Source organism: Melozone crissalis, unplaced genomic scaffold (genome assembly GCF_028551555.1).
Source record: "Melozone crissalis strain CALT ecotype California unplaced genomic scaffold, PUWL_Pcris_2 ptg000035l_1, whole genome shotgun sequence".
Taxonomy (NCBI): Eukaryota; Metazoa; Chordata; class Aves; order Passeriformes; family Passerellidae; genus Melozone; species Melozone crissalis.
The window spans coordinates 1,927,410-2,071,588 of NW_026535813.1; the positions used below are offsets into that span (position 1 = coordinate 1,927,410).

The 144,179-nt window shown below is 43.7% G+C and overlaps 1 protein-coding gene across 2 annotated transcripts; it reads right to left on the reverse strand.

Annotated features, from left to right (window-relative positions):
- Positions 1 to 33,101: 33,101 nt before the first annotated feature.
- LOC128941418 (secretory carrier-associated membrane protein 1-like) lies at positions 33,102 to 115,670 on the reverse strand. Of its 2 annotated transcripts, XM_054283174.1 has the most exons (9): positions 115,614 to 115,670; positions 110,363 to 110,440; positions 64,330 to 64,428; positions 63,946 to 64,057; positions 55,065 to 55,193; positions 47,476 to 47,635; positions 42,263 to 42,364; positions 39,671 to 39,788; positions 33,102 to 33,260 (listed from the first exon to the last, which is right to left on the reverse strand). In XM_054283174.1, the coding sequence occupies exons 1-9, from the start codon at positions 115,668 to 115,670 to the stop codon at positions 33,102 to 33,104; spliced, it is 1,014 nt and encodes a 337-aa protein (XP_054139149.1). The 2 variants fall into 2 exon arrangements, with proteins under 2 accessions (XP_054139149.1, XP_054139150.1); XM_054283175.1 differs by lacking the exon at positions 110,363 to 110,440.
- Between the last annotated feature and the right edge of the window lie 28,509 nt (positions 115,671 to 144,179).

Here is a 144,179-nt window from a genome sequence, read left to right on the forward strand (position 1 = left end):
TTCTCCAGTGTTCATCATCCGGAAGAAAACTTCAGGCTCATGGAGACTGCTGCATGACCTCAGGAAGATCAACGAAGTCCTTGAGTACATGGGACCGCTTCAACAGGGACTTCCTTCACTCTCAATGATTCCCAGAGATTGGCCACTTGTGATTATTGATCTCAAGGACTGTTTCTTCAGCATTCCGCTTCATCCAGATGATGCTCCTCAACTTGCTTTATCCGTCCCAAGCATCAACAGGGAGGAGCCTCTGCAAAGGTACCATTGGGTGGTTGTTCCACAGGGCCTGAAAAACTCGACAACTATCTGCCAATGGTATGTGGCACGAACTTTGTCTCCAGCATGGAAGAAATATCCGAAGGCAAAAATCATTCATTACATGTATTGCCTTCTGATATAAGGCAAAGCGACCTGGTTTCGAGGAGCAGCACGGCGACCCAAACTCACCAGGGTCGCTTGGGCCAAAGAGCACGCAGATACCAATGTGGTAGACGGTCAAAGGCCTTTATTGTCTCATCTCGTGGGGTTTTATAGTCTAAGGGGCTTCTCTATGTCAGAGGGGGTCTGCAGTGCTATCTATGGAAAGTTACCAGCATTACTATCGTTAGGGGGGCTACATTCCTAGTTACATTCCTAGGGTGATCTCTTATCTCAGGGGATTAGGGGAAAAGGAATCCTGCTGCTTTCCGTCACATCGCGTGATCTTCCGATCGCCTGTCCCTATCTACCACATACATGGATGATTTGCTCATTGCAGCCCCAACACAACAGGAGCTGCGAGAAGCTTGTGACTATGTGATTGCAGAGGTGCAGAAGGCAGGACTGGAAATCAGCATTTCCAAGATTCAGGAGATCCCACCATGGAAATACCTAGGCAGGAAGATCTCAGAGAGAACAGTAAGACCACAGAAGATGGAAGTCAGCTCCAAAGTCAGCAATTTGCATGATCTGCAACAGCTTCTGGGAGAAATCAATTAGATGAGACCAATCTTGGGGATCACAAATGATGATATCCCATCATTGCTCGATCTTTTGAGAGGGGACAGTGACATCAGATCTCCCAGAACTCTCACACCTTAAGCCGGGAAAGAACTCGAGAAAGTTACGGAGGTCATTCAACAAAAACAGGCACATTGTTTTGTAGAGGCACTGCCCTTTCAAATGGCAGTGCTGGGGGAAAAAGTACAGTTTCATGGTCTGATTTTCAAGTGGGATTCATCTCAAAGAGACCCTCTTTTAATCACAGAGTGGATTTTTTTGTCTTACAGGTCTCCAAAGGCAATTCTCATGGATCTGGAGATGGCATCACAAATTATCATAAAAGCAAGAACAAGGTTGCTGACAATGTCAGGCAGGGATTTTTCCACAATCTATTTACCATTGAAAAAAGATTATTCTGACTGGACAATGCTAAAATCAAAAGATTTTTTAATTGCATTGTTAGGATACCCAGACATTTGTACAATTCATTTTCCAGGTCACGGATTGCTGAAATCAAAAATTTGCTACAGGGAAAAACCAAGAGTGAGGAACCATTGGATGGGATAACAGTATTTACTGATGGTTCAGGGAAAACTCACAAATCAGTAATCACGTGGTAGAATTCGATCACGGGAATGGGATTCAGACATAAAAATAGTCCAAGGGTCACCACAAATTGTGGAATTGGCAGCAGTGGTCAGAGTCTTTCAATTGTTCCAGCAACCTCTCAGTCTGATCACAGATTCAGCATATGCTGCAAATGTGGTCAAACGATTGGAGGGTTCACTTTTGAAAGAAACAAGCAATGACATGTTGGAGATGAAGGGGAGACGACCATCCTTTAATGCATCGAACTCCACTTTATTGATCAATCACCTTAAATAACAATAGTAACGAACTTCATGCATATTCTGTAATCCAATTTCATGATAGGCTAACAGAGAAAATTCTAACCACTCCTCTTGTTTTAGAATACCTACAATTGTTTATTAAAAACAGAACCAGTGTTCCCAAAACTTCTTCATCAGTTCTCAGGGTGCCAGCTTTTCCCAGAGACGGTGTTCTTCTTGTTATGGGAAGACAGCCTGAGAACTTTATTGTTTATAAAGAGAGTCTAATTGTTTATAGAAATCAGAAGGCTGAGAACTGCGTTAGGACTGCTTTACTTTTTCCTTTTACTTTTCTCTCAACTGTATGTCTCATGGCCCTTTTCTTTAAGCCATTCTTGAAAAACCCTCCAACATTTCCCCTGTTTTTTTCTTTGAGAGAAAAGAGGTTAGCTTGCCAGGTTTTCTCTATCATCCTACTAACCATCTTTTGGATACAACTGTAGAAGCAAGGTAAGATACTTAAAAGCAATAAAGCACACCTAATATCCCTATAGCATATATTACAAGGTTTCTTAACCATGGACCCAATCCTAAGCTTTTAAGCCATTCATCAATTCCCAATCCTTTTTCTTCCTTAAGGCTGTTAAGCCCTAGTCGTAGCTCTTTTAACTTAGCATGAATAGATACAGAATGATCAGATAAGTTCATGCAACACATCCCTTCAAACTCTTCACACCCATGGCCTTGTGCTAGCAGTAAAAAATCTATAGCAGCTCTATTTTGTAAAACAGCGTGATTAACACTTTGTACATCTGCAGTTAACATATCTAATATCTGTGATGTCTTATTTAATTCACCTTTAGCCCAACACCCTATTTGTTTTGCTAAGGTCATTGCTTTGCTTGCAGCACCCCATGGTAGGAGAGCTGAAACCATCACTTGTTTACATTTACTCCAGAACAATGGATCTCCTATTTGACTACAGTCTAAGTTATGTAAGCTGCGCCTTTGCCTGCTTGTCTTATGACTTAATTGCATCAGCACAGATATGTTAGGGTGGAATAATGATAACTTGCCTAAATAGCAAGGTCCACCTTGAGGTTGGGCTGGTATTCCATTCCAGGCTCTATCTCCGCAAATTAGAAATATTCCTGTGGGTAATTTCTTAGGTGTCATGATACTAGAGCCTTTACACTGGTTATAAAGTTGTTTGGACACTATTTCCGGGCTTAGAGATGAATCCAGAGTAGCTTATGTCTGTTTATGCTGACTCATCTTTTGAAAATTAGAGTAATCAAAGCTGTAACTCCTCCAAGGCTGAGACAAAGCAATGATTGATTAATCTGTCTAGCAAGTGTTATCCATACATTATCTCTAGGTTGACTAAAATGTGCTACCTTTAATTCTTCAGCTACTACTATACTAAGCAATATAACAAAAGTGAACTTTATTTTTCTGTGTTTTTATATTGACCTTCTTTTTCTTCTCAGTTTTTAACCTTACTGTTCCTGACACCTGAAGACCACACCTTTGTAACCTTCTAATGCAGTTATCTAATGCTTAATTGGGATCTCCTCTTATAGGACCTACAACAAAATGTTGTGTTAAAGGCACCAGTTTTCTACACCCTATCGAGGCTATATATGATGCACTTTGAGCTTTAACCCCTTTCAAAATACACTGTACCTCCCACCGATAATAAGCTAAGATTTACTGCTCATGAGATTCATAAAGGTCTAAAGCTGAGGCAGTGTTTAGCTCTGTCTCATTCCGTAGTGCCCACTCCCAATTATATTCCCAGGTCGTCCAGCAACGGCGTGTTACGGCCTTATCAGGCATTGCACGACAGGTGGTAATTGGACTAAGAAAAGAAAGCTGTTAGCTGTTTTCATTCATGCAACCTGGAGAGGAGGTTAACAAGCCTGAAAATGATTCTTTCTGTCCTTGAAATTATCACATCCACCTTTTTTCATGGGCTTCCCAGAAATGTTCAAAGTCAGTTTTCAGTCTGTAATCCTTTAGTCATTTGGCTCAAATGGCATCAACTGGGCGATTCTCAGTCCTTTGTTAATTTGGAGTGGTGAAAAAGTAGTATGTATTTAAAGCACTTAAAATATTTAAACTTAGAATTTACAGAACTAACAGAAAGATGTCATACAGCAGACTAGCAAGTAGGACAGAGACACCAGTACAGAGTAGAGGGCAAACATTTGTCATTCTCGTATTTTTAAAACTGATAAACAGAGATCACTAGATAACTAACTTGCACACTTCTGTAAAAGCATGATCTGAGAAACTAAAGCTAATTCCCAGTAAGGAGTAGGACTTACTGTAGTATCTTTTTTGCAAATAAATAGGACCCCAGCAAACAAAAGATGCTTAGGGTTTTTTCCATTTTTATCTTTTTACTGGTGTGTTCTGTGACACAGACAATCAATACCAATGTAAGACCTATTTTTATCTAATAGAAACACTTGGAGCAAAACTTTAACAAATCTTCCTAACAAATGAGTATGGCTTCCAGCTTTCAGCTCCCAGTAGGAAATAATATTTGATTCATATTCAGAGAATTAATAGCCTTTACAATTGGAGACAAGATGTCACTTGAAAACTCATAACTTTTTAAAAAAAGTGTTCTGGAAGATACAGACTTAGAAAGCAGCAATAAATTAATGCTCCAAGAATTTTAGAATATATGAAAGTAATTTACAAGATTAGCTGCTTTGAGGAAATTATGCCTAAAATAAATATACTAAACTGAATTATTAAAATAAAGTCAATTTCAGTTACTCATTCATCCTCTGGGAAGTCTAACAAGACTAATTATAGCAGACTTATTTGCAAAACATGTAAAATCACTTAAATCTAATTCAAACTTAACAGAATCTAACTTAACTTACTTAATAAGACTTAAACTTAAATTAATTTTCTTCAAATCTCACACAACCCAAACCTATATATAATTTAAACTTAGAAGACCTCGAACCCAACCGAAAACAAACTCAACAAACTTAACCTTAACATTTAATGGCACTTAATTGATAACCCAACTTAAACTACTTAATAACAGATAAAACTTACTATAGAAATAAAATATAGCATTTACTATAACTTACTTACAGGCCTGATTCTAAAATATTAAGCTAAAATAACTTTCTTCACGTGTTTGCTATAGCATTTTTATACTTAAATACACTTAAACACAAATTCATTTAAGGTGCACCTGTGAAAAAATTCTTTTGAATTCAGTGCTTTCTTTTACATCTATCACATTTAAACAATGCTTAAAGAATACAAAAAACACACTCATTACATCTCACTCACACAATCATTCCAACACATCTTAACATCCTCAACTTTTTCAAAACACAGCTTTAGAGTCTGATGTTTCATTGACCCAGCCATCTGGGTTTCTGATGTTCTAAGTGTCTGATAATGCAGGTGTTTCCAAGACAGCATAACCAATGCCGAGCCAAATCGGCCGAAATTTGACTCCTGCATTCATTTACGCTGATTTCTGCTTTACAGTCTGTGCTGGGGAGAACAAAAGATCTCTCTAACTTAGGTGAAAAACATCCTGACAGCAATAGTCCTTGGTGTCGCTTGTTTAGTTTCACTAGTCTTTTAATTGCAATAGGAATCTTTTCTTTTGTTGACAAGAGTCACAGTTATTACCGCTGTTAGATCTTAAACTGTAGCTTTTGCCGGCTGCGGGGCAGAGGGAGAAACGTTCCCGCTTGAAAAGGCGCTCCGGTCCCGCAAAATCGGAATCCGCTAAGGAGTGTGTAATAACTCACTTGCAGAATCAACTAGCCCTGAAAATGGATGGCGCTGGACGCTCATCAGAGCCCAGAAAAGGTGCTGGTCGATCATTTTTCTTACAACTAGCCTAACGAAACACAAATTCAGTGGCCATCATAATGATAACAATCCAACGAAAACTATCAATGCACAGCATGATTGCTCTTCCATCACTTGCTCTCTGATGTCCAGTCACTGTTCCCAAGCAGTAACCGGCCGCCCGTGGACATCTGGCCCCCAGTTCACACACGAGGGCGATGCGGCTCCGGTCACTCCTCCTGCGGCGCTCTTTGATCACTTCCGGCGCGGCGCGGCTTGGTTTCTGAGGCGGCGGATCCGTTCTCGGGGCGGCGCGGCCGCTCCCGCGGCAGCGGCTTTGATCTTCCCGCCGCTGCCTCCCGTTGGCCATAGTGGCGCGCCCGTGCCGAGTTCGGAGTAGCACAGCACCGCAATTCCACCATAAATCACCGAATTCACACATTTCCGTTAATCCGTAAACCATATGGAAAATCCCTTTACCGTAACTCTAAGTCCAAAGTCCTGTTAAATCCTTCTACTAATTCATATCTGCTCTGCATTGCGGGTCACTCCCTTCGCGGCGGTTCTGCTTCGCCCGCGGCGGCTCCCTGTGGTGTCGGGTAGAAGGCTCCCTGTTGTGGAGGGTTAGAGGCTCCCTGCTGCGGAGGGTTAGAGGCAGGATAGAATACCGATGCTGCAGCGATGACTTCTGTTGGTGCCTGGCATTCCCGGCGCAAGTGGCCTGTGCCTTCGCATCGGCAGCATTTCGTGCGGCCTCCTTTATTTGATGCTGCAAACGCAGCTGACGTTTGAAGAGGTGCAAGAGCGGCTAACACCTGAGTCTGAGAGGACTTTGCTTGTTCTTGTAAGCCTACTCCTAACTGTTTTATTGCGTCTACTACAAGAGCCTGTTGTCCGGTTGGTATAAGAGCCATCCTTTCTAATGCTTCCTCTACAGTCCAATTCGCACCTAAGGCATTAAGTATGTTTCTAGTAGCAGAATTACAATTTTGAAGGACACACTGCCTGAGTAGGACCTTGCGCAAATATTCTGGCACGCCTGCTCTCTTAATTGCAGCTGCAGCTCTACCAACAAAAGCATCAAATGCTTCCTCTCTGCCTTGCTTAATTCCTACAGACACTGGTATCTCTCCCGGTTCCTGCACCATGTCTATTGCGAGTCTGACTAACCGCATTGCCTCCCGGCACTTTTCTTGGCCTATTAAAGCTTGTGCCTCAGTTCGAAGGAAAGGTCCCACACCCATAAGCTCATTTATAGTGATACCATGCAAGGGGTCGCCTGGCTGTCTCTGAACTGCTACGCACTCATTTACGAGCCCTTGCCAATGGGCATTAAACAGCAATTGTTGATGTTGGGTAAAGATTAATTTCACTATGCCACGACAATCATTAACAAGGAGAATGCTAGTGTCAAAAATATAGTCGAGCATTTGCCTGGCTGGTTCGCTTTTAGATCCAAACTGACTAACAGTAGCTCGCAATTGAGATAACATTTTCCAGTCAAGAGCACTGATCGTCGCCTGAATTCCCCCCCCGCCTGAGGGGTAAAAACAACTGGACAAGCCAGTTCGTTAGCCATGCTCATTTGCTCCTGATCTCCCTTTTCCATGGCATCTTTGGCCAGGGCAGCCCACGCATCTCTTCTATCCCTGGCAATCGTCACCACCAAATCGTTTTCCGACCTAGGGACCGACTGATTGCTTTTTGGGAACGGAGTATACGTTTGTGGCCCTGGCTGCTGTGAGATAGCAGATACGGGAGAATCAAAAGTGCTCTGTGTAGCCTGCAGCAAAGCAGACAACAAGGCACCCCGCGGAGCTTGGCTCGTTAGGGGGGGCTGCGAAGCGGGTGAAAAAGCAGCCTGCGTAGCCTGGCTTGTAGGCTGGCTCATTAAGGCAGCCCTTTTTTCAGCTTGAAATTGCAGCAGTTCGGTGTTAACGACCCGCCATAATTTACCCAACTTCCTGGCAGTTTTATCATCATCTAAAGTAGCCTGCCACAATAAATCACCAAATTTACGCCACTCAGACAATACGTGAACTATATGAGGATTAACAAAGATTCCCCTCTCTACACCATAAGCTAAAAGACCCGGCAATTCTTTCTGTAAGTCTATTCCCTTAATTTGCCTTTTTTGCAAAAAAGTAATAAAAAGATCATACGCGGCTTGCCGGTCCATACCTATATAAATGAGCGCGCTCTGCAGCACCTCCGGCGTCGGCCACACGACCAGCCAAGACTCTTCTATAAGGTCGCTTGGGGCCCGGCACGTCTCGGCGGCTTTCGTCCGCTTTGTATTCGTGCTTAAAGCCGTTCCGCAGCTGCTCCTCGGAACCTGGACAAATCCTCACCTCCCCGTGGTTTTCGCAATCCCCAAGAGCGTTCGTTCGCGTTCGTTATGCTCTATCACGTCCAGGGGTCAACCATTTGTTGGAGATGAAGGGGAGACGACCATCCTTTAATGCATCGAACTCCACTTTATTGATCAATCAATCACCTTAAATAACAATAGTAACGAACTTCATGCATATTCTGTAATCCAATTTCATGATAGGCTAACAGAGAAAATTCTAACCACTCCTCTTGTTTTAGAATACCTACAATTGTTTATTAAAAACAGAACCAGTGTTCCCAAAACTTCTTCATCAGTTCTCAGGGTGCCAGCTTTTCCCAGAGACGGTGTTCTTCTTGTTATGGGAAGACAGCCTGAGAACTTTATTGTTTATAAAGAGAGTCTAATTGTTTATAGAAATCAGAAGGCTGAGAACTGCGTTAGGACTGCTTTACTTTTTCCTTTTACTTTTCTCTCAACTGTATGTCTCATGGCCCTTTTCTTTAAGCCATTCTTGAAAAACTCTCCAACAATGACATCTTATATTCATACTTATCATGTATGAAAACACCGCTGGAAAACAGGGAACACAAATATTTCATCATTCACATTAGAGCACACTTGTCCCTCCCAGGATTTTTAGCAGAAGGGAATGCCCAGGCAGACAAACTAACCATGCCCATTTCTCAGACTTTACTAGATATTTTTGATCAGGCAAGGTTGAGCCATGCATTTTTTCATCAAAATGCACAGGCACTGATGAAATCCTTTCCCATCTCAAACAGCCAGGCGAGGGAAATCATTAGTGTTTGCCCAGACTGTCAGCTTGTGCAGCCACCTGCATCCACAGGAGCAGTCAATCTGAGAGGATTGCAGAGCCTCCAGCTGTGGCAAGCTGATGTCACAAAATATCCATCTTTTGGGAAGCTCAAAAATATCCACGTTTCAGTTGATACGCTCTCAGGAGCAATTTTCGCATCATTACATACAGGAGAAACTGCACAACATGCCTGTCTACACTTTTTGCAAGCATTTGCATGATTAGGGGTGCGTCAGGAAATAAAAACAGGCAATGCTCCAACATATACAGGGAAGGTGCTTGACAAATTTCTGAAAAACTGGGGTATCAGACATATATTTGGTATTCCCCACACTCCCACAGGTCAAGCAATCATTGAAAGAACACACCACACCCTCAAATCCCTTTTGGATAAACAGATAAGGGAGGAGCCAGAGGCAACACCTCACATGAGGTTGAACAAGGCATTGTATGTGTTGAATTTTCTCAACAGATCCTTTTCAGAACCCAATCCACCAATTCTCAGGCATTTCTCTAACAGTACCCAGGCAAAACTAAGAGAGAATCCTTTTTGATCAGAAATCCAGAAACAGGACAGATTGAAGGTCCTTTCCAACTAATCACGTGGGGCAAGGGTTTCACTTGTATTTCCACAGGGTGAGGTCTGAAGAGGGTGTTGGCAAGACACGTGAAGCCCTACCGGACTCGGACGCAGGAAGACATGGATCTCTGAACCCAAGAGGTGAGCACACAGACAGAGGCAGAAGACAAGACCGCGGACATCTCCTCAAACAACACATAAAGGGTTCAAGGACTTGGGTTTTCTTTCAGGGGCTTGGGTGTCACGGCATGGCAAAGCTTCTCACAAGGAGTGAAGCCATGAGCTTGACATTCGATCAGGTACTGCTCATGTGCCTCATTCTCCCGTCTATTGCCTTAGGTAATGGGGCAGATTTGCCCACGGTCCAGCCAAAAGAAAATGTTTAGGAAGCTTTGGCCAATGCAGCAGGTTTAGACAGCATCTGCTTGACACATTCAAGGCCAGGGAAACCATTTTCAGTGTCTGGTGGGCTTGCTGATGAATGAATGGCCAATTCCAAAAAACACTCCTTTAAAGATTTCACAGGTCATTTCAAATCCTGTGAATGAGTGGCGTCTTTGGAAACAGTTCCTTCCTGTGGCTCCTTTTGAACCTCAGGAACTGGAAATCACTCCAGGTTCCAGCACAATTGCCACAGGGAATCTTTTTCATTTGTGGGGACAGAATTTGGCCTGGTATCCCTGCAAATAGTCAAAGGTGGTCCATGCAGCATTGGGAGGATTTCATTGCTAACACCCGATTTGAGAATTTTGAAAGAGCAAATACATAAGGAGAAAAGATCAGTGGAACAATACAGTCTAAATTGTGATGATGATGTGCACATATGGGACAAGGCTCGGAGAACTGCAGTTGCAATTTTCTCACCACGGGCAGCATCAGGGGTGGCCTTGACTCAGTTGGATCATATGGGTTGCTGGCTGAGCAAGCATGCTCGAGCTGTTTCTCTTACACTGAGTGAAATGTTAACAGACATCAACAGTGTAAGACGAGCAACTCTCCAAAACAGGGCAGCAATCGGCTATCTGTTGCTGGCACATGGACATAGGTGTGAGGAATTTGAAGGGATGTGCTGCATTAACATGTCAGATCATTCAAAATCAATTCATGAAAACATCAAAAAGTTACAAGAAAGCATTAACAAACTTGGGGAGGTCACTGGATCCTGGATGGATGATGTGGTTGGATTTTTTAACCTTTCACCATTGTTGAAGGAACTTTTCAGGATAGGTTGTTACATTTTGATAGGGCTTGTGGTTCTGCTCATTTTACCATGCATCTTTGTGTGCATGCGGCGGGCCATGGACAAAGTTGCAAAAGAGGTGTTTTTGGTGCAAACAGAAGGGGGGGATGTGGGAACCCAGGACATCCCTCTGGCTGTCCAGGATGGCCAGGACCCCTGCCAGGGGGCTCAGAAGCCCTGGCACAGAACCCAAAACACCTGTGGTTTTGATTATGACCCCTGGAGCAAGTTACCAACCTTATATGAAGATCAGCAAGCCACAACAGTTTAAGTAGAATAATAGTGAAGTTATCACAGAGTGAAAAAGTAAATTTTGGGGTTTCTAGAATGGGGGTTCAGGAGGCAAGATGGAGAGATCTGGGTGTGTCCAGCCTTTCTCCTTCTTCTTCTTGGCCTCCATCTTCAGCTGTGATGTTGGCACTTACAGATTGATTTAGAGTAGAAGCTCACTGTCTAACATAGATGATAGGTATTGGAAAGTAACTGTAAACATTGTATACGTAGTTTTTAGTATAAAGGCTTAATACCGCCCCGGGGGCAGGCAGTGTGCCTGGAACTGTCCTGCTGGAGGGACCTCGGCAGGGCAGGAGAAAATTTTTTATAGATAAGATGCAATAAACAACCTTGAGACCGAGAACTGAAGATCTCTGACTCATTCTTCAAGTGCTCGGGCTGGGTAAGGGGACTTTTAACATATCTCGGGGTCTCGGTGACCAGCAAAAGATCCTGAGAAAGCAGCTCTCCTTTGCACCTGCCTGGGGACTCTGTGTCGCTTTGGATCCTCACCCACAATTGATGCCTGAATGCGGAAGATCAACCTACAGTGAAGGGCAGACTGTGACTGAGAACGAAGCTCTGCAGACCCAAGGAACTGCCCCAGGCAGCAGATATTGGCAGCAGACCCAGGCAGCACATCCTGATAGTGGACTCAGGCGGCAGACCCAGACACTCTGAGGGACTTTCACCTTCACCTTACAAAATCGAAGCGCACGCATTCGTCACTTTAAGGTGAGCAACGGGGTAGATCATGGGAGCAAAGCTGTCAGTTGAGCAAAAGCAGACCCTAGAGAATTTACAGCGGCTTTTACAAGGGCACAACAGAGACATTCCCGATGCAAAATTTCTTGCTTTGCTGGATTGTATTTCCACGCATGTAAAAGACTTCCCCTCAGCCAGCATTTTTCATCTAGACTCCTGGCAGGTAGTAGGACACAAACTTTTCGAAATTGTGAGTGCTGGTGATGTCGATGCGTCTAGGCACCTCACAATTTGGGGAATTATTATAGCAACTCTTAAACTCACACAGACTCATGTTCTCAGCTTCCTTCAGAGGCTGCCTCCCTGTCATGGTTTGACACTGGCACAATGCCAGTGCCCCCATGAGAATACCCTCTCCCTGGTGTCTGCTCTGAGATGTGACCAGGAATAAGCAAAGCAGGCTCCTACTTAGAAATAAAGAAAACTTTATTAACTAAACTACAAGAAAAGAAAGAAAAAAAACATAAGGAGAATGAAAACCTTACAAAAGCATTCCCCCCCCCCCCCGCCCCAAATTTCCCAATGCAATACACTCCCTCAAATCACCAACTCTCAGTCCGGCACCACCCTTTAGAATACTCAATCTTCAGTTCATGAAGAGGAGTCCTTCTTGCACCATAGGCTTCCTCTGGAAACACCGTTGAAACCTCGTGTGTTTCCATGTCACTCAGCACTGCCCGGAAATCCTTTGCCATCATGACATCTTCCTTCCATGCCCAGTGCTCTCACCACTGTGCATGGACCAGAGCTGCTTCTAGGGTTGTCTTTCAAGGATGCCTTGTCTCATTCCAAAAAAAAGGTACAGTCTCTCTTTTGGGACATCTGTCTCCCCCAAATTTTTTGCATCCCCTGGGGCCGAGGGGTACCCACACTGAACCCTCCTGGTTCTGAGGCACTGCCTCCCCCTAAATGCAGTCTCTGTGTCGCAGGAAAAAAAAAAGGTTCAGTCTATGGCCACACAAGAAAAGTCCAGCCAAAAGGCCACTCCGTCATCTCTCCCCCACTCAAGAGTCTTCTGCACTTCCCTCGTGGCCCATTCCCTCTTATCTCATCTCTTATCTCTCTTCTCATTCAGCTCCAGGAGGATCAGCATTTGCAAGGTTTCTATCATGCAAGAAAAGGGTTAAAAATTTCAGTCTTTGCCTGTCCGGAGCTCCGGAACTCCCACGCTGCCCTGCCAGGCACCTTCTCGCCACACCCCCCCCCCCTTCTCCTCCTGGGTCGGCCCCTATCAAATTCATATGCCGGCTCTCCCTCTCTCTCCCCTGGGGGGGAGGGGGGGGGGGGCTGCCTGATGTCTCTTGGTGCTCCTCCACCCTTCCATCCTCAAGGGCCTCTTCACGTCCCATCTATATCCAGACCCAGGCCTACCGCATGGCTGCCCCTCCCCTGCCCAGCAGCAGCAGCTGAACGGGGGCGGGAGATCTGACCTCTTTGACGTCGAAGTCCCAAAGAGCCTCCCAGAGGAGCAGCTTTACTTTTTAACCCCTGTGTGTTCTCAGAAGCGTGTCCAAACTTCAGTGGCTTAACCAGGTGCCAATATTAAAATCTGAACACCTGTTGGTGACCACAGCATATCCCAAAAGAAAAAACCAACTACTTCCTGTCAATGTAAAACCACGACACTCCCTCAGACTGCTGTCTCTGCTGGCACTGGCTTCCCACAGTGCGGCCCCTTTGCATTATGCCTCCCCCACATCAGAGGCTCTGCAGGGTTCTGCGGCTCCTCCACTGCCTGCCCCTTCCCCCCCACCGCTGCTTCTTTGCTGCCTGCTCCTCCCACAGCAACTCCTTCACCGCCTGCCCTCCCCCTCCCCCCCCCCGGCACAACATCCCCCATGGCTACTTTGCTAGCGGTAGCCACCTCGGCTGGTATTGGTCCCCCAGGCATGGATGGACCCTGGCTCTTTGTAACCCTCTGCCCTTGCTTGGCTCCCAGAATGCTGCAGTTCCCCCAGTCCCTCTGGGGCCCCCAGCTGAAACAGCCCCCCTGCCTAAGACTTGCTAAAAGCTGCTGGCTGGCTCCGTGGGCATGCCACCCCCTGAGGAGATGATTACCTTGGATAACTATCCTGAATCAGCCTATCCTTCAGACCCAGTACACATAAATAATGCCCAAGCGATAGTTATACTCTACATGAAAACAGGACTGAGACCCCTCAGTTATTACTGAGTGCCCGGTTATCTATAAAGAAGGTCAACCAGCAGCTTACAGGCGTAGACTACACTATTGTGAGAGAATTGCAGAGACTGGTGCAGGAAAGTGGGAAAGTGGTGTGTCTTCTGAACATGTTATAGCTTGCTTAGAGACTGTAAGTGCTGCCTAAGTTTTCGCACCTTCTGATTGGAAAAACATAATGAAAACGGTCTTAACTATGACACAATATATGATTTGGTTTTCAGATTACCGTGAGTCCTGCATGGCTCAGGCATCTTTTGGGTGGATATTAAGGGAACAGCGATTAACTTTCAAGCCTGGTGTCAGTACAATGCATGATTCATAGCAGTTACTGGGAGCAATTAGCTGGGTCATAAATTAGGCATTCCTTTGCTCACTTGAAGGCAAACCCTGAGCCTTATCTGCAGCAGCTATTCGAGAATTAGATATAATTAGAGCACAAAACTCCAGTGTAAAATCAGACAGAATTGTGCTAGCTTTGCCTGTTTGCTAGCCTTTATATCCCATAGCTTTAATAAGGTAACTTTATTGTGAATCTTTTTGAAGCAGCGCGCTTCAACAAGTCCCTGAAAGTGACCTGCACTTTCAGGGCCTGGAGCACGTTTGCAAAAAGGAGCTAACAATGAAAGGTAAAGGACAGGTCTTTGTTTGGAGATCTGAAGGCTGTTCATTGCTTCAAAGAGGGTCCAGGGACAAAGACCCAGCAGGGTGGAGGGCGCAGGGTTAAATATGGGACAAAAGGAGTGGATCTGAGGGTCAAGGACCAATGGGAACAGGGAAAAGTGGTGCAGGGGAGAGGCAGCAAGCTAGGGGAACCAATGGGATAACAGAGGTGGAACACTGCAGCAAACTGGGGCAAATAGGGATGGAGAAAGGGGAGAACATTCTAGGGGATATACATATATGGTGAATGGGGGCTGAACAGGGGTGGAACATCTGGGAGAACCAATGAAACTTGAAACATAAACATGTGCCTGCAGAGGCCCATGGGAGGGAGGCTTTTCTCACCCTAACCTTAGAGGGATGTTTCTCCTAGCTTGTTTCAGCCCCTCCAGAGTTGAAGTGCTATAGCCTGAGTGTTAGGCCTTGGAGCCTCCACAACTCCCCCTGTTTTGTTTACTAAAAAGGCCTCCGCTATAGACCTCTGCAAGCACTTAACAAAATGCAACAACACAATCAACATAACAACAATGACAAACAAGGTCCATAAAATAGTTTTAACTAAAGATGAAAGCCATCCCTTGAGTTGCCAGTCTTTGAATAACTTGGAGAGCCAGTCGTTGTTGCCTTCTGAATTTTGTTTTCTTGGTCTTTTAAGAATTAGATGCTTTGGTGTATCGACTCGCTGTGATCTCATGGGTTGAAGCAACACATGCCTTCAAACTCCTGACAGCCATGTCTGTGGGCAAGCAGCAGGTAATCAATGGCTGCTCTGTTTTGCAAGGTAGCATGTCAAATTGTTTCTTTGTCCTCAAGCAAATTGGTTAAAGTGATGGATATAGCATTGGACTGCTTGCTAATCCAGCACTCTAAATGGGTTAATTCTCTGAGAGCCTTTTCTGCAGCCACCCAGAGTAGAAAAATGGAGGCTGTGACTCTCTTTCCATAACTCAAATTCTTAATTTGGTCATCACAATTTTAGCTGAATTTATTGAGTGATCTCTTTTGGTGGCCTGATTTATCTTTCCAGTAATGAATTATGGTAATATTGGGACTGAGAATAGCAAGCCGTTCAATGCTACAGGGACCCCCTTTTAGGAATGTTGGGATCCCATTCCATGCTTGATCCCCACATATAAGGGATATACCCTTCAACAACTTCTTGGGATGTGTGCCAGGCACTGATACAATGAGCAAGGTGTATTTGAACCAATTTTCTGGGTTTTTATAGACGGCACAGTGGGAGGTAACATCCTTCCTAGGGATAGCTTTTTCTTTTCCTGGACTTAAAATTCCCCACTCTCCCACCTTAGGCTTAAAATACAATCTCATGCAATAATTCATTTCTGAAGTCCCCAATAGATCTAATTCTTGGGGCTCTTCAAATGCATATTCCAGCCTTAAAGTCCAGTGGTCCCAGTTGTCTGCCGGGTTGTATTCCTTATAGATGTTCAGGGGAGCTACCTTGCTTTCCATTCATGGCATCCACAGTTATCAGCCACTCATTGATGGGCATCCCCACTAAATATGTAGAGAGTGGGTCATCGGGGCTTCCCACAGACAGGCACATGTTGTCTTGCTTCAAGGTTCTGGCTAGAGTGACCCAAATGTTGTGGGCAGGTTGAGGGATCACCCATCACAAGGCATGTGGCATAGCAAGGAGCATCCAAATGTGATGACAATTGACAGTCCTTTGGCCATGGTTGGCTTTGGCCGTTGTGGGGCTTAGGTGGCCTGAAAGTAAATAAATAATAAATTATGAAAATGAATAAATAATAAATGAAAGAATAAAACTTGTTTAACAGTCTCAAAACATTAAATATAGTTTATGAGGGTGGTGATGCTGGCACGATACTCATAAGTCCAAAATCGGGTCCTGACTGGTATTGTCGAGATTGTCTGGGTGGTCTCCTTCAGGCTTCTTTTTCCATTTTTCCAAGCTTCTGCCATTCTTTCTGTTGGTCTGTTCTGATCTTTTTCTGGTCGTTCCAATGTTGGTTTTGCTGGGATCCACCTTGGGCCAGCCACTGTGGAAACACAAGCATACCCTCTCCCCCAGGTTATTAATGAAAAGGGGCCCATAATTTGTTTGGTCTCTGGGCCTTTGATGAACACAGGTGGTTTTTCTTTTAGCTGTGGGTTGGTCGAATTGGTGAAATGCCTGATGATCGGGGGAGTAGGCTCCCTAAATGAATTGTTCAAAAAAGGGAAAACATAAAGAGCCTTTGCCAGCCTTTCAATAGGAGAAAAGGTCTGGAGTCCCCCTCTCTGTTGGTCAAGGACCCTCTTGATGGAACGGTGGGCCCTTTCAACAATGGACTGCCCTGTAGGGTTGTGTGGTATGCCTGTGTAATGTCGTACACCCCACTGATTTAAAAACTGATGGAACTGGAGTGAGGTGTAAGCAGGGTCGTTATCTGTTTTTATCTTCTGTGGAATGCCCAAGGTGGAAAACGCTAGTAAATAATGTTTGATGACATCTTTTGTCTTTTCCCCAGTGTGTGCAGAAGCAAAGACGGCACCAGAGAAAGTGTCAATGGACACGCGGATATATTCCAACCACCCAAACGGGGCGCAATGTGTCACTTCTGTCTGCCAGAGCTGGAGAGTCTGCAATTCTCTTAGATTGACTCCTGCTCCAACAGAGGGAAGGGCATAAGATTGACAATCAGGGCATGTTACTATAATAGATCTTGCTTGGTCCCTAGTGATTTTAAACATCCCAACCAAAGCAGGGACATTTTGATGGAAAAATTGATGGCTAATCTTAGCCTGTTTGAAAATACTGGGAAGGGTGTTTTGGACTACCATGGCTAGAGCATCTGCTCTCCTATTTCCCTCTGTGATAAAACCAAGAAGGGTGGTATGGGACCTTGTGTGCATAATTTAGTAGGGATGTTCTCTGTGGGATAGAATACAAATCAAACGAGAGAGTAAATCAGATAACTGGGGGTTAGGGATATCTTTTAGTATTGAATTTTCAACTCACTGCACTATGCCATAGACATAGGCTGAATCTGCAATTAAATTAATTGGTTCCTTGAATTTAGAAGAAGCTTTGACTACTGCAGCCAATTCGGCAATCTGCGGGGACCCATGGACGATGTCAATGTCTGACTCCCATTGCCGGGTAGTTGGGTTTTTCCAAGTAACAACTGATTTATGGGAACTCCCAGATCCGTCTGTAAAGACGTTCAGAGCTTTCAATGGAATTGGACTTTTTAAGGGTTTGGGGGCCAAATTGAATAATTTATGCTTTGGGAAATAGATAGAAATTTGTCCGGGGTAACTGTCTAAGGCATACTGCAGTGACTCAGATGTTTGTAACAGCCAATTAAAGTTGTTCGGTAGTAAGGGGCAAATATATATTGGCAAGGTTTATTCCTGTGAGGGAATACAGACGCACTCTAGCCTTCATGATTAGGTGAACCAATACTTCCTGTGGTGTAGTGATTGTCTTGTTGGGCTGGTGGGTTCTAAAAACCCATTGAATGATTATCAAGGGATCTGAAGATTTTTGATCCCACTGGAAAAGCAATGCATGATACCTTGGACTTGTACCCAGGATGGTTAAAGAAGAAGGTATGCTGGGGTGGCACCTGTGTGCCTATTTTTCTTGTATTGCTTGAGCTACCTTTTGTATTGCCAACCTGGCCTCCGGTGTTAATGATCACAGAGTGTTGAGTTCCTTGTTGTCCTTCAGAAGGTGGAACAATGGCACGAGGTCCTTGGTGGTAATCTCCAGCAGTGAACAAATCCAGTTGATGCTCCCACAGAGTTGATGTAATTCCCGCAGGGTCCTGGGGTCATCCTTAATCTGCAGAGGCTGGGTTGTGATGGTCCTTTCCATGATTTTGAGGCCAAGGTACTTCCAAGGAGCAGTCTGATGGATCTTCTCCTCTGCGATTTGGAATCCTTGGCTTTGTACAGCATCAATAACATCTCAAACTGCACAGTCTAAACCAATTTGGGTTTCCGCACAAATAAGAATGTCATCCACGTAGTGAAAAATGATGGCATTTTCGTGTCTCTGTCAGATTGGTGAGAGAATTTGGGCCGTGAACCATTGGCAGATGGTGGGTGAGTTCTTCATGACCTGAGGTATAACTGTCTAATGGTATCTCTGTAGAGGTGCCTGTTGGTTTAGGGATGGCACTGAGAAAGAAACAGGGAGCATCTTCCGGATGTAGTGGAATATTAAAAAGCAGTCTTTAAGGTCAACAATGACCATCTGCCAGTCTTGAGGCAGCATTGAAGCTAAGGGTAAGCCAGGCTGGAGGGGACCCATGTCTTCAATGACCTCATTGATCTTTCTGAGGTCTTGCAAGAGCTGCCACCTCTCTTTGCCTTGCTTTTGAATGACAAAGCCAGGTGTGTTCCAAGGGCTAGTGGATAGTACTATATGACCCTTGGATAGCTGGTCTTGCACGGGGGACTGCAGTGCCTTTAATTTCTTCTCTGGAAGGGATGACTGATCCACCCATATGGGGTTATCAGTCTTCCAAGTCAGCTGGAGGGTGGCACGCTGCTCAGTGGCTCCGACTAGAAATCCTGTGGTGTTAGGATTTCTAGTCTCGTCCCCATTGAGACAAAAGCTCCCTGCCCTAGAGTGTCACCTGTGCCTGAGTTACAAAAGGTCTTGCCATGGCAATTCTGCCTTCACATCCCTCAAAGCATATGTATTTTTGGCTTCTGAAACTGGTTGTGGCTCCCCCGATGCCTGAGATGACCCCAGCTGCTGAGACAAGAGGCCAATCTCTTGGCCACTCAGAGCGGGAAATGATGGTGACATCCGCTCCAGTGTCGAACAGTCCTGAAAGGTGGATCTTTTTTCCTTTCTGGGACAGCACACACTCTATCACAGGTCTGTTGCAGCCTAGAATTTCGGCCCACATTACTAGTGGGTCATCAGGTGTTGTGGTAAAGTTTGGTAATAAATAAGCTTGGGCAATAACTGTCCCTTTAGGGATGAAAAAGGGGGGTTTAAGCACAGTACTTGGACCAGGATTTCTTGTAGGCATGTTACTGTTAAAACTTCAGGTAGGACAATGAGTCCTTCCATCCCCTCTCTGGTGTCACAAATTACTAAAACATCCCTAGGTCAATCCTCAGGCCCATATTTGCCTGTTGGAAGGTGGTGTACAAAAGTGTCTTCAGTTTAAATAGAAAGAGCACTTACCAGTGGCCTCTGGGTTCTTGTCGCATGTTGAGCTCCTCTGCAGTGATGGAGCTGTTGTGATAGACTGGAGAAGCTCAGCACACTGATTCTCCACTATGGTTGGGAGAGTGGAATGAAGCATCCGTGCATTTGGTGTCATCGCATGAGGCCGCCCCGTGTTCTGCAAGGAGTTTCCTGAGGGCTGGAGATTTTGTGAGTGGTGGTAAGCACTTCGACATTAGCAACATTGAGGACACTGACACTTAGGGCACCCCTAGGATCAGGATTGATTATTACCTTTATTATAATAGTTACCTTCGTAGTGTCCCATTTCCCCACAGTTAAAGCATGGTCCCTTTTTCCTGTTGTTATTGGGTCTGTGGGGGATTATTTGTGCAGCAACGAGTGCTTCTATGGTTCCCTCACAGGCAGCTTTGACTAAGGTGACATCTTGGTCTGCCTTCGCTCTGATGGTGCAAGCCTCGACCATCTGAGAGATGGTTGGCTTGGGGTTGAGGGGAAGAGAACGTAGAATATCTCTGCACTTGGTGTTTACATTGGCTTCAGCTAGGTGTAGAAGTAGCTCTTGCCGAGCTTTTGGATGCTCTATTTGTTTGTTTATTGCCTGTGTAAGACGGTCAACAAATTATATGAAAGTCTCATCCAGTCCCTGACGAATGTCAGTAAAGTCAATGTTTGCTGTTGTCCTGTCCAGTGTTTGTAAGAATGCTGTTTTTGCGGCGCCTTTTATGTCTTCTAACACGGCTCGGGGGAGGTCTATTGACTGATCTCCTGGCTTTGTGAAATCTCCCTCCCCGGCTAAATGGTATAATGTTAAATGTGCCCACCCATCTTCTTGAGCATAGCCTTTTAATAGTTGCTATAGTTGTTTCTTCCATACTCCCCCCGACAGGATGAATTCAGTGGGAGAGAGTAGGATGTGCATAAAGTGTCTTAAGTCATGGGGCACCATAACATGGGCCGCAAACACAGCATTTGGTAGGTTGTTAAAATAGGACAAGTTCCTCCTATGGTCTTTTGCAGCCTTACAAAGGTCCTTCATTTCTCTGTGGGAGATGGATTCCCATCACGGGTTAGCTCGCCTGCGATACCGCACTGGTGCCACTTGGATTTTTGATACCAGCTCCAAATCCCCCTCCTTGACTGCTGCCTTCTGTATCTTCTGCCAGGGGTCTTCAGGCTCATCCTCAAACTCAGATGAACCCTAATTCTCTTCCTCGGAAGAAGTTTGCCTCTTGGCAGAAGAGCCGGTTTTTCAGCTGACCAGCACGGCCTGTTGTTTTGGGCTTTTGGTAGCCAAGACGGCTACCTTCCAGTCAGCATCCCAGCAACCCCGCCTGCAGCTTTTGCTACCCCTCTTTCTTTCGTGTCCCGCCAGCCATGGGTCTCCCACCTCCCTTTTTCTTCGTGTCCTACCCACAGTTTCTCTGCCCCTTTTACTTGCATCCCACCATTTTGCTGTCCTCCTGCTTTCTGGGGTGTTGACCTGCAACCACCAATGGTCCCAGGAGAAGTCAATTGAGCCGCCAAACTTTCAGCTGGGTGCGCTTTTCTTTTGAAATCTCCTAGGGACATGGAGACAAGGTGTTTATCCTGGATGAGTCCCCATTTGTGAGAAATGACACTCACTTTTAAAATTCCAAAGGTTTATTAAACCTTAACAAAAGTAAAATAAAAGACTGAATAAGAACAAATTGCAGTGCTGGGAGCATGGAACCAAACTGCCATGTGCTCGTCTACAAAATGCCTTTTATATCCCTGGGGTTGCGTCAGCAAACCCTGGCCCCTCCCAAAGTCTGTCAACTCTTCCTCGCCGTCCATTGATGGAGACTACTTTAGTGCAACTTGATTGGAGGTGAGGTGTTGCCATGCCACGCCCCCAGCAATAAGCTTTTCCCATCTGTCCTGGGTTGACTATATGATGCTTTTATCCCAAATCATCTCGTTTTGTTTATGCTGAATAATAAGTTTTGCACCTTTGTTTTGCGGAGAAAAGAAGAAACCTCACAACTTTATAAAAGTTGTAAAGCTCGGTATGTTTATTACGGCGCCGGACACATGCGGAGAATGCTCTCCTTAAAAGGCATGCGTACCTCTGAGAACTTCAGATCTCCTTTTATCCCCCTCTCAAATACATATCCATACAGTTTCACAATAAGTTCATACATATTCATTTTTATGGGTTTCGTGTGACTTTTACCACTAGTTCCTTTCTTATCAGAAAGAATTCCGAGGTCAGGCTGACTTGCCCTTACAGCAGTCCCTGTCTCTCTCTATCATCTTCTGTCTCCTCCTCTTTCTCTCTGTCCTTCACTGAAGTAACTTCACTGAGCTTAGGCCTTGCAGTCTGGCTAAATAACTACAATTTCTAACCACAGACTCAACTCAAAAATGTACATTTTACCTAAATCAAAATGGATTTCTATCCTGGAAAATTTTCACTTTGCTTCACCTTTAAGACTTGTTGCAGAGAAAGGAGGGGGGAGAGAAGAAGCACACAGCTTTTTTTCAGACATTGCTCTCACTCCTACACTTTCCTGCTCCTGGACTGTGTTGTCTGTGGATGGACAGACAGCGGGACAGAGCTCTTTTTTGGTTTTAGTTAGTTTAGCTAGCTGAGGCAAAGTAGTTCCCTGGACTGTAGTTTTTCCCCTTTTCTTTGGACCTCTTGAAACCTGCTCTGGACTGAACACCCAGGGGAGCACCGGCAGCTGCACCTGTGGCCCACCAGGCTGGGCCTGGCCTGCGACATTTCCAGCACTGGAGGGACTGATAAGAGACTGAGTGAACTGAGCCGCAACCCGGGGACGGGGTTTTCTCAGTTTGTTATGTCTTTTGGAGTGGCAAGGGGTTTTATTGTTTGATATTGTTTAGGTTTTATTGTTTAATAAACAGTATTTTTTCAGTTTTCTCCAAGGATGCATTTTCTCCCAGACTGATTGGGGGGAGAGGCCGATTGAATTTGCTTTCCTACCGGAGCCCCTTTGGGGATTCTTCCCCAAATTTGCTCTAAACCAGGACAAATACATCTATTGGCACCCAACGCGTGGCTTGAGAAGGTAGAAAACAGCTCTATTGATTGTGTGTTTGTTGTGCTCACTCTCTAGTGAGTCAAAGCAGTCAGTAGCCATGTTACTTGAATTCGTAATGTCTCTTGGGGTGGAGGCCTTCATGTGGTTCTGGTCTCTAGACCTTTTTGAGGTTTCAATACCTTTGTGGTCACTAGGATTATTGTCCATAACACGTAATTTTTACGGTAGAGTGGCATGGATTGGAATAGCTATTGTGCTGGCCTTGGTGATAATGATTTATACGGCGTTTACAAAGATACTGGCATCTGTTTAGGATATTTATGGTTTATGGTTTCTTCGTCCTACCCTGCATCCCAGTTCCAGTAGTATGTTTTGGGAATTTATTAGTAATTGCACCCAGTTTGTTAGAGGCGGAGCTGGGAATAAGGCTTTCCCTCCTTTCCTTTCCTTTTTCTCCTTTGAATCTGTTATGTCACTTTTTGAGAATGTTCAGTTTCCCCTGAATGTTAAAGAGACCATCTTTCTGGTATTTAATCTGGAAAGCTTCCTCTATATGGTCTGCAGCTTCTCTAGAATGAGGCTGAGATATCCAGAGTAGTAGGTGAGACCCCTGACCCAGAAGCAGATGCAGGTGTGAAAAATCCTGAGTGGTGTGGAGAATGGGAAAAGATAGGCCAAACCCTGAAGGAATTTTCTGATCCTGTAGACTGGGATTTTCCACGGGAACAAATTCAGAACCCAGCTAAGGTGGGGAAATACCTAAAAGAGAAGTGCCATGATGATTCTAAAGAGAAAAGGCTAATTGCAATAAGCTGGGCCCTGGCCTATGCTCATCGCACTCTGTTAGATACTGTAGGGCAGCAGACAGAGGCAGGGGGGCAGGGAGATAAAGCAGCAGCGATCCCAGTCACTCAGGCTGCAGCCAACACCCCAGACTAGAAGCCAGCAGCCAAACCAGATAATGAGCCTAAGCCACTGGCAGTTGCTGCAGGAAAAAAGCACACGAGCAAAACCAATCAGCCAGTGACTGACGATGATGATCCAGGGGAAGGACCTTCAACACCAACTGATACAAAAGCCAAAGTTAACGCAACTGACACAGCATCAGAAGCCAATATTGAGTCTTATTCCCTGAAGGACCTTCGTGGCCTAAGGAAGGAATACACTCGAAGACCTGATGAATCCATAATTAGTTGGCTAGTCTGTCTCTGGGATGCTACAGGCGAGGCTACAATTCTGGATGGCACTGAAGCGAGGCATTTGGGATCCCTGTCACAGGATCCTGTCATTGACCATGGAATGATGAGGGGGGCTAACCCTCACAGACTCTGGGAACGGGTCCTAAGAAGTGTAGCAGAAAGATACCTGCGCACAGACGATCTCTATATGCAGCAAACCCAGTGGAAAAACATAGAACAAGGGATTCAACACTTGAGGGAAATGGCAGTGGCTGAGATTGTCTTCTCAGATGATGGAAACACTGTAAATCCAGACTTGGTACCATGCTCATCTGTGATGTGGAGAAAACTTGTACGACTTGGGCCACGAGAATATGCGTCTGCTTTAGCAATAATGAAGCGGGATGATGGTGAGGAGACTGTGGTGGATATGGCAAAGAAGCTCCGAGCATATGCAGATGCTGTACATGGCCCAACACATGCCAGAATTGCAGCGGTGGAAACACGTCTGCAGAAATTAGAAGACAAGATGGAGGAGAGTCATAAGAAACTGAGGGAGGAGATTAAAGAGGGCTTTCTCCAAATCTCGGCAGTACAGATCAGAGGATCTGGTATCCAAGGCAGACGTTCCCCAGATGGTGAGAGAAGGTACACCCCACTAGGTGAGCTGTGGTTCTACCTGTGTGATTGTGGAGAAAACATGGGGAGATGGCATAAAAAACCTACTGCTGTTATGGCACAACGGGTGCGTGAACTGAAGACTCAGAGAGGAAGTTCCAAAAGGGAAGCAGCTCCAGTGGCCAGTAACCAAACTGTCACATATAATGATAATGACAATATTTTTGATCCCCTTGAAGGACCCTCCAAGGCATATGCCCAGGGAAAGAAGGATAACCAGGCTTAGAGGGGCCCTGCCTCTAGCCAGGTAGAGGCTAGGGAAAATCGAGTTTTTTGGACTGTGTGGATTCGTTGGCCTGGCACATCTGAACCACAAGAATACGAAGCTTTAGTTGACACTGGTGCGCAGTGCACATTAATCCCATTGAGACATGTGGGGACACAGTCTGTTTCTATTGCTGGTGTGAGAGGGGGATCCCAGGATTTGACTTTGGTGGAAGCTGAGGTGAGCCTGACTGGAAATGAGTGGAAGAAACACCCTATTGTGATGTGGCCCAGAGGTCTCATGCATTTTAGGCATAGACTTCCTCTGAAGTGGGTATTTCAAAGACCCAAAGGGACTCAGATGGGCATTTGGAATAGCTGCTGTAGAGACAGAGGGTGTCAAGCAGTTGAACAGTTTGCCTGGACTGTCAGAAAACTCATCTGCAGTAGGACTCCTGAAGGTAGAAGAGCAACGAGTGCCAATTGCCACCTCAACAGTGCACTGCCGACAGTACCGAACGAATCGAGATGCTGTGATCCCCATCCACAAAATGATCCGTGAGCTGGAGAGCCAAGGAGTGGTCAGCAAGACAAACTCACCCTTCAACAGTCCCATTTGGCCTGTGCGAAAATCTGAAGGAGAATGGAGATTGACAGTGGACTATTGTGCATTGAATGAAGTGACTCCACCACAGAGCGCTGCCGTGCCGGACATGCTGGAACTCCAGTACGAGCTGGAGTCCAAGGCAGCAAGGTGGTACGCCACTATAGACATTGCCAATGCATTTTTCTCCATTCCTCTGGCAGCAGAATGCAGGCCTCAGTTTGCTTTCACCTGGAGAGGCATGCAGTACACCTGGAACCGACTGCCCCAGGGGTGGAAGCACAGCCCCACCATCTGCCATGGACTGATCCAGGCTGCACTGGAAAAGGGTGAGGCTCCAGAACATCTGCAATATATTGATGACATCAATGTGTGGGGGAACACAGAAGCAGAAGTGTTCGAGAAAGGGGAGAAAATAATCCAGATTCTCCTAAAAGCTGGCTTCACCATCAAGAAGAGCAAAGTCAAGGGACCTGCTCAAGAGATCCAGATTCTGGGAGTGAAGTGGCAAGACGGATGGCATCAGATTCCCACCGATGTCATCAACAAGATCACAGCAATGTCTCCACCATCCAGCAAGAAAGAAACACAAGCTTTGCTAGGCGCCATAGGTTTTTGGAGGATGCACATTCCTGAGTACAGTCAGATCGTGAGCCTCTCTACCTGGTCACCTGTAAGAAGAACACTTTCCACTGGGGCCCTGAGCAGCAACAAGCCTTTGCACAGGAGATTGCTCATGCAGTAGCCCTTGGCCCAGTCAGGACAGGACCAGAGGTGAAGAACATGCTCTACTCTGCAGCCGGGAACCATGGCTTGTCCTGGAGCCTTTGGCAGAAGGTGCCTTAGGAGACTCGAGGCCGACCACTAGGATTTTGGAGTCATAGCTACAGAGGGTCTGAAGCCAACTACACTCCAACAGAGAAAGAAATCTTGGCTGCCTACGAAGGAGTCCAGACTGCCTCAGAGGTAATAGGCACTGAAGCACAACTCCTCCTGGCACCCCAACAACCAGTACTGGGGTGGATGTTCAAAGCAAAAGTTCCCTCTACACGCCATGCCACAAGTGCTACATGGAGCAAATGGATTGCAGTTATCACACAGCACACCTGTATTGGAAATCTGAATCGCCCTGGGATTCTGGAAATAATTACAAACTGGCCAGAAGGTGAAAACTTTGGTCTCGCTGATGAAGGGGAACAAGAAGCGACACGGGCTGAAGAAGCTCCACCGTACAACCAACTGCCAGCAGAAGATACACGATACGCTCGTTTTACTGATGGTTTTGGCCGTATTGTGGGAATGAACTGGAAGTGGAAAGCAGCCATATGGAGCCCCACACGACAGGTTGCAGAGGCCACTTGAAGGAGAAGGTAGATCAAGCCAACTTGCTGAACTCAAAGCTGTTCAACTGGCCCTGGACATTGCTGAGAGAGAGAAGTGGCCAAAGCTCTACCTTTATACTGATTCATGAATGGTAGCCAATGCTCTGTGGGGATGGCTGGAGAGGTGGAAAGAGCCTAACTGGCAACGTAGAGGAAAACCAATTTGGGCTGCTGATGAGTGGAAAGACATTGCTACCAGGGTAGGGAAGCTGCCTGTGAAGGTCCGCCATGTGGATGGTCATGTTCTCAAGAGTAGAGCTAATGAGGAGCACCAAAACAAGGAGCAGGTAGATCAGGCTGCAAAGATAGAGGTGTCAAAGATAGACTTAGATTTGCAACATAAAGGAGAGTTATTCCTAGCTCGATGGGCCCATGATGCCTCAGGCCATCAGGGCAGGGATGCCACCTATAAGTGGGCACGAGACTGAGGGGTGGATTTAACCAGGGACAGTATTTCTCAGGTTATCCATGACTGTGAGACGTGTGCTGCGAGTGAAGCCCCTTTGGTACGGTGGGCAGTGGTCCAAGTACAAGTATGGGGAGGCCTGGCAGATTGACTACATCACACTGCCCCAGACATGCCAGGGCAAGCGCTACGTGCTGACCACAGTGGAAGCCACCACTGGATGGTGGGAAACCTACCCTGTGTCTCATGCTACAGCCTGGAACACCATCCTGGGCCTTGAAAAGCAAGTTCTGTGGAGACATGGTACCCCTGAGAGGATCGAGTCAGACAACGGGACTCTTTTCAAGAACAGCCTTATCAACACCTGGGCTAGGGAACATGGCATTGAGTGTGTGTACCATATCCCCTACCATGCACCAGCTGCAGGAAAAGTGGAGAGGTACAACGGACTGTTAAAAACCACATTGAAAGCATTAGGTTGGGGGATCTTTCAAAAACTGTGAGCAGCATCTGGCAAAAGCCACCTGGTTAGTTAACACCCGAGGCTCCACTAACCAAGTGGGCCCTGCCCAATCTGAGCCTTTGCATAGAGTAGATGGAGACAAAGTCCCAGTGGTACATGTCAGAGGTTTGTTAGGGAAGACAGTTTTGATTAATCCTGCCTCGAATGCAGACAAACCCATTCGTGGGGTTGTTTTTGCTCAGGGACCAGGTTGCAAATGGTGGATAATGCAAAAAGATCGAAGAACACAATGTGTACCTCAGGGAGATCTGATTGTTGGGTGAGACCTATGTGTAATGATCACTGTTTGCTGAATGCTATTACCATTGTGTATAGCTGCATAATGGAGGTATAGTGTATGTATTTGTAGAATTAGAATTTATATTAGTTTTAGTAGTAAGCAGACGATATGGGGTGGAATGTCCTGGGTTGACTATATGATGCTGTTATCCCGATCATCTCGTTTTGTCTATGCTGAATAATAAGTTTTGTACCTTTAAGTCTTGTTGCAGAGAGTGCAGGGGGGAGAGAAGAAGCACACAGCTTTTTTTCAGACACTGCTCTCACTCCTACACTTTCCTGCTCCTGGACTGTGTTGTCTGTGGATGGACAGACAGCGGGACAGAGCTCTTTTTTGGTTTTAGTTAGTTTAGCTAGCTGAGGCAGAGAAGTTCCCTGGACTGTGGTTTTTTCCTTTTTCTTTGGACCTCTTGAAACCTGCTCTGGACAAAACACCCAGGGGAGCACCGGCAGCTGCACCTGTGGCCCACCGGGCTGGGCCTGGCCTGCAACATTTCTAGCACCGGAAAGACTGACCAGAGGCTGAGTGAGCTGAGCCGCAACCCGGGGACGGGGTTTTCTCAGTTTGTCATGTCTTTTGGAGCGGCAAGGGGTTTTATTGTTTAATATTGTTTAATAAACAGGTTTTTTCCACTTTTCTCCAAGGATGCATTTTCTTCCAGACTGATTAGGGGGAGAGGCTGATTGAATTTGCTTTCCTACCAGACCCCCTTTGGGGATTCTCTCCCAAATTTGCTCTAAACCAGGACACCATCTCATGCAAGAGGCACATGTACACACCCTCCCTTCACAAGTCTTTCACAACCAAGGCTGTCTGGTGGCAATGATAGCGAGGGGGAAAGGGGACTATGGGGAGAACAGAGGATGTCTAAACAACAAGACTATGATAACATATCTACATATCAATAAAACTTCTTTTAACATATATACAATTTTCATCCTTTATTTGCGAGAGCCAATCCATCACATTACCTAGCTATAACAATGATTCTAAGTAAAAAACAGAGCGGTTTAGGTTTTTGACTGTGTCATGCAAACTGCTGTGAGCTTGATAATACTAACAGTGTATTCTAGTGGTAAAAACTATTTGCCTGGGTTTAAATAAGATTTTGGCTGATACTTTATTTATACTGCTGTTCTTTTCCTCCAAATTTAGACCCATTCAAGAGTCTGCTGTTCACATATCTGACAGTTTGGTGTATCAATGTCTTTATTCATGTGTCTTAGATTATATTTCATTTGCCTACCTATGTCACCATCCTTATTCACATAAATTCCAAGGATTCATCTAGGAATGCAAAAATCGTATTTAAAGTGCACTAACCATTGGAATAAATAGTTTGTTATGGAAATATCATAAAGCATTTGAAAAAGGAATATAAAAATATTTTACATCTTCTCATTTCCTGACTAGTGTTCATTAATGATTTTTCATGGGGGAGAACAGAAGAACAAACTACAGGACACCAGAAGCATAAAGAGATGGTCTTTTTAGTTTGGGTCAGTAGCCTATTTTAATGCTGCAGAAAGAAGAATACTCCCTGCACTATGAATGTGTAAAGGTGGTAAACCTGAAATTTGATCCTGATACTTCCGGCAAATTCCAGAGACTTTTTGACCTGTAGCTCTGCTAGAATCAATGTTCCTGGATAGTTCTTTGTGACTGCTGTGTTTAATCAGTGTGGTTACCCAAAGCCGCAATTAGGAATTAAATACTGTACTAGTAGAGAAAAGCAAGGGACACAACACTGTACCTTCACTGAAAGCAGATGTGCTTGCATGTATGCAGGTTGACTCTAGCAATTCAAACTACTGTTTGAGCTTCTCTGACATAGAATGCTGAGTTTGTTGTAGCCAGAGGCAGTAATTTTATTCTCATGTCATAGTCACATTTCCCTAATGACACAGATTGCATGTAGACAATGAGGCATGATAAACCAAGACTTCAGAAAAACTTTTTCAAACATCTCCCACAGAAACTGCAGTGTTATCATGTCTCTATACAATATATAGGGAATAAATGATCCCTGTATTAACTATAAACTGTTGAGCCTTTTAACTGTTTTACATGATCAGTAATGTTCCAGAAATCATAACTATTGTTTTGTGGGTATACATATAAAATAAATTTACAGGTCCTGTTCTGTTCCTACTGCATGTTCTATTCACTTGGTTTTTACAATTCATAGGATATCCTGAGTTGGAAGGGACCCATGAGGATCAGAGTCCAGCTTCCGGCCTTGCACAAAACACCCCGGAATCACACCATATGCCTGAGAGCACTTGTAAGTAGATAATCTGCCCTGCATGTTATCCTGACTTTCAAAAGAAAAATCCCTATATTGTTCAAAACTTTACAGATCAAACATTCAGAAAAAGAAATCTTTTTTTATTCTATGACACTGGGTTAATACAATAAGTATACAAAGCTTCTGAACTACTCAGACATGCAACAGAAGGACAGAAGTGCATTTGTAGAGAACTATGACATTCATCAGGATGGCAGAGCATTATTAGTAATTTACAAAATATACAAACATCCCCCAGATAAATAAAATCAACTCCTAAATTACAAGTCAATGACTACAGACACTCCAGTGTTTAAACTTCATGCTGTGAACTCAATTTGCTACAATACTACAAAATGACAACTTAAGTGGGCACCATACTCTGATTAATTAATAAGTGTAAAATCTAGTCTTAGTTAGGTACAAAATATTCTAACAAATATCAACCTTCTGTTGTCAAAGGTAAACTCAAACACCACCTCCCTCCCTTTAGGGCTGCAAAACATCAGAGATTTCTGGTTTGAATAATTCACATGTAATTGAACCTTGAATTTCACTTAGGAGGTTAAAATTTGTACATTCAACCCATGACATTGCAAATCAACAATCCATATATATATATATATAAAACCATTAAATATGTTTTCTCAATGAACAGTTAAACTTTGAGGGGGAGGGGGGAATCTAACTGTCAAATTCAGGTTTTATTCCTAATGTTTCTTTCATAATATATTTTGGTAATGTATGCTATTATGCAATCTTAGAACTTAAATTAAATTGCAAGGATGATGTCCCTGGGATTCATATCCAAAAGATATCCAAGAGAACTTCTTAAATTCAACTCAAAAGTAACCATAGTAGAGTTCCTAGATACAACCCTCAAGTTAAATAAAAAAAGATTATGAAAAGAACGATTTTGAGATACAGCTGCTAGAGGTGTGATGCCTGATCTCAACAGAAAATTGTGACTTCTGTCTGGAAAGTGTTTAATAACATTCCACCCAAATTTAAGTTTAGTGTTAGCATAGAATTGTAGAGCCCCTATTACATGGAATATTTAAATTAATTTTAACTTCATGATGCAGAGAATATTTAGAAATAAGTATATTCAGTAATATAAACTTCAGCATAGGTGAAACTACTGCATTAGTCCAAATGCAAGATGGATTTAATGAAACTGGTTAAAGAAAGGGACTTCATGCTAACAGTACAGTCCTGATCAGGGGATTAAGCAACAGATTTTCTTTTTTGTAATACTATTATGCTATTATAAATACACTGCAGTGAAAAAAAAAATCTATCAAAGTCTGTTCACATTCAGAACATGGAGGGGCCTCAGAATTTTTACCTTTTACTAAAGGTAATACACCTTAAGAGCTGAATTAATTTCATCTACAGTGTGTACTTATACAGGTTATGGGATGGGGTCCCTTCCTGTTTTAATTTGCTAAAACAGAGTTTAAAAAAAGCCCAAGTATTGTGCATAAGACTCATGAGGCAATCCAAGAATATCAAATAGCCATCAAAGGAGAGAAACAGCACTTAATAGAAAGATCTGATTCAATTCTAGAATATTTTGATAGTATGCACCATTATGGACTGTTCAGTTCCACAGCACCAATTTAACCTCTTAGGCCTCCAGTTCAATGAGCTAAAATTAGCTTTGTGAAAGATGAAGATTTCTCACTTTTCTAATTCAAAAGTTTAAAAGCTGTTTTTCCTTCCCTCTTAAATGAAATCACAGAAATAGCTGAGTTAAATTAAAATGAAAGCATGTATCTGTTAAACGCCATTGCTTAAAAAGCATGATTTTAGGAAATTAAATACTGTATATTTAGATTTTTGGACAAGCAGTAAACATTGTGACTGATAAGGCGGGAGATTTACTACCACTGTTAAATGCAAATCTACACATCCCAAACACAACAAAAATACCACTGCATGTAAGAGGGAAGTATGGCATGAAACTAGTGTTCTAGAGGTCAATATTTGTTTCTTTACCAACAAAATGACTGCCCCAAGACATGAATACTGAAATTAAAAATAGAAAATATATAATAATTTAGATCTGTGATTGAAACCATCAGTTAACTTGCTTAAACTATATAATGCATTGTACATTCTATTACAGAGAATGTTTCTGCATCATAGTAATTTCTCACAGGTAGAGAACACTCCATGAAAATAGATAGAAACAAATGATATAACTTTGTGCAGGCAAATTCTGGACCAAAACACTGTTTAAACAAGTACAGATGACAGTATTCATGCAAAATTACAGGTTTCTATCAAAAGACTTATCCTAAAAACAACCCAAGAAAATAATTTATATCTATTCTAATTGTATTTGTCCTCCAGCAGCTGCTGAAATTGCAAAAGCATAGCCAAACCTAACTTTTTACATCTCTCAGTCTACCCCATTTATAGCAGAAATAGGGAAAACAGTTTTTACAAAGAAAAACAATTTAGCCAAAGTTCTTTCCTGAAGTTAAAAAAACCCACCAAGATGAACCACTAAAAAACTCTCCAAATTCTTAATATATTATATTTGATCATTGTATACAACAATTCATTCTCATTCAGTTGTTGAAATCACTTATCCTCCCTAAATAAGGAAAGTTTATTATTCCAAAATGCAACATTTCAAATAAGCACAGAGAATGGTTATCTTTTAAAAATAAACAAATTATAAAATAAACAAACATTTCCCATTTTTCCTATGCACTGCTGCAGAAGAAACAAATATGCTGTGTGTATCCTGATATATGTTTTTAGGGAATATAATAAGTGACTGGAAAATAAAGTACAATGGAAGAGAACTGTCATGATTTTTTATATTTCTCTACATTCAGTTACCCTTGAACACATTCTGAGCTGCACTGGTTGCTGCTGTTGATGCGGCGTTGGCTGCAGCAGTTTGTACAGTTTTGCTGGACATCACTCCTGTTGCAAACTCCTGCTGCGCTTTCTCAAAACTAGCACCAGTAATGTGGTAGAGACCATGCACCTAGGGAGGTGGAAAAGCAGTAAAAAAAGCATGCTGAAGCTTCAATTTCTTGGTAGAGTAATAGCAAAGTCTCAAACATGAAGTAGAGCCGTGTGGTAGAAAAATCTGGTTTGTTCATATGTTTGGGATAATCTGAAAATGAATAAACAGAATTTTTTCCCCCCACAAATTCTACAACTTCTGATTGTCCTGCTGTGCATGCAGTTTGACCGTAGGATGCCTGTACCTTTTTCCAAGTTCGCATGTGTGCTATCTACTGTCTGAAACAAAACATTTAAATACACAAATAGACTGTATCCTTAGCATAACGTATGCTAAGGGTGCTTGTTAAAAGTAACAGCAAGAAACAAAAGAAAAAAATATTTTTGAATCTACTGTGTCAATAACATTTCAGTGAACTTTTTTACATAATACAATCTTAATTTTACTGATTGACATGGTTGCAAGTGCCTATTAAGTTATGACTGAACATTTGTCCTGGTTTCTGCTGGGAGAGTTAGTTTTCTTCTCAGTAGCTGCTAAAGTGTTGTGTTTAGGATTCAGTATGAGAATAATGCAGATAATACACTAGTGTTTTGGTTGTCACTGAGCAGTGCTTGCCCTGAGTCAAGCACTTTTCAATGTCTTCAATGTCTCATGCTCTGCCAGGGAGGAGATGCACAAGAAGCTCGGAGGGAGCATAGCCAGGACAGGTGACCTGAACTGGTCAAAGGGATATTCCATACCATGGAACATACACCCAGTATATTAATTGTGGGGATATAAGGCCCAAAAAACCTTGCTCAACGAGACTTTTAAAAGGGCTTGCGGTCATTCATGTACTCTGAGTTAGAGGCATGGGAGAAATACTAACAAGATGTTCTCAAGAGGTCAAAAAAAAAAAAACCAACCTACTGGCAACTGTAGAAAATCAAAAAACTTTGGCAAAAGGTTTAGAGCAGCATTCAATCAATATGAAACACTTCCCAAAGCATTACCTTTGCCCATTCAACTTAGCAAACTCCAAGCCCATTTGATTTTAAGTTACTCAAAAATTCTGAGAAGAAGGAATTAGAAGAAGAAGAGAGACAGAAAAGACATAGAAAAGAACAAACATAGCTACCAACACCTGGGTTCCAGCAGTGTTCAGATAGAAATTCCAAGAGGAGGTAGGGTCAAGACATGCTAGTCGCATGTTCGGTCCCGCTGCAACTTGAGGACCAGGGAAATGAAAATGTGAATGAAGGTTCTTCCAGGTTGAAGGGTTCACCTAAGGCAGAGCAGCCTACCCCCTGCATCACAACCACCTCAGTTAAGAAATAAAGGGTAGTTGTCATTGGTGAATCCCTTCTAAGAAGAACAGAGGGATGGATATGCCAACTGGACCCAACCCATAGGTAAGGGACATAACTAAGAAATTTCCCAACTTGGTATGGCCCACTATTGGCTTTCCAGGTGGTCAGCAATGAAGTCCAACAAGAAGCCTGTGGACAATCAAGGGGGACCTGAGGGCCTTGAGATGACTGGTTGAGAGATCTGGAGCACAAGTTGTGTTCTCTTCTGTCCTGCCAGTTGCGGGGAATGATGGGGCAAGAAACAGGAAGATCATGCAGATGAATATCTAGCTTTGAGACTGGTGTTACCAGCAGAATTTTGTGAGTTTTGATCATGGGTTGGTTTACATGACCCTGAGCCTGCTGAGAACAGATGGGGCCTACCTGTGTCAAAGGGGAAAAAGAATCTTGGCTCAGCAGTGAGCAGGGCTACTTGAGAGCTTTAAACTAGATTGGAAGAAGGACAGGGATAAAGCCAGACTGGAGAGAGATAAGCCTGGGGGTGACACACCACTGCTTGAAGGGACAGTGAGCTAGCAAGGTCCTTCGGTCTGCCATATCAGTGGAGGCAGGGGATGAAGATCCATATGGCAGCAAGTATGCAGGGATTATTGATGTTAGAAATCCCAGAAGCACCTGCGAATAGTCATGCAGGAATTAGGGCATCTCCATGCAAAAAAGGCATCAGGGTGATTAGCACAACTGAAGTGCATCTACACCAATGCATACAGAACAGGCAACAAACAGGAGGAACTAGAAGCCATTGTGCAGCAGAAAAACTATAATATAGTTGCCATCACGGACACAATGGGATGACTCTCACAGCTGGAGTGTTGCAATGAATGGCTATAGACACTCCAGAAGCAACAGGCAAGGAAGGTGTGGTAGCCCTGTATATTAAGGAGTGTATTGATTGTCTAGAATTTAATGGTAGTGATGATAGGGTTGAGTGTTTATGGACAAGAATTAGGGGGAAGGACAACAAGGCAGATATCCTGGTGGGAGTTTGTTATAGACCACCCAACCAGAATGAAGATGCAGATGAAATATTCTGCAAGCAGCTGGGAGAAGTTTCACAATCATTAGCCCTTGTTCTCATGGGGGACTTAAACTTACCACATGTCTGCTGGAAATACAATGCAGTAAAGAGGAAACAGTCCAGGAGGTTCCTGAAGTGTGTGGAAGAGAACCTCCTGACACAGCTGGTAAGGGAGCCAAAAAGGGAAGAAGCCCTGCTGGATGTGCTGTTTTTGAACAGAGAAAGATGTGTTGGTGATGTGATGTGATGGTTGGAGACCATCTTGGGCACAGCAATCACAAAGTAACAGAATTTTCAGTTCTCAGAGAAGTAAGGATGGGGGGGGGCAGGAAAACTGCCACCTTGGACTTCCAGAGGGCAGACTTTGGCCTGTTTGGGAGACTGGTTGAGAGAGTCCCTTGGGAGGCAGTCCTGAAAGGCAAAGGAGTCCAGGAAGATTAGATGTGCTTTAAGGAGGAAAAATTAAAGGTACAGGAACAGGTTGTCCCCATGTGCCAAAAGATAAGCTGTCAGGGAAGAAGACTGGCCAGTCTGAACAGAGAGCTTTGGCTGGAAATCAGGACAAAAAGAGAGCTTACCATCTCTGGAAAAAGGGGCAGGCAGCTTGGGAGACCTATAAGGATGTTGTAAAAATTAGAAGGTCCAAAGCCCAGCTAGAACTTAATGTGGTTACTGCTGTAAAAGACAATTGTTGCAACCATACTGTTGTTATATTATTTCTAAAGTCCATACCTTCTAGCTGGTTTTCTACCATGCAGCTCTTCTTACCAGCACCACTCCTTGTGGCTCCTCCAGGGCTCCCCCATGGAGCTCACCCCCCCCCCCCCCCCCCCCCCCCCCCCCCCCCCCCCCCCCTCCTTTTATCCTAGTTGCCTTCATTGGCCACAGCTGCCACTCAATTAAGGGTATCACAGCTGTAGCCTATTTAGAATAACTAGGACGGGGGCAAGGCCACTTATACAGTACATAGATTTTACAGGGACTCCTACTATACTACTATAGACAACAAAAAGTGTTTCTACAAATACACCAGCAACAAAAGAAGGGCTAAGGAGAATCTCCATCCTTTGTTGGATATGATGAGAAACAGTAACAAAAGATGAGGAAAGGTTTGAGGTATGTAATGTCTTCTTTGCCTCAGTCTCCAATAACAAGACCAGTTGTCCTCTGGGTATCTAGCCCCCTGAGCTGAAAAACAGACAGGGTGCAAAATGAAACCCCCGTTAACCAGGAGGGAATGGTCAGCAACCTGATATGCCACTTAGACCTGCACAAGCCAATAGGACCTGATGGGATCCACCCAAAGGTACTGAGAAAGCTGGTGGAAGAACTCACTAAGTCCTTTTCAATAATTTACCAGCCGTCCTGATCAACCGGGGAGATCACAGATGACTGGAAGTGAGCAAATGTGATGCCCATCTAAAAGAAGGGTCAGAAGGAGGACCCAGTGAGTTACAGGCCTGTCAGCCTGACCTTGATGCCGGGGAAGGTCATGGAGCAGATCATCCTGAGTGTCATCATGCAACAAGTGCAAGACAGCCAGGGGATCAGGCCCAGCCAGCATGGGTTTAGGAAAGGCGGGTCCTGCTTGAAGAACCTGACCTTCTATGACAAGGTGACCCACTTAGTGAATGACGGAAAGGCTGTGAATGTCATCTGCCTAGACTTCAGTAAAGCCTTTGACACTGTTTCTCACAGCATTCTTCTGGAGAAACTGATTTCCCAAAGTGCGGATGGGATGCACTCTTCACTGAGTAAAAAACTGGCTGGATGGCCGGGCCCAGAGTGGTTGTATATAGTAGGAGTCTTAGTAAAATATCTGTATTGTATATTGAATATCTGTATATAGGCCTTGCCCTGATAAGCCCTGGTTGTTTTGATGGGCTGCAGCTGCAATGTCCTTAATTGGGCTGCAGCTGTAGCTAGTGAAGATAACTAGGATAAAAGGGGCTGGGCTTGGCCAGTTGAGCTGAGCTGATAACAAGCAGGAGAAGAAGTCAGAGCTGTGAAGAACTGCCCCCAAGAAGTATCACCAAGAAGGTATGAGACTTTAGAAATATGTTTACGACAATATGGGACTTTAGAAATACAACAAGACTACAACAGTGGTAAATGGAGTTACATTCAGCTGGTGGCCGGTCATGAGTGGTGTTCCCTGGGGCTCAGTATTGGGACCAGTCCTGTTTAATATTTTTATTGATGATCTGGATGAGGCGATCGAGTGCACCTGAAGCAAGTTTGCAGAAAACACCAAGTTGGGTGGGAGTGTTGATCTGCTGGAGGATAGGAAGGGTCTACAGAAGGATCTGGATAGGCTGGATTGACGGGCTGAGGCTAAATATATGAGATTTAACAAGGCCAGGCATTAGAACCTGTACTTGGGTCCACAACAACCCCTCGCAGCACTACAGGCTTGGGGAAGAGTGGCTGGAAAGCTGCCCAGCAGAAAAGGCCCTGGGGCTGCTGATTGGTAGCCAGTTGAACGTGAGCCAGCGTGTGCCCAGGTGGCCAAGAAGGCTAATGGCATCCTGGCTTGTATCAGAAATAGTGCGGGAAGCAGGACCAGGGAAGCAATCGTCCCCCTGTACTCGGCACTGGTGAGGCTATACCTTGAATCCTGTGTTCAGGTTTGGGCCCCTCGCTACAAAAAAGACATTGAGGTGCTGGAGTGTGTCCACGGAAGGGTAATGTAGCTGGAGAAGGGGCTGGATCACAAGTCTTATGAGGAGCAGATGAGGGGGCTGGGGGTGTTTGGCCTGGAGAAAAGGAGGCTATGGGGAGATCTTATTGCTTTCTACAGCTACCTGAAAGGAGGCTGTAGCAAGGTGGGAGTTGATCTCTTCTCTCAAGTAACAAGGGATAGGACAAGAGGAAATGACATCAAGTTGTGCCAGGAGAGGTTTAGATTAGATATTAGGAAAAATTTCTTAATGGAAATGCCTGCCCAGGCAAGTGGTAGAGTCACTATCCCTGAAAGTGTTCAAAAAACATGTGGATACTTGAAGACATGGTTTAGTGGTGAACATGGTGGTGGTGCTGGGTTGATGGTTGGACTTGATGATCTTAGAGGTCTTTTCCAACTTTATCAATTCTATGATTCTATAAGCATAGCAGGAAAATTCATGTAACTTTTTTTTTTTGTTATAAATGTCACCAGATCATATATAAGTTTACATGTTTTTTGAAAAGAATTCAGATTCATGTGGTAGAAAGAGTGTAAAAAATGCTCACCATACATATTTTTCATTTGTTTCTTTCTCCTATGCCTGAGTATTTATGCAAAAACAAATAAGGAGAAAGGAAGTTTCTACCTTACTATAAATAGGCCAGTAGAGTTTGGGTACATGAAGACCTTTAAGTGGAACTGTAACCGCAGTTGAATTATTAGAATTACCAGCATATCAGCAGCAGAATTATCAGTTACATTTAATTGAAACAACATAAAAGGCTTACTAGCACATTATTATCTAAACTTAGGCTTTCCGGATGGAAATTCACAAAAAGAAACCAAGGGAGAACAGCATCTTTGAGGTTTTATGCTATGCAATCATTAATTGACAGCAAAATGTTAAAATAATCCAAGCAGAGAAATAAAAATAATTTTCCAAAGTGCTATGCATTTCACACTTCTATTGATTTTAATGAGGAATAATTTTTATAAGAGCTGAAACTTAGAAATCATTTGAATCATGCTTCACTCAGCCTGATGAATCACCACAGATTTGGAAATTGCAACCTTGCATCTACAAGTCCTACCTTAGTGTCCAGTGCATTCACCTACCCTTTAATTGTGGGCTCACCTCCCAGCTTCTCTTATTCAAAGCTATCCTTCCCCATTTAATTTGCAGAAATAAGTGCACTGTAAAAACAGCATTTCATAACTCCATGACAGTATAAGCAAAAAAATACTACTGAAGCACAGTTGTTAAAAGGTAAGGCACAAGCACATGCGCAAGAATATAATTTAATCCCCATTACTTGGAGAGAGATTGCCTCTCAAGCAGGAAAGCAAACTCCAGAACATAGAAAACAGAAGAGGGGAATAATAAGTAACTTACCTTTTTAAACATAATTAATGAAATAACAGCAGATGCTGTAAAAAGTGCAGCTATGATTGTCATCATAATGCCAACAGGGATACTCTTATTAAGACTAGTAAGAGACGAAATCCACCCACTGAAGAAAAAAGAAAATACAAACTTGACTAGCACAGCACGTGAACCGTTCAACCACAGTTATCCACATCAAGGGAAGCTTTATAACACCCTGGTTCTGATCAACTGAATATTTTTGAAGAAAACCTCATGAAAATTATATATGAGCATATTTCTGTTCTATAAGCTTTTACAGCTTAGTTGCCATTTTTCCCAATTCATGCAGTGAAACTATAAGAAACATTTTAGCAAAGATGATTATCCTTCAGGAGAGCTGTGAGGAAATTGAGACATTAGAGTTGCTTATCACTTTTTGGGTTTTTTTTTTTGTCATACTGTAATTTGAGAATAATTTAAGACTACATGATTTTGTGGAAGAGAAAACATCCCTAAAAAGATAACTTCTAACTTTTTACAAAAGAAAACCAAAAATATGGTGCACACACACAGAGCTTTTATGTGGGATAATTAATTTTACTGTAACCACACAGTGATGCCTTCTCAACTGTGATTAATATATTTTTTTTAAGTAGGTAGTGTCAGATTAATTAAGAGAGCAGATTGCTACATCAATATTACTTCAAGTATTTCCCCTTTCTTCAAATTTGAAACATCAACATAAACTTGAAGTCACAAAAGAGCAGGTTGCCCTAATAAAAATAACACATTAAGACAGAAAAGATTCTTTCACCAAAAAGAGCAAAACATTTATGTAAACTGAAACAACCTTAAAACTTTCTTCTACTTGTTTTAAATTGCTATGATGTCCCCTATGTTCAATTAGACTCTAGCACAGAACTCCAAAAACAAAATTGCAATTAGCGTTTGATGATGATCTGGCTATTTTTCATGCCACTTCCCCAGGTATCCTTAAAAGTACACATGCCATACTTGGAGAGTTGGTTTTCTAAAATAACTTTTTCACTTTGTTCATGTCAATCAAGTTATCTAGGAAAAAGCCAAATAGTGGCTTTGAGAGTGAAAATAATAAACCAGGATTTTTCCTTTTACTCCAGTTCTAAAGCAGTGATGTTTTTTTTTGCCTTATGTACATTTGGAGGTTAACAGAAAACTGCTGATACACAGAAATGTCATTACCCAGCTACATTATTGCCAGTTATAGCTGGCTACTACAACCATGCTTTTTGTTAATTCAAGTTTGTCCTTTTGTTTTTTTTTTTCCCCAAGAAGGGTGAGTGATTCCCAATATTTTTTCCTTGTAAAATCCTAATATTAGACCTTGTAGCTTTAAATAAAGCTATATCTATATAAACAAAGCTATATCTACATAAAAAGTTCAAGTAAAAGCTTATATATTTATAAGCATCAAAATGAAAATCAACTATTACTGAATAAAAAGCTGACTTGGACAAAGCAGCTTTTCAAATAATATCAAAGATATAGCACTGTATTCACTGAAATACATTGTTGATTAATTCTTCCAATTTTAGCAATAAATTTTATTTGTAAGTATATTAATATCATTAGAAATAACAAATTATACAAAATAATATTCAAACAGTAAATTATTATAGCCTAAATTATTTACATTTTTTAAAGTTTTGCTTATTTCTTTATCCTAAATATAGAGCAAATAAGTTCTCCACACACCACTAAAAGAGGAGAGGTAATAAATAAAAGAGCAGTATAAAGTGGCTGAGCTGGTTTTGGCTGGGGTAGAATTAATTTTCTTCCCAGTGGCTGGTATGGGACTGTGTTTTGGATTTGTGCTGAACACAGTGTTTATAATATAGGGATGTTTTTCTTATTGCTGAGCAAGGCTTGCACAGAGGCAAGGACTTTGCTGCTTTTCATACTGCCAAGCTGTCAAGGAGGCTGGGGGTGCATGGGAGGAGACACAGCTGGGGCAGATGACTCCAACTGACCAAAGGGATAGTCCAGACCATGTGATATCATGCTCAGTATATGAAGTGGGAGGAATAAGGAGGAAGGGGGAGGAAGTTTGAAGTGATGGCATTTGTCTTCCCAAGTAACCATTATGTGTGATGGGGCCCTGCTCTCCTGGAGATGGCTGGATACCTGCCGGTGTATGAGAGGCAGTACATTAATTCCTTGGTTTGCTTTGCTTGTGTGTGTGGCTTTTGTTTTGCCTGTTAAACTGTCTTTATCTAAACCCAGGAGTTTTATAGCTTTTACCCTTCTGATTCTCTTCCTGATCCCACTGGTGGGGGAGTGAGCAAGCAACTGTGGGGGCCTTGAGGGCTGGTTGGGGTTAAACCACGACTGTGGCTTACACTGAAAGACAGAATTTTGACCAGTCTAATAACAGAAGTATCTCATACTCTTGGGATATGTTTCACATACTTTTTCTAGCTAAGAGCACTCCAAAAATGCTTTTTTGACTGCTAAATGTAAGAATTCCAGTGAACACAAGATTATTTTTTCTTTTAAAACCATGGACTGGTTTGCAGCTGCTATATCAAATATGAGTTTGTCTTACAGACAATACAATGCTACAGAAAACAGAATACTCACCAGTTTCCCCATCTTTGAAATCCTGCAGCTTGAAGTACATGTACAGCAAACTGACAGATATATACAAAGAAGAACACAAAGAACCTGAATGAACTGTCACTCCTGAAAGAGGGGGGGGGGGGGGAAAATTAAAGCAGCCAGGAAATGTATTACTTTTTACAAATATTGTAGTACCAATCTACATTTTTTTTCTGCATTAACTAAAGAAAAAGTGCTTTTATATTTTATTGATGGTGACTTGAAGTTCCAGTAATTCTGTGGTTTTGTAGAGTGTTTATATATGAGCTGTTGCTACTTCTTTAATATAGTACTTTTGCCATTTGCACTTCTCACAGAGGTGAGAATAACAGCAAGATACTATTCTTTAGTGTTCTGTTCTAGTGTTCTGTTCAGCACACAGCAGGGCCTCAGACTAAACATACAACTTCTGCTACAATGCATAAAGAACAGAAGTCCACTTTTAAACTGAAGTTCACAGTGCTGGCATGATGGGAAGAAAATATTTTACTTGTAAGAAGCAATAAAAACTAATATGGAATCGCTGAAACACAATGTGGATCAGAATACTGAAGCAGTTGTTGTTTAAAAACAAAATATACAAGATATGTTTTCTGTTTAAATTACTAAAATGTTAGCCTGACAAATAGCTTGTAAAAATCCCCAAATATAAACATGCAGGCAGAATCTCAAAGACCTCAATGTATTACTATGAAAACTAATACCTGCATTACATGCTTTCTACCAAATTTCTAAAGGAACTAAAGATCACTTAAGTCACTCAACAAGAATTTGCCAGTAATAGGTCATTCTGCAGAAGGGTACTTGTTATTTTCTATTTATTCAACAAGTTCACCCTATTTCAGCTGAACAGATGATTGAAAATTAAATATGCAAGTAGTAGTTTTCCTTTTCCAAACAATAAATAGTGACTAAGAAATGCTAAGGATTTACTAAATCTAAAACCCTGAAAAGTAACATGACACTGAATTCCACCACATCAGGAGTAATAATTTCATATAAAAGAACACTACTAAGAGAGAGCATGCAATATTTATGATGAAAATGAAATAGTATAATTTTAAAATACTGGCAACTCTCTGTATTTTTAATTTATCTCAATTTCTACCCACATTGTAACCAGTCATCAACAAAAGTTAGACCAAAATTAAAAATACTCTTCTCATTTTTAGCCTTAAGAATGTAAGAATTTAGTGTACAAATAAATGCAAGTTAGACTATACGATTCCTCAAAGATGTGTAGGTACAGCAATATCTTCTTGGCTAGCAAAAAGAAACATCTCATTTAGTCTAAAAGTTATGCTCAATGCTCAACTGCAATTTATGCCTATCAGTCTATCTCTTAAAAAAAATTAGTGCATTTAAACTGAGAACATCCAGATTATTTTCAATCTGAAAAGGAAATAAAAAAAAATACTCTGAGTATGGGAATTTAGAATCTCTACATGCTGATTTTCACCAAAAAAAAAAAGAGAGTTCAATTTTGCAGTCAATCCAACCATTCAATTTTTCAAGACTAAGATACCACCTGTCAAGCTTGTCAAGGTTTTCAAAATTCAGACTGCTAAAAACTAGGAAAATATTAGAATTTAATCAATACGTACCTGATCTACTCATTTTTAAGACTATCAGCCTCCTTCAATTACAGACACTACAGGTCACTTAGCAACATAAGATTTTTTAAGTCTATGGTTTTATGAAGTTCATTCAGGAAGCCAAATATTAAAGACATCGTTAACTATTAACCTGCCCATGAAGGGATACAGATTTAATGAAAATTTTCCTTAAAACTGTTATCAGCTCAATACAAAATTAAATATTTCCTACAAATACTATGTCAATGGTAAAAGCTATAAATAGAATCAAACAGAATATTTTCAGTTGGAAGCGACCTACAATGATCATTCAGTCCAACTGCTTGACCACTTCAGGGCTGACCAAAAGTTAAAGCATGTTATTAAGGGCATTGTCCAAATGCCTCTTGAACACTGACAGGCTTGGGGCATCGACCACCTCTCTAGGAAGCCTGTTCCAGTGTCTGACCACCCTCTCAGTAAAGAAATGCTTCCTACTGTCAGCTCTGAACCTCCCCTGCCTCAGCTTTGAACCACTCCCATGCGTCCTGTCACTGGATCTTAGGGAGAAGAGCTCAGCACCTCCCTCTCCACTTCCCCTCCCCAGGAAGCTGTAGAGAGCCATGAGGTCACCCCTCAGCTTCTTTTTCTCCAAACTAGACAAACCCAGTGTCCTCAGCTGCTCCACACAGGACATTTCTTCCAGCCCTTTCACCAGCTTGGTTGCCCTTCTCTGAATACATTCAAGGACTTTCACATCCTTAAGTTGTGGGGCCCACAACTGCACACAGTACTCAAGGTGAGGCCACATCAGCAGTGAATACAGCAGGATCATCGCCTCCTTTGACCAACTGGTTCTACTGTGTTTGATGCCCCCCAGGATGGAGTTTGCTCTCTTGGCTGCCAGGGTTCACTACTGACTTATACTGAGCCTGCTGCTGACCAGAGCTCCCAGATCCCTTCCTGCAGGGTTGCTTTTCCCACACTCCTCTCCCAATCTATACTTGTGCCCAGCATTACTCTATCCCAGGTACAGGATCTGGCACTTGGACTTGTTAAATTTCATGCCACTGATGGTTGCCCGATGCTCCAACCTATCTAGATCCCTCTGCAAGGCCTATTGTCCCTCAAGAGAGCCAACAGCCCCTCTCAGTTTGGTATCATCAGCAAACTTGATAATGGTGCATTCAACTCCTGCATCCAGATCATTGATAAAAATATTGAACAGGACTGACTGGCTTTAAAATTGAACCCTGAGGGATATCACTAGTGAATAGTCACCAGGCAGATGTAGCTCCATTCACTACAAACCTTTGAGCGCTGCCCTTACATCAGTTCTTCACCCAGCACACCATGAACCTGCTCATCCCACAGTTGGACAACTTGTCCAGAAGGATGCTGTGAGGGACAGTATCAATGGCCTTCCTAAAATTGAGAAAAAAATGCATCCACTGCCTTCTTTTCATCCACTAGGCAAGTTGTGGATGCCATGGGACAGAGAGAGAGAAACAGCAAGTGTTTCTCACAGCGGCTTGTGAGAATTTTCAGGGAGTTGTAAGAATGTGATAACTTGTTAGTATAAACAATCTGCAGGTGGTGTTTTTCTACTTTGTCTTTCTGTTCTTCTCAAGGATGGTGTATGAGAATGGTGTTTTGTTAACTAGCCAATCAAATAGAATGTATTGTATCACTCTATATAAACCGTGCAGTTCTCTTGAATAAAACCTCCTTTTGCTCTTTCTACAATACTGCCTCTCACCTGTTCCTGTGTCATTCTTGGCGCAAGAGTGACAGCAAGTGACATTTATCATAGAAAGATATCAAATTAGTTAAATAGGATTTTTTCTTTGTGAACCCACATTGTGCCTGATGATTGCATTGTTTTCTAAATGCTTTTCAATAGCACCCAGCGTAATCTCCATAATTTTTCCAGGTACTGAGGCTAGACTAACAACATATCTGTAGTTCCCTGGGTCTTCTCTCATGCCTTTTCTGTAAATTGGAATAGCATTGCCTAGCTTCCAGTCAGCAGGGACCCCCCCCCAGACTCCAAAGATCTTTGGTAGATTATTGAGAGCGATCCTGCCATAACATCTGCTAGCTCTTTCAATACCCTGTATCAGAGCCCCACAGACCCTCTAAGGCCCCACAGACTTGTGAACATTCAACTGATACAGCTGGTCCCTCACAATTTCAGTGTCCACAAATGGAAAGTGACTGTTACCACACTCACAGTCCTCTGACTCAGTCTTATTAAAGAATAAGACAATAAAAACATTTTATGCCTCTGCTTTTACTTTATCCCTATTATTCAAGTGACCATCATCATCAAGTAGCAGTCCAATATTTTCTTTAGCCCTCCTCTTGCTATTGGCGTACTTTGAAAAGCCCTTCTTGTCTGATAAAACACTTCCCAGTTTAAATTCTAGCTCAGCTTTGGCATTTCATGTCCTCTTGCTGCATATGAGAACCATGGCTGGGTAATTTTGCTGCTAAGCCTGACCTTTCTTCCAGAGGTCATACAATTTCTTTTTCCTCTTGAGTTCCACAAGGAGCTCATGTTCTTCTGCCTCACTTGCTTGGCTTTTGATGCAGTGGAATTGCCTGCTCCTGCACTTTTAAAAGGTGGTTCTCAAAAACTGACCAACACTCATGGACTCATAAGCCTTCAAAATCAGGGTACTCTGCTAGGTAGCTCCCTGAATAGCTTAGAACTCTGCTGACATGGTTTCTTGCTACATTGAAAATTTTAAACTCAACCATTTCATGGTCAATGTTGCCAAGACAATCACCAATCATCATATCTCCCATGAGTCCTTCTGTATTCACAAACAAGTCTAGGAGGGCATCTTTCCTAGAGGGCTCCCTGAGGCCTTGTGTTAAAAAGTTCTTTCACGAACTTCAGGAATTTCCCATGGTTGCTTGTCACAGCAATATGGTATTCCCAGTTGATATCTGGGAAGTTGAAATCTCATAAGGACAAGGGCTACCAATCCAGAGATTTCTCCTAATTGCCTATAGAATAAGTCATCACGGCTTACATCCTGGCTGGGTGATCAGTAATAGACACCCAATACATATGTTTTTCATCCTCCTCATTCTCACCCAGAGGCTCTCAACCACATCATCCCTAACACTAAGGTCTGTACAATCAAACCTCTTCCTTACATACAATGCAACTCCTTCACCTGGCCTGCTCTGCTTATTCCTCCTGAACAGCCTGTAGCTCTCAATTTCGGCAATCCAGTCTTCAGACTCATTCCACCAAGTCCCACTTATACCAGTGATATCATAGCTCTGGGAGCTGATGCTTCCAGTTAACCTTGCTTGTTTCTCAAACTATGTGAATTGATGTACAAACATTTCAGATGCATTCCTGGACCTTCAGTGCTCTCAGGAGCTAATGTTTTTTAAATATTTTAAAATATATTCTATAATATTCCTAACTATTGCCATCAGCATTTCAGATACAGCAACTGAATTAATGGTAATTGTTCTACTTGTTTCTAATGAAATTACATTGAAGGATTATCTTAATGATAAACAAATTCTGGAATGTTAATGCATTTCAACAAGTGAAGTATTTTTTTTAAAGATCTTAATTCAAGCTGAAGTTCTTACCTGAAAGCTCCATAAAGTGGTCTGTACCAGCAGACAAAAGAACAAGGGGTAAAAAGCAAGAACCAGAGGATGCTCAATACAAAATCAACCCCTCGTGTAGCATCAATGTAAAACCAGGCCAAACATCCAAAGATATTAAGAAACAGTGTCACTGTATGGACTGTAGAAGCATAAGCAAAGAAAAATCTTAGTTAAATTATGTTCATAAAATAAATTATTACAATTGTTAAAGTAATACTTAAACCGTGCATTTTTAAACAAAACATAAGCAGGCTGACAATAAATCAATATCCTCTCTCAGCATTATGCTGATTTTTATAGTTTTTTAAGCTTAAGGCTAAATATTCACAGCTGAAAGTAGTGAATAAAATTCAAGTAATATCAGGCATGTAGCAAGGAAAAAAATCAGTCATCAAATATTTTCAAACCTAAAATGATGAAAAAAGAGGCTTCTACAGTTGCAATAACTGCTACTTCTACAGTAATTACTGGATATTTGTACTTTTTTTAACATGCTAGTTATTTTTTTTCTCTTACAATCAGGCAACTAAATGAGCGCAGGACTGTCAGCCTTAATATTAAATACAAAAGGAAAATTTTCCAACCCTCCCCCCCTTTTAATGAGAAGCTCTTTGTTTTACATGTAATAGAGAAAAAAAAAGTCAGCTAAGGAAAAATGCTTCTCAGTAAAACAAGATCTGCAAGAACCTATTCTAGATCCTTTAATACATGTTGAATACTCAAATATTTCTTATAATATTGGTCCTAAACATCTGCTTTTTTTGGTTCTCAGCTCTTAATACCGACATTTTTGCACTGGCAGATCTAGTTACAGGTTAGCTACTGAATTTCTACTAAAGAAAATGCATTGGTATTAAAACCTCACAGGTTATTTCAAATATATTTACCTCTTGGAACAAAAAAGATACAACAGTAGTAAGCAACATTACAGATACTGCTTTCATGCTATCTGGCACTGTCAGGAACTGAAATGGTTCATGCCTTAAACATTGTTATGAAGCGTTGCTCACTATAGCAAAAACTGTATAAAGAGGCTACAACCACAGAAGCCTCCCTGAGGAAGGAACTCTGGACTGTGAATTAAGCTGCCTAGATAAGATAAAGAGCACACACTATTGTTTAATCACCTCAGGTCTAGGGAAAAGCAAAAAAGCCTGAGGGAGAAGAATGCATCCACATGAAAGCCAAACATAGCAGAAATTCTTCCCTGGCTGAGTTTGGGGTAGGAGAGACCACAGCTCCCAGAAGCCAGGTTTACACAGACTCCACCCTGAAATGAGGAGGCGGGGAGGAGGTTTCGGGTGCAACCTCTGGTCAGAGGCAGTGAGCACCTGTCCTCCCTTACACAAACTGGCTGAGCTGTGGAACCCCCAACCCCACAGATCCATTAAAGACCTCCCCGAAGTGCCCCCTAGAGTAATTCCTGAAGCCTTGCACCACAGTACTGCACATGATGCAACAAACCCAGAGTCCATAGTAAAAGACAATGGCAAATTCCCCCCCCCCCCGCCCGAGGTGCCTGGGTTTTCCTACCTAGTCTGAGCATATATTAACCCATGGGATTCTATGCTTTTTGGGGGGACCTTCACCACTAAGAAGACCAGCTGGAGAGGATCAATGGAACATTGTTAGGATTCACAGGAGGTGATATTTTCCTTATTCTGTCTCTGTCACTCTCTTTCTGTCCCTCCACCTATTTTCTGTTGGAATGCTGGGAGACACAAGACAGATGATGGACTTTGGACCTGGTTAACATAAGAGATGTGATAACAGGATGCCTTGGCAAAAGCAAAAGGAACTTTGAAAATTAGATCTAGATTGCAAGAAGATTAAATCCGACAGGTTTACTGGAAAAAGAAAATCTCATTAAACTCTGCAAGCAAGAGATGTTGTAATATGCATAAGTTTGTGTATGTGATTTTAACCTAATCATTGTAGTACACATTACTAGTCTCCCTGAAATAGCATATAAGCGTTTTTATCCCACAATAAAATCGGATTCTGATCACTGAATCAGTCTTCCCCGTCTCTCTCCATAACCAACAAGTCACTAGAAACAGAAAACTGCATATTTTTAAACAAAGAACATTTAATGTATCTACAACTTGGCACTGCTCCAAGAGGTTAGGAAAGCAACTAATTTCAGAATTTGTATGTGCCTGCTGCATAAAGCCCAAGAATGGATATAAATCCAAATTCCTACCTTCTTTTGATGAATATGAAAAAAATTTACAAAGGGGTATTCTCACTTTTTCTAGTCAATACTGGAAAATAGGGAGATGCCCAAGATTAATAGAAAAGTCCCCATTCTGAAGGAGTTTGACCTTTCCAAAATTATTACTTTTTTTTTTTGTAACTGCAGTTACAAAAACAGGACAAGTTTTAAAAGAATACCATCACTGCAGAAGAGGGTTGAAGAAACGTCTCACCCACTACTGATACTAGCACAATAACCCTGGCAACATAGGGGTCTACTTCACTACTGTCACAGAGAATCTCAGTCATAAAAATTGAGTATTAGCAAGCTACAGACTAAGACAGGAATTCACTGACAAGTCTCCCTTCACTCTATTCACTCTTCTCTATACCTGCTGCAAGCCAATGCCATCAAGTCACCTAGATAAGCTTTGTGGTTGTATGAATACACAGGTGTTTTCATGTTCAGGGTAATGGTTTAAATACCTTCCATCTACTTCTCTCTTCAAATTTAACAGTGATACAAGTTATTAGAGATAATGACCACCTGAGAGCTGAAATGGCCTAAGGCTTTAGCAGAAGTCTGCATCATGCAATGTCTACATGACAATAATTTCACAGCTATACCAATACAGCACTCACTGAAATGATCTAAGAATGCCTGATTCTAATTCAGCTGTGGAAGCAGGTGAGGTCAATAAAAAAAGTCACTCATGAGTTGCTCTAGAGGGACCTGGACAAGCTCAACAAGTGGCCCATGGGGATCTCATGAGGTTCAACAAGATCAAGTACAAGGTGCTGCACTCGGGTCAGGGCAACCCTCAGTATCAATACAGGCTGAGAAATGAACAGGTTGAGAGCAGCCCTGCTGAGAAGGACTTGGAGGTGAGTGCTGGTAGATGAGAGGCTGGACATGAGCTCGCAATGTGCACTTGCAACTCAGAAAGCCAATCGTATCCTGGGCTGCATCCAGAGCAGTGGGATCAGAGAGGCGATTCTGCCTGTCTACTCCACTCTTGTGAGGCCCCACCTGGAGTACTGTGTCCAGCTCTGAGCCCCCCTGTTGGAACTCAGGGCATGGGGAATATTTCCCTGGTTGTCCTGACAGGTCCTGATTCCCAGGAAAACACTGCTTTTAACCTTCGTCCATGGAGAGGGCTTCCAAGACTTTGGGATGAATCAGAATCAAAGAGAGTGTGAAATAGGCTCCTTCATGAAGAAGTGTTGGTAGCACAGAGTGATTGGTTAGAAAGAACTACAATGCAGGTGCTATGTAGCAGACAAATAATTAGATATTGGTAGAAAAGTAGAAATAAAGTACATTTTAGGAGTTAATTGGATGAAACTGCTTTAAAAGACCTTGAAACTATGCATCTTGTGACCTTTTTGGCTGTCTCCTCTGTGTGTTAAGTCTGGTGCAGACGGCGCGCAGAACTTCTGATAAGAGAAAAATAAACAGCAACCTGAAGACCGAAAAAAGTCCAGTTCATCTCTCAGTCCTGGCATAGAACATTTATTAAGGAGTCTCTCACGCAGGGGGCCCCATAGGGGTCTCCCACACCCACCAAAACAGGAAGGACATTGGCCTGGTGGAGCAAGTCCAGAGGAGGGCCACCAAGATAATGAGAGGGATGGAGCACCTCTATGAAGAAAGGCTGAGAGAATTGGGATTGTTCAGCCTGGAAAAGAGAAGGCTTTAAGGAGACCTTAGAGCAGCCTTCCAGTACCTACAGGGGACTTAGAAGGAGGCTGGAGAGGGACTTTTCACAAAGGCATGTAATGACAGGACAAGGGTGAATGGCTTTAAACTGAAGGAGGGTAGGTTTAAATTAGATATTAGAAAGAAATTGTTTGCTGTGAGGGTGGTGAGACACTGGAACAGTTTGCCCAGAGAGACTGTAGACTTCCCCATCCCTAGAGGTGGATGGAGGTCTGGACAACCTGGTCTAATAGGTGTCCCTGCCCATGGCAGGGGAGTTAGAACTAGATTATCTTTAAGCTCCCATTCAATTCAAACCATTGTAGGATTCCATGATTCTATGAACATTTTTCTTAGTGTAAGCTTCCTTGTATAGAACTCTACTTACATATACATTTCCTGTCTTAATTAATTACACTTTATAATCCATTAATGTTTGAAAGTTAATTGTAGATAAAGATCACAAGTTGCACTTATGCTATTAGGCATCTACATTATTAAGATGATTATTTTGTAGTCTCATTTGGGACTGTATGAAAATAGATTTTTGTAATAAGTTTCATTTCAGTAATGTTTTATTGATGGTATTCCTGGGAAACCAAAGTCCTCACTGGGTACGCAACAAAAGAATGCTTCTTTCCAGGAACCAGCTGGACTATCACCCTGTAATGGAATGCCTCAAGGGGAATGGGATACCTGCAAAATGGAGGGCTTTGAAGACTCCTGGAAACTGGCAAGTGAGGATAAAGCTAGCGAAATCTGATTGCACACAGCCTTGAAGCACATCAGAGTGGTTTCAAATGTAGTTTAACCTTTTATTCCTTGTCTGTTCTGATCTTTGTGGACAGGGAAAGACATTTGCAAACACACCTTACAAGTGACACAAGTATTTCTCATCAGAAAAAAATATATTCTGAAACAAGCTTAGATCAGCACAGAACACAAGAACATACTACCAAAAATGTGGAAGTATTTTTTTTAACTCTACATGGTACATTAGGACTTCAGCTAAAATATTTGACATAGCCCACATTCTCCAGTTCTTGATGATACACATTAAAAATCCCATAATAATATGGAGTAGACCAAGTGTCAAATCTGTAAGAGAGCAACAAAAAACAGATCTCTAGAAAACATGATATACAAAGAAAAGCTGAGAGAACTATGCTAATTTTGACAAAAGATGATGGCAAATGGGCATAAATCTATCTCTATAACAACAGTGGACAGAACAGGGAATATAAACCATAGGAAGGGAAAAATTAAATTATATAATGGAAACACTTTCTAAGGATAAAGATGACAACATACTAGAACAGGCTTGGGGGGAGTTTATGAAGTGTCCATCCTTTTGGAGGCTCTCAGGAACAGGCAAAACAAACATCAACAGACTGTTATATGTACTACTGATTGTATCCTTAGACAGAAAATAGCTGGAAAACAGGCTTTTCAGCCAAAAAATATTTGGTGTCAGATAGCAGTCAAGAGACATTTCTGTAGTAACAGCAAAAAAAGATCAAAAAAGTAGTGCTTGATGTACAGAGCCAGGCAAACTGCTGTTCTATCTGCAAGTAACTAGAACAGCAATAGTTGCAAAAACAAGATAGTATAGAAAAGCTCCACTGGCAGCTGACAGAAGCCATTGTTAATTGTTTGCTGTAGTTCATAAAAACATGGGAGCAGTCAGTCAGTTAAAAAAAGAAAAGCTCTCCCCAGGGAAAAAAAAATTGTGTAAAGACAAAACCACATCAAGGAATCTGAAAACTCTGATTTCAGATACAAATAGAGAAAAGATGGATGAATTCACAGAATAGGGATAGAAGCAGAGATAAAGAGCATTTAGATCTGAAGCAGGCAAGTTTCCTCCGATGCATACAGACCAAGACTAAAGATATAACAATTACTACCAACAAAAGCAACACCCAAAAAATGAAAATTCAATAAAAAGGTGTGTTTTTAGGGCTGCTAAAAAAGGAAGAGGAAAACTAACCTACTTTACAAAGTGTTGATCAGGCAGATTTATCCAAACGTGATTATGTTCACTGACCCCTAGACCTTACAAAATCTAGGAAGTTCTGGAAGAGGAAATAAAATGTAGGGTAGAGCAACAAGGAGAAGCAGGTTGGTTTGCTATGGTAATGAGTGCCTCCACTGAGGAAGCAAAGCCACTCTAATGATATATGATCCAAATCCCATAGAAATAAAAATCATAAAGATTGAGTCAACATCCAGCCCTAAGGCACAAAGTTCTATTCTCAGTCTTTTTATTTTTTTTATCCTGAAATGGATTTGTCTTTCTTTTTCTTTATTATGCCCTTTTCCATCTTTCCTTCCTGAGAAATCCCTAAGTCAGAGAGCACAAAAGGTAAAGAAGGAAAAGAACAAGAGGACTCAGTTAAAAATCTCAGTCTACCTGGAAGAAAATCTGTCATCTTAGTATAAGAGCACACCTCGTATACATTTTGAAATACTATATCACTGCTTCCTTTATTGATTGACATAAGTAGCAAAAAGAAAAACAGTATTAATATTCCAATTCTCGCTGCCCAACTTCACCTCGTGTTTGAAACATATGGCACTTTTTAGAATTCAGTCAGGCAAATGGCCAGAATTAGTAACTATCCTAGAATTTTGGAGTACTTGATCTTAGATTTCATATAAAACTTAAATATCTGTGAGATTTATGAGTGATTAGTCCCACCTTCTACAGTGAATCCAGTTGTTTAAAGATTAATAATCCAACAATGACTATAAAAAGCTGTGGATTACTATGAAGTGGAATTCACTTGTTTCAATGCTGACTGCTCATTTTATGTTTTTCAATGACATGGTTCAGTCACAGTAATAAAACTACCAGATTACCAGGCAAAAGTATGCAGATTTGAAAAAAAATACAGAAGAGTTCTAAAATTTACATCCCCTTAATTATCATAAAAATATGTTAATGTCATCAAAGCACCTAAATCTTTGGAATTTCATCAGTCTCAGAGTATTTATTAGGTGCTCATCACACTGGACAAGGCAGAAGAGACAAATGTCATGGCATTTGTACATTTGGTTTATTCAGCATTTCTCCAGTCAAAACATAGCACCTGAATGAGAGCATAATGAACCCTACAAAGACTGTAGAGCATTTTTGGTGTACAAAGGACAGTTGTAATATGGACTGATTTTTCAGCTAATTTTATTTACACTATTTTTTAAAACAGACTAAAATTATATTGTCTCCATTATAAACTAAAAAGATTTTAAACCATATAAAACTGTTATTATAAAGCAAATGGATATTACACTTCTTAAACTCAGTCTATTAACACTGATTGCGAATTATACTTTTTAATATATAAGCTGATTTTCAAAACAATAAAATTATTTCTAGATTAATAAATGGTCAAAGCTCATTTTACAAAAACAGGGATAATAAAAACAAAAAACTGAACTATACCATAACTAATCTGCATTGGATAATCCTCTTCCTTTTTTTCCTGTGGAAATTTCTATGAAATAATCCAATACATTTAAAACTGAAGCTAACAAAAAGATTTCATTTCAACATTTGACTTCTGAATTTTAAAAAAAATCTCATTACAGATATTGCAAAAGCAAGAGTAGCAAGTATGTATCATCAAGTTCAAATATGCACTTTGCCTTTTCTTTAAATGAAAATACTTACACATCCACAAATAGTACATAACCTTAACTGTCTTCTGGAATTCTACAGGAATGTCTACAGAAAAGTCCTGGTAGAAACACGGACCTACTGGAAAATTATCAGGAAGAGGTGGCCAGTTATTTTTTCTACCTGCAAATCAGAAAGAAAAAAAAGGTGATTTATAATACAGTTTAATCTCTATATGCCAGAAAGAGATGCATTTGGACTTGTTCAAATTGTTTTATACATAAATTTCACAAGTGTATAGATAACTTGGGCTACCAAAACCCCAAAGTTTTATTAGCAATCCTCACACAATACTAAAAATAAACTTCAGAAATAAAATACAACGAAGTACAAGACAGATCAAGGAAAGTACAATATTTTATCTATGTAAAAGACTAATCAGGCATCTGACAGTTCCTATAAAGTCATGAGAAAAGAGAATTCTTCACAAAACAATTTCTCAGGTTCCTTGAGTTTTAAATGCGCATTTCTCTAAGTCCCACCATACTCTCATACTTTGTAGAACGCAAAGACGGGGGACTGAAAAACATTCTTCATTCTCAGAATGCTGATATTTGTAATACCTGGATATCTCTAACACTTTGAACCAGTTTCTAATACACTTTACAGTCAAAGCTTTGCCTAAAAGCCCGTAAGCCTGAAGAAAAGCAGCTATTTAAATGGTGTAAACTACTTCTTTTTGTTACAAGAAGATTCCCTACAGTATCAATATATTTTGATATAGTTGTGTGACAGAGTGAGGATACCACAAAGGTCAACACAGTATCAGACACTTGGATTTCCTGTATGCTAATCTGCTCACAGATAAGAGTATACATTCTGCAGAACACAAGTAAATGCAAGCATAGACTCAGAGATTCAACTGAGATAACTACAAAAAACCTTTACCATAGCATTTCAAATTCTGTATGCAAGAGATACATTAATTACCATATTAAAAAAGTGGAGCTGAATTAGGGACTAACCTAAAGAAAACTTTATTTGAAATTCTGACAAGGTTTTGCTTGCAATTGCTATCTTCAACCATGCCTTTACTAACAGTTTATCTGTATTGGGTGGGGCTGAGCTGGAGTTCATTTTCCCATAGCAGTCGTCCCAGTGCTGTGCTTTGCATTGGGAACTGGAAATGTGTTGAGAACACACTTGTGTTTTGGCTACTACTGGCACAGCATCAGCGCTGTCTCTCCAATATTCTTCCCCCCAGTCAGTAGGCTTGGGGATGGGCAAGATCCTGGGCGGGGAAACAACCAGGCCAGCTGATCCAAAATAACCAAAGGGATATTCCATACCATATGACATCAGCTCAGATATAAAACCTAAGGAAAGGAAGAGGAAGATGGGGTATTTGTTGTTTGCAGTGTTTGCCTTCTGGAGCAACTGCTATGCATGCTGAAGTCCTGCTTCCTGGGAAGTGGCTGAACATTGTTCACTGATGGGAAGTAGAGAATTAACCTCTTTTTTTTTCACTTTGCTTGTGCACATGCAAACTTGTGCTTTTGCTTTAGTAAAAATACTTATTTCAACGTACAAGTTGTTTTCCATCTTATTTTCTCTCCTCTATCCAGTTGGGAAGGGGAGTGGTAGAGCAGCTTGGTGGGCACCTGGCAGCCAGCCAAGGTCAACCCACCACATAAGAACAGAAAAATTGCAAAAATTACACACTTGCATTATTTCTTTTGCCATTCAGAAAAGATGAAGCTGCTAGTTCTGTCCATACAGGTACAAGGCACTAATTATCTGATAAATTTTCTGCCACTTCCACTGACCATTTGTGGTGGTTCTATATGGCTTGTTTTTTGGTGAGGAGGGAGGAAGCCAGCCACGGAAGCGATTTTCTGTGAGAAGCTGCTGGGGACTTCCTCCATGTCTGACAGAACTAGTTGCTGGCTGGCTCTGAGTGAAATGGAGGTTCTTGGAGTTCACTTGAGTTAGCAATATGAATTAAGCATTTAAATTTTAGGTTGTAGAATTATGTGTTGAATTTTATCCTTTTACTTAAGAAACCTCTGCCATAGTACAAAGGGCATAGGAAAATGAAACATTTCTGAAGCTTCTTGCATAAAGAACAAAACCGGGTGAAGACCAAGGAATGCAAGAAACCCAGATAAAGAGGCTCCTCTGTCTCCAAGCTCATCAAGAGCGACAGACATACTCAGATAAGCACCAAGGGACCACAACGCACGCACAATGGGAGAAAAGTTCAAAAGTTCAATCATGAGGAAGACCACAATCTTCAGCCTCAGAGACCGCCAAAGACCCCCATGTGACCACCACAGCAAGCAAGCATGCCCACAATGGTGTGGATCTTATTACCATGTGAGGAAAGGACAGGCGGGGCCAGGGGTTGAATTTGTGTAATGTAATGCATATGGAACATCTTCGTGAATAAAGATGTGGGTCAGACCAGGACTCGGGGCACAAGCTTTCATGAGAGCTATCTCGCTTGTGCCGGGCACTGACATACATACCTACTTCATAACTACATAAGGTTGTGGAGTCTATTTATTCTGCATATTGCTTCATGAGAATAGGCATGCTGCTAACCCAATTAGAGAAGCTGGTAACACCTCTATGATAACATATTTAAGAAAGACAAAACCACAGGAAGCTCTCTTTTTCCCTCGCCTCCAAGGAGTGGTGAGGGGGCAAGCCGGGCCCCTTCCCTGCGGAGCCAGCTGGTCCCTTTCTTGGCGGCGCTGCTAGGCCATGCCGCCAGGGACCATCCCAGCACCGTGAACAGCCATGCGGCCAAAACCAGCGCCAGGAGCGACCACATGGCTGGGGCCACGTGGCCGGGAATGCGTTGCCAAGATCGGGGCAGCCAGGGCAGCACCACGCAGCCGCGGCTACCTTGGCATGGCTCGCAATGAACTTTGTTTGCTTTTATTTTTTCAGTGCCCCACATGAGGAAAAGTGTGGAGTGGAGCCAGCAGCCTGAACAGCTAGTACGATGCCGGTGAGGACCATGTGATGAGCAATGAGAGACATGACAAGCAATTCCCCAATGCAGAGCCTGGACAGAATCAACTTTTCAGTGCTGCAGAACTCTATAAAAACTTTTCAATTGATAGAACTTGAGACCAGACAAAGACCAATTCTCTCCCAAATCAGAGAAAAGAAAAAAATGAATACATATGAGAAAAACAACATGGTGACACTAAGGTCGGTGCAATAGAGGGAGGGGGAGAAGGAGGTGCTCCAAGCATCAGAGCTGAGATTTTTCTGCAAGCCATAGTGAGGACTATAATACAACAGTTTCCCTGTAATTCATGAAGTGCATGGAGGGATGCAGAATTCACCTGCAGCCCACAAGAAAAAGGTTTTCATGCTGGAGCATGTGGATGCTGAGAAGCTGTGATCTGGAGAGAGGCTTGTACAGAGAGAGAACCCTTGCTTCCAGAGACAGAAGACAAAGACCCTTGCTTTTATACTAGAATAGCTCATCCTTAAAAACAAAACCCCATTAACTAAATGGCCCATGGAAAAAAAGCAGTTGTGGGAAGACTGCTTTGCCCGTGGGAAGGATTACACATTGCAGCAGATTTGGGTGGGACTGCTACTTGTGCAAATTAGAACCACAATAGAAAAGTTCACAGAGAACTGTCTCCCATGGGAAGTACCCCATGGCATAGCAGAAGAGACTCTTCTCTTCAAGTGAATTGAAGAAAGATTTTTAGAAGTGACAAAAGGACTAAAAAGACCATGTTTTTGTCTCCCTGCGCTGTCGGTGGGAAAGAAAGTAGGACTGGGGGTGGGCGAAGATGTTCTAAAGGTTTATTTTAGTTCTCATTATCCTCTTTTTAATTCTGTTAATAAATTTTTCTTCATATCTTTTCAAGTTTTGAGCCTATTTTGCCCTTAAAGTGTTTCCTCCTAATCGTTATCTCACCCCATGAGCTTTTTTTTAAATTGTTCTTTCCCCCTCTTTTGCTTAACTATAGCAGAGGAGAATAAGTGAATGATTTTTCGTGAATGCACTGGCATTTGGCCAGCATCATCCCCCGACACCATTTTTATTAAGCCTTTTAGAGCAGGGTATTCACAGAGGGAGCATACAGAAGGTAACCAAGCAATATTCCCATCCATAATAAAATCTTCTTGGGGATTTCCTAAATGAAACATATCTGATAATAATTCAGATCTTCATTCTGCAGTATATGGTTACTTCTTTCAGGACTGACAGTTTCAAGACAGTCACATAAAAATCAGACATCTTATAATGGTTCAAATTCTTAATGAAGAATGTTATCTGATGTGTCTTCACATCCCTGTGGCACAAGTTTCAAAATTTTCAACTAAGACTGAAAGATAGATTGATGAGTTGGTTTAAGATCAAAAACCAAGTGGCCTTTTTCTAAATACATGTTGGATACTCATATTCCAAGACTGTATCTTGATAAGCAAAAACCTAGCTGAGTTTTTTCATTCCACACAAGTTACCATCTCAAGGCCTATTAACATAACATTATTGGCACGCCTACACTATGAATGCAGTTACCCACAAACTAGCTTCATGCAACCCCAGGAAGGGATTTTCAGGCATGCCAAAATGAACTAGCTGAAAAAGGAAGCAGCACACATTAATAAGATGTTACAATCTGTTTAATGGCAGAGGAGCAGAGAGAGCTCTCTGTGAACTGCAGAAAGAGCTTCAGGTTTGAATATTCCCTGAAATGAGATAAAAACTCAAATAAAGTTAAATGTTGATACCAAAAAAATGATATTTTCACTTTATTAACTGTAAAAGAGGCTAAGAGAAAAAAAGGGAAAAAGTAGAGAAAAGTTGGAAAAAGCGAAGATTATTTTAAAAGCATAGGATAGTTTACAATACACAGCTACTTTTCTGCTGGGGGGGGGGGGGGCAAGCACTTTTTGCCTTTTTTTTCCCCTGCCACTTGAAGTAGTTTATCTGCATTTGGAGTTGACAGCTTAGCTGGAATGCCTTCTGAAATGCAGATGCAATGCATGGTCCCTACAGCTCATGCGTGGCTCCGATCCACTTGTGCTGGTCACTCCAAAGATGCAGGATGGGGGCGGGGGGGGGGGGCGGGAGGAGGAAAGGGTGTTCCCCAGGCTGGCAGTGTCTCAGCTCTGGGAGGCTTCAGGTTGTTTTCACAGCTGTAAAAAGGCTTTAGCAGGCAGCAGGGTGAGGAGGCAAAGGGCAGAGTTTTTGTCCCTCTCTGTGGTATTTTCAGGGTCCCCCATGGCAGAAAGGAAATGATGAATCTGACTCCATGTTCTTAGGAGGCTAATTTATTATTATATTATATTATATTATATTATGCTATACTAAACTATACTAAGGAATAGAGAAAGGATACTTACAGAAGGCTTAAGAAGATACTAATAAAAATCTCGTGACTCACCAGAGCCTCGACACAGCTGGACCATGATTGGTCATTAAGTCAAAACAATTCACATGAAACCAATCAAACAATGACCAGTTGGTAAACAATGTCCAAACCACATTCCAAAGCAGCAAAACACAGAAGAAGATCAGATAATTATTGTTTTCATTTTTCTCTGGGGTTTCTCAGCTTCCCAGGAAGGGATTTTTCAGAAAATATGATGGCGACACCTCTCTCTCTCGCCTCCTGATTTAGCACAGTTTTTGCCCTTCTTTTTCTGGACCTCAAGTCAGCTCACAGTCCATCCCGCACATAGTCTTCAGGTGTTAAAAGAGATTATGATAAGTAGACACAATGACTAAGCAATTTTTGAGGCATTTTTCTTATTATCAGGTCCTTACATAAACTCAAGTGCAATACTGCGTAGAAACTGAAAACTGAGGACACCATAGAATGGTTTGGGTTGGAAGAGACCTTCAAGATCATTTAGCTCCAGCCCCCTGAAATGAGCAGTGATGCCTTCCACTAGACCAGGTTGCTCAAAGCCCCTTCCAACCTGGCCTTGAATGTCTCCAGGGATGGGGCATTGTATTGGGTCTGACTGAGATAAAGTTCACAGCCCTCACAGTGCTGTGCTTTGCATTAGTAGCTGACAGGTGTTAACAGACCAGTGTTTTGCCTACTGCTGGGTAGGGCTGTCCCTCTGACATTCCTTCCCCCATCAAAGGGATGAGTGGGCAAAATCCTGGGAGGGGACACAACCATATAATGTCAGCTCAGATATATAAAGCTAAGGGAGGGAGGAGGAAGGAGGGGTATTCGTGAGTTTTCAATGTTTGCCTTCCTGGAGGAACAATCACAAGTGCTGAAGCCCTGCTTCCCAGGAAGTGTCCAATCATCGCTGCTGATGGGAAGTAGAGATGGACTTTTTCCTTCGCTTATGTGCACACAGACTCACTTCTTTCTTTCTTTCATGGTAATAAAACTCCCTTATCTCACCCACTGTTTGTTCTCCATCTTATTGTCTCCCCTGTTCCACTGGGAAAGGGAGTGATACAGTGGGTTAGTGGGCACCGGGCACCTGGCCAAGGTCAACTCACTACACTCATCTACAACTTCTCTGGGCAACTGTCCCAGTGCCTGACCCCACTTTTGGTAAAAAATTTCTTTTTACTATCTAATCTAAACCTACCCTCCTTCAGTTTAAAGCTATTTCCCCTTGTCCGCTTACAACATACCCTTGTGAAAAGTCCCTCTCCAGCTCTCTTGTTGGCCCCCTTTAGGTACTGGAAAGCTGCTAAAAGGTCTTCATGGACCCTTCTCTTCTCCAGGCTAAACAGCCCCAACTCTCAGCCTGTCTCCATAGCAGAGGTGCTTCAGCCCTCTGAGCATCTTCGTGGCCTCCTCTAGACTTGCTCCAACAGCACCAGGTCCCCATCCTTCTTATGTTGGGGGCCCCAGGGCTGGGTGCAGTAGTCCAAGTGGGGTCTTACAAGAGCAGAGTAGAGGGGGAGAATCACCTCCCTAGACCTATTGCTGAGCAGACCTACCAGCTTGAAGATCTTTTCATTTTTGTCAGTTGCATATGACAAGTGTCCTAAATGTGCAGCCAGCAGCTTGAATGCAAATAGCTGGAGTACTATTGCAAAAGACTTTGTCGTCCAATCAAAGTATCTCTAAAATGTTTCCAAAGGAGTTTGCATGAGTGTGACAAGAAAAAAATCAGAAGGAAAGGAATATTGTTCTCCTCATTCATAACATACAATTTCTCATGTGCAGTACCTTTTATGCAGTCATTTGGCAAAACCCCAATATTCTCTTTCAAGCTTTCAGAGCTCTCTCTTCCCTATTCAACCTTCCCAAAGAATCCTTTAGATTCTTCATGGACTCTCCAAGCACTTGGATGTGAACAACTTGTCATGGTTTAGGAATGATATTCCCCAGTTCAGTGCTCCCACTGTAACCATGACAGCACTCGCTTCCCTTCCCCCTCTAGTAAGCACAAAAGGCAAAGATGACAGGTTGAGAAAAACAATTTACTGGAAACAGCAATGAGATAAGAAAATGAACAGTAACAGCAACAATGGTAATAAAAAAAGGTATAAGACAAAGAAACTATTTACACAGAAAGTCTGTGGCAATACCAACCATTTTACCAGCCATGCTTTTTCCCCGTGGAAGGAGCACCCTTCTTCTCAGAAGCAAGAGAGAAAGTCCTTTTCCCCTACCCCTGGCAAATGACATAAGGTAGTATGGAATAACCTCCTAGACACTCCCACAGCCACATTACTGCAGAAAAGAAAAATTAACTCTGTTCTGGCCAAAATTAGGAGACAACTGCAACATAATAAAACACTAAATATCCATTTTAGAAATATCATGAAACATGCATGCAGTATCAGAGTTGTTTCCTATGATATAGATGAACAAGACTGTCCCTGAAGCCTGAAAGAGACAAGTGATCAATTCAGATCATCAATATAAGTCAGTGAAATTAGATGAAGAGCAATATATGGAGAAGAAGAATAAAAAGCAAGCAAGCAAAAAATTATCTGGGAGAAGAGGTACAGAGATTTAATAGAGACATTGAAAAGAATAAATACTGAGAAAATAAAAATTGTTTAATGTAGGGACAATATCATCATGATTCTTTTCCTTAGAAGAACAGCTATTCCTTATTCCCAGATCCTAGCAGATGAGTGGCATAAAGTTTCTAAGAATTTGAATTACTAAGTGGTCTTGCAATCTGGAATTGTGCTGCTGTATATTCCAATAACCACAGCAGCAAAAACATCTCAGCACATGTGGAAATACAACAGTCAGATTTCTAGATACAAGTGAAAAGAACATGCAAAGTCAACCTTGCATGGTGTTTTGGTTTGTTTGAGGTTTTTTAATTTCAGTCTAAAATTTTTCCAGTAGATCTAATTCTAGCAAAGTATCTTCAGTTAAGAGGATGTAAATTCCATATGTGAAATTGCAGTATAAAAACTGAAGGTTACTTAAATGTTGTGGCAAAATGAGATACAGATCTTAACTATGGGTTACAAAGCAACATATGAAAAATTAATAGAATATTAATAATAAAATAAATCTTTCTGCAATTAGCATATAATAATGTCTGAAACATAGCCAAAAGATAAAAAAATGTTTCAAAGGAGCAAAATTCTCCTACAGCTATAAATACTGACAGAAGAGAAATCAAAGAGATGTTACTTATGAAGTTACTTCTCAAACTGCTCCATTTCTATTCAACAGTATTACTTGGATATTAACCTAGAATAAAAATAGCTGATAGCAGAGAGTAACATGTAACATAGGCCTCATTTAAAATTTTTGCTGTGAAAATCTGCACAGGCCAGTTTTTATTCACTGCATTGTTCCAAAGGAAATAAATTTTCTTTTCCTGAGGAGGTTATAAAATTCCCTTTGATCTGTTTCACTACAGTAACACTGTAAAACTAAAACAGTTTTTAAGAAAAAGTGAAATTTCTGTAATTAAAAAAAAAAAACATTTTTATGCATACCCCCCTGCTGATTTACACTCTGCATTTCCCTTTCTTTGCGATCTAATTCAGCTGCTTTTCTTTCCACTTCTTCTTGACGCTTTAGCAGTTCTGCCTGGGCCAAGGCATGCTCCTGAACAAAATAAGCATTATTAGCAATTAAAAACATACAAACACAAAATTAATATTCCAAGTCTATTTTCCAAAATTTAACATCTCCAGTTATGAAGATCAACCTAATATTACACAAATTCATGCAGTAACTGATTACTTAAAGGCAGTATTCATTTTCATAAATTATTAGGAAAACAATGTTTATTTATAACATACACAACTTCAGAAGTGTATGTGTATTTATATTACTATAATTAAAAGGAACCTAGTGCCTGAAAGTTATAAACAAACCTTTGAAATTTGTGTGTAAGCAGGTGATTCTTCTGTTGGTTTCATTATTGCTGGCTGGGTACTGGGTACATGAGTCATTCTCATATTTCCTGGAGGAGGCTAAGAAAACAAGATACAATTATAGGGAAACAATCTCCTATTCTAATAAGCATCTTTTCATTAACTCTGAAAGAATGAATCCAGTTGTTTTAAAGGAACTTTTACTGATTGTGATGGTGCATTCCCCCTTAACTCCTTTCCAGGAACTGAAAATCTGATATGCTCTGTGCAATACTTATAATTTTTAGGTTATAACATATACTCTGTGATGCAGTGTTTCACTTGTTTGTTTTTACACTGCACTATTTTCCATAAACACAACATGGAATTTTATAGATTAACAGAAAGTAAAAAGAATTTTAATTTTGTTCAGACATGAATGCCAATAAGGACAGTTATTATTTAAAAGAATAGCAGCATTTAACAGCGATCTGCTCCTATTCTCAAACATGATACAATTTATTAATAATGTCTTCCAGAGCTATCTACTTCACAAAGGTTAACCAGAGAAGCAATGTGCCCGTATTCAAAAAGGGCAAGAAAGAGGACCCAGGGAACTATAGACCACTCAGCTTCACCTGAATCCCTGGAAAAGTGATGGAGCACCTCACTCTGGAGGCCATGTCTATCCCCATGGATGACAAGAAGGTGATCAATAGTCAGCATGGATTCACTGAAGAGAAATTATGCTTAACCAAGCTTATTGCCTTCTATGACAAGACAACTACTTGGATAGATGAGGGGACAGCAGTGTATACTGTCTACCTGGACTTCAGCAAGGCTTTTGGCATTTTCTCACAGCATCCTCATAGGCAAACTCAGGAAGTGTGGGTTGGATGAGTGGACAGAGAGGTAGATTGAGAACTATCTGAAAGGCAGCATTCCCTGCTGCTCCTCCTCTAACAAATTGAATGCATAACCATAGCCAGGAACCATTCATACCCAGAGCAGACCCCAGCATGTTTATAAACTTCTTACAAATCATTGCCACCAAGCCCAGCAGGATAGCTATTCTGGTCACTGCCCCTCTGCTATAAAAACTATGTATTAAGGACAATACTAAAACTATTTCTGGATATGAAAATAAACCTACAGACCACAGAGGTATTAAGATCTCAAAAAACCTTAGGGACCAGAAATACATGCAAGCCTTCACCCCAACAGACATTATGAATTCAGAAAGCATGGCTATTAACTGCTTTAAACAAACAGAGAGTAATGGCAACCAAAATGCACTCAAAACAGGGTTTTTCCACTCTCTCTCTCACCCCACATTGGGTGCCAAGATTTTGTCCTGGTTTAGGGCAAATTTGGTAGAGAATATCCAAAGGAGGGCCCCTCCAGAAAGCAAACCCACAGGGCCCCTCACCCAACCGGTTTGGGAAGAATTCCTCAGAGAGAAGTGGAAAGAACCTGTTTATTTAACAGGCACAGCACTCCCCAGCACACAAAATGAACAATACTGGATGACACCACTCTGAAAAAAGATGACAAATTCAGAAAGTCTCTCTTGGGGGTGGTCGCTCTGTTCTCAGTCCCTCCGGCGCTGGGGCAGCTGCTGCAGGCTACAAGGTGCAAACTCTTGGTTTTCCCAGGTCCCAGTCCAGAGCAGGTTCGAAATGGTTGAAAAAAAGGAAAGGAGAAACAGTCCAGGAAGAAATTTGGAGTGTTTAGATAAACTAGCTAATGAGCAAAAGCAAAAGCAAGCAGAAGCAAAGCAAGCAAAAGAGAGAGAGAGAGCAAAGCAAAAAGCAAAAGCAGAAAAAGCAAAAGCTGCAGTCTCTGTGTCCCGCCAGGCTGATAAGAAACCCAAAACAAAACTTTCACTGTTCAGAGCCAGTCTTAAAGGTACAGAACATAATATCTAACATTAACAGAACACATGAATGGGAATGCAAGCATCATAACACCACCCTAGGACAAGAGTGTTGGGATCAGTTGCAGTCTAGTTGGAGGCCTGTCACTAGTGGTGCGCCCCAAGATTCAATGCTGGGCTCAGTATTGTTTAACTTGTTCATCAAAGACTTGGATGAAGGGGTAGATGCCTCCTCAGCAAGTCCACTGATGATACAAAGCTGGGAGGAGTGGCCAATACCCCAGAGTGCTGTGCTGACATTTAGAAAGATCTCAACAGGTTGGAGAGATGGACAGAAAAAGCTTCTGAAAGTCTACAAAGGAAAATGCAGGGTCTTGCACCTGGGTAGGAATAACCCCAGGCACCAGTACAAGTGAGGGGTGACCTGCTGGAAAGTAGCACTGCAGAAAAGGACCTGGGGGCACTGGTGTACAACAAACTGTCCATGAGTCAGCAATAAGCCCTTGTGGCTGTATTGGGTTTGCAGGGCCTGATTTTTGGTAGCAGGGGGGCTACAGGGGTCGCTTCTGTGAGAAGCTACTAGAAGCTTCCTTCATGTCTGGCAGAGCCAATCCCAGGTGGCTCCAAAGATGGACGTGCAGCTGGTCAAGGCTGGGCCAATTAGCAATGGTAGGAAAGCCTCTGTGATAACATCATTAAGAAGAAAGAAAAGTTGTTGCGCAGTTGTAATTGCAGCCAGAGAAGACCAGGGTGAGAACATCTGAGAAGAACAGCTCTGCAGATACCAAGATCAGTGAAAAAAGAGGAGGGGGAGGTGCTCCAGGCCCCAGAGCTGAGATTCTTCTGCAGCTCATGGTGAAGAAGATGTGCCCTGGCAGCCCATGGAGATCCACAGGGATGCAGAGATCCACCTACAGCCTGTGGAGGAGCTCCATGCCAGAGCAGGCGGATGCCCTGGCTTACAGGGCACCTGGCACCCAGCCAAGGTCAAAACACTACTGTCCACCACAGGGTCACAGGTCCTGTTAGGAGCCTGCTCCAGCATGGGCTTCCCACAGGGTCGCAACCTCTTCTGGGCACATCCACTTGCTCTGGTACGGAGTCCTCCACAGGCTGCTCCACCATTAATTTCCATGGGGTACATGGAGAAAACTTGCCCCACAATGGTCTTCATCACAGGCTGCAGGGGAATCTGCTCTAGTGCCTGGAGCACCTCCTCCCCTTCCTTCTCCACTGACCTTGGTGTTAGCAGTTGTTTCTCTCACATATTCGCACTCCTCTCACAGCTGCTCTTGTGCAGCAATCCCTCCCCCCCCCCCCCCCCCCCCCCAAATATGCTATCCCGGAGGCACTACCATCTGTAGAAGCTTGAAAGATAAGGGGGCTACTGTGTGTGTCTCAAACATTAATAGCCAGGACTGGTGATGTGATGTTCCCTCCCTGTAGGAGGACACAGTATGGGTAATGTAGAATGTAATCTTATCTCCCAACAAGTTGCAGCTGGACCCTATTACTAAACATTAGGAGCAGGCCAGATGATAACAAGCAACACCTGTAGCAAATAAGAACTAGTGGTATAAAAGAGTGGACTGATGGGAAGGGGAGTTGGAGGAGTTAGATAGCTGCTGCAAGGATCAGGAACAGGCAGTGCTCAGAGGAGCTGCCTACGAGAAACATTGAGGAGGTAGGAAAATCTGAGGCTATGAAATCTGTGCACTATATTGATAATAGTACTTGTGCTATATAAGACAACTTCCTTCTTCCCTTCCCTTCCCTCCCTCTATAATTAATCTCTTTCTGTCTTCTCTACCCCTTTATCCAAAACCCACTGCCATGTGTTTACATAGTAGGTCAGGGACTAACATACCTATTCCATGCTAAGTATGTAATTAACTAATAAAATGATGCAAGCTTTTGCAGACCCTCTGGCTTTCATCATTCCTTTCAACCGCGAGCATCTATGAATCTTGGGTGCTCCCTTCCCCTTAAGAGTGGGAAATCACACCACCATTGCTGATTGGCCTGGCCTTGGCCAGTGGTGGGTCTGTCTTGAAGTCGTCTGGTATTGGCTCTGACTTCTGGCAGCTTTTCACAGAAGCCACCCTGGTACTCCCCAGATACCAAAACCTTGTAGTGGAAAGCCAATACACCAACCATCTTTTGGAATGCACAGAGGAGAAAGCATCATGCCTGAGCAAACTCCACCTCTGTGCAAGAAATGATACTCACTTTCAAAAATTTAAAAGGTTTATTAAAACCTTAGCAAAAATATAATATATGACTGAATAGAGAAAATATTACTGGGCTGGGAGCAAAGGATTTTTCCCACCACGTGCTCATCCACACAATGGCGATTTGGCCTTTTAACCCTTTAGCCCCTCCCAAAGTTCTGTCCATCGACTCCTTCTTTGCTGTCCAGTGGTGGGGTGTATGTCCTTAAATCTTGATTGGAGGTCAGATGTTGTCATAGTAATGAAATGGAGGCTTTGGTGGTTCACTCAAGTTAGCAATATGATTTACGGATTTAAATTATAGCTTGTAGACTTGTGTGTTGAATTTTAGCCTTTTACTTAAGAAATCTCTGCCATGGTACAAAGGGCATAGAAAAATGAAACATTTCTGAAGCTTCTTGCGATAAAGAACAAAACCGTGAGAAGACCAAGGAATGCAAGAAACATAGAGAAAGAGGCTCCTCTGTCTCCAAGCTCAACAAGACCGACAGACATACTCAGATAAGCACCAAGGGACCAAAGCGCGTGCACAAAGGAGAAAAGTTCAAAAGTTCAATCATGAAGACCACAGCCTTTGGCCTCAGAGACCACCAAAGACCCCCGTGTGAACACCACAGCAAACAATGCATGCTCAGAAGGGCGTGGATCTAATTACCATGCAAGGCTAGGACAGGCGGGGCCAGGGGCTGAACATGCATTGAAAGGTTGTGCAAAGTAATGCATATGGAACATCTTTGTGAATAAAGATGAGGATCAGACCAGGGCTCGGGGCACAAGGTTTCATGAGAGCTATCTCGCTTGTGCCAAGTGCTGACATAACTACTTCCTAACTACATCAGGTTGGGGAGTCTATTAATTCCGCGTTTCACTTCAGTAATGTTATAAATGATCAATCAAAAGCCAAATTATCAGAAATGTGAAAATATTTATTTATCTTTTTCTGTGACCAAAATATGGTCCTCAAAACCCCCACAGCCAAAGAGACAGCGTCGAGCCCGAGATCAGCGCTGGGTGAACCTGGATCTGACTTCTGTTGCATTGAATCCCTTCTCATTCATGAGAGTCGCTTCTAGCTGAGATGTTTTATACAGTTTATTGTGCCCGAGGTGAAGGAGTCCCAGTTTCTTTTGTAACTCTTCACATTCATAGTTGGTTCTTTCACTGTGCAGAGCTGGACAAAGACTGTCTCCTGGTTGATAGCCAGCGTTGATCGAATCCCAGGAAGTCGCGTATTCACATGTATCTTCCTGGCGTTGGCTATCTTGATCGATGTTATCCACAGGGCAATGATTGCTCTTAGGCATCTTCGGATGACTCAGGATAACGGTGATCATCGCGGTGATCATCGCTCTGGGTACGTCTATTCTTGGGCTAAATGCTGATCATTATCTAGCCCCGACTCCAGGAATTTTGGAGTCTGAATAGACATCCGCCTCTCAGGCTGTTTGTGGTCAGAGACTTGTTTGGATTTCACAATCTTTATAAAATACATTCTTTTATAGCATTAATTATTTCTAACATATATTACAAGTAACAAGCTGGCCCTCCCACATGTCCCAAACCCAGTCCACCTCCTGATAACAATGCGGGGGGGGGAGGGGGAGGGCAAAACATAACTATAAGTCTATAAAACTTCTCTTAACATATGTACATGATATTTGCCTTTTAATTGTGAGAGTCAACCATCACATTATTCATCTATCACATCTGTGTATAATAGTGCAACATTTCAAAATCATCTTTCCATCTTTCATATCAACTCCTAACAGAATGCTGAAATATCAGAGAAGTCTCATTCCTCAAAAATATTTCGTGATTTAAGCTTTTCATCATAAAAAAGGATTACTCATTATTCTAGGATGAAGACTGTTGGGTTTTAGGAATTTTTCCTTTTGATTCTTTCTCTCAGGGAATTTTCTCCCATTTTGTTGCTAAGGAACAATAACAACTAGGTATTTAAGAGAGACAAAAGAAGTTGCCACAGCTCAGGGCACAGGGGACGGGTGCAGCTGGCTGCTCTCTCTACCTGGGGGTTTCTCTGGGAAGAGCAGAGATATTGCAAGATTTGGCCTGGGGGAAGGGGTTGGGTGCATCTCCAAGCTTTCTCCTGCTCTCTAGGTTTCAGGGGAGATAGCGGAGTTGCTGCTAATTGGGAGGGGAATTCGCCGCTGCTGCCAGAGCGTAGCCCTGTCCTGCTTCTTCTGCCGTGGGTGAGCCTTTGCTTGTGAGAGCAGCCACTGAACTTGGAACTTATTAACACCCTACCTCAGTAAAAAAAGGGACTTTCACCATCTGCTCAGGTTACTCAGGGGAAACCCCAGGATCCTGAACCCTTTCCCCCTCCCAGGGAGCCTCTCTCTGTCGTGTTTGGCAGCTGGGCTGCCGCTGCACTGCCCCTGCTGTTCCTCTGCCACTGCTCTGGGTTTGGGTTTTTTTTTTTTTGCTACACTGTGAAATAAACAGGGCCAGGAGACTTCTTCTCCTTTTTAATGCCTTTATTAAAAGTGATCAGCTCAGGATTGGGCAGCTCGGCAGGGCTGCAGTCTCCCGTCGTCTCCCAGGGCGACTCAGAGGAGGAGGATATGCACAGCTTTGTCCACTAGGGGCAGAGCTGGGGATCAGGTCCTCGTGGGAGCTTTTAGGGCCTGCTGATCCCTTCCAGTTGTTGCCCCTCCCACCCAGTCAGCCTGGTCTCACCGCCAGGGTCGACTCCCATGGTCAGGGCGAGAGGCTCCGAAGGTGTTCCGCATCTCTGCAGGCTCAGCACTCGGCTCCTCACGTCCAGACATCACTCCAGTCTCTCAACTCTTATTTGGCTCGTTGTTTTGGGGGTTTCTCTGTGGGTTTGGAGTCGGGGGTCCCACAAAGCATTCTGGTCCTTGGAGTCACTTTGCATAACCCCCCCCCTCTCAGGTCTCTTCTCCTCACTGTTCGGGAAGGTTCCCACCCTTCACTGTGTCAGAGAAGGGCCATTACCTCGCCCTAGCCAGGGCTTTTACTGATACAAAAACAACCATTAACGACAACGACCTGTAATTACCATAACACAGGCAGCAGCCCAGCAGTAGTGGTAACTTTTTTTCTCACAGAAAAAAATCAACTGATTTTTTGTTCATAACACTGTAGGCCCCACACCCCCTGCCTGCCAGGACACCCTATGGTTCCAGCTACAGCTGCCCAGTTTCTGATACATCTCACCTACCACTCTGAGGTTTTGCTCGTCCCTGCCATTCCAGCTTGCTGTTTCTGAGGTTCCTGCTACAGCTCCTTTCACTACCCAGAGGGGGCACCGGGATTGATTGCCCCTGGAAGTTTGTAAAGGAAGCCCCTTTTCCATCCGTTTCACTGGCACGTCCGCCATTACCACATGAGATAACTGAATTCATGCCACAGCGCCCCATACAGCCGCGAGGGAATCATTGCACCTACCCTGCCCGGCTGGGAGCCACCAGCGTCCCTGCCAGCTGTGACCATCCCTACACCAAAGCAGAAAGTGCTTGACAGCTGAGAGAAGGCTGTTACTGGGTTTCTGGTTCTGTTTGTTGTTGTTGCCATTGTTGTTGTTTATTTGCCTTGTTATACATACACACACTAGTAAAGAACTGTTATTCCTTTTCCCATATCTTTGCCTGAAAACCCCATAATTTCAAAGTTATAATAATTCAGAGGGAAAGGGGTCATATTTTCCATTCCTAGGGAGAGTCCTGCTTTCCTTAGCAGAGACCTGTCTTTCAAACCCAGACAAAGACACACAAAGTCGGTTAAAGACTGTCAGTATTGCTATTCCTTATGTTGGAGCGTTCTGTGATGAGGACAAAGGTCTCTTGTATGACAACTCCTATAAAAACTAGACAGCCATCAAGAGTCTTATCATCTGATTTAAACATGAAATACAAACCCTGTACCAAAGTAATAGCTACTGAACAAAAATGCATTATGCATTGTAGGCTAGAACAATGCTGCAAAAGCCCCCATGTAGCTCTATGGCTAAGGTAACAGTAACTTTGAATGCATAATTGCTAAGAAGCTGCTGTGAGAGACTGGAAGGATTGCTGGCTCAAAACAATTTGGGCATGTGTGTGGGGGAATGTGCAGGTAGGGCCTTGCCCTGGGGAGGCAATGCCCTGCCTTGCATACACCACCCCCGCAGTGGCTGCCAATCACTGGCACACAGGAGACAATGCTCTACACCCTGCCTCTGGAGCCCCTAACCCACCTTCTGAGTGACCAGATGACCAGAATTCTCACCTGGGGGAAGGGCCAGGAAAGTCAAAGGGTACTTAATCAAGAACACGAAGCAAGAATGTCTTGATCCTACCTTTCCTTGGATTTTATATCAGCTGAGACACCACTGGAAACTAGGAGTGGTAGGTATATTTGTTCTTTTTGACATCGTTTCTCTCTTTCTCCTTCTTCTAATTCCCTCTTTGTGGAGTTCTGAGTAACATAAAATTGGATAGGCTTGGAGTTTGCTAAGTTGAATGGGCTTAGTTAATGCTTTGTGAAATGTTTTGTGTTGATTGAATGCTGCTCTAAACTTTTGCCAAAGTTCTCTGATTTTCTGAAGTTGCCACTAACGGTTTTTTTTTGTCTTGATCTCTTGAGACTATCTTGTTGGTATTTCTTCTGCGTGTCTAACTCAGGGTACATCAAAAACCATAAGCCTTTGTGGAAGGGGCTAACAGCAGGCCTGTTAGCTAAAGGAGCGAGAAGAAGCCGAGAAGTAAGAAGAAACTGATAAGGAGCTTTCTCCAAAGCTGTAACCAAGGAGATGAAGAGAAGAAAGATAAGAGCACTCTGCAGCTGGACGGAAGCATTTTTAGAAAGTTAGGTGGAGTCACTATAACTTTTCACCAATAGCATGGTATTGATTTATTGTGGCCAATAGTTAAGGTAGAAGAAGGGTAAACAACTGGAAAGTGTATAAAAGATCAGCCATGTTCATTAATAAAGTGTTGCCAACTGAGACTGCTTTGTGGTCTCTGCTTTGTGTCGTGACCGCCTCGACTGCGACAACCTTTTTATTGAGTGAGTTTTGGAGTCTTACAGCTGCCTGCTAGACTAATAAACAATATTGCCCACTGTGAAAAACGCCAATCACTTGTTTTAAAATTTTAAACGTTTATAGTAATGAAATGGTTATAAAAATAGTAATATAATTAGAGTAACAAAAATTTGGACAATTAGGATTTAGGACAATACGAGACAATAAAAAGAAAGAGTTACAGACAGTCTGGGTACCTTTTTCTGGACAAAATAAGCCCGAAAAAGGACACATGTTAACAGAGGATTAACCCTTAAAAACAATAGCCTGTTACATATTCATACACCTCATACATGGTGCATAAATTCCATTCAAACACAGGATTCTGTCTGGTCAGTGTCAACTTCTTCCTCTTAATCCTGACAGCATCTTCAGGGCTGAGCAAGGTGGGAAGAAGTTAGTTTCTTCTGATAGGAGAGCAATAAATTCTTTTTCTCTGAAAGATTTAGGTGTCCTGTGGCTGCTATCTTGGTGGGAGTCCTCTCTTTAAAAAAAATATCTTGAATAGCATAGTTTCTAGTTTAACATTATGTTATAACCTAAAACTATATTTAACACACTACTTAAGAAAATTAACACAGCATAACTTTCTAACAAAACACATATAATATCCATTTTAATATTTGCAAAAAGCCAATCATATAATACACATTTTTCACACCCACAGTCTCCAGTAAGGACTCCAGTAGCCCTTCACAGACACCTGTAATAGTATTTAAAGGTGGATTGGCAGGCTAGAAAATATTTGAACAATGTATTAAGATATACCTATCCTTGAAAGACACTTTGTCCAAATAGCCTACAGTGCTGCTAATGAGTGGAACATGCATGTATGCTTAAGAATAAAGGAACCCATCAGAAATCTCATTAGAGATACATAATGAAACATGCTAGCCAACAGCATATATGATAGATGAGATTAATATAACTAACGCATTATGTACAAGATTATCGGGATTCACAATTCTGCGGAAATTCCACTATATGCTAGCTGGCAACCTATATGCTGATAGAATTGCTGTCCATGATACACATCCCTAGGTAAGAGCCTGTTGTCATGGTTTAAGCCCATCTGGCAACTAAGTATCACACCCCCACTCACTCAATCTAACCTCCCCCAACACTCCTCTGGGTGGAGAGGAGAATCAGACAAAAACCTAAACCTCATGGGCAGAGATAAGAGCAGTTTAATAATTTAAATAAAATATTATAATAATTATAATAATGATAATACGAGTAACGGCGAGGAAAAGAGAAATAAAACCCAAGGAAAACAAGTGATGCAAAACAGTTGCTCACCACCTACTGATCAATGCCCATCCTGTCTCTGAGTAACGATTCGTGGCTTCTGGCTGTTATAGGTTAGTTGCGGTGGGGAATGAATCACCGACTAATAAGTCCAAATAAAATGAAATTTATTAATTGATAGAGCAAGCGATAATACGCAAAGTCAGCGCCCCGGGCGCGCTGGGCGACAGGAGAGTCTCCGCCCTAACACTGCCGCACTCTTCTGATTTTCCGTGGAGTTCTTATACAGTCCTTCTTCCGGGCTGATGTGCAGTACTCTGCGTATTCTTCTTTTGTGTTTAGGTGGTCATAGTCCACCTCCCGGGGTCTGAAGATGAAGGTTGGTAATTTTCCTTTGTCTGATTCCTGGAATTTTTAGGCTCAACCTGCTGAGTTCCTGGAATCCTAGGTTTACTGAGCAGATAAGCTGATACTGTGTTTTCAATCATAGCAAACCCCCCACCCATATTAACAGTTTACTAAACAGATAAACAAATGTTTGTGAAACCTATTGTCTTTTGGTTTCACCTTCCTTATCCTTTAAAGTCTGGAAATTTACTTAAACAAACTAGAGGTGGTGCAACAGTCTTACTGGAATAACTTTGTCAGTTTTGATGAACAAACTTAAAGTTTTAACCCATTACACTGGCCAGTTCCACCCAGTTTATATACTGAGTATGACATTCTATAGAAGAGAATATCCATTTGTCCAGTTCAGGTCAGCTGTCCTGGCCATGTTCCCTCAAAGTTTCTTGTGCACCTGCCCACTGGTAGAGCATGAGACACTGAAAAATTTAGGGTAAGCACTACTTATCAACAATCAAAATGTCAGTGTGATTATTCTCATACTAAATCCAAACCATAGCTGTACCAGTGTTGGGGGTTAGGATTTTTTCCTTTTTTTTCTTTACCTCAGGGAATTTTCTCACATTTGTTGCCTAAGAGATGATAATGATGATACTTAAGAGAGACAAAAGATGTGGCTGTGAGGAGAAAGAGGGAGAAGAGCACAGCTGGCTGCAGTCTTAGCTCTGAGGCTTTCTCTAGCAAAGTGCAGAGATACTGAGAAATTTTGGCTGGGGAGTGAGGGGCTAGGCTCATCTCTTTGCGCACATGCAGGCTCGCTCTCTCTCTCAGGTAGGAGGGGAGATGGTTGCGGTTACTGTGGGAAGAATTCGCTGCCACCATGGAGTTCTGTCTTTTACTGCTTCTCCTACCATGAGTGAGGCTTTGCTTGTAAGAGCGGCCATTGCACTGGGACCTTATCAACACCCGATCTCACTGGGAAGGACCCTCACTGTGAGAAATGACTGCTCACTTTAAAAATTTCAAAGGTTTATTAAACCTTAAAATACAACAGAGGACTTAATAAGGAAATAGAAGAGCAGCGCTGGTAGCGTGAAACTAAACCCCATGTGCTCATGCACAAAATGGCTGCTCCACCTGAAATAAACAGGGCCAGGAGACTTCTTCTCCTTTTTAATGCCTTTATTAAAAGTGATCAGCTCAGGATTGGGCAGGTCGGCGGGGCTGCAGTCTCCCGACGTGTCTCCCAGGGCGACTCAGAGGAGGAGGACAAGCACAGCTTTGTCCACTAGGGGCAGAGCTGGGGAATCACGTCCTCGTGGGAGCCTTTAGGGCGTGGTTTTCCCGTCAGATGTTGGTTTGGTCTGAGTCTCGCTTCCTCCCAGACCTGGCCCGGGGGCTCTCGAAGACAGGGTGAGGAACAATGAAGGTTTCCAGAATCTCTGCAGGCCCAGCACTCCGCTCCTCACATCCAGACATCACTCCAGTCTCTCAACTCTTATTTGGCTCGTTGTTTTGGGGGTTTTCTCAGTACATTCAGAGCGGGGGACCCACACAGCATGCTGGTCCTGGAGTCACTTTGCATAACCCCCCCCCACCCTCTCAGGTGTCTTCACTATTCTGGGAAAAGTACAACTTAGCCTCGGGCAAGGCTCTGCTAATACAAAAGGAGCAATTAGCCACAATGACCCGTGATTACAATAACAAAACACGCAGAACTTTGGCAGGGACAGTGATCTGGCTGCCTTTTTGTAACTTTTTCTCACAAAAAAAATATTAACGAAATTTTTGTTCATAACACCACCTTTTATACCCCTGGGGTTGTATTAGGTAACCCTGGCCCCTCATAATGTCTGCCAGTCAACTCTTCCTTGCCATCCATTGGTGGACACTACTTTCTTGCAACTTGGAGATCAGATGTCATCATGGCACAACTTCGAGTAACAAGCCTTCCCTCCTCCCAAATGCCCCATGCAAGGGGCACAGGTACACGCCCTCCCGCCACATGTCCCGACTACCAAGTCTTTTCCTTGGCAACCATACAGGGGGGAGAAAGGGGACTATGGGGAGAACAGAGGACTTCCAAACAACAAATCACAATAACATAACTATACATCAAAAAAACCTCTTAACATACACGTAATATTCATCCCTTAATTGTGAGAGCCAACCACTGCATTGCCCATCTATAACACTCACCATCTACTCAGGGGAAAACCTGGGTCCCCGACCCCCTCCTCACTCCGAGTGCACATCTCCCAGATGTTTGCAGGAGCCTGGCTCCAGGAGCCCGGCTTCCACTGCTCAGCCCCTCTGTTTTTCTGCCGCTGCTTTTGGTTCCTCACTACACTTTAACCCAACACTCCCTGCCTGCCCGACCCCTGCAGCTCCTGCTGTGGCTGCAGAGTTTCTGCTACATTTTGTCTGCCACCCCAGTTCTGCCTTCCTCTGCTGTTCCAGCCTGCTGGTCTGAGGTGCCTGCTGCTCTGAGGTTCCTACTACAGCCCATTCTGCCATCCGGAGGGGCACTGGGATTGATTGCCCCTGAGAGTTTGTAAGGGAAGCCCCTTTTCTATCTCTTCGGCTGACTGAGCCTCCATTACCCACGTGCAGAGAGGCAGCTGAGTTTGTGCCACAGTGCCCTCTGCAGCCATGAGGGAATCATCGCACCTGCCCTGCCCAGCTGGAAGCCACCAGAGCCCCTGACAGCTGTGGCCATAACTATACCAGAGGGGAAAGTGCTTGGCAGCTGAGAGACGGTTGTTATTGGGTCTCTGGGTTTCTTTTCTGTTTGTTGTTGCTACTGTTGTTATTGTTTATTTGCCTTGTTATACATATATATGTAAAGAACTGTTATTTCTTTTCCCATATATTTGCCTGAAAGCCCTGTAATTTCAAAGTGATAATAATTTGGAGGGAAGGGGGTTCAGTCATAACTTAGCTTAATAGATTCTTGCAACCATGTCAGTGAAATTAAGATGTTTCTAAAAATTTAATGTAGAAAAAATTCACAAGAATGTTATTGATACAGTAGATGAAAAAAATATTTTTTTTTGTTTCCTGCTGTTACTTTTAACATGCACCCTTAGCATGTGTTATGCTAAGTATACAGCCTATTTTTGTATTTCGATGTTTTGTTTCAGACAGCAAGTTCACTGATGATACAAAACTAGGAGCAGTGGTCAATACCCCAGTGTGCTGTGCAGCCCTTCAGAAGGACTTTGACAGTTTGGAGAGATGGGCAGAAAAGAACTGTCTGAAATTCAACAAAGGCAAGTGCAGGGTCTTGCACATGGGGAGGAACAAGCCTGGGTACCAGTACAGGGTGGGGGCCAACCTGCTGGAAAGCAGTTCTGTGGAGAAGGACCTGGGAGTCCTAGTGGACAGCAAACTGTCCATGACCCATGACAGTGTGGCCAAGAAGGCCAACAGAATACTGGGGTGCATTAGGAAGAGCATTGCCAACAGGTCAAGGGAGGTGATCTTGCCCCCTCTACTCAGCCCTGGTGAGGCCTAATCTGGAGTGCTGTGTCCATTTCTAGTCTCCTCAGTACAAAAGAGACATGGAGGTCCTCTCTTATGACAAAAGACTGAGGGAGCTGGGCCTGTTTAGCCTCAAGAAGGAATGACTGAGAGGGGACCGCATCAATGTCTATAAGTATCTGAAGGGAGGATGTCAAGAGGATGGAGCCAGGCTCTTCTTGGAGGTGCCAACAAATAGGACAAGAGGCAATGAGCAGAAACTGGAACACAGGAAGATCCACCTGAACATAAGAAAAACTTCTTTACTGTGCAGGTGACTGAGCACAGGGATAGATTGCCCAGAGAGGTTCTAGTCTCCCTCACCGGAGATATTCAAGAGCCATCTGGACGCAATCCTGTGCCACGTACTCTAGGATGACCATGCTTGAGGAGGGAGGTAAGACCAGATGGCCCACTGGTCCCTTCCAACCTGACCCATTCTGTGATTCTGTGCTTGGGATTGCCATGACCCAGGTGTAGGAACTTGAACTTTGCTTTGTTGTACTTCATGAGGTTTCCACAGACCCACCTCTCAAGCTTGTCCAGGTCCCTCCGGATGGCATTCCTTCCCTGCAGTGTGTTGATTGCACCACACAGCCTGGTGTAATTAGTGAACTTGTTGAGAGTGCACTCGATCCCACTGTCCATGGCCCTGACAAAGATGTTGAACAGTATCAGCCCCAGCATTGACCCCTGAGGGACACCACTCATCATTGGTGTCCATGTGGACAATGAGCCATTGACCAGAACTTTTAGCATGTGGCCATCCAGACAGTTCTTTATCCACTGAGTGGTCCATCCATCAAATCCATGTCTCTCCAATTTAGAGACAAGGATGTCATGCAGGACAGCATCAAATACTTTGCACAAGTCCAGGTAGATGATGTCAGCTGCTTTGCCTATCCACCAATGCTGTAGCCCCATCATAGGTGGCCACCAAATTTGTTAGGCATGATTTGCCCTTAGTGAAGCCATGTTGGTTGCCACCAATTACCTCTTTGTTTTCCATGTGCCTTAGCACAGTCTCCAGGAGATTGTGCTCCATGATCTTACCTGGCACAGAGGTGACACTGACTGGTCTGTAGTTCCCCAGGTCTTCCATGTCCCCCTTTTTAAAAATGGGGGTTATATTTCCCATTTTCCAGTCATTGGGAACTTCACCTTACAGTCATAACTTCTCAAGTATGATGAATAGTGGTTTATCAACTTCATCTGCCAGTTCCCTCAGGACCTGTGGATGAAACTCATCAGGTTCCATGGACTTGTGCACATTCAGGTTCCCTAGATGGTCTTGAACCTGATTCACCAGTTGGCTTATGGTCTTCCTTCTCCCAGTCCCTGCATTTGCCTTTCATGACTTGGGCAGCATGACTGGAGCATTTGCCACTGAAGACAGGCACAGAAGTCATTGAGAACCTCAGCCTTCTCTTTATCCAAGGCAGCCAGGCCTCCCATTTCCTTCTGGAGAGGGCCCACATTACCCCAATTTGTTTTTTGTTTGCATCATACCTCTAAAAGCTCTTCCTGTTATCCTTGAGATCCCTGGCCAGATTTAACTCTAACTGGGCCTTGTTTCCCTGACTTTATCCCTAGCTTCCAATACAATTTCCCTGTATTCCTCCCAGGCTACCTGTCGTCATTTCTACCTTCTGAAATCTTGTTTTGCTCTGAGTTTGCTCACAGTAGTTCCTTATTCATCCATGGAGGACTCCTGGCCTTTTTGCCTGATTTGCTCCTTGTTAGAATATGTCACTCCTGAGCCTGGAGGAAGTGATCCTCGAATATCAGCCAGAATTCTTCGGCCCCTCTGCCCTCCAGGGCTCTATCCCATGGGACTCTACTGAGTAGGTCCTCAAAGAAGCCAAAGTCTGCTTTCCTGAAGTCCAAGGCAGTGAGTTTGCTGTGTGCCTCTCCTAGGGTGATGTTATGATGCTTGTATCCCCATTTGTGTGTTCTGTTTATGCTGGATATTATGTTCTGTGCCTTCACGACTGGCTCTGAAGAGCGAAAGTTTTGTTTTGGTTTTGTTATCAGCCTGCTCCCCCACGGCTGGCGGGACACAGAGATGGGGCAGTACATAGTGCGGCTTTTGCTTTTTGCTTGGCTTTTTGCTTTGTTCTTGTGCTTGCTTCTGCTTTGCTCCTGCTTTGCTCTTTCTTTTTGCTTCTGCTCATTAGTTAGTTTAGCTAAGCAGTCCAAATTTTTCCCTGGACTGTTTTTCTTTCCCTTTTTTGGATCTTCTCGAACCTGCTCCAGACTGGGACCTGGGAAACACCAAGAGTTTGCACCTTGTGGCTGCAGCAGCTACCCCCAGTGCCGGAGGGACTGATAACAGAGCAACCACTCCCAATAGAGACTTTCTGAATTTGTCATCTTTTTCAGAGCAGCGCAAGAGTGTTGTCATCTGGTATTGTTCATTTTGTGTGCTGGGGGGTGTTTTGCCTGTTAAATAAACAGGTTTTTTCCACTTCTCTCCGAGGAATCTTTCCCGAACCGGTTGGGGGGAGGGGCCGTGTGGGTTTGCTTTTTGGAGGGGCCCCCTTTTGGAGGTTTTCTCCCAAGTTTGCCCTAAACCAGGACAGTGCCCTCCTCACTGCCCTGAGGATCTCAAATTCCACCATCTCATGACCACTGCAGACAAGCCTGCCTTGGATCACTGTATAGCATGTTGTGATTTGGCACTGGCTGGACTCCAGGCACCTATGAAAGCTGCTCACTCACCCTCCTCTGCAACTGCACAGAAAAAAGAAAATTTAATGAAGGGTTCATGAGTTAAGGACTGGGAGAAAACACTCATCAATTACCATCAAGGGCAAAACAGGCTCTTAGAGATATTAAGTGAATCTATTACTAACAGAATCAGAGGAGGATAATGAGAAGTAAAATAAGGCCTTAAAAATACCTCTTTTTCCCCCAACCCCTCCCTCCTTCCCACCCACAGCAACGGGAGACAGGGCTTTGGTCAGTTCGTCACCTAAGGTTTCCTTCTACTGCTCAGGGAGAGGAGTCGTTCCCCTGCTGCACTGTGGGAGGGGGTCCCTCCCATGGGAGACAGTTCTCCACTAACCTTTCTGACATGGCACCAATCTCACACGGGCAGCTGTCCTCCCAAAACTGCTGTGGTGTGGGTCACTCTTCCACAGGGTGCAGTCCTCTAAGGACAGGCTGCCCCAGCCTGGGAGCAGGGCCCCCTCTCTCCACAGGTCTCCCACTGGTCCACAGCCTCCTCCAGGCATCCACCCACTCCAGCGTGGGTACCTCCCCCATGAGCTGAGTGGATCTCTGCATCCCCTGTGGATCCCATGGGCTGCAAGGGGTCAACCTGCTTCACCATGGTCATCACCATGGCCTGCAGAGGAATCTCGGCTCCAACGCCTGGAGCACTTCCTCCCCTTCCTTCTCCACAGACCTTGGTGTCTCCATGTTGTTTCCCTCACATGTTCTCACCTCCTCCTCTTTTCTAGCTGTTCTATCTGGAATTAAAACTGCTCCCCAAACTTTGTTTTGATTTCTTCTTAAATATGTGTCGTAGGTTGACAAGGAAGTGAGTTTTCTCGGGAAGTTATAGCCAAACCAATCAGTGGTCAGATTTGAATATTGACACCTGGTGTAACCACTGAAGACATGGATACGCCTCTGAGAACACAGGGGGTTAAAAGCAGAGAACTCCCAGAGGAACTTTCTCTTTTTGTTCCAGTGAAGAGTTCAGACCTAACCTGCCCAGCCACAGGCTGGGTGGGGGAGGGGCAGCCATGTGGCCTAGGCTGAGGTAGGCCAGAAGCCCCGGACAGAAAAGGGGGGTGAAGGGAATGGAACTGGGCTGGCCCCTGCAGGATGGAGGGGTGGAGAAACACTGGGATGTCCCAGGCAGCCCCCCCCCCCCCCTCCTAGGGAGAGAGAGCCTGTGCCACCTTGAAATTTGAAATCGTGTGCTGGCAGCACACAGGCAGAGGAGAAAGAGAAGGGGAGGGAAGGTGCCCAGCCGTGGGAGTCCTGGGTGGGAGTCCCAGGCAGCAGAGCCTGAGATTTTAACCCTTTCTTAGACAAAGAAAACTTTGCAAAACACTAATTCTCCTTGATCTGAAAGAGAAGAGAGACAGCCTGGGACCTGAGATGTCAGAAAAAAATGGGAAAGAATCCTAGGTGGGAAGAGAGGATGGAGTGGCCTTTGGCTGGACTTTTTCTTGAATAGCCATAGACTGAACCAATTTTCCTGTAATACAGAGACTGCATTTAGGGGGATGCAGTGGTTTGAGCCAAGAGACTACTGCTGTAGTGATTGCCCATGCAGGAGAGAGAGTGACATGCTGCAGTGACGCCATGTGCAGGAGTGAACAGAGAAAGATGAGGAGGGTGTGCTGGTGCCCTCTGTCTTCAGGGAAGATCTCTGTTCTCAAGACCCTCGGCCCCAGGGGAGGTGAAAATGAGGGGGACTGTTGTCCCAAAATGAGCAACTGTTGTTTTGGGTACTTGGCAAAGCATCCTTAAAAGGAGCCATATGAGCAGTTTTGGTCCATGGACGGTGGTGAGAGCACTGTACATGGAAGGAGGATGTCACGATGGCAGATTTTCTCTGGGTGGTGCCATGTGTGACATGGAAACATAAGAGGTTTCAATTGTGTTTCCTGTGGAAGACTATGGCACAAGAGAGACTCCTCTCTCCCTGGATGAACTGAGAATTGATTATCTGAGAGGTGGTAACTGCACTGAGAAGCCAAGGTTTTATCTCACTGTGCTTTGGTGGAAATTGGGTGGGGGGAGGAGGAATGTTTTGGAACGCTTTCATTCCGAATTTTGTGTGTTCCTGTTATTTATAGTGTAGGTTAATAAAGTTTTTTTCTTTATTTCTAAGCTTGAGCCTGCTCTGCTCTGTTTCTGGTCTCATCTCACAGCAGCCATTTGAGAAAAACATATTTTCGTGGGTGCACTGGCACTGTGCCAGTGCTAACCCATGACAATATGTTATCACAGAGGCATTACCTGTTGAAGTAAGGTAGAAAAATTATAAAAGAAAGGACTCATAAAATCAGGCCTGCTCTGTTAGATAGATGGCTGGCCTTGTCAAGCTAGCACTTTGTAAGTTCCCATGTGAAAGCAATCCTGTTTTGAGCAGTTCATTAACATAACAATCTATTCCTGGGTGAAAAACAACTAGCACCTGAATAAACATTAAATCTATCCTAGAGAACCAGTGAAGAAAATATGTAAACAATTGAAGAGTAGAGAGATTTGATAGACAAGTCACATACCTTTTACTAACCAATAAAGCATTTGTCAAGAAAGCTACTTATCAATTGAAGTCACACACGAGGTCTGTAAAACTGTATAAAAACAAGTTACGTGAATAAAGAATGGGCTTTTTCCACCATGAAGAAAATGGAGTCTCATGGGATTTATTCTAATAATTACCACCATCTCTAATTGCCCCAGTCTTGACCGGTGGCATGTCCATTCTGAGACCCACCAGGGATTGGCTCTGCTGGACATGATGGAAGCTTCCAGCAGCTTCTCACAGAAGCCACCTCTGTGGCCCCCTGCTACCAAGAACCAGGCTGTGCAAAACTGACATGCCCACCAGTTCCTCCCTGTTGGTGAGCACAAGGTCCAGCATGGCACTTGTCCTTGTTGGCTCTTCTATCACTTGGAGGAAGAAGTTGTCATCAACACATTTGAGGAACTTCCTGGATTGCTTGTGCCCTGCCGTGTTGTCCCTCCAACAGACATCGGAGTAGTTGGAATCCCCCATGAGGACTAGGGCTTGCAAGCACGAGGCTGCTCCAATCTGTCTATATAGGGCTTCATCCACTCTAACCTCCTGATTGTGTGGCCTGTAGCAGACCCCCACTATAACATCCCCTGTCCCTGTCCTCCCTTTAATTTTGACCCACAAGCTCCCAGTCAGCTCCTCATCCATCCCCAGGCAGCGTTCCCATATATTCCAACTGGTCATTGACATAGAGGGCTGTGTTAGACTGTTTTTCTGTTGTAATCTTAAGGTGTTCCTTATTGTGAGTTTATAGTGGTTTGTTCCATATACCCTGTTCAGTTTCCCCAATGGTTTTGCCCTGAAGCTGTTTACTGCTATTTTCCCACCTAATCTTATGCCAGTCCCCATGTCAATCTCCCTTGCACTTCCCTGATTTCCAGACCCTTCCCTGCCAATCCTGGAAGTACTGCCCTCTTCCCTTATTCATCAAATGTAACCCCATCCCACCCCTTTCTCTAGAACCTTCCTTGTCTATCACCCTTCCCTCAAAGTTCCATTGGTCTGCCAGGCCTGATCCCCTCCCACGTTATCCCCTATTGGTTACCTAGAATCTGATCCCCTCCCTATGTTCCTCCCCTGCTGTTCTACTATTGGTTAAGATTTGTATCCTCCCCTAGTACCCTCCCCTGTTCCTAAGTTGCTGTTACCCTGTTGGAGCTGTCACTTGTCCCTGGACCCTCTAGGAGATTAAACTTTCTTGGGAACTTATACAAGTGGTTCCTCTCGTCTCCTTTGTTCTGGCTTCCTTGACTCGGGATTCCTATCAGCAGCTGCACAGAGCAGCTTTGCTGCCTCTGGGAGTTAGGCAGCCCTGCTCTACTGCCACCCAGACTGTCCCGAGGGGAGGATAGGGGGCAGCCACTCTTGGCATGGGCCAGGAGGTGAGGGCTAGCCGGAGGACATCACCAAGCCTGTGCCAGCTGGCTACACTTCCTCCTCATCTCCATAGTGTGTAATTCCTAAAAAGCCTATAACCTTCCATTCCAAGGCTCCAGTCATAGGAGCTATACCACCATGTCCGTGATGCTATTAATATCATATTCATGCAGGTATGTGCATGTCTCTAAATCCTCATTTCTTCCCCATACTATATGCACTTGTGTATAGGCTTCTGAGCCAGGCTCTGGATAAAGCTGACTGAATTTGCAAAGGTATTCCAGCCAGCAAGTAAGTAAATTAGGAATTTAGCTAACTTCATTATTAAGAACTAAGATAATTTTATAAAAAGCTCCAAAACAATCACAAAAATAAATCCTAACTGGCATGTTAGTTAGCATATAGTAGGTTCTTTACAATCTGAAATGGAAAAGTATTTGCAAGCTGCTGTATTGAAAAATTGTGTGAAATTACATAAGTGCTGTTCTACAAGATGCAAGAAGTCTAAAATTTGAGGTATTTTAAAACCATTATGGAAAGCAATAGCTTAGATTTGTTTTAAAGAGGTTGGCAAGGGAAATAAATTTAAAACAGACAAAAATTCTATATAGTAAGTATAAATGTTATTGAGGAAAGACTATTACCAAGTGGTCAGATTACAGCTAGTTATAGGACCTATTTGCTATTTACAAAAAAAAGTAAACATCCACTTTCTAAGGTCACGTCAAATATTTTACCAGCATAAAAGATGCAAGTGAAATAGAGACACTTGTTCAATAACTATTAAGATCCTGGAAGTATCAAATTAGGTAACTACAGGAACTAGTTTTGAGATGTAATGGACATTTTATGAAGACACAGATACATAACTATTAAATATTTTGAACAGAAATTCACATTGTTTGGTATACTTTTGTGTCTCTGTTGTTTATTTACATAGGTGTGGAGAAATGGCTACATGACAGACGTCATGTAGACATTCGCTTGTTAGCCGACCAGGAGCTGAGAAAGTACCGAACACAGCTAGTTTGAGTTTTTGCACCTGCAAGATAGCGTGTCCTTGGGCTTAGCTGGGTATGATAACAAGTGGACAGAGAGACGTGGGAAATAGAGAATGTTGGCCCAAAGGAATGAGGAAGAGTTGATGGTATAGTTTGACCAATAGATCACTTGGCTTACAGAATATTCATAAGCTTATTACTTGCTGTATAAGTGTCTGATGCTCTCTTCAATAAACGGAACTTGCTTATCACTCATATTGAGTGTCCGAGTCTCCCCTCACCGACAAATGGCTCATCCCCGACAAAGGCCTCATTCTGAAACACATAGGATTTCTAGAAAGTAAAAATCCTGACACAGTTCTGAAATAAAACAGTGACTGACATTTGTCAGGTAACTCCTTTATCTTGATGAATTTCTTATGCAGTTTATACCACAGCATCCCAAAAACTACCGCGCCTTCTTCAGTCTCAGAAGTAGATGGGTAGACATAAGCTTCTAAGGTGTCTTTAGGGCAGCAGAAGTCAAGACTCTTCTTTCTCCCCTCAAATTTAACAATTCAATCCATTCTTCTGGAACATAGAAGACTTGGCCCCACACAGAGTAGCTGGAAAGCTCCCAGCAGAAAAGGACCTGGGTGTGTGTGACAAGACCTTTCACCCCTGACACAGCAAAAGCTTATTCGTTTTACCCCCATGGCTCAGTCAAGTTGGGATAGTTTGCCTTGTGGTGAATTATCATGGCTAGTAAGAGTGGGACTCCAGGCAGCTCTTCAAAATGCTGTTTATTGTATAGTAGATTTTATAGCAGTCTTGGGTCGTGGGTGACAGGGCCATGCCTACAGCAGTCAGCTGCAGCTATAGACGAGCCTGAAGATGCTTTAGTTTTGGTTACATTGCATTATATATTTTCTTTGCTGAGCATCTTAATACATAACAACCAATCAACACCTTTACTATTACCTATAGCCTATCATAACTACTATCATTACCATATTATGGTCAATACTATCCAATCACATGAGTTAGTATGTTACGGTTTAAGCTTAAAGTTGTTTTTCAGTTTTCTTGCAGTGGAAAATTGTTAGACATTTTTTACTTCCACAGTGGCATGCTTGTTTGCCTATGGTATCTTTCTGCTTTTCCTAAGACCTATTTCTGCTTGGTAAAAGTATCTTTTTGATTGTGGTCAACATATCCTTTGTTCTAGTCATAAAGCCTCCTTCCAACTTGACTTAACCTTTGCTTTCTTAGTTGTCCAGTAATGACTGGCTCAGCAATTGTCAATTTATATATCTATTGTTCTTCTCTATCAAAACTTACTTCCATCTCTATTCTGTTCTCAAATTCTACATTCAGAGATCTTTCTGTCAAGCATATATATCTGTGAAACTTTCTTGTCAAACTTTCAGCTTTCCCTATAATGGCTGAAAAACATCCTTAGCCAGCAATAAACATCCTGTCCTGAATGCATGGGAAAGGATAAGCAAAAATCAGTGACTGACAGACACAGTGCTTTTGCAAACTATAAAAGACCACTATAATTTTCATAAAATCAGAAATCTCTTACACACAGAGTGTGGGGGGGGGTTCTCCTCGAAGTGGAGTATAGAATTTGCAGGATGACCCCTGACGAGGGGGAGAATGATGAGGAGGACTCCATCTTATCAGAAGGCTAATTACTTTATTATACTATATTATCCTATACTATATTACATTACACTATATTACATTACATCTAAACTGAATCTGCCAAGCACTCAACTCTGCACACAACTGCACAGAACTTCATGACTGTCAGCCAACAGTCCTGACACACACACACACTTGGCCCTGATAGGCCAAGGAAACAAAACACCATCACCTTGGGTAAACAATCTCCATATTGCATTCTACTTTGACACAAACACAGGCACAGCAAATGATAAGAATTGTTTTTCCTTTCTCTGAGGTTCAGAGAATGTGAAACCCAGAAATATTCTTGGGAAGAATTGTGCCTTGCTCCTCTCTGTGAGGAGAAATGTGGCAACAGTGGAGATGTTGGTATTGAGTTACTCTTCTGGAAGTTGAGTGAAAGGAGACTTCTGTACAACACTATCATTTGTTGGTAAGTGACATTGGCTCCTAATCTATACTATTTCTTTGCTAGCTGTAACATAGGTACCTTTATTATTGTGCACCATCTTATAAACCTACTAGTATTGTTTCTTTTGTTTATCCTTTGTAGTAAGGTAAGCCTGTTAAAGTCTTATGTCTGTTTTACCTTGTATCCATTTAATAAATAATCCATTTAGTAATAGACCTAATTGGCCATTATTAAGAACTTGCAAATGAGAGACATTTGGGGTTCAGGCTGCCCCAAACAGAGCTACTGTCAGAAATCTGAGTCAAAGGCAGGACTTGTCTAAGCTCTCATCTCCATTCGTAACAGCATGCTGGTTGACAGCTGGCTGAACATGAGCCAGCATGTGCCCAGGTGGCTAAGAAGGCCAATGGCATCCTGGCTTGTATGAGGAATAGTGTGGCCAGCAGGACCAGGGAAGTAATGGTCCCTCAATATTCAGCACTGGTGAGGCTGCACTTCAAATCCTGTGTCCAGTTTTGGGCCCCTCATGACAAGAAAGACATTGAGCTGCTGGAGAGTATTCAAGAGAAGGGCAAGGAAGCTGGTGAAGGGTCTAGAGAGTAAGCCATATGAGGAGCAGCTGAGGGAGCTGCGGTTGTTTAATCTGGAGAAAAAGAGGCTCAGGGAAGACTTTATTGCCTTCTACAACAACTTGAAATGACACTGTGGCAAGGTGGGGGTTGGCTTCTTCTCCCAGGCAATCAGCAATAGCACAAGAGGAAATGGCCTCAAGTTACATCAGGGGAGATTCAGACTGGATATTAGGAATAATTTCTTCACTAAAAGAGTGGGTTAACATTGGAACAGGCTCCCCAGGAAAGTGGTGGAGTCACCATCCCTGGAAGTGTTCAAAAAAACATATGGCTGTGGCACTTCGCCATATGGTTTAGTGGGCATTGGTGGTATTAGGTTGAAAGTTGGACTTGATGATCTTGGAGGCATTTTCAAACCTTAATCATTCCATGATCAGGCATAATTAAATTTTTAAAACAAGACTTGATCAATGTTTTTTACCCAAGAAAAATGTCACAGTCACCCTGTAAGAATTCTTTCATTTTCTAACATCATACTGAAGCAGTCTGTCTTATCCACATATCAGGGTAATGCTGTAGAATTCTACCCTAATTATACATAATTTACCTTGTATAAGAAATAAAACAGGTACATTTTGAGTCTCTTATTGATCAGTATACATATGGGGTTGGTGGGACACGATGCTGCTGTTTTTCTTACACAGCATGATTCTTGTTGGAATACAGCAAGCTAATTAGATATTAGGAGGAAAAAAATCACTGCAAGAATGGCCAAACACAAACAGGTAGCCCAATGAGGTCACAGGATGTCCATCCCTGGGTATATTCAAAATTCACTAGGACAAGATGCTGAGCAATGTGACTTAGTGACCAACTCTGAATAGGGAAGGACTGAAAAAGACAACCTGCAGAGATCCCTTGCAACCTATTACTTGGCACTCATTTTGTCATACCTGTCTGTCCATGGGGTGTTGGTTGGCTGTCCAAGTGCTATTGGTGACTTAGGGAATTGGGGTATTGTCTTAGGTTGGAAATGGGGGTGTATATTCTATTCCTATCTGTTAGAGGTGGGGCAGTTATCTTCTGTTAATTAGACAGTTTTCTTTATCTCTTTCACAGACCAATCCTCCCTCCAGGGAGATATCTTCTGTTAATAAGCCATGGAATCTCACTGCATGACTGATAAAATTACATCATCCCATTGTGAGATGCTCCACCCAGGGAGAGGAGCCAAGCATCCCTACCTGGATATAATCTGATATTTAGAACACCACGGCAGCCTTTCCCCACTAGATTCCAGAGGAGCAGCTGTTTTCTCCACTAGATTCCCAGAGGAAGACCAAGCCCATCTACACCACCACTGGATCTTCAGAAGGAAACTACACCCTTTTACAAGATCACTGCTTCAACAGAGCCACATTTGTCACTCCAGGAGGACTGCAGCCACCATTTAATTGGATTGTTACCAACACCCTGACCAACAGGGTGGCAGGTCATATTCTGACTCTGCCAGTGGTTTGTTTTGTTTTTTTGGTTTTTTTTGTACTATTGCATTTGTATTTTCAATTTTCCTAGTAATGAACCGTTATTCCTATTCTCATATCTTTACCTAAGAGCCCCTTAATTTAAAAATGATAATAATTTTGAAGGAGGGGGTTTACATTTTCCATTTCTAGGAAGGTTCCTGCCTTCCTTAAAAGACACCTGTCTTTTCAAACCAAGACACAGAAAAGCACAGAATTTGTTTTCAGAAACTGCACTTGTTCCCCTGCCTTTTTCTCTTCACACAGACTGTGTTGTCTGCAGCACGGACAGTGGGAGAGAGCTTTCCTTTGCTTTTTAGTTAGTTTTTAGCTAGCTGAGGCAGAGAAGTTCTCTAGATGGTGGCTTTTCTTCTTCTTGGAACTGTTCAAATCTGCTCTGGACTGAAAACTCAGAAAAACACCAGTAGCTCACACCTGTGGCCCACTGGGGCCTGGAACGCGGCATTTTCCAGCGCAAGAAGAACTGATAAGAGACTGAGCGAGTCGAGCTACACCCCACGACATGAGCTTTCTGAGTTTGTCATCTCTTCAGAAGTGCAAGAGGTTTTAAAATCTCCAATTAACAAACCAAAATCACTACACAAAATTAGTATTTCCACCCAGTTTAAAACTAAAACCACCACACCATATAACTCATTGTTTTGGCCAGTCCAAAAACCAGACATGAGGTGGCAATTAACAGTTGATCACCACCATTTAAATACCAACACAACCTCACTAACAGCTGCAGTACCCAATAATGCAAACCTAATAGCCACAATACAAGCAGCTGCACACTAATGAATGGCAACACTAGATCTAAAAGATGAGTTCTTTATAATTCCTTTACAGGAAACGGATAGAAAGAAATTTGCTTTTACTTGGAAAGGTGTACAGTACACCTTTAACAGACTCCCTCAGAAGGAGTCCATTCACCCATGATTGCTCATGTTTGCACTTGCAAAACTTTTACAGGCAGTCTCACTTCCTCCAGACGTAAAATTATATCAATATCAAAATATAGATGACATTCTATTTGGAGGAGACACCCCTGAAAAAGTAGGGAAAGCTGCAACAGCAGCACAGCAAGCACTTCAAGAAATAGGAGTTGAGTTACCCCTGAGAAATATCAAGGGCCAAGTAAAGTAGTATAAAGTCTTTGGGTGGATAGCAGGAAGTGCGGTGATTCCTCCAGACACAAAAATTAGAACAGCTACAGATGCCCCGATCTAGGAAGAAATTACAACAGTTAGTGGGAACATCAGGATACTGGAGAAAGCACTGTTGTGGGTTGATGCTACCTGGATTCCAGGCACCCAAACAGTTACTCGCTCACTCCCCTCTGCAGCTAGATGGAGGAGAGAAAATTTAATGAAGAGTTCATTGGTTGAGATAAGGACTGGGAGAGATCGCTCATTGAATAGCATTACATGCAAAACAGGCTCTAATTAGAGATATGAAGTGAATTTATTACTAACAAAATCAGAGTAGGATAATGAGAACTAAAATAAGCCCTTAAAAATACCTCCTCCTCTCCCTCGCTTCTCTCTTGCCCCCATCCCCAGGCTCTGCAGCCACCCATCCACCCACAGTGTCCCCCGAACAGAAGCCCCAAGGGTCCCCACGGTGGCACCCACTTCCCCACATGCTCCAGTCCTGTGCATGCTGTGCCACTTGTGGTGCTGCCATTCCAGCTCCACTGCTGCCTCCCTCTAGCCAAGCCCCGCCACGTGCTTCTTCAAATTCCCACCAGTCCCATACACCCCTGCAAAATCTTGCTCCAACATGCCATAAAAAGCATACAGCACTGCCTGGTCACTCCCAGTCCTCCTCTAAGGACAGCAGTGACAGTGATTCTGATACAGAGGACATTGATCCATGGGCTCTAATAAAAATGGAAGCAACTCAGGCAGGGGATTGGGAAATGGCTCAGAAAATTTCAGCCTTCCCAGTAACTTATATAAAGGGAAAAAGAGGTGGGGCCACTACTAGAAAGACATGGGAACCTAACACAAATAAAGAACTTATACAACTATGAAATATAGCCAAAGAACACGGTGGAAGTTCACATATTTTTAGAAATTTCCTAGAAACTATGTTCTCAGCACATGTTTTAGTATCCCACGATATTAAAAATATTGCCCACAGCCTTCTTTCCCCAGCAGAATATATGTTATGGGAAAGGCATTGGAAAAGACAATTAGAAACAATATCAGACACCTATGCTACAGAGGCCAGATTTTACAGTCGAACAGCTGGCTGGGAAAGGGGATTTACCGAAACACCCTGACCAAGCGAACACCTTACCTAAGGCAGCACTACAAGACTTGGCTATTGCAGCAAAAACCTCCTTACTTCTTACCCCAGATGACTCTATTCCTGCCCAACACATTTCTAATATTAAACAAGGAGTAGATGAAAGATTTATCAAATTTGTGGACAGAATTAAGCATGCTCTGGAAAAACAGGTAGAGAGCACAGAGGGAAAAAAGAAATGTTGTGCAAACTTGCCATGAGTAACTCGAACGAACAATGTAAAACAATTCTGAGGGCCCTACCCTAGGATATAGAACCTACCATAGAGAAAATGCTGGAAAGCTGCACATGTCATTTGTCCACTGAAAATACAGTGGCCCAAGCAGTTGCCAAGGGTATTGCTGAAGGAGTTTCTGGTGCATATGCAGTAGTGGCTTTTAAAGACCAGATCCGCTGCTTTCACTGTGGACACTTTGGACATTTTATAAAGGACTGTCCAGACAGGTCACCTACCCAAAACCCCCGTAACAGCTATCAAAGACCCCAGAATCAGCAGCGCTACCAGCAGCGTTCAGGAAACTTCCAGTGGAGCACGGTGAGGCCCCGCGCAAAGACAACAAATCAAAAGCCGTCCCGATCCAACCACACATCATCCCAGGAGATTCCAGACCACATGAAGAGGATCCAAGACACAGAGCGATACAGATAGGGAGCCAGTACCAGCTGGTAACTGCTCTGTCCATTGACTTTATAATGAGAATGTTTTTCGTGTTCCCACAGGCAAATATGGGCCAAAAGGTGGTCCTTCTGACATCTTAATTATAGGTGACACTCTCCATAGCCCAAAGGAAATCTTCGTTGTTCCAGAAGTACAAACAGTGCACTCGGGACAAGAAATCTCTGTCGAGATGTACTGCATGGACTTACCATTTTTCCTTTCAAGGGGAACTCCAATCGCACCAGCCTTTCTACTCCCAAAGAATCACAGGGAACAGATTCCTCTCAACCCTACAGCAATGTGGGCGTGAGATGTGTGACCAAGCAAGCCTACCATCGAGTGTGGTCTTACCTGCAGAGGAGAGAAGATCCACCTACCGGGGATGCTGGACACGGGTGCTGACGTGACCCATCATCACCCGCTCAGAATGGCCAGCACACTGGGAACTACAACCTGTAGCAGGCATGATTTCAGGGATTGGTGGAGATACAGTATCCATGCAAAGCAATAACATCCTCGTCGAAGGGCCTGAAGGAAAGTTGGCAACCATCCGCCCATTCCTGGTAAGAGCCCCCATCAGCCTTTGGGGCAGGGACATTCTATCCCAATGGGGAGCTTCCCTACGTATTCCCAGTTGGGATTTCTAATCGGGGCCACTGAGGAGCGCGCACTGCCAGATACCCCTCAGCTCACCTGGAAATACCATGACCTGATCTGGATCGAACAGTGGCCTCTCTCTAAAGTCAAACTGCAGGTACTACAAGCCCTTGTGGAAGAACAGTTTGCCAAAGGCCACATCGTCAAGACCACCAGCCCTTGGAACTCTCCAGTCTTCGTACTGCAAAAACCTGGAATGAACAGGTGAAGGCTCCTCCATGACCTTCGCAAAATCAACGAGGTCATCGAGGACATGGGCCCCCTCCAGCCTGGCCTACCTGCACCATCGATGTTGCCTAGAGACTGGACACTTGCTATCATAGATATTAAGGACTGCTTCTTCAGCATTCCACTGCACCCCCAGGATGCTCCACAGTTTGCTTTCTCTGTTCCCACTCTAAGCAGAGAGGCTCCACTCAAAAGATATCATTGGCATTTTCTTCCCCAAGGACTAAAGAACAGTCCCACTATAGGCCAGTGTTACGTTGCTCACATCCTGTCTCCTGTTCGGAACCTATTCCCAGATGCAATCATCCACCACTATATGGATGATATTCTGTTTGTGCATCAGACAAAGCTTACTTAGACAAAGTGCTTAAAAAGACCATTGAAACCATAGAAAAGGCAGGATTCAAGATCCGTGAGGACAAAATACAGTACATCAACCCATGGACTTACCTTGGAGTCCAGATCCGGGAAAGGACCATTGTACCCCAGCAGCTCGCCATCTGAGATGACCCAAAAACGCTGAGAGACTTACAAAGTCTGTGCAGATCCATCAACGGGCTATGTCCACTGCTAGGAATTACAACAGAGGACCTTGCTCCCCTGTTCAACCTTCTCCATGGCAACGAAGACCTGGACTCTCCATGCACTCTCACAGCAGAAGCCCGAGATGCCATCACCAAGGTCCAAGAAGCCCTGTCTTCACGCAAAGCCCATCGCTTTGAGCCCAGCCTGCCTTTCCAGTTCGTCATTCTGGGAAAAGCACCTCGATCCTATGGACTGATTTTCCAATGGGACACTCAACTTCGAGACCCTTTACTAATACTGGAATGAATCTTTACAAACAACCAACCTTCAAAGACAATTACCACCTTCCAGGAAATCATGGCACATCTAATAAAAAAGGCTAGAATTTGCCTCCGCTCTCTTGCAGGGTGTGAGTTCACATGCATATACTTGCCACTGACCACTAGGGACCTGGAGCATTTGCTCCAGACCAATGAAAATCTCCAGTTTGCCCTAGATAGCTATACAGGCCAAATTTCAGTTCATATCCCACAACACAAACTTTTTAATCCTGATGTAACCTTTCATCTGTCCCCAAAAGTAGTCCAAAGTAAAATAGCTCTCAAAGCTCTAACCATCTTTACAGATGGCTCAGGGTCTTCCCACAAGTCTGTAATGACATGGAAAGACCCTAAGACCCAAAAATGGGAATCTGACATCCAAATAGTGGAGAGATTGCCACAGATTGCAGAGTTAGCAGCTGTTGTCAGAGCCTTTGGGAAATTCAAAGACGAACCCTTTAATCTGGTCACAGATTCAGCTTATGTTGCTGGTATAGCTATGAGAGCAGAACACGTTCTTTTCAAAGAGGTTTCCAATCCAAAGTTATACCAATTGATTTCTAAATTAATACACCTAATCTCCCAAAGAAAGCAACCTTACCATATAATGCATATGAGGTCACACACTAACCTCCCAGGTATCATCACAGAAGGGAACAGGAAAGCGGATGCATTAGCCATGGCAGTAGAAACTGCTAATGTTCCTAACATCTTTGCCCGGGCAAAGTTGTCACACACATTTTTTCATCAAAATGTGCCTGCCCTTATCAGAATGTTCAAGCTCTCGAAAGATCAAGCAAAAGCTATTGTCACCACATGTCCAACCTGTCAAAACTACCAGATGCCATCTATGGGGATGGAAGTCAATCCTTGAGATCTGAACAGCTGCCAGCTGTGGCAGACAGATGTGACTCACTTCCCACCTTTTGGGAGGTCAAAATATGTGCACGTATCAGTCAACACATTTTCAGGAGCAGTATTTGCATCATCACATCCAAGAGAAACTACACAGCACACCATTAAACACTTCCTCCTTGCCTTTACTACCCTAGGAGTACCAAAGGAGATCAAAACAGATAATGCACCTGCCTATACCTCCCGTAAGTTAAAAGAGTTCCTCAGTGAGTGGGGAATAGAACACAAGACAGGCATACCTGCAAATCCTACAGGACAATCCATCGTAGAAAGGACACATCAAACCCTCAAAAGAGTCCTCAATCAGCAGCGCAGAGAAACAAGAACCATATCTCCAGTTGTAAGACTTTGCAAGGCTCTCTATGTCATCACCTTCCTTAATTGTACAACATCAGCCTGACCCCCCAATACTTCGCCGCTTCGCAAATACCACCCAAGCAAAGCTCACTGAGAAACCACCTGGGCTAGTAAAGGACCCAGAAACACACCAAATTTCTGGGCCTTTCCAATTGATTACTTGGGGAAGAGGGTATGTGTGTGTTCTACTACCATCTGGTCCAAGATGGTAGCCAGGAGAAAACATAAAACCATACCCAGGCACTGCAAACACTACTCCTACAAACACTGACAAAAATTCCCCTGAGTCAAACACAAGACCTTCTCAAAACCAAACCAGTTCTGCCTGGAGACAAAGAGGTCGCCGAATGTCCACATGCAGAAAAGACCATCCCATCACACGACAGCAGACAAAATAGAAAGCTGAACAACATACTGCTGCATCAAGCCATAAGCCAGACACAGCTGGAACACAAAACTGTTTTCTGAATTATATCTTATTACCCCTTTTTTACCCTAAAAAAGCGTATTATTCCCCTTTCTCAACTCTTACCAAAAACCCATAACCTTATACCCACTCCCCCATCCTCAGCTTAGAAAATAAAAAAGAGGGGGGGGGTGTCGTAACCCAGGACATGCCTCTGGCTGTCCTGGATGGCTCAAGACCCTGCCAGGGGGCTCAGAGACCTTGGCACAGAGCCCAAGACACTGGTGACTTTTACTTTGACCCATGGAGCAAATCACCAGTTTTATATGAAGAATTACAAGTCAAGAGAATTTAAGTAGAGTAATGGCTAGTTTGTCACGGGGTGAAAAATAGATTTTTGGGGTTTTTAGAATTGGGGGTCGGAGTCCCAAGATGGAGGAATTTGGGCGTGCCCTGTCCTTCTTCTTTCTTCTTCCTAGCCTCCATGTTCCGGGTGATGCTGGCCCTTTTGGATTGGTTTAAGAAGGTCGAAACTCACTGTCTAACATAGGTGATAGGTATTGGGAAGTTATGGTAAATAATGTGCACGTAGTTTTTAGTATAAAAAGATAACATCACCCTGAGGGCAGCCAGTGTGCCTCAACCCGACCTGCCAGACAGACCTGCAGCGGGACGGTGAAAGAATGTTATAGACAAGAAATAATAAATAAACTTGAGAACGAGAACAGAAAAATCCTGACTCCTTCTTCGACTGCTGGGCTGGGAAAAAGAGGCTTGTAAGGCTTGTATGTATCTCAGAGTCACTCAGACCAGCAGAGATTCGGAGGGGGGGGGAAGGAACGGAGGAAAGGAACAAGGCAGAAAACCCTAACCCTCCCCTCCCATCATAAAGATAACAAGTTTTGCTTATATTCCCTATCAGAAGCCTCATTCCTGTCCAAAGATGAAAAATATCTCCGTTGGTGCTGTCCTCACTGCTACCTGGATGTTCTTCACCGTACCGCATGCCTTCGGCTGGATTAGCCCACAGCCTAGCCATAATGTTTGAGTAACCTTAGCAAAGACATTAAAGCAGGATATCATGTGCGTGTCCATGGGAAGCACTGATAACCCACTTTCCACATGTCTAGTAGGAATTCCCTTCGTATCAGATGACTGGCCTGTCTATAACTCAGAGCTCCTTCACACCACAGGTAAGAGACCCAACCTGGTAGATACTTGGGACAAGTGGACAAAAATGTTGCCCAATGCTCTAGAGGAACCCCAAGAATTGGACCTGTTGGGGTCCTCCAAGGCTACATACTGCGTCAAATTTTACTTTAGTGGTCCGAAAAATAATTGGCCAAAAATTGACCAGACAAAAAATACATACCAAAAAGACATATCGCCCATTAACAAAGCCTATAACTATCCTGACTGATGTAATTACACGGCTTGTGTGATCTCTGTGTCCTCTCTCCACCCCAAAGTATTACCCAAGGGAACGTTTCTCATCTGTGGTGACAGAGTATGGGCTAGGATCCCCCCACAGCTCCAGGGAGGTCCCTGTACCCTTGGAAAACTTTCTACCCTCACTCCAAATATCACCCTGTTACATAACTGGAAAAAAGAACGTGAATTAAAACGCCACAAACAATCCTACACTGAATTTTATGAAAATTGTGATCCCAAATTATATGATTGGAACAAACCAATAAAGACTGCTGTCTCCCTGTTCTAACCATGGGTAGCTGCAGTTAAAGCCCTTGGTGAAATAAATCACCTCGGGTGCTGGCTCAGTAAGCAAGCTAACGCTACATCGGCTGCCCTGAGCGATCTCTTAAAGGAAGAAGAAACCACAAGACACGCATCAGTTCAAAATCAAGCACCAACTGACTTCCTGCTGCTTGCCCATGGACACAGCTGCCAAGACTTTGAAGGGATGTGCTGCTTCAATCTCTCTTCACACTTGGAATCCATCCACGCAAACATCCAGAAATTGAAGGAACTTGTGAAGGACTTAAAAGTAGAAAACAACCCAGACTGGATCAATGACCTTTTCAGTCAATGGGGATTAACAGGATGGGTTGAATCTTTGGTTAAGGGAATGCTGTGGATTCTCCTTGTAGTTGTTATTGTATTAGCTATGTTCTCATGCCTTGTTCATTGTTTCAAAAGAACTACAGGGAACGCCTTTTTTCTAAATACAGAAAGTGGAGTTGTAGCAGGCACAGGGCCTGCAAGGCCCCCCTGGTGATCAGCAGCCTAAGATAGGAAATGCCTAGTCATGATGATTGGACCTAAGAAGCCCCTTTTCTGCCTTCAGACCCTTGCTTCTCTCTCTGTAAGACTATAGGTCACTTTCCTTTTGACCCTTACTATTGGACAATTTCTAAAACTCCTAAACCCGATATAAAGAGCTACTTTTGCCTAGTTCAGCAGAAGACTGTCCCTGAGACCTTCGCAGAGGCTGCCAATAAAGACATTCTTGTGGAACCACATGCAGCGGTTCTCCTCTATCTCCCTGCGTCTGCCTAAGGCACGTAGCAAGCTAAAGAGCTGAAATCACAAAATGAGCTGATAATCACGAAAGAACTGATATCACCTAAGCTTGCTAAGGTAGCCTGCGGCTGGGAACTGCCTGGGAGCCCAGGCAAGCTGTGCTGAACAAGGCTGCGCTATCCAGAGCAGCGACGGCCAGATGAGGATACCCCAAAACCCAGTGAAGGCCGCATTAAGCCCTGTTCTGGCTAGGGCTATGCAGCCTCCCACCCCTTCCTGCCCGGAAGCTGCTGAGAGCCCGGCCTGGCCAGAACAGGGGCCGACGGGGGAGGGGGAGGGGGGGGGGGCAGCGGGCAGCCCAGGGAAAGGAGCCCGGCCCAGGGCAGGGCTGCCCAGTCTGGCCTGGCTGAGACGGGTGGGGCTAGGGCCTGGGCCTGTTACCTCTTTGCTGACTGGAAAAGAAAGAGAGAAGTTCCCAGGTTTTTCATCTTTAACATGTGTCTTTAACAGAAGCATGTTCAGCTTCTTAGTGGTTTAATAGATTGTCAGTTACACAAAAAGTTTTTGCTTTACTTCCCTGAATTCCTCCCATGTCAAACTGTGACAAAAGGGAATGGGGGTTATGGTCAGTTCATCAACTATGGTTTCTCCTGCTGCTCAGGGAGAGGAGTCGTTCCCCTGTTGTACCATGGGGTCCCTCCCACAGGAGACAGTTCTCCACGCACTTCTCGGATGAGGCTCCATCTCAAGAGCAGCAGCTCTCTGCGACCTGCTGCAATGTGAGTTCATCCCACAGGCAGTAGTTCTCTCCAAACTGCTGTGGCATGGGTCACTCTGCCACGGGGAGCAGTCCTTCAAGGACAGGCTGCTCCAGAATGGGAGTAGGAACCCTCTCTCCATGGGTCTCCCATGGGCTCACAGCCTCCTCCAGGCATTCACTTGCTTCGGCATGAGGCTCCTCCACAAGCTGCATCCCAGTGGATCTCTGCATTCCTGTGGCCCTCCTTGGGCTGCAGGGAGACAGCTGCTTCACCATGGTCCCCACCACAGCCTGCAAAGAAATCAACTCTGGTGCCTGGAGCACCTCCTCCCCCTCCTTCTTCACTGACCTTGGTGTCTGCAGAGTTGCTCTTCTCACATGTTCTCACTCCGCTGTTCTCTGGCCGTAATTAAAACTGCGCCCCAACTTTTTGTTTTGATTTCTTCTTAAATTCGTTATCACAGAGGCATTATCACCACTTCTAATTGGCCCAGCCTTGGCCAGCAGCCTGTCCATCTTTGGAGCCACCAGGGGTTGTCTCTGCTGGACACTGAGGAAGCTTCTAGCAGTTCCTCACAAGAGCCACCCCTGTAGCCCCCCTGCTACCTAAAACCAGGCCATGCAAACCCAATACAAGAATGTACCTGGATTTTTTACCATTGTGCCCCCCCCCATTCACTTTTACAAAAGGGAAAACCGTAGATGTGGAATACAGAACATGAGGAGGCGGTTAAAACCCTAATACAGGAATTAAGAATTTATCAGTTGCTGTGACCAGTACATCTCCGGGACCCCATTATAGAAGATTGGGATTTTGTTGAGCATTGTACCTACTGTAACCTGTTTTAAAGTGGCCCAGACAGACCCAAGAGACCTTTAATGTTCAGTTTGACTACTTTTAAAGAAACAGAACAGAGATATTCCAAGCGGGAAAAGGGGCTTTTATCTTTAGTCTGAGCAGTAATACAAGCTGAAAAAAATGCATCAGGAACAACCTGTGCAAACCAGAGGACCCTTTAACTTGCTGGAAGTAATCCTAAAGGGTAGTCCTCCCCTAGAAGGAATTGCACAAAAATCTACATGCAGGAAATAGTATGCCTACTTGACAGGGATTGCAGAGGGAATAGAATTAACTGAAGGACAAGCTAAAACAACCACGTTTCAAATGCTTATAAATGCAGACCCATTAGCATTACACCAACCTTTCAAATCCTCACCAATTTTAAATGCACCTCCCTTTAACAAACACTGGCAGGAGATATCTGTTTCACTGGTGCCTCAGCAAGTAGGATAAATGGTAAATGCCAATACAAGGCTACTGCATTAAACATTAACACAGGCAAACAAGTAACAGAAGAAGGTGAAGGTAGTGCACATGTAGAGAAATAGCTACATGACAGAAGTCATGTAGACATTCGCTTGTTAGCCGACCAGGAGCTGAGAAAGTACCGAACACAACTAGTTTGAGTTTTTGCACCTGCAAGATAGCGTATCCTTAAGCCTAGCTGAGTATAATAATGAGTAGACAGAGAGACGTGAGAAATAAGAGTATGTAAGCCCAAAAGAATGAAGAAGAGTTGATAGTATAGTTAACCAATAAATCGCTTAGCTTACAGAATATTCATAAGCTTATTATTTGCTGTATAAGTGTCTAATGCTCTCTTCAATAAAAAGAACTTGCTTATCACTCATATTGAGTGTCCGAGTCTCCCCTCACCAACAAATAGCTCATCCCCAACAAACAGATCATTTTCTGCAACATGCACAAGTAGGAGAAATAGAAATAGTTGTTCTTGCAGCTGAGAATGGAGAAAAACTGATGTATGTAGACTCCTATGCTGTTTGGGCTGGCACCACACAGTGACTCTGTCAATGGGAATCACTGAACTGGGAAGTAAACAGATTTCTGGTTTGAAGAACTCAAGATTGGAAATTACTGCTATATATAGGCAGAAAAACACCATTCAAGATGGGATAGGTTAAAGTTTATGCCAAGAATGATAAACCAGTCACACATTGGAATCAAAAGGTGGATGAACTGACTAATATCAGTGAGATAAAAAGAGGACCACTTAAATTCTGAGTGGTATCAATTGGGAGAATGACTGCATCAGAAATTAGGTCACACTTGGTAGAGAAGCAATTTACTTTGCTGAACAGAGTAAAGGTGGTCTACCTGGCAAATTGATTCTATCTGGCCATTCAAACCATCTGCAGGATATCAATACATCCTCACAGGAGTGAAAGTGGTCTCCAGCCTACATATGGCAACTAAGTGCCATAAGGCCAAAAAAAAGGCATTTGGATGAAATGCAGTATGGAGGCTATTGTCTTGTCTTTCAAGTTTGACTACCCCAGATACCATCCAAAGTGATAATGGTGCACATTTCTCCTGTAAGGAAGTGAAAGAATGGGCTAAAAAGGAAGAAATTCCATGGATATTCCACACTCCATATTAGCCCAAATCAAATGAAATAGTGAAATGGGCGAATGCCTTATTGAAAGGAAGCCTTAAACCACATGAGGCCTAGTGGGCTGCTCAACTTTCCAAAATACTTCATCAATTAAATAACAGATGGGCCAATTGGGAGTCTTGTGAGATGCATGTTCTTAGCAAAAGTGGAACTTCATGTTCCACCAGCCAACAATACAAAACCCCCAATACCACTACAACAAGGACAATCACTTATGGTGAGTTTACCAGATTGGAACTGTGCCTATGACTAACTAAACCTTGTGGACTGTGGAGGCCTTTGAGCCTCTTAGGGAAACTTCTAGGATGTTGCCTTGGAAGAATTTACCAGAGGCTTTGAGAATATCTCACTCCTCAGGGAGAGTCAAAAGGGGCTTCTCCCATGATGCCCTGCAGCATTATGTTAATCTGCCCTTTCCTCATATGTCACTGCCCTTTGCCCTGGCCCTTGTACTACCCCTGTGCCCCTAAATAATTGGCTCCAGTCCCCATACTTAACCCAGGGCCCTGCACTGTTTGCTCATTTTTGTCCCTGGATTCCTTCAGTGTAATTCTCCAATAAACCTTGCTGGAACTCTATACAGAGACCCTTTCTATCTTTCTTCGCTGACCTAGCTGTGGTGAGAGTGTGGATTGAGTGACTGTCTGTACTTGTCCGAGCAGCTTTCTCAGAAGACACTTTCGGGAAAGGTAGCAGTAAAACATCATCCATATTACCATGCTTTTACAGTGGACCACTTGTTTGGGAAGCTACTGACAGCAGTTGTGCACTGCACAGAATTAGTGCACAGAGGATTTTCCCATCTTTTTAATGGGGTAATCCATCCAGACAAACCCAGCCAAGACATGTATGGTTTTACCTTTCAGGAACAATACCCGGAATGATGCCAGCATGCATCCACTGAAGATTAAGTTAACCACTGAAGGACTGCTTATCCTTTATGCAAGAGTAATCAGCACCAAAATGAAACAAATTTGGCATACACATCAAAAAGCTCAACCCAACAGATGGGAGACCCTCACTTCTTTTATCTGCAAAGAAATCACTATGGTTATGGTCATAACCATACTTAAGCCCAAATGCATTTCAGTGATACTTGCTTATGAAACAAGCTATAATTGCACAAATTTAGGAGCCCCACCTAATGACATGAATTTCGCAGAAGGAAATACAACCATAATTGTGACGGTGTTCACAGGGGTCTTAGGATGAGGGAAGAGATGCAGATCTCACTCCATGTTTCAGAAGGCTTGATTTATTATTTTATTATATTTATTACATTAAAACTATACTAAAAGAAGAGAAGAAAGGGTTTCATCAGAAGGCTAGGCTAAGAATAGAAAAGAATGATAACAAAGGCAGCTGTCTCAGACTCTCTCTCCAAGCCAGCTGGGCTGTGATTGGCCATTAATTATAAGCATCCAAGATGGGCTGATCAAAGATCCACCTGTTGCATTCCACAGCAGTAGATAACCATTGCTTACATTTTGTTCCTGAGGCCTCTCAGCTTCTCAGGAGGAAAAATCCTAAGGAAAGGATTTTTCATGAAAAGATGTCTGCGACACATATTATGCGAAACACAATCTCCAACTGTCCTGGGTTGACTATATGATGCTTTTATCCCCAATCGTCTCATTCTGTTTATGTTGAATAATAAGTTTTGTACCTTTAAGAGTGTTCCAGAGAGTGAAGGCGGGGAGAGAAGAAGCGCACAGTTTTGTTTTGTTTTCAGACACCGCACTCCTCCTCCACATTCCTGCTCCTGGACTGTGTTGTCTGTGGATGAACAGACAGTGGGACAGAGCTCTCCTTTGCTTTTAGTTAGTTTAGCTAGCTGAGGCAGAGAAGTTCCCTGGACTGTTTTTTTTCTTTTTGTTTGGACCTCTTGAAACTGCTCTGGACTAAACAACCAGGAGAGCACCGGCAGCTGCACCTGTGGCCCACCGGGCCAGGCTTGGCTTGCGACAATTCCAGCACCAGAGGGACTGATCAGAGACTGAGTGAGCTGAGCTTCAACCCGGGTTTTTTCTCAGTTTGTCATCTCTTTTAGAGTGGCAAGGGGTCTCATTGTTTGAAATTGTTTTGGTTTTATTGTTTAATAAACAGGTTTTTTCCACCTTTCTCCAAGGAGGTATTTTTTCCTCCCGGACCAGTTGGGGAGAGGGGATGATTGGATCTGCTTTTCCCACCGGAGCTCCTTTGGGGGATTCTTCCCCAAATTTGCTCTAAACCTGGAAACCAACCAACAATGGGAAAATATACTTACTCAGTTTTCAATATATCTGTCTCATTCTGCTATAAAAGAGGGGATCAGGGAGGATTTCTTTTCATAGGTTTCTCTGACAAAAATAAAGCGCAAATGTGGCAATATTATATCTGAGGACTGTTTATTGATAAAAAAGAGTAAGTGTTCCTACAAAGGGGGATAAGAAAAAGAGCAGAAAGGGGAAAAAGAGAGAGGGAGAAAGAAACAGAAGACGGGGACAGCACTACCACAAGAACCCTGGCCCTCTGTCAGTGTTGGCTTGGCAGACAGAGCGTGTGTGCTGTGAACCGCGGTATGTCTGCATAGCTCCCATGGCGAGCTGGATGCTATTTCCAAACAGCAGCAGGCTGTGTGTTCCTTCCATCAGGGAGAACAGGCTGCTGTGGCCATGGGTGCACTCCTGGAGCAGTGGTGTGTTCTCAGGGTCGAGGCACTGCGGCTGCAGGCACAGCTGAGTGCAAGCAGCAGTGACAAATTGGTTGCTACGGGTTACTGCTACAGCAGGTTGGTGCGGCAGGCAGCACAGGAAACACAGTGGCAGTGGCTGTGCACGGGAAACGCAGCAGAGGTGGCTGGCTGCAGTGGCACCCACTCTGTCGGGGAGACAGAGGAGCATGAGGTCGTTGCGATGACAAGCTGGTTTGCAGGAAGAGTGAAGCAGGGCAAAGCAGGTACAGGCAGGAAAGCAGGACCACAGGGAGGAAAAAGCAAGGGGGGGCAAGCAGACCCTACAGGTGAGCCCCTGCTCCCTCCAAGGTACCCAAAGAAAAATGGCTCCTGTTGTGTTGCAGCTAGCTGCTTTTATGTGCTAAGGCTCCTCCCAAAGCCCAACTTCTCGAGCATTTTTTGTGGGCACTTTTTGCATGCATTCTTCGTGGCCATCCGGGCATTTTCCCTGTCAGCAAGTAAGGGGGTCACTTGCAGTCCGATCCTGGAGGCTTTCTCTGCCCTGATTGGCTGCCAGGCAAAGTCTCTCTGGGTACAGGACTGCCAGTACATGCACAGTCCCTATAGGAATCTCCCACTTCATGTGTAACATATGTTGAGGCATAAACAAAAATCAGATTGGTCCCTCTCAATACCTCCTTCAAAAAATGGAATAGGTGTTACAAGGCCAGTAACTGTTCAATAAGTGTTATACTAAAACAGAATATAGAAAAGGAAGTAGTACACATGTGGCGATATAGCCACAACTGTAGTTGGGATAATGTACATCGGCACAAGAAAAACTAACTTAGCCTCCACAATGCATTTTGCTACCTCTGAGACCCCCAATAAGACTACCGAAACCTTATCCCCACAGATTTCTAAAATTGGACCCTATGCCATCAAATATACAGGCCAGCAATAAGTGCTATTTAATCCTTCATGGTCCCTCAAATGAGTAGAAATGTCAATACAGATCAATATCTCTGCAATTAAACCTGCCTGCTCACCACTCCTCTCTACATCCTATGCAGGGTGGTCAGCATGGCTGCATGGATGGACCCTCACCTCTCCAAAACGATCCAGGAGAGATGTGACCAGTATCCTGAGGACAGGATTAGGAGTAATAGCATGGATGCTGAAGTCCTAGCAAACAAAATAAACTCAGTAACAAGTGATTTGTACCAATTGGAACATCTATTACGATCTTCCTTACTAGCATTAGGAACTACCCAATGGCTCTTATCAGATATATTACCTCAACAGGAGAGGACTGATAAAAAGGATCACCAGCTAAGTGAATGCTAGCTCTTAGTTGAATCCAAGCTCAACTGTGGATGCAATCTATGGTACCATCAATTATAAGAAAAGGTAAAGCAAGCACCTTACTCACTGAAATTTGAAAGAAAATCTGGGATAATGCAGCTGAATTTGAAAGGGAATTCTAATTCTGGTAGTATTTAGTAAATTTCACTTATGACCCCATCAACAATAAGGCCACAGCATTTGTCTTAACCATACACAATGTTTTAGCATATACCATATACCTGATCATTGTGCTAGTATTAAATCACCATGAAGCTGTTCTAGCCATTAGAACATAGAGCATGGGCCTAACAAAACAGAAATAAATGGCAAACTAATTATGTTAATGCATGCATTATATGAAGACAACAAGGATTTATTTGTGAGAGTAACACCAAAGCCCAAGACATTTGTCTTGACACTGAACAAAATGTTTGTCATTTTGAAATACATCCTGATGAAACCCTTGAAACTGTACTCATATATGTTGGATAAGGATGTGTTTGTATGAAAACCCTTTGTGATTTCATTTTTGTAGATAACATTACTGTAGATGTAAACAATCACTCAAATGACTCACGTTTGTAACTTTAGTTAAGTTATTGGATGTGACTCATCTCCTGTTAGTTCTTATCAATTGTTACAATCTAATTATATGTTGAGTGAAGATTTATTGCCAACTCCCATCAGAATGAATCTTACATTGGTGAAGAAACTACTACAGCATGATGACCCGTGTCAACTGCTAGAACGTGTCCAAAACGATGGACACAAAACTCTAATCATGGTTTATCATGATATGGAAGGGATACACCATGTTTTAGAAAGAGTGAAGAAGGATGAAAAACACCTTGTTGGGAAACTCTTCTTGGATGGTCACCAACAGCAACAGGAGTGTTTAATCTTATACTTCACTCAGTTGTGATTTTGCTGACTCCAACTCTGATATGTATATTGCTTATAATTATATTGCATATAAAGCTTTAGTACATGATAAAACAAATAACACAACTTCAACCACCCAAAACATACAAATCAATGAATAACAAATAACAGTGCTTCACTATCTACTTACCATGGATCTATCACCACACAAACCATCTGTCATTGCATGGCATCCCCGAACGGGTAATAATTAGCATTGACTCCACAATTCACAGAAGGCTGATCAAACCATCTTGATTAAGAAACCCATTGCTTTTATAGACAGTTACAACACAGGTGGAATTGATTGGTCCTTCAATCAAAACCCATCACCATTGGCTAATTAAGAAACCACTCTTTGGTAAACAAATCTCCATAACACATTCTACATATTCACAATATCAGGTGCAGCAAGTTAAGATAAGAATTGTTTCTCATTCTTTTCTCTGATCTTCTCACAGCCTTTCCCAGGACAATGCCTGGGAAAGTTGTGTGTTGCTCTCTGTGGCCAGAGAGCTGCTGCCACAACCATCAATATACAATTTATGGCACAGAGGCAAGACCATTCTGTGAAGGCAAGATGAATTGATTATAGTCATGGGTTGGAGTATGACTGTTGGGAGGAAAGGTTTAAAAGTGGAAGAAAGGCAAGAAGGATGGCAGAGGACAGTAGATTCAATCAAGTGACCTTGCAGCTGGGAATGCTAAACCCTGGAGAATAATAGCTAGGAAATGCCATATATTATGACTACTGCTGTTTATCCTATATCTGCTATGAGAAGTAGAATCTCTGTGTAGGGATAACATAGGTGTTTGGAGAGACTTGGGAAGCTCTCTCATGGACATGCCTGAGCTCTGTCTTGGGAGAGAGATCAAAGCACAGATCACAGCATGGTGGTAAAACTACATGTGCGTGGGCCCCTGATAAATGGGTGCAAACAGCAGCCCCGCCACCCACTAGCATGAAATGAGTCTAACAGTTGCCTGCATTCCTGCTTGTGTGTCTCCTCCAGCTAGTGAGGTAATGAAATAAAATTACTCTTTGCATATGAGCTGTGGTTTTGTGGTTGTTCCAGCTGCCTGCCTGCATTAACTCACACAGTGACAGTGTGCTTTCATATAAGTCCATCATCTTAATAAATAGTGGACAGCCCATGGCCCATTGAGCTCTCCTGCATGGCAGCGGGCTGCACACCTGGATCTCCCCTTAAGTAGGGACACCTTTCAAGGTTACTCCTTGAGGTTGAAAGATTCCTTACTATTGTAGCAGCGAGCCCCTGAATTGGGAATAATGAGCATTGACTCCATGATTACAGAAAGCTGATAAATTGCTTTATTCTACTATACTATTAAAAAAACCATCACCCTTGCAGATAGTCCGATACAGACTTCTACCAGATTGGTCAATCAAATCCAAATACCATCACCAGTGTCCAATTAAGAAATCACCCTTTGGTAAACAAATCTCAATAACACATTCCACATGTGCACAACAACAGGTGCAGCAAGTGAAGATAAGAATTGTTTCTCATTCTTTTCTCTGATCTTCTCACAGCTTCCCAGGAAAATCCTGGGAGAGAGCTATGTCTCTCTCTGTTTAGAGGATATGTGATTTCCACACCTTACCACAATAGATGCTTGGTGATTAATAGCATGCTAAACTAAGTGATACAAAAGAATGATTCTGCACATATAATCCTTTAGACATAAACTGTTGATCAAGTCTGAGACTAGGATTGGATTCCACTGAACCTAGACTCTTCTCTGAGGAGTTCAGAAAGCAAAGGAGTCCTTTCTGAACCTCATGACTCCATGGAAGGGTCTTCTCAACTACTTTATCTGACTGTGTCCTCTATGCAGTAAATAATCAAGTGTACCTTGCCATCAAATCTTGTCAAACCAGTCACATTTACCATTAAATCTCGTTAACTCACTGTTTTATATCAATAAATAAAATTATTGTTGCTTCTCTCTTATAAGTGAAGTGCATCATTCCATTCACAACAAGACAAAACTCAATTCTGTTTTGGGCCCCTTTCAGCAAGTCACCTTTCCTGTAAGGGTCAAAGATCATTTAAATCAATCTATCCACTGAATCCTCCAAATACTTGATGGGACTATCTATCCTTACACATTTTCCATTACCTCTAGGTAGCTCTTAACATAGACTATCTCAAATTGGAAGGGATCCATAAGGATCACTAAGTCCAACTCTCTGCTCCTCACAGGACTACCTAAAACCAAACCATATGACTTGAGGGCATTGTCCAGATGCTCCTTGAACTCTGGCAGGCTTGGTGCTGTGACCACTTCCCTGGGGAGCTTGTTCCAGGGATCAACCAGCCCCTCAGTGAAGAACCTTTTCCTAAGGCCCAATCTGAACTTCCTGTCATACAGATGCATTCCATTTCCAGGCATCCTATCACTGGTCACCAGAGATGAGATCACCTCTTCCTTGCTACCTGACCTTGAGGAAGTTGTAGACTGCAACAAGGTCATCTGCCTTCTGTTCTCCAAGCTGAACAAACCAAGTGACCTCAGCTGTTCCTCATAAGTCTTGCCCTCAAGACCTCTTACCATCTTGGTGCCCTTTTCTGGATGCAGTCTAATAGATTGATGTCCTTCTTAATATTGAAGTGCCCCAAAATGCACACAGTACTCAATGTGAAGCTGCACCAGTGCAGTGTAAAGGGGGACAATCATCTCCCTCAACCAGACAGAAATGCAGTGCTTGATGCACCTCAGGACACGCTTGTCCCTTTTGGTTGCCAGGGCACATGGTTGACTCATAATCAACTTGCCATCAATCCAAACTTACAGATCTCTTTCTACAGGGCCTCTCTTCCCCCAGTTTGGATGTTTTACATCAGTCCCAAACACTTAAAACAATATCCTACAAATCTTACCTAAAAAGATAAATGGTATTATTAGTAAATAAATGTGCTTACTGTACTTGAATCAGAGAAAGGATTGTACTCATCTAGTCCTGGTGGAACATTTCTTGTCACTTGTGTAACAGAAGGATCCTAGAAGGGAAAACAGTTCTGTAAATGTATGCATATGTATACAAGCAACAAGTCAACAGATATCATCATATCGTATAAAACTCTAAAAAAGTTTATTTTCACAAAAAAAAAAAAAATCCATCTCTGTCTCCAAAACTACATCATCCTGAGCTGGTTAAATACTTTTATCCATAATCTGAATGAGGGGATTGAGCTTACCCTAAGTAAGTTTGCAGACATCACCAAGTTGGATACTGATCTGCTTGAGGGTAGGAAGGCTCTGGCAGAAGGATCTAGACAGGTCGGATCAATGAGCCCAGACCAATTGTATGAAGTTCAACAAGGCCAAGTGCTGGGTTCTGCACTTGGGTCACAACAACCCCCTGCAGTGCTACAGGCTTGGGGAAGAGTGGCTGGAAAGCTGCCCAGTGAAGGACCTGGGTGTGTTGGTCAACAGCCAGCAGAACGTGAGCCAGCATGTGCCCAGGTGGCCAATAAGGCCAATGGCATCCTGGCTTGTATCAGAAATAGTGTGACCAGCAGGGCTAGGGAAGTGATTGCTCCCCTGTCCTCAATATAGGTAAGGCCACACCTTGAACACTGTGTCCAGTTCTGGGCCCCTCACTCTACAGGGAGGGCATTGAGGTGCTGGAGCATGTCCAAAGAAGGGCAACAAAGCTGATGAAGGGTCTGGAACGTAAGTACTAGAAGGAGCAGCTGAGGTAGCTGGGGTTGTTTAACCTGGAGAAAAGGAGGCTCAGGGGAAACCTAATCACTCAACAACTACCTGAAACGAGGCTGTGGCACAGTGGAGGTCGGCCTCTTCTCCCAGGCAACTAGCAACGGGAAAAGGGAAAATGACCTAAAGTTGTGCCAGGGGAGGTTAAGGTTGGATATTAGGAATAATTTCTTCACTAAAAGAATGTTAAAGCATTGAAACAGGCTCCCCAGGGAAGTCGTAGAGTCACCACCTGTTAAGGAATAGGTGGAACCCTAGGTTCTGAGGCAGAGTCAGTTTATTACAGCTCGAGCTGGGTGCCTTCAGAGAGGGACCCTAAACTGATATCCAAAGATTTTTAGTTTTTTAATATTTATTATATATTTGTAGCTCTGTAGATTGCTAATGCATGGTTGTAGCTCCTAGTACTTTTCCTACGCTTTTTCCTTACATTTTGGAACAATAAGCTAACCTTCTAACACATTCCTAAAATACTGTTTTGTCTTATTTTGAAGAAGAGAACCAAGTGCAAAGGCATTCTATTTTCCAACCAGAATCTGGGAAGACATAACAAAGTGGAGTAAAGAAGCCCCTGAACCAATTTCATTGGGGTAGTACCCGGGGAAATATTACCAAACATACTAAACTTCTAATTGGACAATATATGATAGGTTTACTAATCAACTACCCTTATAAAAGTTGTAGAAATACTGTATCTTATGTGGGTTTTGCCATATTGTCTACTTGAAGGCTTTTAAGCAAAGGTTTGCTTTTATATTATCATTCTAACATTGTTTGGGAAGGTTTGTTCTATTTCTGGGCAACAGAACAAAGAAATCCCTGGGCCTTGATGCCCTTAAGGTCCGTGCACCCTATCTTCACACGCTCTGCATGCATCCCTTGGTCCGATAGAGATTTCAGGTCTCGGGTCTTCTAACACCTCACTGGATTCTTTCTCCATGTCCATGTGGGCAGACCATTAACTGCTCTTATCTTCCAGCTTGGGCCAGCCTTGAGGCCCTCCAGGGTCTCAACCCTTATTTGAAGGTATCCAGTCTTTCTCTGTTTCCTCCCCTGCTTAGCCATTCATGCTGACAGAGTTCATTTAGAGTTCACCTATGCTAACTTTTGAGTAGAGCATGCTCATGCTAAGCTGTAAGCAAGTCACAATTCATCTTAAACCTACACAATTAATTTCTAATATTCTATAAGTAAACTTATTTTAATCCCCAACACCATCCCTGGAAGTGTTCAAAAAATGAATAGACATGGCACTTCACTTTATGGTTTAGTGGGTATGGTGGTATTTGGTCAAAGGTTGGACAAAATGATTTTCCAATTTTAATGACTATGATTCTTATAAAACTAGATTAACACAGTCTAAAAGAAACACTTTGTCATACATTTGATTTTTAAGGGGAAAATGCTCTCAACAAATAAGGGAAGACAACTGTCTTTCTGTGTTGACCATTGGACTCCACAATTGTACATCCAAAGAACACAGCAAAAAAAAAGTTTTCTGTAAACTCTTGGTTTCCCTACCCAGAAGTACCTCCAACACCTTCAGCAATAGGAAAAGGATTTCAGAAAAATGAAGCTGAGGAAACGGTGTCCCATAATATCAAAAGCGCCTCTGCTTCAGCTTCTACCTGAACTGGTAATATTAACAAAAAGATGTAATTTTTTCCTTCAATGAACTCTACAGTAAAATAAAAAAAAATGCTTAAGGTTTAGCTTGAGAAAACAACTTCAAGAATTAAATATTTTTCTGTGCTAGAGAGAGGCTGGCTTGATTCTGCAGAAGAGCCAAAGTACCCACTATCATAGACCACACTAACTTCCTAAGAAGAAAAATTGTACTTATTTCACGTGATGCCTGGTTTCACTACATTGTTTCTGTGGCTTAATTTAAGGTGTTTGCATCTTCAGAACATAAGAATGGATAGACTACCTGGATGTCCAGGTGTAGGCTGCTGGACTTGGAATTGTTCTGAACACATCAGCGAACAACTGATGCCAACAGGAACTGCACTTCATAATTCAAAACTACTTAAAATATTTCTAAAAAATTAGACCTGATATCCCAAGGAATACACAGAATTACTGTGAACCATTCACCTTACACTCATTGCATCTCACTTTAAAAATGGAGCCAATGCAAACTCATCTAAATGCAGCAAGAATAACTACAAAGCACTCCTACTTATTGCTGCAGAATAATAAAACGCTGAATTTAGAAGTTAATCAGGATGTGAGTAATGAACATGTAGAACAAATGCTGTGCAGGACCACATGCTCAAAGAAAAAGTGGCATTTAAATGAATGCTATCAAATTTGTATGTCATGGCATGTATCCTAGTGGTTAAAAAAGTGATAACTATGATATTCTATTGGAATAAGTAAGTCTACATTGGCATAACTTATTTTTCTGTATTTGATATTTCACCTAGATAATAAAGTTAAAATGCATTCTTTTTTTAGGGCTTTTTTGAATATAAAGAAAGAGAAAAATGCCACAAATACAAGTTCCAATAGGTGATAATATACAGACACCAACACAAAGCTGCAGCATTGCTGGAACCACCAAATATCCAGAGACCTCAACCCGCTGCATGATTTAAGTGATTAAAAATTCAGCTACCCTCTACAAATACAGAAAATAGGGAATTTCTAAGAAAGATTTTAAATATTTGATGTCAGCTGCTGAATGCAACAACTGTAAAATGCCTTGTCCAATCTCAGACTGAGAATGCTATGTCCTAGTGGACCAGTACTTCTACCCGAAATGGACCTGCCCTTGCACTAACTCCTTGCCACAACCTGGTTGTCTTCAGCCACCTAGCCATTTCCAGTCCCTGCTCCTTAAGAGTGTTGATCCCACTAATTATCATCTTGCTCACTCAACTTCTTGTTCACTCCTTCCAGTTCACAAGTCCTTCTCCAGCCTTATCTCTCCTAAGCTTCTGCCAATTCAGCACCTTGAGTTTCTGGTCTTTTAATTTAATTATTAGTCCTACCAATCAGAGCATAATTTAAGTATAGGCCATTTTTCATAACCAGATATTGCAGCTATTGGTGCACTGAAGTCACATACAGTCATTTCAGATGACATTTTAAGGATCTGAACTAGTTCAGGAGACCGGAATTTTAACAAATCAGCACAACCTAATTAATTATTTTCCATCTAATCTTTAATTTTATTTGCTCCTTGCAATCCCTTCCCCATAATATCAATCTCAAAAGCAAAGATTAGTATCACACTTGGTATAATGAGGAGTCGGGTACAAGCAGCACCCCAGTGTTTACATCAAAAAAAGAAAAGTCAGAAAAAAACGCCAAAACCAAACAAAAGAAAACCAGAAAACCACAGCACATATATCTCAAACATATAGAACTATTAAAAATGTCTCCTATGCTAGTGCATACGGACCCGCTGCTGTCCAAGGCTAACCCAATCAGTAATGGTGGTAGTGCCTCTGGGATAACATATTTAAGAAGGGGGCCTGGGAGGCAAACTGCTGTGCAAGGGCAGCCATAAGTGAGAACATGTGAGAGACTCTGCAGAAACCAAGGTCAGTGAAAAAGGAAGGGGAGGAGGTGTTCCAGGCGCCGGAGCTGAGATTCCCCTGCAGCCTGTGGTGAAAAGTATCACATCTGGATAATATTAATTGTTAAAAAAGAGATAAATTAAATAGCCACTGACTCAAAACCAACAATATTTTATGATCAATCCAAGCCAGCAAATACTTGAAAAAAGAAATTCTGTTTTATCAACTAATTTTTTTTTACTTTCAGGAGATACCAAAACTGAAAAATAATTTCCTTTTAGACTTCCAAAAGAATTAACTACCCAAAATACTGAGCAAACTAGAGGTTTCTGCTTAAGCTTTATCTTCCCAGAGAACATATTTTTTGATTCAACATCAAGTAAGAATATCTGCTGTAATCTTTTTATTAAAAGGCATGAAAATAGACACAGGAAATCTCACAAAGTAGATCACAAAAAATAAGTAAAACTAAAATATTAAACAAAAAAACTGCATCTATCTTTAGACCTTGGCAATAACTCTTCCACATGATGCTCCCCTCTCCTTTCCCTGCCATACTAATGACAGGAATAAGATGAATCTGTCTTTACAAACGTATTGTGTCAATCTGCTGGGAGATTGTGGACACTAACCTCTAGCGACGTGAATTTTTTGCACACCATCTGTGATTTTACACAAGCACACGAAGCAACTTCAAAGGTAAAGAAAAGAAATAATCTCATTATATAAAACTGTTCCCCCCTCCCGAGGCCAGCACTACCCCACAGCGCTGCGCCTTCCCGACCCACCGCGGCTGAGAGCGACCTCCCAGCACACAGCAGAGCCGAAAACACTCCCCTCTAGGACACCCGTAGCTTCACGCAGCTTGCTCTGCTCCCGCCGCGGCACTGAGGAAGGCTCACGGCATCCCTGTCCCCCGCTGCTTCACCTTGAAAGGATTATTGAGGTCCGGGTCTGCAAAAGGATTGTTGTCGAAGTCCGACATGGCAGGCGCAAGCGGGTCGCTACAATCACTGGGGAGCCACTATCACCAACTGCTGCGACCGAAGTCCAACCCCAACAAGCCAAAGAAGAAAATGGCTGCACCGGAAGCGAGATTGCGGAGCGGAAGCGCCCTGGAAGAGAAAAAAGCTCCTACTCCCAGGGCGAGCAAGATAGAGTAGAGGTTGGAAGAGTTTTAGCTCTTATATACGTAGCTCTAGTGACTCAAGTAATCCGGTGACTTCAGTGGGAGCAATTCAGGTGCCCAACTCCCGAGGAGGAGTTTCACAATTAGAAAAGATACATAATTAGCCCAGGCTGTCTCCTCTCAACAAGTTCTTTCTACACCTTGCTTTCCAAAGAGTAGAATTTCTTTTTTTGGGCTAGGTAAGAACTTCCTACTTGCAATTAACCATTTCTAATTTTTGTACAAGATATAGCTCATAAATACATCCATTTGATTTTTTAATATGCTAATAAGTTCATTGAAAAATAAGTTCCACTATTGAATGGGTGATTTTAAATAAAAAATACCCAGCCTCACAGAATTGGCTTCATTCAGTGATTTTCAATAATTCGGAAATAATTGCCTTCTTAGCAAACAAAATTGTCTTAATCTGAATTGGGCATTTTCTCAGAAAGAAGAGTTTAAACTTCAACAAACAGTAGATTTCAAGTGCTTGTGCAAGTACTGTATTTGTATGCTTGTGTATAAAAAATCTTGTGTGAGGAAACTTAAACCAAATCTGGTTCTCTCAATTTTCTATCACTTGTGGAATTTACAATGTTTATGCCAACCTCAGGTGGTGGTAAGGAGTGTTCAGATCAACTGAGAGGAAATGGACTCAATGATCTTGAAGGTCTCTTCCAACCTAGTGATTCTGTGATTCTGTGAAAATCCATCAAGTTTTTCTCAATCCAAAATGCTTGAATGCTGAGTAGGCAACCAAGTGATGTCTTGAACGTATCTCTGTCCCAATCAAGTAAATCACAGTTTTACAGAGGATGTACCTTCAAAAAATAAAACCAAGCTGTAACAAATAACTTCTGAAAAAATGTTTCCTTTCATTAAAATGGAGAAGTCTATGCAGTATCAAATGCAAGCATACTTGTTAGAATAAAGAGGGATGGAGAATGTCAATGTGCAATGTTGCTATGTGAGCACTTATCTAAGGCTCTGTTACAGAAGTGACGCAAAATGAATGGCATGGAAGATTGACCAATTGCTAGAAAGTCATGTAGAAGAAAGAAGCACGAAAACTCCATGGTAGTGTAAGTGCAAGGTACAACTTCAAATTAGATTATATGCAGATACTGGATTTAAAGTCTTGCTGAAAGTTTAGGGAGAAGGCACTTAGTCTGTTAGGTAAAACTACCTGAAGAGTTATTTGATAACAGCTCTTGGAAGAATTTAAAATAGTTAGAACATTTTTTCTAGGTTCTACAGCAGACAGATTTACTTGAAAAATGTTGAAAATATTTTAACTTAGGAGAGAAAAAAGAGAAGTGTGATAATCAGGCATTTCCATATAATACTTAAAGGTCGTGAACCACAATATTCCCCAATATCTTTTTTTTTTTGCTTTAATTTAAAAGAAAAAAAGCGTGAAGAAGGTAGAAGAAATGGCAGAAATAACAGCAGCATTCAGAACTCTCAAAATCTGCTATGTGCAGGCTCCTATTTAATCTTTCTTTCTCTTTCTTACAATCAATGAAGCCCTGGTTTTGCAAGATAATAAATCCAGTTTCAGTGTGCTGATTGCTATTTCTCAATCTCTTGTTTCCATCATTATTGTGCTTTAACTCCATCTGGCAACTAAGTACGATGCAGATGCTCCCTCCCTCCACCCTGGTGGGGAGGAGAATCAGAAAAAAATTAAAACTTGTGGGTTGAGATAAGAACAGCTTAATAATTGAAACAAAGTAATCTACAATAATAATACTAATAATGCCAATTATAATAACAACAATAATAATTGCAATGAAAAGGAGAGAGGAATAAAACCCAAGACAAACAAGTGATGCACAGTACAGTTGCTCACCACCCACTAGACCAATGCCCAGCCCATCCCTGAGCAGTGACTGGCGACTCCCTATCAACTCCCCCCAGTTTATATACTGAACACGACGTTCTATGGTATGGAATATCTGTTTGGCCAGTTTGGGTCGGCTGTCCTGGCCATGTTGCCTTCCAGCTTTTTGGAAACCTCCTCACTGGCAGAGCATGAGTCACTGAAAAGTCCTTGACTTAAGTTGAGCACTACTTAGCAACAAGTAAAACATCAGTATGTTATCAACATTATTCTCATACTGAATTCCAAAACACAGCACCGTAGCAGCTACTGAGAAGAAAATTACCTCTATCCCAGACAAAACCAGGACAATCATACAAAGTGTTGAGCCAATATAAACTTGTTTAAAGTAGTCTGAAGAGGTAGCTTTAGTATTATCCTAGGAGCAAGGCAGCTTTATCAGTTCTGCTGTTTTGCTCTTGCACCCTTTTCCGAAGGGTGAACCAGCGTAGTCAGCTCACAGACAGAGATGCGTAACCAAGCCAAAACTCTGGGGTTGCCTAACGGGTGCAACAGTGAATGCTCACAGGCTGGTGAGTGTCTTGCCATTTTTATGTGAACCCTGACCACTTTCTGAAGCTGAACACTTAGATTTTCCTATTTTGTTCCAGAACTGTAGTGGGATATTTTGAATTCTTCCCTGTGGACAGTTTACCTTTTCAGAGGTAGGAGAAAGATTCCCAGAGCCATTTCAGCGAAGACTCCAAGATGAACTGCACAAACAGAGGTGATTTAGAGCCAAGGATCACGCTGAGGGAGCGAGGAGAGCTTTCCTACTCTACAATACCTTGATACCAGAGCAGAGAAAGGCCCCCCAGCCCCTGTCCCGAGGGGAAAGCGGTGGAGCCATGACTCAGAAGTGACTGTGACTCAGTGTGGGCAGTGTCAGCAGGGACAGTGCTCACCCCCATCCGTACAAAACCCTCCCCCAGGGATCATGAGCGGCTTGGAATGTGGTGAATGTAGCAGGCCAACAAAGGCATGGTAGGGTGCTGCATCTCAAGTAGTTAGCTCAGCTGGTAGTCATCACCCTTGCTGAGGAAGCTCAGATATGGTGTCCACTTGGATAAAAGTTGCTTCCTCTGTGCACACCAGAAAAGACGTGGTGACCCACCCACGAAAGCATGCAGAGATCCAGGTCTCAGTCTGCAGGGAGTGCCAGAGCCTGGTGCTGCTCTCAGAGGACAGCAAGGAGAACAGCAGTGTGAGGTGTGATCAGGTGGACGATCTGGTCAGCCTGGTGGCAGAGATGAGAGATGAAGTAGAAAGACTAAAGTATCAGGAACTCTGAGGAGGAGATTGACTGGTGGAGTTGCACTCTACCATGCCTTAGAAAAAAGGACCTGCTGTCCACTTCACAGGAAGCAATGGATCCCCCTACCCTCTCACCACCAGGTGGAAGGAGGGGACCTTAGAGCTGAAGGGGAATGGAAACAGGTTTCTGCTTGGGGTGGCAGGCAAATCTACTCCCAATCTACCTCACTTTCCCAGGTACCCTTATATGATAGGTATGAAGCCCTGGAATCTGAGGACCAGGGAAACATGGATGAAGGTTCTTCTGGGATATAAGTGTCACCCAGTGTGAAAAATGCATATTATATGATTGGCTCTTTGCAAATATTAAAATCAATACTATATGTGTTATGTTGGAAAGTTATGTTGTATTAATTTCTTTTAAGTAGTATAGTAAATATAGTTTTTAGGCTATAGCATAATATTAAAATAGAAACTATCTGATGTAAGATACTTTTTGTAACTGATCCAAGGAATGGAAAAGATAACCAAGAAATTCTCCTCATTATCCTCCCTGGATGGAGATACAACAGGATTCCAAGCAAATAATTATTGCCTCCTTATCGGGAAGGCCCAGACTCTGAGGAACCAGAGAAGACTGATTTACAAGATGAGGGGGGAAGCTGAAGTTAAGCAGAAAACACCCTTTGTTTGAAAAGAATTTTTGAATTATGTACGAAATATATGATTATGCAACAGGCTATTGCTTTTAAAGGTTCATCCTTTGTTAGCGAGCCATGCTTTTTGGGGCTTAGTGCCCAAGAAGCATCCGGACGTCCGTAGTTCTTTGTTTTTATTGTCCTTTATTGTCCTGACTCTGATTGTCCAAATTCTTAATGCTCTAATTTTTATTACTAATTTTATAACTATTTTATTACTATAAAACTTTTAAAATTTTAAAACAAGTGACTGGTGTTTTTCACACCCAGGGCAGAGCAGCCTAGCACCTGCATCATGACCTCCTCAGTTAAGAATAAAAGAAGTCTAGTAGTCATTTGTGACTCCCTTTTGAGAGGAATGGAGAGCCCAATATGCTGACCAGACCCAACTCATAGGGAGGTGTGTTGCCTCCCAGGGGCCCAGGTAAGGGACATCACAAAGAAACTTCTCAGCTTGGTATGGCCCACTGATTATTACCCTCGACTGATTTTCCAGGTGAGTACCAATGAAGTCCCAACAATAAGGCTGCAAACAATCAGGGCCTTGGTTCAACTGGTCAAAGGATCTGGAGCACAAGTTGTGTTCTCTTCTGTCCTGCCAGTTGCAGGGAATGATGGGGCAAGAAACAGGAAGATTGTTGCAGTTAGTGTTTGTGTTACCCCAGTTTTCAGTTTTGTGATCCAGGTTCTCTGATAATGGTTGCTTCCAAAACCCTCCCTATGTTGTTCCAAGTTGGTTTCTCCCTAAGTTGTATCCACCCCTGATGTAAACCCCTCCCCTTTGCTCTCATTGGCTGTAAACCACTCCCCTTACTCCTCCCCTAAAGTTACCCCGTTGGCTGGCTGTTTGTACCCACCCACCAGTTTTGGCCTGTATATAAACCACTGCAGAGCTGAGCTCTTTCGCTTCTAAATCTCTGGATTAAAGACTTTCTGGAATATTGGGCAGAGAGCATCTGTCGACTCTTTTACTTTTCTCCCTGACGCTGGTAAAGCTAATCCCACTGTAGAGCTGCAGCTCTGAAGTTCAGCTATTGGTGAATTTATCCTAGAGTTGTTCCATGCACCTTGGCATGGCTGCTGGTATTCTAAAAGAGCTAGCTAAGGACTCCAGTGTTTGCATCAGAAGATCATGCAGAGATTGGTTTTACCAGCAAAATTTTGGGGCTTTTTGACCATGGGTCCATTTAGACAACAGTGAGACTGCTGGCAACAAACAGGGTTCACTTGTCTCAAAGGAGAACAGGGATCTTAGCTCAGGAGTTAGCAGGGCTAATTGGGAGAATTTTAAACTAGATTGGAAGGGAGAAAGAGACAACACCAGGCTTGCCAGTGATAAGCAATGGAATGTCAGGCCAAAACTTGAGGAACTGAGTGCTAGTGACATCCCTCAATCTGCTCCACAGAGTGTCAGCTACAACAAACCACACTTGAAATGTTTCTATACAAACACATGCAGCATGAGGAACATACAAAAGGAGCTTGAAGCCTTGGTCCAGTCCCAGAAATATATCACTGACATAAGTGAAACCTGGTGGGATGAGTCCTGTGGCTGGAGTGCCCTGTTGGATGCTTACAGGCTTTTCAGGAGGGATAGGCAAGGCAGGTGAGGTGGTGTTACAAATGGAGAGGGGAGAGCTTAGACAAGTCCCTGCCTTTGCCCTGCCTTTCTGGCAGTAGACAGCAGCTTTATTGAGGCGGCCAGCAGCCCAAAACCCATTCTCGCTGGCAAGTTCTTAAAAATGTCCAATCAGGCCTATTACAACATGAATTATTTATTTGAATAGGCCAAGGAAACAAACATAAGACTTAAACAGACTTACTACACAGGAAAAACAAAAGAAACACTGCTAGTGGATGACATACAGTGCATGATAGAGGTACCTATGTAACAGCTAGTGAAGAAATAGTATAGATTAGGAGTCAAGGTCACTTACCAATGAATGATAGTGGTGTGCAGAGAATCTCCTTAATTCCTTTCAATCTTTGGGAAGTAACTCAACATGAACATCTTCATGTCGAGGAGAACTCTCTACACACTCAGACACTGTATAAGAGATTTCTGATTTCATGAAAATCCTAGTGGTCTTCTATAGTTGCAGAAGTGCTTGTATTCTGCAGTCACTATTTTTAGGTTTTCCTTTCTCACACCAAGACAGGATGTGTATTGCTGGCTAAGGAGGTTTTCAACTGGGACAATTTATCACATGGCAAATCATTCTGGTCTGACTTAGCCATATATGGCGGGGAGATATGTTTCTGCCGTAGCAGGAGGTGAAAGGTCTTGCCACAGGTGGGAGGGAGGGAGGGAGAGAGAGAGAGAGGGAAGGAGGGTGGAATTGTATGTAATGGAGGGGCTAGAATGTATGGAGCTTGCAGTTGGCGATGGCACAGTTGAGGGCCTCTGGGTAAGGATTAAGGAACAAACAATGCAGGTGTCATTGTGGGAGTCTACTATAGACCGCTGTCCTGGGTTGACTATATGATGCTTTTATCCACAATTGTCTTGTTCTGTTTATGCTGAATAATAAGTTTTGCACCTTTAAGACTTGTTCCAGAGAGTGAAGGGGGGGGAGAAGAAGTGTGCAGTTTGTTTTCAGACACTGGACACACTCCTCCACATTCCTGCTCCTGGACTGTGTTGTCTGCGGATGGACAGACAGCGACACAGAGCTTTCCTTTGTTTTAGTTAGTTTTAGCTAGCTGAGGCAAAAAAGTTCCCTGAACTGTGGTTTGGTTTTTTTTCCTTTTTTTTTTGGACCTGATTAAATCTGCTCTGGACTGACCACCCAGAAGAGCACTGGCAGCTCGCACTTGTGGCTCACCGGGCCAGGCCTGCGTCGTGACATTTCCAGCACCAGAGGGACTGATAAGAGACTGAGTGAGCCAAGCTGCAACTCGGGGAGGGAACTTCTCTGAGTTTGTCATCTCTTTTGGAGCAGCAAGAGGTTTTATTGTTTAATAAACAGTTTTTTCCACATTTCTCCAAGGAGGTATTATCTCCCGAACCAGTTGGGGGGAGGGGCCAATTGAATCTGCTTTTCTAGCGGAACCCCTTTGGGGGTTCTCTCCCAAATTTGCCCTGAACCAGGACAACCACCTAGCCAGGATGATGATGCCATTGAATTATTCTTCTGATGCCTTAAGTTTTAGCTTTTATATTTTTCAGATTCTGTGCTGCTTTAGTGTGTAGTTCTCAGCTTCATTTTAATTGTTAGTAAGCTCTTTTCACTGAGTAGGTAGGCAAAACAATTCCTTTTCTAGCTTGGGACCAAGGACAACTGATGCAAGTTTCAGGCTCAAGAGCATAAACAGCAGTGGACTGAAGAGAGAAAACAAGACGGATGGGGCTTCATAATCTGAAGCTGTAATTGGACAATTAACCCCAATATGCAAATGGACCAAAACTTATAAAAGTGTGAGACCTGTAAGAGAGCGTCCAAAGTTTCCCTCATTTTTGCCTCATGACCGTCGCAAGGACAGAGACCGGGACCACTGAGGACCCTGATCAGAGTTCTGGCCTGGTTGAGGTGGATGCTTGCCAAGTGATTGTTCGCAGCTGTGTTTACAGTGCCACCATGGTTTACTGCTTCTAGCAGGGTCTGCCAAGGAGTGACTTGCCCTACATGCTTGCACCTGCTTCACAACAATGGCCCATGAATTTCCCAACCTCTCGGCCAAATGAACTTTCTGGGTTAACTTTGGTGGTCCCCCACAGAAAATCCTTAATCTGCCTCACAACCACTGTGACGGACAGAGATTGAAGCCTCCTCCCAAGGACTCAGACTGATACCCCTATAATCCTAACGGGGCGGGGAGGGGGGGACTTGCCTGATATGTTTGCCCAGGTGTGGTTGTTGGACCAAGAAAACAATGACTCTCGTTCACTGCTAAGAACATGGACTGTCTGTACCCATTTTCAATACCTGTTCTACCTCAGCAATTTCAAGAGACTTATTCTTTATTGTCTTTTACCTGTTCCCCCCTTGGCGAAGGACTCTAATAGACCCCTGTGTTAACCAGGATTTTGAGATTCTCCCCGATGTCACAAGGCGAATTTCCATCGACCTGGATCATGAGGATTTAGTCTCTACATTTGGTAGCTATACCCCCTTTCTCTCTCTCTCTCTCTCTCTCTCTCTCTTTATCTTTTATCTCTTTTCTAATCCTTCTATTGCATTTGCTGTGGTCATTCAATAAAAGGTGTATTTGTTTTTGATCAATACTGAAATCCCCTCCGTGTTGTTTTTGCACTCTGAGATCAGTTAAGGAACCATCAGGACCCCCCACTTGCACGAGCGGATCTTGACAGAGACCTTGTGACCAGTCATCCATTTTGTGCCCATTTTGGGTTCATCTTGAGTGTAGCCCTGGCCAAGCTCTTGTACTGCCCAAAGTGTATCCATTAAGGCCTTTTAATAAATACCTATTTTATTCTTTAACTCTGTCTAGCTTCTGTTCTAGGTCAGCCTTCTCAAGGCATTACTTCAAAGAACAAAGGGGCACCTACAAAACAACTGCCTTTGTGCTTATGGGGGACTCAAACTTACCAGATGTTAAGTGGGAACACCACACAGCTGGCACAAACAGATCCAGAAGATTCCTAAAACACCTGGATGATAACTTTGTGGTACAGGCACTAAAGGAGCTGACTAGGAAAGGCCCCTCTTTGATTTGTTTCTTGTCAGTGGAGAGGGTCTTGTGAGTGAAGTGGTGATTGGTGGCCATCTTGGTTGCAGTGACCATGAAGCAATCGAGTTTAAAATCTCTGGTGACAGGAAGAAAAGGTTCAGCAAAACCTCAGCTCTGGACATGAGGAGAGCTCATTTCAGACTGCTCAGGGAATTAGTAAGTGTGGCAGAACATTCCCCCTACCACAAAGAGCTTTAGTTTCAGGCATTCTCACCCTCACATGAATGGATGGATGAGTTAACCCAGGCTGGGTATGTGTCTGGTAAAGGAGTTATCTCTGTCTCCAGAGGGGTGAAGCCCCTGCTTGCCACAGTAGAGACAGACACAACACTCCAAGGTTCAAGCGGCAATAGCTATCTTTATTGTTCACAGCTCATATTTACATGGTTTTCAAAAACTGTGCGTTCAATCCCAATTGGCTAGTAACTTGTTGCCACCCAGTTCACTGGCCAATAGCTACCTGTGTACATGCTTGCCAAAGATTGGCCAGCATCTGTTCCTTGCAGTCAAGTCCTTAAGCTTTTCAGTGCTTTCTTCCTTAAAGATGTTTACTTCCTTTTCTCACAGGTACAGGCTGATCAAGTCAAGGTCAAGGTTACTTATGTCCATGAGGCCTTCAGGCCAGCTGTTAGCCTTCCCACCTGATGACAAGGAACAGCTTGCCTTGAGAACAAGATGTGGGGACAAGCTGGAATTTCTGACTGACAGACACTTCACTTTACAAACTATAAAAGCAACACACTTTCATGGAGGCAGAAGTCTCCTACACACACCCTGGAAATGTGTGGGGTTTTTCCCCTAAGTTTGGACTCAAATTTCACAGTTACTTTTCTGGAAATTGAGGGAAAGGACTCTATGTGTACTCCATCATCAATTTGATGATAAGATACACTGAATTCTAATCTATGCTATTTATTTGCTAGCTGTAATATAGGTACCTTTTATCATGCACTATATTTTTTCTCTACTAGTAGTTCTTTTAGTGTTATCCTGTGTAGTAAATAGTTTATTTAAAGTCTTATGTGTTTTAATCTTGTGTCTATTCAATAAATAATCTATTTTGTAATAGACCTAATTGGCGATTATAAGGAACTTGTGAGTGAGAACCATTTGGGGGTTCAGGCTGCCTCAAACAGAGCTACTGCCAGAAATCTGAGTCAAAGGCAGGACTTGTCTAAGCTCATCTCCATTCATAACAGTACGGTCCCCTAGGAAAAAACTTTTGAAGGTGCTGGGGTCCATCAGTGCTGGTCACTTCTAAAGCATCACCTCCTAAGAGCACAGGAGCAGACAATTCCCAAATGTTGGAAGTTAAGCAGATGAGGCAGAAGACTGGCTTGGATGAACAGGAATCTTGTCTTGGAAATAAGGCAAAAAAGGAAGGTGTATGGCTAGTAGAAGCAAGGTCAGGTTACATGGGAAGAATACAGAGATGATGCTCACTACTGTAGGGAGAAAATTTGTGTGGCCAAAGCTCAATTGGAGTTGATGCTGGGCAGAACTGTGGGGGACAATAAAAGAGGGCTTTTTTAAAAATATGTCAGTAGGAAAAGGCAGGGCAGAAATTACAATGGCCCATTACTTGATGAGGGTGGTCACCTCACAAACAAGGACAGAGACGTAGCAGAGAGGTTTAATGCATTCTTTGCTTCTCCCTTCAACACTGATGATGGGCTCTGGGGGTCCCAGTGCCCTGAGCTGGAGGACCATGGCTGTGAGAATGATAAACTTCCAGTCAGCCCTGAACTTATGTGGGATCTGCTGCTCCTGCTGGATCCCTGTAAGTCTATGGGGCCTGATGGGATTCATCTGAGAATCCTCAAAGATCTAGTTGATGTCATTGTGAGACCTCTCTCAATGATTTTTTTGAATGGTCTTGTGTAGCAGGCTCTGAGCCCGCTAGGGCCCCATGGAGAGCAGAGGCTTAAAGATAGGAAATGCCAAGTCATGGTGAAATAGCAAAGAAGCCCCTGTCTTCCGCCTTTCGGACCCCTGCTTATCTCTCTGAAACCCCACAGGTCACTTTCCCTTAACCCCTGCTATTGAACAAGTTTGGATCCCCCTATACCCTATATAAAGGGCTGTTTTAGCCCATTCTGGCTGGAAGAGCCATTGCTGGAACCCTTCACAGACCCCCAATAAAGACATCACTGTGGAACTCCAGCTGTCTTCTCCTCTCTCGCATCTGCTTTTCAGTCGGCCTGCATTGGCACCTGAGCAAGCAAAGAGCTGCAATCATAAGAGAGCTGATAAATCACTAAAGAGCTGATATCCCTTAAGCTTGCTAAGGTTGCCTGTGGCTAAGAGTGGCCTGGGTACTTGGACACTCCGTCCCTGAAAGAGAATTGAGCTATCCCTCGTGTTGCCTGCTCGGGGGCAAATTAGCCCAGCAGGTGGCTGGGACAGTCTTGGGAATTCAGACAGGTCCAAATTGACTGGAAGCTGGCAAATGTCCCAGTTTTCAAGAAGAGCAAGAAGGAGGATCCTGGGAACTACAGGCCTGTCAGTCTCATTTCAGTGCCTGGTAAGGTTATAGAGAAGATTATTCTGTGACTTTTTGAAAAACACATAGAGGACAATGCAGTCATTGGTCATAACCAGCACAGCTTCATGAGGGGGAAGTCCTGCTTGAAAAAAATTTCCTTTTATGACAAGGTAACCCACCTAGTTGATCAAGGGAAACCATTTGATGTCGTCTTTTTGAATTTCAATAAAGCTTCTGATACTGTCTCTCTCAGGATCCTTCTGGACAAACTGCCCAGTGTACAGCTTGATAAAAGCATCATGCGATGGATGAGCAACTGGCTCAAAAGTCAGGTGCAAAAGGTTATAGTGAATGGGGTGACATCAGACCAGTGACCTGTCACTAGTGGGGTTCCACAGGGCTCCATCTTAGGCCCTGTGCTCTTCAACATCTTCATAAATTACTTGGATGCTAAATTTGGAGAAGTTGTTGACTCCCTCAAAGGCAGAGTGCCCTGCAGAGAGACCTCAACAAATTAGAGGGCTGGGCAATCACTACCCATATGAAATTTATCAAAGACAAGTGCTGAATTCTGCACCTGGGATGGGGCAACCCTGGATGTTTGGACAGACTGGGGAATGAGAGGCTGAAGACCAGTACCGAGGAAAGAGACCTGGGGGTTCTTGTCAGTGACAGGTTGAATATGAGTCAGCAGTGCCTTGGCAGCAAGGAGGGCGAACCATGTCCTGGGAGGAATCAGGCCCAGCATTGCCAGCCAGGCAAGGGAGGGGATTGTCCCTGTGAGTGCATGGGGGAGTGGGTGGAGACAGAGAGACCACTCACCCCAATGTTCATGTGCAGAGAGCATTTATTCTCAAGCCCTTCTTTATAAAGGGCATTTGAAAAACCCAGTCTGGATATTTTCATTGGTTTGATCTTTCACTCCCCTCAGGTTCTGGACCAGTGAAATGCCTGCAGCCTTAGGAAAGATGTGATTGGGCAAAGCCCCTGTCAGTCAACCCAGGGGCTGGTTAATTTGCCTAGTACAAACCAGCTTGTACTGTGATGTGGCAACATCTCACCCATTATGGTCTGCACTGCTGCAGCCTGACTTTAAGTATTGTGTGCAGTTTTGGGTGCCGTGATATAAGAACGATATGAAGCTATTAGAGAGCATTCAAAGGAGGGCTATGAAGGTGGTGAAGAGCCTTGAGGGGAAAACTTATGAGGAGCAACCAAGGTCACTTGGTTAGTTCAGCCTGGAGAAGAGGAGACTGAGGGGAGACCTCATTGCAGTCCACAACTTCCTCTCAAGGGGAAGAGGAGAGGCAGGCTCTGATTTCTCTGATGACTAGTGACAGGACCCAAGGGAATGTTATGAAGTTGTGTCAGGGGAGGTTTAGGTTGGGTGAAAAGTCTTTTTCTAATGTTGAGCACTGATTGGGCACTGGAACAGTCTCCCTAGGGAACTGGTCACAGCATCAAGCCTGCCAGTGTTCAAAAAGTGTTTGGAGACTCCTCTTGGGCACATGGTGTGATTCTTGGAGTTGTCTTGTGCAGGGCCAGGAGTTTCATTTCGATGATCCTTGTGGGTCCCCTCCAACTAAGACATTCAATGATAATCGCTGAATCAAAGCAGGAAACAGGTAACTGATGCACAGCTGGGTTGTGATCATTTTGTCAAAGGAGAGTCTAGTACTGCCAGTGATCTTGTGCCCTGCATCTCCATGCTCTATCCCACTCTGTTGCTCTGACTGTATGTGCCTCTATGCTTTACCCCAGACCTGCACTGACAAGGACATGTCCATCCAGCCACTGTTCCTTATGCATTGCCATAGGGGCATTAGAACTGAACTTTAGTTCACAACAGAGAATCAAAATCTCATATTGTTACTTAAGTAACTGATTTTTCCAGTGTCCAGATGCTTTAAGGGTATGCTGTGTGCTAACAAAATTGAGCCATTCTTGGCTTGAGCAATGACTCATTTTTGCTGACCGAGAATGCTATTGTTCAAAGTCATATCACTCAAAATGAAGATTAGATATGAAAAGTAAAAACTGACCAGGGTTTAGTCATCAGTTTCTGCTGCTCTTCATATTTCCTATAGTCCTATTCTGCTCCATCTCTTCTGGGACTCCAGAAAGAGCAGATAATCAGCAAACCATTGTTCCCTCTGCTGTTTTTCCCTGTGGGCTAGTTCCTGGTTCTCAGCCAAGGAGTAGAGCCCTTACTTCTCCCACAGCTGGGGATGCCTGTATCTTAGAAATGTGCAGGTACAACATAGCTATCACCAGCAAGCTGTCTTCAGTTTTCTCCCAAATTGAACTGTCCACTTGTTTCCCATCTTACAGAGAACAATGATAAGTATGAGAACACTCTTGTCTAAAGAGTTGTGACACCTATGGATGCAGCCACACACTGCAACAAATGCTGCTCTTAATAGCGTGGTTAATCTACCATGGGAGCAATGAATAGGAAGCTAGTCATGAGGGAAGATATGACAAAAGGAATGCATACTACTTGGGAGTGGGGAGAGTGTTCCAGAGAACTGTGGTGTAAATCCAAGCAGCACTAGCAGTCTATATATGCTGCATGCATATGTTCCTGTACCAACTCAAGAGTGGGAAGAACAGCAGAAGCTAAGGTAAGTGATAAAAGTGCTACTTCAGGCAGTGAACAGATCTCAGTCTCACCTGTCTTTCTCCTGTTGTATTAACTCTTGCTGTATTATACCACAGATGTATGGCTTCTGCAGCCTTTTTCTTATACCTCCTCAAGCTTTTGTTGTATCCTGACCCCTCAAGAAGATGTACACTGGTGAACTTGAGTGGGCATTATCTAGACAGTAGCAGGACTTGTTCTATGACCCCTTCCAACCAAATGATTCTGGCTAGTAACTTCTCAGCATTTTTCATCCCTTTCAATTTAAAACTGTATGTAAATTGTTGAACATAAATAGTTGTCAGCATTTTGATTGCATTGTTCTGCATTGCTTTTTAAGCACTCCTATTTTTTTCATTGAGCAATTATTAACTTGCAATTATTAAGCTATTAGATTTCAATAATAAAGCAATTGCATTGCAATTCTGGGATATGGAAAACAATTCAGGGAGAAATCTGTATACATTAAGGAAGTCAGTGATTCAAAATAGTGGTCTACAAATGTCAGGAGTTCTGATCTGGAACAAATAAGGGAAGGAAAAAACAGTGAAAACAAAAGGAGTGAGAAATCATGGATTCTTGGTTTAAATTCAACTATAAAGTCTTGCAGAACAAATATGAAATTTTGCATAAAATAGCTCAGAGGGCATCCCTCAGTTGGACTCTTATGAGTCTCATGAACAGATGCAAGTTACTAATCTTAACACAAATATCAAAAATATATTGAGAATTTTTACAGAATCATTTAGGTTTAAAAAGACCTCCAAGATAGAGTCCAACCTGTGGTAGACAGGGAAAGGCGCTGCGGAAGATCTCGCGATGTCACGGAAAGCCAGGACCCTCAGATCCCCTCAGATAAGACCATCTGCTTCCCATAGATAAGAAACTAACATAGGAATGTAACCCCCCTAACCGAATTCCAGTAACTTTCCATCCCCTACCCAGTAACAGTCCACCTCTTACTAACCATAGATGGTAAAGACAGACCCACATTGACGTAGAGACCCCTTAGACTATAAAAACCCAAGAGATGAGACAATAAACGCCTTTTGACCGTCCATCACATTGATGTCTGCGTGTGTCATTGGCCCGAGTGGCCCTAGTGAGAGGGCTGCCGTGCCGTTTCCTCAGAACCAGGTCGCCTGCCTTGCTTCAGAAGGCAACATACTGGTGCCGAAACCCGGGACTGCTGCAGTGCCCGGGGAACGGGAATTCTCCTGGTCAGAGGGCGGCGGCTGTAGCGGCGGGTCCGACTACGGCGGGAGGGACGCCTCCGGACCAGCGTGGACCATGGAATCCACAGCGAAGGTCGTAAGTCAGGCTCATGAGCAATGGGGAATTAAAGGTGAGCTCAGGAACTCTAATCTTGCTATTGCAAGGCTCCTAGAGCTGGGGACGATCGGACGTCCGGTAAATATATTATATTCGGGAGCGCGGGAGAAGTGCACTGCCGCCTCAGCAGAGGACTCTAAGTCCGCAGGCAGAGGTAAAAACCTCAGAGCGTGGTGGAAAGTAGAAGAGACCCTACGCGAGACGTTAGAAGAACAGGAGACGCGGAAAGCCGCGTGTACAGGTTTATTAGCTACACCAAAGCTGGGGGTGGGGGCCGCGACACAAACCGCCTCAGAGAACGATCGGATTGAAGGCGGGAACATGCGGGGGCCGGGCGCGTTCCATCCCTTTCCGAGCCCGAGCCCAGACCCCCCGGAGCCCCCAGGAGACCCCCCGGAACCCCCAGGGGACCCCCCGACCTTCCCACGGAGCCCGCCGGGTCCTAGCCCCCCCGCGGAACCATCCGAGAAAACCGCAGTTTCTCTATCCGTCCCTTCCCCGCCGGTCGCCGATCCAGCAGAAGAGGCAGAGCAGCGCGCGCGATGCTTCTGGCAGGGACCCGCGGAGAAGGCGCGGAACGCGGCCGGATGGTCGGACCCTGCCGGGATCGGTAAAAACTCGCCCCCGCCATGTGCGTTTAAAAATGGCGCCGAACCACATGGCGAGGGCGGAAAGGAGGAGGAGAAGGGCGGAAATACCGTCAGGCTGCTTAACAACGCATGCGCGGGCGAGCGGGGAGGGGGGGCGGTCCCCGCGGTAGAGTGTCAGACCAACCAGAGCGCTCTATTCAAATTAGGTCCTTATAGGGCAAGGACCTCCCCCGGCAGGAGGCGGGGAGACCCCAGGGGGAGGGAGCGGCACCACCCCCAAAGGGAGGAGCGGGGTCGGAGCCGCACAAAACGGCACGGAGCGCCGGAAGTGTACCGGCATTCAGCTTCCGGCTCAGAGTCAAGTAACAGCTGCTCAGACAGCTCGGAAGTGCCGACCGAGCCCGGCTGGGACTCGGAAACCGAGAGAGCAGAATTAATGCGGTTTCGAGCGAAACCGAATAAAGCTTTAAACAATATCGGGAAACAATCGCAACACAAACTCACCGATTGGGGAAAAATAAAAGCAGCCTGTGGGGACCGGGCACCGGCAGCCTCCATGCACGCTTTCCCAGGGGGGGTTGCCGGAGCGCGGGGGAACCAACAAAGGGCATATACCCCAGTTAACCCAAAAGAAGCCAAAGGGATTTCAGAAATAGGGATCAACTCAGTTGTAGTACCCACTCCTGAGGACGGCCTTTCTAGCAATAACGATCTGCTCAATTTTGATATTACGCAAATAAGCCGCATGCTTTTGATGGGGCGGGGCGGATTGCATTTAAGCAGGAATGGCAAGACGACCGTGTTAGCCCAGGCTTCCGGGGAAGGACAGCTAGTCAGCGAGCACAGCTTTCCCTGGCAGCACCCTCACTCCAACCATCCCAGCCCCGGGGAAACGGGAGAGGGAGGGGGCGCGCGGGCCACACTCAGCCCCCTCCCGCTGCAAATGCGAGACGGCCCAGCTACAGCAACCCCCAGTGGGGCAGGGGACCCTCATACCCTATGCCCCCACAGGGAGCAGTCAATTTTGCAGAATTCTCCACCCCTGTTAGGAAGGGACGTTCTCTCCTTGCTCGGATTTCGGATCACAAATTTACCACAAGGGCCACCGCTGTACACCCCCCGCTGCCAATCATACTGACTTGGAAATCATCAGACCCTGTATGGGTTGAGCAGAGGCCCCTGACAGAGCCTCGAATGGCAGCCTTGCTGGAACAGGTCGATCGAGAACTGCAAAAGGGTCACATAGAACCCTCCACCAGCCCATGGAACACCCCTGTATTCGTGATCCCCAAAAGGTCCAGACAATGCTATCGTCTCGTCCACGACCTGAGAGAGGTGAACAAGATGACCAGACCCATGGGTCCAGTCCAGACACTGCTACCCACGAACTCAGCCATCCCCGCAGGGCAGCCATGCGCAGTACTGGATATCAAGGACAGCTTCTTTTCAATACCCCTGCACCCTGAGGACCGAGAGCGATTCGCCTTTTCCGGGGCATTTCGGAACGGCGAGCGGCCCAACCTTCGCTTCCAATGGAGAGTACTTCCGCAAGGCCGGGTCGACAGCCCGACCATATGCCAAATCACCGTGGACAAAGCACTGACGCCAGTCCGACACTCCTACCCCACCGCAACCATCATCCAGTACAAGGGCGACATCCTGGTCGCAGCACCATCGACAAGCCAAGTAGATCACCTGGTGACCACAGTCACGGAAACCCTTCAAGCCAACGGCTTCGAGATCGCGAGCGCAAAGATCAAGAGAGGACCCTGCGTGACCTTCCTGGGAGTAGGCATCACAAGCTCCCACGTGACACCCCCCGAGATGAAGATCAACCGAGACATCGAGACACTCCACAACGTGCAACGCCTGGTGGGATCGCTGCAGTGGCTTCGCAACATCGTCCAGATTCCTCCCGAGGTCATGGACCCTCTGTACGACCTCCTGAAAGGAAAGAACCCCTGGGGACCCAAGGAGCTGACACCGCAAGCAACGAGCTCCCTCGACTTCATCGACAACGGCTCCAACTTCACCTCCAAACAAGTACAGGAATTCGCCTCGAAATGGGGTATCACGCTAGTGCAAGGCATCCCATATAACAGTACCGGACAGGCCATAGTTGAGAGAGCAAACCAGACCATGAAAGCCAAGATAGAAGTGTTGGCAAAAGCAGAAGGCTTTGCCAATGCCATTCCCCCAGGAGATCAGGCACGTATGCTGGCAACCGCCTTGCTGGCACTGAATCAATCCCCTAGGGGAGATGAAACAAACAGTCCTGTTCAAAAACACTGGGCCACTCGAACGCTAGAAGAGGGCCCACAGGCGGTAATCAGAAACGAGCTAGGCGAGTGGGAACGGGGTTGGAGGCTGATGCTCACGGGGCGAGGGTACGCAGCGGTCAAAAAGGACGGCAAAATCAGGTGGTGTCCACTTAAGTCGATTAAACCGGACCTTCAGGGCGAGCAGAATGAGACTGACGAGAATTGCGAGTATTTGTTTACAGGACCTGCTCGCGAGACGTCCTCATGACGCGTACATCCCCATTCCAGAGGAAAGCGACAGACCACCAAGCCGCCAAGCAGCACCCGAGAGACCCGCACGGGTGAGACCCAAGCACCAAGGGAGTTTCTGTGGGATTTTGCTGTTGGGGCTAGTTGCCAGGGGGCAAGCCAGCCCGGACCACTACCCCCATCAGCCCTTCAGGCGGGTCATGCGACACCTTAGTAGGGGCAAAGCACTCAGAGAAATCGCCACACCGTGCTCCGCATCACCGACAGGTTTCCAGGACAGCCAAAGGTACACCCCTATTCCCCACACGTCAAACACTCGTACCTATCCTACTGGTGCCCAGCTTCAAACCCTGGGAAAAGCTACTGCAATCACCCAGGGTGGGGACATTGTGGGCACTGGGGCTGCGAAACCATAGTTACAGATGCCAGGCCATCGGGGCCTGGGTGGGATCCACAAGAGCCAGACAAATTCCTACAGTTCACCAGGGCACCCATCGGTTGCAGAATACCCCTCTTCTTTCACGGGAACTTCCATCGAAACCCGCATAAAATCCCTAGATTTCAGGCATGCACCGATTACAACAGGACGGTCTTGCAGCCAGATCACCCTAGCTGGGCCACAGGACGGTAGTCCTTCAAGGGTCAAAAGAGAGGGAGAACGTGCGAATTATCAGGCTCCAACCGTCAGCACCCCGAGCAGTCGGACCCAACAAAGCGATTAAAAGCGTGCCGAAAGGGAGAAACATAACCTACCCCAAAACCTTACCCACAGGGGTCAGCAATGTCCCGACCGGTCAAGCGAAAACCTTTCAGATGAGCCGCTTAACCGAGTCAGACTCAGACCCAATCCTTCGCATGTTAGAAGCTACCTTTGTATCCCCGAACGAATCCAACCCTAACCTAACCGAATCCTGCAGGCTTTGTTATGATGTCAAACCCCCCTTTTACGAAGGAGTCGCCTTAAACACTCCCTTCAGTTACTCCTCAGCCGACGCCCCTCACCAGTGCAGATGGGACACCCCTCGCAAAGGAATCACCCTGAGTCAAGTCACAGGCCGAGGCAGATGCTTTGGCAATGCAACCCTAGCTAAGCGGGGAGGCAACATCTGCACCAAAATGGTCAAGCCTAACAGGAAAAACAATAAGTGGGCAGTCCCATCCGCATCTGGGAGGTGGGTTTGCCAGCGATCCGGAGTGAGTCCTTATGAGTTCCTTCCCAAATTCAATGACTCTAACGACTTCTGTGTCCAAGTTCAGATTGTTCCTAGGGTCCTGTACCACTCAGACGAAGAAGTGCACCATCTTCTTGAGGGACCCAGCCAGATTCACAAAAGAGAAATATAGACAGGTTTCTAACAGTCACCTTCGGACCATGCCTGCTGAACAAGCTGGTCTCGTTCGTTCACACCCGCCTGGAACGGACCAACATCCGGTACCTAGGCCGACGACAATTGCTGTGAATTCAACCGGAGAATTCAACCAGAGAATTCAACCAGGGGACACCGTCAGTCACAAGATCCTCCGAACTTGTCCGGCAAAAGCTTACTCAAGTTTCCCAAGACTCCTTTCCCTTGTCCAGTTACAACCTCATACCTCACTTCAGTACCTATGTATATGACTACCTCATTCATTTGTGAAAAGGGGGGGGGAGATGTGGTAGACAGGGAAAGGCGCTGCGGAAGATCTCGCGATGTCACGGAAAGCCAGGACCCTCAGATCCCCTCAGATAAGACCATCTGCTTCCCATAGATAAGAAACTAACATAGGAATGTAACCCCCCTAACCGAATTCCAGTAACTTTCCATCCCCTACCCAGTAACAGTCCACCTCTTACTAACCATAGATGGTAAAGACAGACCCACATTGACGTAGAGACCCCTTAGACTATAAAAACCCAAGAGATGAGACAATAAACGCCTTTTGACCGTCCATCACATTGATGTCTGCGTGTGTCATTGGCCCGAGTGGCCCTAGTGAGAGGGCTGCCGTGCCGTTTCCTCAGAACCAGGTCGCCTGCCTTGCTTCAGAAGGCAACACCAACCTTTGATCACCATCTTTTCAACTAGACCATGACACTAAGTGGACTTCACCTCCCTGGGCAGTTAATTCCAATGTTTAACAACCCTTTCTGTGAAGAAATTCCTCCTGATGTCTGGCCTGAACCTCATGTGGTTCAACTTGAGGCTAGGACCTCTCACCCTGTCACTAGTTGCCTGGGAGAAGAGACCAACCCTCACCTTGCTACAACCTCCTTTCAGGTAGTTGAAGAGTGATATGGTCTCCCCTGACGCTCCTTTTCTCTAGACCAAACACCCCTACTTCCTTAGCCGCTCCTCATAGTGATGCCTTGGAGTGGCTACCTAAAACAGAGGATAGACAAAATTAAGAAAATAAAAGTGGGTATTTATTGAAGGCCTTCAATAGGTACATGCATCCGTGGCTTTCAGTGGCTGCCCCATGCTGCTCCAGAGAGCACTGGAGCACTGGGCTGTGCCGGCTTCCATGTGCTATTTGCTGGTGCAGGGCTGTGGCACCGGGAGGCCACATGAGCAGCTCCCGGTGGCTGTCCAGTCTAGTGTGACAGAAGGTGGCGGGAGGGGAACCGGAATGGGGCAGTGAAAGAGTAGTGAAGTTGCCCTGGTAGTATGGGAGTCCCCAGATTACAGGAGGGTTGTTCATTTCCTTTAGTTTTCTGAGGAAAAAGGTATGGGTTTTTTTTCTTTCCTTTCTTTTCTTTCTTTCCCCTTTTTCTTTTTCTTTCTTTTTCCTTCTATCTACTTGGGAAGGCAGGCCTTGTCAGGAGAGCCTGTGGCTGGCTGGTGTGCTGGTTGTGAAAAATGCATATTATATGATTGGCTTTTTGCAAATATTAAAATGAATACTATATGTGTTATGTTAGAAAGTTTTGTTGTATTAATCCTTTTTTCCTTTTCATGCTGTACTAATCTTTTTAAGTAGTGTTGTTAGCATTCAAAAACACATAATCACGTAGGGATTATATGCGGTGCTTTTTATTAAAGAGCTCTGGGAATCTGGGTATTACACAAATCTGATTCCGACCATACATCCGAAATGATCATGTTTTTATACTCTATCATTATATAACTTTCATGTTAATTATTAAACTTATATTGTTCTATTGTATACATAAATTTAGCTCCTCTCTGAATTTCCAACATAGTTTCTAATTATTCTTCTTATGGTTATATAATAATTATATTTAATTGCTAAACAATCATCACATCTAACAATTATATAATTTATCATACTGCTTACGCAGGTGCAGTTGATCTGGGAAAGCACAAAGCCTAACATTTTAGATTCTATCTTTAACTTTTTCCAGGGCTCCACTATCAGTGTGGTGAAAATAGTTTTAGGCTACAGAAACTATGTGAGGTAAGATACTTTCTCTTACTAGCTCAAGAAATTCTTCGCACAGAGATAAGAGCAACGAGACACCAAAATTTCTCAAAAGAAGAATTATTACCTCCTTATTGGAAGAAACCAGACTTCGAGGGACCAAGACGATTGATTTACAAGATGAAGGGGGGGAACTGACAATAATCAGAAAACATATTTTGTTTCAAAAGAATTTTTGAATCATGTATGAGATGTATGAATATGCAACAGGCTATTGCTTTTAAGAGTTAATCCTTTGCTAGCAAGCCATGCTTTTTTAAAGAAAGCATACAAACGTTCATAATTCTTTGCTATTTATTGTCCTTTATTGTCCTAACTCTGATTGTCCAAATTCTTATTGCTTTAATTTGTTTTATTATTTTTATAACCATTTTATTCTTAATAAACTTTTAAAATTTTAAAACAAGTGATTGGCATTTTTCACACTACTTTTGCATTAATTGATTTGTGGTGAAGAGGGAAAAAATCACCCACAAAAGTGATTGTCTGAGAGAAGCTGCTAATAGCTTCCTCTGTGTCTTGACAAAACCAATCAGTGGCTAGTTTGAATATTGACAACCTGTTAAACCAATTAAAGAGCTAAATATGCCTCTGTGAGATTCACATTTTAAGATGAACAAGCTCAGGAAAAGCTCTCTTTCTTCCGGCCTGGGAACAGGTAACAAAGCCAGCCTGGCCTCCCATCCTGGCCAGCCCGAGTGGGCCCTGCCCCAGGGCTGGGCTCCTTTCTGGGGAGCCCGCCAGGTCCCATCTGGGCCAGGCCCCAGTGGCTGCCAGGCAGGGGGAGGGGAAGCCATCAGCCAGTGGTGTGCTGCTGTTCTGGCCCGGTTTCTGCCCCTCCCCCCCCCCCGCCCCCTCCCCCTCCCCCGCTCCTTCCCGATCCTGGCATGGCCCCTCAGTGTGGCCTGAAATACTACACTGTGACTGCTCTGGCCACTGCCCGGCAGAAATCATATGGCCAACAGTGAGAGGCCAGTTCCTGATGCAAGGCCTGGGTAAGATCAACTCTTGCAGTACACAGATAAGACTTGCAGACCTTCAATCCTCTGTCGAGTGAGAGAAAAGGACAGAGTAAAGATACGTAGAGGAACAACATGAAGACACCAAGGCCAGTAAAGGAGTCAAGTCCCAGATGGAAAGAGAATGAGGAAATGCCTTAGTCTTGGGCTGAAATCCTCTTCTAAGGCTATGAAGAAGAATGTAATTGATATATCACTCTTTTTCCCTGTAACTCATTAAAATGCATTTGGGGGGATGTAGCGTTTTAATTACAGCCATGAACAGAAGCACCAGTGCTGAAGTGAACAGATGTTGAAGCAGCTGTGATCCTGATGAGAGGCTTGAACAGAGAGAGACAAAAGTGATGAAGACCCTTTGCTCCCAGGAAAGAAGAAAACTTCTGTTCTCAGAGATGAAGATGATTTCAGTGATAGATGAAGAGAATCTTTGCTTTTGAACAGCTCATCCTTAAAAATGGCACCCCAATAAGTTGACATGGCCCAGAAACACAGCTGTGGAAAGGCTGTGAAAGATAGGAGGGATTTCACGAATGCAGATTCCCTGGCGGCTGCTATTCATGAAAATTGAAGCCACAAGAGAACTGTTTCTTGTGGAGAAGTCTCCATGGCATGGCAAAAGAAACTCCTCTCCCTAAGTGAACTGAAGAAAGACTATTCTAGAAGTGATAAACTGACTGAAAATCCCAGGTTTTGTCTCTTTACATTGTCAATGGAAAAGAAAAAAAGGTTGTGGGGGAGAAGAAGCATTCTAAAGGTTTAATTCTGATTCTTCTTATTAATTTTTTAGTTCTGTTAATAAAGTTTTCTTTATACCCTTTTAAAGTTTTGAGCCTGCCTTGCCTTCCTCCTAATCCTATCTCACAGCAGGAAATGAGTAAATAATTCTAGAGGATACATAGGCATTTGGCCAGCACTGAACCCACCACAGCTGGTTAGGAAAGCGAGCTTTGTCAAGAAGGCCTGTAGTTAGCTAGTTAGGAAGGCGAGCCTTTTTAGGAGGCCCTGTAGTTGGCCAGTTGGGAAGGCAGGTTGTCCTGGTTTAGGGCAAATTTGGTAGAGAATCTCCAAAGGAGGGCCCCTCCAGAAAGCAAATCCACACGGCCCCTCCCCGCAACCGGTTCAGGAAGAATTCCTCGGACAGAAGTGGAAAGAACCTGTTTATTTAACAGGCACAGCACCCCCCAGCCCACAAAATGAACAAAACCGGATGACACCACTCTGGTAAAAGATGACAAATTCAGAAAGTCTCTCTTGGGAGTGGTCGCTCTGTTCTCAGTCCCTCTGGCGCTGGGGCAGCTGCTGCAGCCACAAGGTGCAAACTCTCGGTGTTTCCAGGTCCCAGTCCAGAGCAGGTTCAAGATGGTCAGAAAAAGGAGAGGAGAAACAGTCCAGGAAGAAATTTGGACTGTTTAGCTAAACTAGCTAAAGAGCAGAAGCAAAAAGCAAGCAGAAGCGAAGCAGAAGCAAGAGCAAGAGCAAAGCGAAAAGCAAAAGCAAAAAAAAAGCAAAAGTAGCCCTCTGTGTCCCGCCAGGCTGATAAGAAAAACCCAAACAAAACTTTCACTGTTCAGAGCCAGTCTTAAAGGCACAGAACATAATATCCAACATAAACGGAACACATGAATGGGGATACAAGCATCATAACGTCACCCTAGGACATTCCACCCCTTATCCCCATATCATCAACATGCTACCACACATCATGCATGTATTCACACAAAATTTCCATATGTTCCCCCAAAATTTACAAGCAATACCCATCATGCCCTCATCACATCTCTACACTGGACCACTGAATCCAGGCCCTATACCACAGAGCTGCAGGATTCCCCCCTTTCACTTTACTCACTCAAAGCTCCATCTTGCACTTGCCCAGACCTTCAACACTTACATATTTCCTTCTATCTATTTGTTGGGAGACCTGTGATTGGCTGTCGAAATAGGACTAGGAGCAAGTAGAGAATCCCCAAGGAAAAAAAGAAGTGAAGAGATGTCAGCAAGTATACCCCTAAACAGCCCCCTGGGAAGTAGACAAATCCAGTAGAGATGCAACCTGAACAACAAAAGCAAAAATAAGGTTATGCAGTATTGTGAAATAACATAAACTAAAAGGGAAATTGAGTCCAACCAGGTGCACTAGCCGTAGTGTAAGTCAGAAGAAGAATAGATGTGTCAAGATTTAAACATCCATATAAAAATTAAAGAACAACCCCAGTGCAGATCAGAGAGGCTTCTTACTGAACAACCCTTCTAGCTCTAGCCTCTCAATCCTGATTCTTAAAAGAAAGCTACTCTGCACCCCACACTGTCCAAACAAAAAATCTTAGATTCGGAAAAAACCCACTAGCTCAAGGTATGCTTTATTTTCCCCCCTTCCATTTGCCCCTACTACCGGTCTCTCCTTCTCTGTGAACACTAAATTTAATCAAATGTAACACAAAACAGTTGTTAACATTAACAATTGCTACTCCCCTTTCAAGTTAAGGGAAAAGCTCGAGTGTCAAAAGCTTAAATATTTTTCTATGCATTCTAAGATTTGATGCAGTGAGTCACTGTGACCTCTGGAGAGGCCTAGAGATTTCCTTACTGTGTGTGCCTGATCTCCAAGAAACTGTGAGCTACCCTCCACAGAAATAGGAACCACAAGTACTACCCCCTTCAGTTAAGGGGCAAGAGATGCCCCTTGGAAAAACACAACAGTTTATCTACTGTCACCTATACTTCCTCTTCCCTTCCTCTCCTAATGTGAGGAGTGAGGAATGCCACATGTGCTATGCACAAAGAGTGAATCCTCTCCTTCGTGCTAGTCAAGCCCCTGGGGAAGACAAGACAACAAAAAGTGCTCTGTTTTGTGCCCTCCTGTCATTGTAGAGTAAAAGGCAGGAGGCAAGAATCCAGTACAGTCTCTCTTTGACCTTTCCTTTGAGACAGCACTGTCTGTTCTCATTTCAAATGCACAGAGGGTAAAATGTTGCCTAAAAGAGGGTAATAGGCAGTGGATGTCCAACTACTCTCTTTTCCAGAAAAGCTCTGAAAAGTTCTGTGCATGTATGTACCAGTGTGTGTGACTCTGTGCACATGCATGCTAAGGTGCGTGAGTCTGCACATGCTATGCCTGTGTGTGCCAGTGTGCACAGCTCCATGTGCGCACACAAGCGCTGGAGTGTACACGTGTGTCAGTGTGTGAAGCTGCGTACATGTGTGTTTTCTAGTATGCCCAGATATAAGTGTACACGTCCCACTTTGTACAGCTACAAGTGTGCTAGTATCCACAGCACTAGGCACATAGATAACTCTAGCTTAGCTCCTGCCAAAGGAAACTGTTTCTTTTTCTCTGTGGGGGCTGGCTGCAGATCCTCTGTAGGATTCCTCTTATAATATGTGCATGATATGTGTACACTGCTGTGTGCATGTGTGTTAAATAACAACCTCTCAAGTGTAAGTTTGCACACAGCTTTGTGCTTGTGAGCGTGCACAAACTCTGCACATATAAGCATAGCCCTATGTAAGATATGTGTATTGATGTATATAACACTACGCATTAGTATGCACGATTCCATGTGTGTGTGCAAGTGTGTGCTGCTAACAAGTACCGCTGTACACCAGGGCTCTGTGCAAGTGAGCAAGTGCCTGTGTGTCCACTAGCTCTCCAGGTGTACCTGGGTGCACATGTGAGCTGGGCACGCCCAGAGACGTGGCTCCAGGGGCATGGTTCTAGATACACAGCACTGCGTCCAGCTGCTGTCCCACCTAGGAAGGGCAGACATATGTGTGTGCGTTTGTGTGTGTGTCTGTGTGTGTGCATCACTGCTAGGCTCTGCTAGCTAAGTTGCCCCTGGTTCTCTGTGTGCACTCTGTTCTCATAGAAGAAAAAATTTACCTCTGTGTTTCCCTTTTGTAACTTTTAAAGTAAAGAGAAGCTGCCTGCCCTAGGAAAAAGGGGAGGTGCCATGGGCGTGGCCAGTCCCTTTGTCCCTTTTCTCCTGGAAAACTATCCTTTCCACGATCCCAGGAGCTAGATAGCCTTGCGCAGCTGAAGACCCAACTAAATACAAGACGATCAAGCAGCTGTAGGCAAAAAGCTTTTGCTAAACCCAGAAGGTGTCCCCATTGAGTCAAGAACGGGAGTGAGGTGACACATTAACTCTCTTCAACAGGCTAATTCGAGTTTTATTAGAAACCCATTCTTTTTATACAGCATTCTATTACAGGTGGACCCAATTGGTCATTTAATCAACACACCGTTACATCATTGGCTAATTAAGAAGACACCCTTTGGCAAACGTCTTATGAGAAAACAACTGTTCAAAACACCAGCTGCAAGATTGCTTTAATTCTTTCTCTCAACCTTCTCAAAACTCCCCAGAACAATTCCTGGGAAAGTTTATCTGGCTTTCTCTCTCCGACCACACTGTCTCATCCACACAGAAGGTGTTAAGGAATGCTGATTGTTCTGGTTTGACACTGGCACAATGCCAGTGCCCCCATGAAAATTCCCCCCTCCCTGGCATCTGCTGTGAGATGGTACCCGGGAATAAACAAAGCAGGCTCCTGCTTAAGGAAAAGAGAGAAAAAAACTTTATTAACTAAACTACAAAAACTAAACTACAAAAGAAAAAGGGAAAAAACACAAGGAAAATGAAAACTACGCAGAAACACTTCCTTATCCTCCTCCCACCAAATTTCCAAGTACATTTACATTTCCCAAAATTATCCACACTCGGTCTGGCACCACCCTTTAGAAAAATCAAATCTTCAGCTCATAAGGGATAGACGGAGTCCTTCCTTGTGCCACGGACTTCTTGTCACAATCAGCACCGCCCGGAGTCTTGCTATCTCGTGACATCTTTCCATGCCAAGGTGCTCTCACCACCAGGCATGGGATGGGGCAGGGGCCTGCCTTCAGGGCCTTTTAAGGATGCCTCGTCTCGTTCCAAGCAGAGCACAGTCTCATCTCTGGGACCTTTGTCCCCCCCATTTCTTCTATACTCCCTGGGGCCGAGGGGTCTCAAAACCAAACTCTCTTGACTCCGAGCCTCCGCTTCCCCCTGCAATGCAGCCTCTGCATCACCAGGAAACAGTCCATGGATATACAACAAAAAAGAGTCCAGCAAAAATTGCCACTCCATCTTCCTCCATTCCTTCAACATCTCTCTTTCTCTTTGCCAGACCCCCTTACTAGCCAGTTTCTTCCTTCATCTTCCACTCTTATCCCTTTTCTAGGAAAGGTAATGTTCTATGAGGCTTTCACTATTCACAAGAGTTAAAAGCTCTCCCAGGCGGCCGGGCTGCTCGCTGCCCCCTCCCCTTCTCCTCCAACCGTGCTGCCAGCACATGATATCAAGTTTCAAGGTATACAGTTCTAGCACGGGCTGCATTCTCTCCATCTCCAAAAAGGGGGGGGGATAAACAGGTCGCTCAATGGTCCGCCATCCTTCCTCCGAATCCGGCCTACCGTAGATGGGCCACGTGGCTTTCCCCTCCCCCAGCCCAGCCAGCAACTGGGCCGGGGGAGGGAGACGCAGCACCTTCACGCCGGAAATCCCAAGAGGGCTCTGAAGGACAAGAGCCCTGCTTTTAACTCCTTGGGTTCGTAGTCTCAAGAGGCGGATCCAAATGCCCCACTGGTCAAACCAGGTGCTCATCTTAAAATCCGACCACCCATTGGTAACCACAGCAAAACAACATATCCCAGATGTCCCATTTCCGGTCAAACCACGACACTGATATCAAATCCTAATGTAATGTTGCCTTTCTCTAGTCAGTGCCCTTGTGCTGTTGAGTAAGCTCTATCTTAACC

Coding starts and splice junctions, on each gene's coding strand:
- LOC128941418 (XM_054283174.1), bottom strand. CDS start 115,670: ATGTCGGACTTCGACAACAATCCTTTTGCAGACCCGGACCTCAATAAT. Junction 110,441..115,613: donor ACCTCAATAATCCTTTCAAG/GTGAAGCAGCGG, acceptor TTTCCCTTCTAG/GATCCTTCTGTTACACAAGT. Junction 64,429..110,362: donor CTTTCTCTGATTCAAGTACA/GTAAGCACATTT, acceptor TTGTTTTCTTAG/CCTCCTCCAGGAAATATGAG.